At 32.0% G+C, this 109,208-nt stretch overlaps 4 protein-coding genes across 5 annotated transcripts; 1 reads left to right on the forward strand and 3 right to left on the reverse strand.

Moving 5' to 3' along the window:
* The first annotated feature begins 6,464 nt into the window (after nucleotides 1–6,464).
* On the forward strand, nucleotides 6,465–100,705 carry LOC128163383 (uncharacterized). The gene is made up of 22 exons (XM_052826966.1): nucleotides 6,465–6,602; nucleotides 10,678–10,743; nucleotides 17,435–17,526; nucleotides 79,087–79,197; nucleotides 83,707–83,808; nucleotides 84,728–85,018; nucleotides 86,151–86,280; nucleotides 86,741–86,921; nucleotides 87,457–88,100; nucleotides 88,405–88,674; nucleotides 89,440–89,560; nucleotides 89,868–90,081; nucleotides 90,293–90,559; nucleotides 91,314–91,373; nucleotides 92,069–92,223; nucleotides 94,534–94,726; nucleotides 95,343–95,462; nucleotides 95,938–96,092; nucleotides 96,749–96,862; nucleotides 97,448–97,562; nucleotides 98,063–98,156; nucleotides 99,670–100,705. The coding sequence occupies exons 1-22, from the start codon at nucleotides 6,514–6,516 to the stop codon at nucleotides 99,806–99,808; spliced, it is 3,723 nt and encodes a 1,240-aa protein (XP_052682926.1). The 5' UTR covers nucleotides 6,465–6,513; the 3' UTR covers nucleotides 99,809–100,705.
* LOC128163387 (uncharacterized) lies at nucleotides 33,471–40,772 on the reverse strand. Its single transcript, XM_052826978.1, has 5 exons — nucleotides 40,671–40,772; nucleotides 40,364–40,450; nucleotides 36,531–36,609; nucleotides 34,336–34,436; nucleotides 33,471–34,020 (listed from the first exon to the last, which is right to left on the reverse strand). The coding sequence occupies exons 1-5, from the start codon at nucleotides 40,681–40,683 to the stop codon at nucleotides 33,818–33,820; spliced, it is 483 nt and encodes a 160-aa protein (XP_052682938.1). The 5' UTR covers nucleotides 40,684–40,772; the 3' UTR covers nucleotides 33,471–33,817.
* LOC128163385 (uncharacterized) lies at nucleotides 50,967–60,109 on the reverse strand. Its single transcript, XM_052826975.1, has 7 exons — nucleotides 59,919–60,109; nucleotides 59,625–59,723; nucleotides 57,341–57,457; nucleotides 56,568–56,618; nucleotides 54,609–54,702; nucleotides 53,548–53,711; nucleotides 50,967–52,563 (listed from the first exon to the last, which is right to left on the reverse strand). Exons 1-7 carry the CDS (start codon nucleotides 59,977–59,979, stop codon nucleotides 52,316–52,318), a joined length of 834 nt encoding a protein of 277 aa, XP_052682935.1. The 5' UTR covers nucleotides 59,980–60,109; the 3' UTR covers nucleotides 50,967–52,315.
* Nucleotides 60,302–63,623, reverse strand: LOC128163386 (uncharacterized). 2 transcript variants are annotated; one of them, XM_052826977.1, is made up of 2 exons: nucleotides 63,138–63,623; nucleotides 60,302–61,409 (listed from the first exon to the last, which is right to left on the reverse strand). In XM_052826977.1, exons 1-2 carry the CDS (start codon nucleotides 63,310–63,312, stop codon nucleotides 61,078–61,080), a joined length of 507 nt encoding a protein of 168 aa, XP_052682937.1. In that variant the 5' UTR covers nucleotides 63,313–63,623; the 3' UTR covers nucleotides 60,302–61,077. The 2 variants fall into 2 exon arrangements, with proteins under 2 accessions (XP_052682937.1, XP_052682936.1); XM_052826976.1 differs by having other exon boundaries at nucleotides 60,303–61,412; nucleotides 63,138–63,610.
* Nucleotides 100,706–109,208: the final 8,503 nt, after the last annotated feature.

Here is a 109,208-nt window from a genome sequence, read left to right on the forward strand (position 1 = left end):
TGATTAAATTGTAGCCCTTATCTTTTTTGCTTAGGTCATTATTTTTCCATTTACGAGTTCTTAGATCAATTATTTGACTAAAAATGGTCTTATCTTTGAAGTAACGACTTTACAAGGAGTTTTAATAACGCCGCCACTCCAGTATATTGTAAGTCACGTCCGGATATTTCGATCAGTAACTAACTTGTCACAAAATAGTCCGAGAAATATATTGTTTTTTTACTACATTAAATTAAATAATTACACTCTTATCCATCGCTTGTACACGCTATTTAAAAAACAAGGAGAAAACATTAATGACCAGAATTAATCCGTCAACATATACAAAGCTCGTTTTTAGAGACGTAGTACTTCAACTTTTATAAGCATAAACAAAACCAACTACTAAAGTTGATGCTCAGGACCATTTAGATTAAGACTGTATTCATCTCAATTAAAAACGCTATATCAAAGAATTAGGAAATACTTAAAGTCGAAATAAAAAAAAAACAATGGAATTTTTTTTTACTTAATAACTTTTAGGTAGATCTGATGGTGATAATTTTACCATCCAATAGGCCTGATTTATTCGAATGCGATCATTGTGTGCACATACGGTTAGATATACCCCAAACAAAAGAGTGATAAAATGCTCAATAATGTCTTCATTTGAAGTTTTGTGAAAAATCTTTACTGGTACTGTACCAGTTATCGGCTAAGACCAGTTGTCGGCTAAACTGAGAGTTCGGGTTTATAGCACGCAACAATCCAAGATTTTTTAATTCAGTCGTCTTTTTCGAATAAAGAAAAGTAAGTTTGCTTGAACACTTTCTTGAATATGTTTTATACATGAGCTTAAACGATCATTGTTTACCGCTGATTTTACATCTTTGCACATTCAGCAGTGGGGGATATGACATAATAAGTTAAAAATAGAATATTACCTCTTTGTGATACGTTATTATATCCCTTCTTTGATTTGACATATAAAATCAATACATTTAACATGCATAAACAAATGGAATTCACGAATTTCCTAGAGATTCGTAGCGCAATTGAACGCCTAATTGCACGATTATGTATTGAATAGTATACGATTTGGTGTATTACCGTATGATAATAAACGAATTATTTTATGGGTTTTGTTTATAATGTATCATGACCCCGAATACTTTAGTCTGACCTCACAAGGGGCATAATTCAAACTACATTTAGCAGAGTATAAAATCAACATGAACACGGATTTTTACTATGTTATTATCACGAAGCCGATAACTGGTACAGTAAATCGTAATAACTCGGCAAATTCGGGGCATACTTAAAAGCACAAAACAAGATGTTTTGGGTTCTAAATAATGATATAAACTAACAGATTGATAAATAAGGAGTTCACTTTTTAAAGTATGTCAAGTTTTATCCAAAATTATCAAGAAATAAGGAATTACGATAAGAAAACGTTAAATTTTAGCCGATAACTGGTACAGTGCCAGTATTGAGCTTGAAAGCTTTTTGTTTATGTATAAACATATAAAATTTGTCAACTTTCTCGGATTATTCAGACACAGCTTACATGAGAAATATTAAACAACGCTTTCACAATAAAAATTTCTTCCACTGAGTTTAGTGAGTACATCTATACGTTATCCAATTAAAAAAATTCATTATTATAATGTATGACATGTCATACTTAAATTTTAAACATAAATAAATTCAATATTGTCGATGATAACTGTAGGGTAGTTTCAATTGTTGGTACATTTATTTTGTTCCTTGCATAACAATGTTTTAAACTTACGAAATGATTAAAAAATACCACAACTGACTGCATCAAAAACCATTTAAGGTGAGCTTTTCCGTTGAAGTGTTTTGTAACATTTTTTGTATCGAGCGATTTTGGTATATATCATCATATCTCAGTTACAGTTTCGTTAATTTGACCTCAAGATCCCAATTTCAAATCACTTTCACTTTTTTTCTCGTCAATTTGAATTAAGATACACTTCCTATACATCATGCTATCTTTTATAAAATATCGTTTTCTGCTGATTTGAGAAACTATTTAAGAAATAGCGAGGCAACTTAAAACTAGTATCTTACTAAGGCGATGATACAGCAAAAAACCGCCCGCCTACACAACCTATAAGACTCCAGCGAGATATCCATCATAGCCTGTATCATTAGAAAAAAAAATAAGTCATTCAATAATTAAGCGTGATTTGCATTCCTTGCTAGTTTGTATTGATCTTTTTGTTGTTAAAAATCCTCGAAACAATATAACAATGACTAAACGTTGATATTTGTAAAATCTATGTAAAAAATTGTTATCGTTTTGATAATTTCGTATGTAGACCATGTTGATAATCGCTACAATTGGGCTTTTGATCTGTTGCCGTTATGCAATCAAGATGTGTACGACTTCTGGATATGGAACAAACTGACATATCAATGGCGTTATGAATCCTTCAACGTTACTACATTATTGTTAAAACTGTCATGTCGAGTTTTTTGATAAGAACTAACTTTTAGCTGAAGGAGGCCGAGTACAGTTCGAGTACGCACGGTTTCATCCAGAGTTTCATTTGTGACGTTTTCTTGGTTGACGCAAGCGTTATGGATTCAACTTTAGATAATCCGCGAAATTTGTCAAAAATAGCTCGTTTGATGCGTAAAATTGATATTATATTGTGGAATCAACATAAATGTCTTGAAGTATAGGCTATATTTGGGCTCGGGTCGAAAACGTGAAGAGCAAGCCTAGCCTTCTGCCACCTTTTCTTATTCTGCCTAATTTAGCCTATGTATGTATTCAAGGGCAGAAATTAAATATATTATATTTATGACCCTTAATATGTGATGTTGTATATATATTTTCATTATTTAAAGTCTAAATGTTGAATAATACTTTGAAGATTACCATTTTTGCCATTATCAAATAAAAAATAGCCATTATCTGATTATTCTGGAAAATTGGGCATACCAAAAAAGAATATGGTTAGACCCCTGAATCAAAGCAGAAGGTAAAAAAATTTTCTTTTGAGGATTTGATGCCTTTTGACAATAACTTTCATATGTGGAACAGAATAAAGATCCCTTTGGCAGAAGTATATACACACACTGACAACTAGTTGTAAAACATCTGAAGATAAAAATGAAAGCGCTAATGGTTAATTTACTCGGTCGGACTTTGTGTTTTTATTCATTTAAGTTATATATATATAAAGCAACGTAATATATATATATATATATATATATATATATATATATATATATATATATATATATATATATATATATATAAAGTATCCTTCGTTTTTATTTGCATACTGTATATTTAATATATGTATTAATTGTTTTAAATATTCTTAAAAGCAAAAGCTCATTGTAGAGTTTTATTATAGAATTATACATATATTGATTGCATTTGTGGGCAACATCCAACGGTGTCCAATGATACTACATTGGTTTAGAACTACTGTGGAGTCATGAGATTTCGTGGTCTAATTTTCGTGGATTTCATTGAAACCTCTCGATCATCCATGAATTAATAAATATTATAAAGTCATTTTTCCTTTTGTTAGTATAAAAAAATAGACGAAATTACGTCCCCAAGAACCAGTAAAATTTAATCAATCCATGAAAACTGCCCCCCCCCCCACGAATTTTAATGATGCTACATATGTTCCACCTTCCTTGTATCTGCTATGCTAGTTATACCGCCGCATTGCAAACAAACCTATATTTAAATTTTTGATTATTGGTCTATGTTGAGATATTTAGTGATCAGTTACATGTACCTTAAATTCTGAAAAAGAGAGAGGATAACATCATTCGATTATATGGAGATTTAAGTATTCAAAATGTAAAAATAAATGCATAAATGATGAATAAAATCCTATTGATGATATTTACTCCTCACTTTGTAGGTAATTATTACCGTTCATTCATGTAAAATGATTTCCTGTGGTCAACATTTTATTATCATTTTATTTTGTACGAACTATACCATGCACCATGCCAATGTTTTTCTCAGATATTCCTCAAATAATTGCTTTGATAAAAATATAATGCAGAGTTTCCGATGATTACATGAAGGAAGCATGAATAAATTACGTTATTAACGCCTAACATGGCCTCTTCCCTTCAGTCAGTTTCCGTACTGTCCTTTCCAGAGACAATCTAATTAAAATCAGCTGTTCTGATACGCTAACGGTCAGAACAGCTGATTTTAATCAGATTGTTCCAGAGATTGTGCTTACGAAAATTTAGGGAAGGATGTGTATATCGTATAACTACGTTTACCGGACAATGCTTAAACCGTTATATTCTATATTAGAATGAAATGTACACCTCCGCATGGAAGTGATTGTCGAAAACAAGAAGGACTCTTGCTCCAATCGCATGACCTGTGACGAAAATATATAACCAGAAACAGGCTCTACTTCCTGTTTCCCTATCTTATCTCAGTATGGTTAAGTCTCTACGAAGTATCCTCTTAAAGATGGAGAAAAACGTATCTAATTACCCGAACTTTGTGAATTGTTGTCTTATCCTCTCCTCACACCCAATTTCAAAGGACATTAAAATAATGATGATATCCGACTTATTTAAAAATAGAATAGGGGATCACGTGACGAAAAAATCCTGACTTTTGATTGCACGATATACCAAGGGTTTGTGAGGAGCGGTGCGAATCAGAAACTTTTGGCTAGCTTTATTTTCTGCGATTCAGTTCAAGATAAATAAATCTTTGTTGCACATAATCCGTTGAATCATCTTATGACACCACAAACCTAGCATGTATCTTTCATCAATTTTAAGATATAATTGTTTTTGATCTTGAGACGTGTTAGTAGTTCCATTATTGTCCATTGTCTCGTACGTGTAGAAGTATGAAGTAATATTCACATACAATCTTCTTTGCCTTTCAATTGAAGAATAAGAATATGAAACCATACAACGTAGTATACATATTTTGACCTGAAATATGTCTATATTTAGCTTGATAGACGGATGAAATTTAGAAAACAAATTATGAAAATAACAACGGTTATAAATATACCGAACAGAAGTCACAATAAAAAAACATGATGTGTGCTTAAAAGAACATGGCCACAATTTTGGACAAAAATCATTTCTTCGTTTTCAGTGTTTACAGTGCTTTAGTAAGTCATTTTTACCCAATCAACATTTCAATGTCATTTGCTGAGTTATAAGCGAGTTACAGAGCTTACAATGATTTGCTATGTAAACAAAGCTTTTTGTTTACATTTTGAATGTTGAAATGAAAATTCCAATTTTAGACCTAAAATGAATGTGTTAAACGTTAGGAACTGTTTATTTATGCTTAGAATAAATAAGAAGGTACTATCCAACCTACGAACATTTGACCATTTCCATAGATATCACAGAACTGACTGTATATATCTACAGGCCCAATGCCGAGTAAGGACCTACCTTTTATTTAGGCCCTAATTTAAAATGCATTGTTTGCTCTTTTATCCAGTCATTTTGAGCATCGTGTAATGAATATGCTATAAGACAAAGTGCATAAGCCAGTGATATTGTGAACATGAAGTTATTATCTTTCACTACGGCTCAGTAATAAACCGGTCAATGTGGTTTCAGAAAGATATTTACACGATTTTTATGCAAAGAAGATAAAATGACATTTCTTTTTAAACATTGCTCGTATATGAAATGGTCTTGGAAAAATGTTGTTTAACTGGTTGAACAAAGTGTGAGAATCATGCTTTCCTTTCATATCTGTATAGAATGTAAGTTCAAAGCAACATATTTTCATCCATATTTCAATTAAAATAAAATCTATCGTGTACTCTACATTGTCATTCTTTTATAACATGTGAAGTTTAAATAAGATACATATACATATCAATTTATTATCGACGATTTAAAAAAAATAAGTTTTGCGTAAAAATTAGGCACATTATTTTGCAACCTACTTAAAACAAACCATTTTAAAAATAATTTGTACTTTAGGATAAGTTTGCTCTTATCAACAGACATCAAAATCCCATTTTAAAAGTGATCAAAACCACTCTGAATGGTATTTTTTCTACAGGATGTAAAAAAAGAGAAATTACGCAAATATACAATCCTAACTAAATATATAGTTTAATATTTTCAAAACAAAAGACTAAAAGATTCATTTTAATAAACCAGCGGCCTTTTTTAGTCTTGTTTTAATAAGATATTAGATCTCCTTGATTTTCGGTAGGTCAATAGAATCATCAAGGAGTATTTTTATCCGTAGCTTAGTTGCATAATTCACTAAATATATTTATACAATTTAACAAGATTTGATGCACAAACTAACAAATTGCATTATAAAAATCTCAGTCTCGATAAGATATCACTTTTCAACTATTTAAAAGAGTTTATAAAAAATCTCTCATCGTCTAAAAAAACACTGTTTATCAGCTGCTCATCAAGGCCTTACAGAACGGAAACATGACAGAGTTCATATAAAATGATAAACCTCCTCCTCTCATGTTGTAGATACTCGGACGAGGAGTGATGGAGACACCATACCAGCTTTTCATGTTGATATCTGTGGTCCTTCCTTATGATGGGTTGTATCAAGTGTCTGCACAGAGTGGCCCCAAGTAAGACATTTTTCTGTAATTTATTTATAGTTAGGCAAAGAAAAAGTTACATCTTTCCATCTGTTGTAACCAACGATTTTGTGTTGCTAAAGTAATGTTGTATAATTAACAGCAATGGTGTTCGCTGTAGAAACTTTAAAAAAAAATGTAAATTCAGTCCAAATATTATTAGGCGATTATGAGAAAGAATACTTATGTCAGTTTGATTGATGAATTTTCTAATGAAACATCGTAATCTATGCTTTAGAAGAGAAAGATTCTCCTATACTGTGTTATTGTTCCATAGGGTAAGCTAAGTATTTTTTTTTTTAATTTCAAAAAACTAATAAGATAATTAAAATAAGATAATATGGTTCATCAATAAAATAGTTATTTAATTAATTAATATCACAATACTTGTTTTGTGATAAAATCCCCAATATATCTGCAAGGATTCACTCATACTGTTGACTTGCTTTTTTTCTTTTACAAACAAACAACAGGTGAAAATTTCACTTTAATTGCTTCTGGGCAATGTCTTATGTAAATGCTGTTTAATGACTGATTTAACGGCTAGTTGGGGTGAAATAGTAAAGAAATAAACAACAGTTTAAATGTTCACAGGAATATGAAATTGGTTGGTCACGTGATGAAATCCTGTGAAGCCCGAAGGGCTTCTCAGTAGATTTGATAATGTACCAACCAACTTCATAACCCATGAACATTTAAACAATGCTGTTATTTATTTATATTTACGTTTGACAAAGACAAATCGTTTAGAACTGTTAAAATTACCGAAATTGTAAGTTTACAATAATCCAAGCTACAAGCGATAAGTGCGTGCATTGACCACTGTGACGTCATGAAGAGTTCATGCAGAATTGAACATTTTCGCTATTTTATAGGTTCATATAAGGAAACATATTTGCAAATGTAATTATTCTGAACTTGAAGTAAGTGACAAATAAGCCAATAACGCGCTGATTATGAATACAGTAAAATAAGCTAATAACGAACACGTTTAAAGTCAGATCAAAAATATGTTTTACAACATACACCATAGCATAATATTGAAATCTCATACCATAGCATTTGAATATCATTGCATATCATTAGATTCTCATTTGTCATAGTATTCCATTGCATAGCATATACCATTACTTCGACTCGGTTTTTAATAATTTTATTTTAAGGAATATATTTTTTCATTGCAGATAAGTGGTATACTTTAGTTTTTTTTTTTTAAAACTTTACTTCTTTAATAAAAATGACTGTATAATGAATTGACGCCTATAGTTAAATGGTTTCCATTTCACCTAGGGTTTTAACATACTGTGAAGCAAACGGATAGAAAGATTAATTACACACGAGACTCAAAATGTCAAAATGGGGTTAATATATATCAATGACAGCTATATTAAATTTCATAAAAGTTAGTGGTGCGATCGTTTCTTATTAAAATGAGATTTCTTATTGAAGTATAAGAACAGAATATTGTAAAAAAGAAAACAATAAACATTCAGCAAAATTAACAGTTCTAATGTGTGTAGTTAACTTCAGACTGATTAATGAACAAATGTGTCTGAGAAGCAACTATTTTATAATTGTATGCATTTTATGACATATGTGTGTGTCTATTCTTTTGAATTATCAAAAATTAAAAAAAAAAAAAAAAGAAGAATGATGAATATGTAACAAATAATAGAAAGTTGCATTGAACAGGAAAATAAAGTTAAATATAAGTGGAGTCTAAACATTCAAACTGACAGATTTTAATATAGAGAATTTATAAATTTCAGTAAAAACACGAGTGTATGTCTATCTTACTTTCAATGATATACATTATTACAAATTGCAGGGTTTTATTTGTTAAATCCTAGATTCTGATACAGTAAAAAAAATAAACAGAACCAAAAAACAAAAGTCATTTTTAAAGAACTTTGTAACATTCTTAATGAATCAAAAAAGAAATGTGAGTATTTTACTTGCATGACAATATTACCTGATGTTAGAAAATGAATATGATAAACATCATTTGTAACTAGTTTGATGAAAAGTGTTATAATGAATAAAAAAAACAACAACTTACATTTACAATCAAACTACACCCTTTTCCTTTACCTTTTCCAAACACAAAATTTTGCATATTCATTGATAAAGAATTATATCTTGTTGTCAAAAAAGGGAAAGCTACATATATTGTTATTTGAATTTGGTGATTGCTTTGGAACAAAAATATACTAATATGCACTTTATCGCTATTTTGTTGAACGGAAAACAATGAAGCAGAATCATGCCTTCTGTATATATTGTTAGCATTCAATAAAGCTTTGCAGAATTCTCCTGATATCAAAACGTACTGTATTGATGAAAATCAGACCTTCTGTATATATTGCTAGCATTAAATAAAGCTTAAAGTTTGCAGAATTTTCCCGATATTATAACGTAGTGCATTGATCAAAATCAATTAAGACGAAGATTTCCTTTTATATCCCCATACTCTTCCCCTTATTTGAAATAAATGCAATGTTTGTGTATTTTAACAATCTGCAATGGATTTGACATGTTTCTGATAAGGCAAGAAACTAAAATTAGATATAGAACAATCAACTTTTAAACAGCACAATCTATACATTATGCATAATTTAAGAGTTTTGAGTTCGTTCAATGATTACAAAGGTTCACATTAATTCTTTAATTGTATTTCCAAAACTATATGATGCAATACTACATTTATAGCATAACTATCATGTAAGTTGAAGCAGAATATGATATCATGAAATAAACATCACTGTATATTATTTAAATTATTTATGCCCTGCGAATTTTCGCCCTTCTACCCTTGCGAACGGTTTTGAACTCACCAAGACACAGCTATAAAGAGAAAATAGTTATTTCTTATAACACAGTTTCAAAAACTGAATTGTGCTCAATCTTAAGGTGAAATAACACACATTGAAAAGGTTACTCAAATTAATAGTAAATTGTTTGATTATGAAAGATATAATGAAAAATAAACTATACAAATGTATAATAAGCGAACATTTGCAGTTGGAGGATAAAACATGAATATCTAAAAACAAAAATTCAATGCAGTACAATGCAGTACAATGTATGTAACAACAAAACCGCCTGCGTGATTCGAACTCACGATGTACGGATCACAAGACCGACACTTTATCCACTTAGCTATGGAGTAAGTTACCAATATTACTGTCGATGAAATTCTTTTGATAAAACGAAATTTGAATGTGTTTTCAATCAGAGGTCGGTCATTCTGTGATGGTGTGTTATTCCAACTTAAAGGGACGTGGTCACGATTTTGGTCAAAAATTATTTTTCCATTTTTAATGTTTACAATGTTTTATCAAGGCATTTTTAATAGGCAACGAAAATTTGAGTATCATTTGTTGAGTTTTAAGCGAGTTACAAAGCTTACCATTCTTTGCTATGTAAACAAAACTTTTGTTTACATTATAAATGTTAAAATAAAAATTCCTGTTTTAGACCTGAAATGAATGTGTTAAACGTTAGGAACTGTTTATTTATGCTTAAAAGGAATAAACAGATAGACAAATCTGCTTAGAAAAGATTTTTACTGGTATATTGAACCTATGTAAACAAAAAAGGGCACGAACCTTGTTTACATGACTAAGAGTTGTGAGCTTTGTATCTTGCTTCTAACACTACAACTGACTCTCAAACTTAACTTGATCATTAGAAATATAATCCTAAATCATTGTAAATAATAAATATATTAAAATTGAATTTGACCAAAATCGTGATCATGCCCCTTTAAATTTGCCTGATGGCAACGAGAGCAAAGGGGGAGAAAATAAAATTTCCCTCTGTACAGTATTAACTGCACTCATTTAATATACATAAACATGTAAGCGTCAACTTGTCATAAAATGTCCTTTAGTTTTTTCACTTTAAATTTGTAAATATACATTTTAATATTTTTTCCTTGTTGCACTGTATATGTTTACTCAACAGTCAACAAGAACGAGCCACAACTCAGAGGGATATATGGCCATGGGAATTTTAGTTTGTTGATCATCCATCCTTCTTAACCAATTTAAATGATTTTTTTCAGTGTCTGCTATAGGCAAGTGACCTACTACACCAGGGCGAGAGTGTGTGCCTACGGGACCTGGCAAAGGTTAGACTGTTATATTTTACTGTGAAATCAATATAATTCGCGGTGGCTCAATATGCGTGGTATTGATGGATAGCTCTCACCCAAGAACATCATCGACGGAATCTGATTATAACAGATTTAATTTTCCTACTGAAGCTGAAAAGCGACGCATCCACGAAATAACATCCCTACGAATAATTAAAAAAACCCAAACACACCACAATCCAGGAACATGGTTCCCAGTAAATTAAATGATTTCACAGTATAGTATATAACATCTATATGCATATCTTACAAGAAATTTATATTTTGTACCGCGATAAGTTTGCACAATTTGATGTATCGGGAGTGTATGTGATTGATGTAAAGGTATCAATTAAGGAATAAAGAATCATTCTTTAAGTATTCTGAGGTGATAATTTCGGTCGGGGCGTGATTAAATCAAATAAAGCCCGAAGGGCTTTATGATAGATTTGATCACGACTCATAATATTTTTATTAAATGCAAGGATATCCCCAAAAACCTCAGCTTTGAAGAAATTCATGAAATGTTTATCTTGATTGTTTGAAACAGTATTGTCTGCAAGAACAAGGGACGTTATTGGCCGAAATTTGCCGTGTTTCAAATATGCACAGCACCAAACATTTTAAAAAGCCTTGAATTTATCAAAATCAATCGCATATAACTTATATATGTGACTTAAACATATATATCATGAAATTTATGTTGAAAACTGTTCCATTTTTAGCAAGACGTCGAAATTTTAAACGCGACGCCATGCATATTTACGGGAGAAGTAGGTCTACCTGTGTTGTAAAATATACCGGTATCTGTTCATGAGTTTCGGGCTTGTGAACCACAAATTTGCATGCGTTTCATTTCAATATCATTGAACTTTTAAAATTATAAGGGTTTAAATACAAAATTGTATATATTTTCGCCTATATGACTTACATGTATATACTTCTGATGCATAATGCCATATTGCATCTTTTCTAATCAAGAAATTTTCTGTTGATTTGAGACACTATTCCAAGGTGTAGTGAGTCAGTCACATGTAAATACAAGTACCTTACGGCTTCCATTGGTTGTTCACTAAAGTACAGGAAGCAAAAGGTTTCATAATATTTCTGATAACAAGTCTTAATTTTAAATGCATGAACAATGAACTCGAAGAAGGCAGGGGAAAAGGGGGAGGGGGGTCTTCGATCCTCTGAAAGTTTGATAAGCAATCTCAATAGCATTGGATGCAAAAGAAATAGAAATTGGAATGACTGGACTGGACTTGAAAGATGTTAAAAAAAATTGGAACTGTTCATGTTTCACAATATTGTTCGCACCCAAATCTACACTCAGAGAGAGAGAGAGAAAGAGAAAGAGAGAGAGAGAGAGATTTTACACGTGTTGTTTTTTTGCTTAAACAACGTAGTATGTAAAAAAAAATCAATTTTCACACAAAGAGTGTGTAAGAATCATGTTATACATTAAAAACACTATAAAATACTTTATTGTCAAACATATTTCTATTTTCTTCGAACTTGAAAAACTTTATCACGGAAAGAGCACGTGGTGTAGCTCGATGGCTGATTTGATTGACAGGTGTAATACGTGGACTCAGACTGAAACTGCTTGTTGCTTGTTGTTCTATTACAATGTGCATTACATTAAACGATAACATATAAGTGAATTACAAATTAATTAAATATCTCTCTCTCTCTCTCTCGATCGAATATTTTAAGACACGATTATGGAAGGAACTCTATCTAAGTGTTTAAAATGTCTGATAAAGATGGAGTCAAAAACCTTAAGACAAGATCATAGAAGGAACTTTATCTAAACGTTTAAAGTGTCTTATAAAGATTAAGTCAAAAACTTTAAGACAAAATCACGGAAGGAACTTTATAAACCGATCCACTGATTCTACGATTCCTTCTATAAAAACGAATATACCACATTCACAGTGTAGGAACGGAAGTGAACAGATATGGGCAGCGCTGTTTGTCGAAGCAAATAAACAAGTAGAAGAGGTAGCTCTGCGAACAGTTGAAGATTTTAATCAATCAAATTGATAAATGGATGTAAAAAAAACAAACAAAACTTCCTTAACAATTCGATACGTTACGGTTATAAACTTGCACAAGTATAAACAGTTGTATTCCTTTTGCAACATGATTTTCAATGAACTTTTAGACAATCAAATTCCAAGGTCACATTCCAAAATTGAAATCATTATGATTATTTTGTAGGAAATACAATCATTAATATATTACGACTGAATAGGGGACATGTGGAGGTAGATATATACTTTAAGAAAATAATCTGATAATTTGATATCATTGCAAATAAAAGTAGAAAAAATCCTCAGAATATCATGAGTTGTCATTATTTCATACTGTACGCGTAACGCAATTTTAAGCATATATTTAGAATTTTACTGTACGCGTAGTTCTACAATTCAGCATTGGTTTGTAATGGTAAGTTAACTCAATAGAATGACCATTGTATGAATAAACTCATCAATTCAATAAATTTCAATGATGAAAACAAGTATTTTTGCTGCAGCTTTTTGTAATTGATAGTTTTTTAAACGACATTGCACAAATCCATTTAGAAAGCTGCCATATGCACACGAGTGTTTTTTTGAAAACAACTAAATAGGTTTTGGATTAATGATATTTAAAAGCGGAGTTCTAGTACAAGTATTTGGATTCAAGTATTTATATTGACAAGTGGAACTAGAAACTTTATTTATAATAATTATATTTACAGTATACGCAATTGATATCAAAACTTTTAATATAAAAACTAGACTTTGACCCGTGCGTGCACGGGTTGCCATTGCATATGATATCGGACATTAACGTATTGTTGGCATTTACATAACCAAGCTTTAAGCCTACAATAATACTATTAATTTCACTACACTCTGCTTAGTAAGAATAATCTAAATGTGTCTCGGGACAGGCCTTCACCACAGTTAAAACACCTCCCATATACCTGTAATGTAGCAAAAATTTGCAGAATCGCTCCCAAGCGATTTTTGAGAAAAATAATGAGGCTGCATTGAAAATAACAGTCAAATTATTCATAACAAACCATTTTGAGGCTGTGAATACCTTTCATCTAAAACTTTATTTATATTAATGAAGAATTCAACACTTTTTCACCAACGTTTTTTACTCACTTCGAATCTACACACCATGTTGACATTCGGAACTTCTGGATTTTTCATATTAAATGTACTGAGTTATATTATCTCCCGTATTTCCTTTGATGAACAGAATATATGACAAATTTTCAATGAAAATTAACACGTATTTGTAATATCGTTTGAGTTTATCCATGCAAATGTGATATGTGGAAACATAAAGTAAGGAGCCTTTCATGATTTAGCGTGAATGTAATGCGCATGGGCAATATTGTAAAATCCCAAAAATCTAGATGATTTCCGGATTTTTAAAAGGAATTTTCGTTCATTATTAGTAAGCGAAGCTTGATTGGGAAGTTATAAAAAAAATTGGTAATCTTCAAGAACCAATGATGTTTGAAATATATAAAACAAAAGACAGTTCTCTTCCGATTTCTCGGTATTAAAGCCCAAAAACTCGAGTCTATTATTTTAATATAGTAGTATAGATAACTAGATGACATATTTTACAAATTAATGGGCTTTGTTTTTTTTTTTGTATACATTTGTGTCTGATTTTTTTCTTAATTGGTTTTTTAGCCTTTTTAGAAAAAATGAGTCTTACAAAACGTAATAATGTCAACAAAAATATTATAGCTCATTGTAATGTTCGAAGCTACGCATACAAATGTTCATCTGCAAATCAGACCTACCCGTACATACTTATAAGAGCTACGCGTACAGTGAGCAATATCGAGGCATTGCAAAACCCTTGAAATTCAAAGAATGCATTGCTTCCTTCATATATTATATAGATATTTTGAAATTTTAAGATTGAAATGACGAACATAACGATTAACTTATTCTAGTTAACAACCGTATAAAAATCGCGATACTGTCCCTCCAGATATTAGTTTTTTACGTATTTTCCGTCTACAATGTACATTGTACAATCAAAATACTGTTCGCAGCGCTATTTGTTCTCTCGCTTCGACAAAACATCACTACCTAAAACTGTACATGCACTTATGTTCCTACAATGTGACATGTGCATGTACATCACAAACATGCATTATAGAAAAAAAAATTAAAATAACACAAAATATAAAATTATATTATTCTTTTTGAGAAAGTACAATTGTTTTCATCAGCCCTAAAATTTGATTTCGTTGAATAGAGTTCGTAAGGAAATATTACGGGAGACAATATATGTTCTACCGTTATAATTCTACGCGCCATTTAAATTGATCAGACTACTGCATATACGATCTTATATTATAGTTACAAAGTGACTTAAACATGATTTACACAAAAAAGAAATTATTAGTGTTTTGATTAAGCCTTTCAATATGTCGGCGATGTCCAGTGGAAAAAAAGCTATAGGTCTAAGCGATGTTCGTCTTGTAATTTGTTCTTGTTGTTGTTTTCTATTCCCCCCCCCCCCCCTTAGTTTCTCTTTAGTAAATGAATACATAGTTTAGTTTGTTAAAAATAACTAAATAAAACAAAAAAGGATTGTTCTAGAATTCTCCATTTTTTTTTTACATATATACGGTATGTATACACCGGGTATTACACGTTGTTTAGCCGTGTTGCACTTACCGTACGTGTTCGTAAGCTGTACTGTATGCATGATTTAAGAATCAGTGGAACAATATTTAGGGCTAAATAGTAACTTATCAATTTTAAATGCATTCTTCTAATCAGCTTCTCACTCAGCCTCGATAGCGTTGTTGACGTCGATAACAATAGATAAAAACGTTATTGACGTAAGTAAGATATCGTTAACACGTGACAACCAACACCATTTCAAGTGTATGAATAAATGATGAAATCATGTGCTAGCACGTAAACTATAAAAGTGGATGTCGCATGTGAAAGTGTCTAATTTTAACGAAAACTACTCATAAAACATCATATTGTTACGCATTTAAACGAGTATTCCATGTTAAGCGCACATTAGTGACGTCATGATGAAAAATTACGTCATTTTAGTATCAGTAGGATTTCGCTAATAACATAAAATAACGCAGACAAAGACGTTGAAAGTATCGTAAATTTTGCGGCCAAATAATGCCAATACTGTATCTTGTTCTTTTCATCTCGGATATTTCTTTGTGAAGTTGTAATTTACTATGAAATGACAAACTGTGATAAACAAACTTCTGTGAATCATATTTTGATCGCAAAGGCTCCGCTCGAAGCAAAGGTATATTATTGTCGTCCAATACGAAAATAGGTTTGATATACATTCCTCAGTAAAGAAATTTTTATTCTGATAAAATGATGGAGATAACATTTTATTTTAATCTAGTTTATTCTAAAGGTTTGATTGACATGCAAAAATTTATTAGCATCCAAATAACTTTCATAACAAAAAAATGCAGCTTTTGATAAAAAAATTTCTAAGCAATTGTATGTGCACATCACGTAAAATGTACAGTCGATTTAAGCATATCTTTTACAACATACACCATATCATAGCATTACATTGATATCTCACAGCATAGCATTGAAATCTCATACCATAGCATACAATCTCATAGAATCGCATTCGTCATATCATACCATAGCATATCCATACAACATTATTTTAACTCGGTTTTAAATGTTTTTATTTGAAAAAATAAATGTTCACATTTTGGTAAACTTTAGCTTCTTATTATTATACTTCAAAACATGTGGAAGTCTTCTGTGTATGGAGGTGTTTTTGTTCAAATCTCATAATTAACCATACCATAGCATAGCATACCATATCATAAAGCCCTTTATTTTAATTTCTCATTGCTAAGCATACAAATCTCATAGCATAGCATACAAATCCCATAGCATAGCATACACATCTCATAGCATAGAATACAAATCTCATACTTTATCATTAAAATCGCATATCATAGCATAGCATACAATTGTTAAAGATATGCATGAAATGACTGTAACAAGAAGATCTTTAAGAAATACAAGAAAATCAAAGAAATCTTTAATTTCACTGCATTTAAATTGGGTTTCACTGTTTCATTACAAAAAATAAGGTTATGAGAAAACGAAACAAAGTGCAGACACTACTGCTAATGATTTCGGTTGTCAAATATTTTGTTCAATTTCAGAAACAATGTAATTTCTTTTATGGCCTAATACTGTCAACCATATGCCTTAGATAACTTTTATAAACAAAAACATGCACGTAATGCTTAAGAGTACTGACCGAGAAAAAAGCTCTATTTAAAGATGTAGGAAAATGATCATTTTTAAAGCTAAAAAAATTGGATTATTTCTTCACTTAATATTTGTTTATGGCCAAATATACCATTTATGAATGAATCAGATCTAATAGTTAATTAGTTGGCCCCCTGCCTCCTTAAGAGAGCTTGCTGTTTGAATTACAACACATAACATATGCTTATGATTCTGTTTTCAGTTGTTGTACCGTTAAATCTTAAAAACTATTTCATTTATGACCTAATGCTATTAACTGTATGCCTTACATCATTCCTATAAAGAAATAAAATGTACATGGCAGTATGCTTAAGCGTATTATGCTGTATAAACTACAACATATATCATATGCTTATGTTTTTTTTCAGTTGTTGTTACTACAAATATGTCACGAAATGTAATTTACGGACCATAAGTTATTGTTGTTCAGGCTATACCGATGTAGGCGGGAGATGTGAACGTAAGCATTTGTTATTTGTAAATTTTCCCTTATTATTAATCGCTGAGTTTGTCAACTTGACAGGGAGCAATACATACACAGTTAACACTAAATCAATTTTAAAATTTACAACAACATCATTTCCCCTTTTTGTTATACATTTTAGTCTTTATATAAACATTTAATATTATAAAGACCCACACAATTGTATGTGTGTGTTTTTAAATACAATTCACAGTATATAGATATTGTAGAATTTTTTTTCAAAAGGATATGTATGTATTAGCTACAATTTATTTACGAATTTTTCAGCCGAATGTTTTGGGATGACAGACAGACAAGGTTGCAGTAATGTTGGTGACTGTGTGGGACCAGACACCTGTCGCTGTGACTCTGGTTATAGAGGACCCAAGTGTAACAACAGTAAATATCTTGACAGACAGAAAGAAACATAGATAATTTAATAAATAGATAGATATAGATATATATAGATGGATAGATAGATAGATATATTGATAAATAGACAGACAGACAGATAGATACACAAATAGATAGATAAATAAATAGATAGATAGATAGATAGATAGATAGATAGATAGATAGATTGATTAGATAGATAGATAGATAGATAAAAGATAGATAGACATATTGATAAACAGATACAGAAAGATAAATAGATAGTTTCACAATAGAGACAGTGAGGCACAGATGGATGGTTAATTGATTGATGGATAAATAGATAATTAGACAACAGTAACTATCTTAACTATCTTAACAGATAGATAGGCAGATAGATAGATATATAGACAGACAGCCAGACAGATAGATAGAGAGATAGATAGAAATATAGATACACAAATATAAAGAAAGAGAGGCAGAGATAAATGGTTGGATAGATGGATAGAAAAATATATTATTAGATAGTTTAAAGAATAGATAAACAAAGGAATTTATGGGGGTAGAAAGTGCCAATATCAGTATAATAATGTTATCTAAAAATAATTCAGTATTTTTTTAAGAAGAGATCAAATTTTGAGTTAAAAACACCAAATGTCTTACAAGTACATAGTATGTGATAATGAAGTGCTAGGAGGATTGAAAATTTTACATGATGTGTTAACGTCGTTCATCAATTATCGTTGAATTTTAATTTCGTGGATTTTGTTGTTCGGTTGATCATCAAAATTAAAGGTTCATTAAAGTGCAATATCTCATAACATATTGTATTGATAAGATAAATGGTCATGTATTTTCGTATTAATAAAACTGTAATATTAAACCTAATTCACGAAATTTAATGTCCATAAATATAACTGACTTCTTAGTATGTTTCTTAATGTAATAGAATGTAACAAATTTCGTTCAGTGATAAAGCTTGTTGAATGTATGAAAATGACATTACAATTTACATGACGTTTTAGGTAATAAAGTGAATTGAGTTATTAAAATCAAACAAATAAAGAGAAAAAAAAACAATTGTAAAATTAGATTTGTCTACACTCTATATCTGAAAGGTATTCTTTGTTCAGATACAACGGTTTTCATAATTTCGTGAGCATCAACGTGTATTGATCCGGTGAAAACCTAAGTTTCAAGGATACGTTAAACCAATGCTACTGATTCTGTATATACAATATATTTTACAAATATTGACTGGGGTTGAGAGCAACATTTTTATATTAGCCCCGAGGGACGAAATATTGACCGCTAAGCGATTAATAAGAATAGAGGGAATATTCCCTAGATAGTATTCCTAGCCGGTCAATATTAAAAAAATATTGACTGGTCAATATTTTTCGGACGAGCTAATATTACAAGTATTGACTATTTGTCTATATAGAGTTATGTAGTTAGAATATACTACTGAATAAAAAAAATATTGGATTTTGCAATCTAATGAACATTTCATAGAATTACTCAGCGACGAAATCCCCCCCCAAGAAAAAAATTATTCAACGAATAATGATGAATACCAATTATATCTCAGAGCAGGAAAATTCATTGATTGATTAAATGTGATTTTTTTCTACCAGAGATAGCTTGTTCAGAAACAAAACCATGTTACCCCGGCAACTGTCCAAGTGTAGACAACTGTCAGTGTTCGGAGGGTTTTGGAAGTCCAAACTGCACGACGAGTAAGTAAACATAAGACCATCACCGCTGTACTTGTATTTAAAACATTATATCCATTTAATGGAAGTCAATTGTTGTCTTTGCAAATGATGAAATAGAAGTGCTAAAAACGAAACTTTGGGTTGATTGGATATTTCTTTAATATGTCTTAGCTTTCTTAAAAAAACATACATACTCACATTTAGTAGAAAAGAAAACTTTATTCGTAAAGAAGAACATACGATGTAGCTATGGCATATGCCAGCCGTCCAAAGTCGCCAAATTCATTCGATAACAAAGTGTGAAAAATCTAAAGTACAGGATTTATCGTGATTGAAAAGGCCTTGTTTTCAGGTTGAATCTCATTTCAATTAAAAACGTTTTGAAATGAAATTGCATATGGTGGATGTTGGAAGATAAGATAGAAAAAGCAGTGGTATCAAAAGAATACAGAGGACAAATCGTTTAAAATATTGAATTAAACATACATGAAAACAAATTAGTTACATTTAAGGAATTTAAATTTAGAACGAGTTTTTATAAGGTAACTCACTACATAAAGGCTTATACGCTTTTGATACGTCACAAGATCTAGATTTAAATGATTTGTTAAACTGTTTGCAATGACTGTTTTGGATGAATATTATCACAGCCTTGTGATTCTTATCAGGTATCTGAACCGCAGGTCCGTCTTGGTTTAAATCTACTGAATCATTTTTTATGAAACTCATAATTATTTTTTATCCAAAATTGCATGCTTTCGTCTTTATGACTAAAATAAATCTTATATATGGTGCTATTTTTCCTAATCAATGAATAATCTGCTGATTTGAGGTGTACAGAGACACCTTAAAAATTCGTTCTTTGCTATTTATCAATTATCCTATAATTATTTTAGTCCTGGCCTCGCCAATAATCACATTGGCTTCGGCAGTGCTGGCTTATAACCACCCAATGAAAAGGATGGATGTTTATAACTACACTACTGATGCCACGACTGTAAGTGGTAGCGGAAGTGGTGATAGCGCTTCCATCTGGGCTAATTTCAATCGATTCAATAAAATCAGAGGAGCTGTGTCCGCAGCATTTGGCATGGGGTCTAAGCTATCTGCGCCACCTAGCTATGTCACTAGCTCAAAGATTGGAGTGGCTGTAGCAACAATGGAATGGCAATTGGAGAAACTCATAAGTATATGATTGTGTTATTAGTGGCCTTTATTTGTACATATCTGAAGTATATTTATTGATTAATTCTGACTTTTTGATCAACAACCAGTTAAATAACATTTTGGTTTTTTTTTTGCTATGAAAACCAACTATCTCGTCCAGATTTGACCTTGTTACGACCAAGCTTAATTCTTAAATTTGTCAAACCTTGCATTTTACAATTGACAATATATCAAGAAAAACATATTTATTAAACTCTCATTTGTTTGTTATTACATGTGCATTGAGTGTTATCGTATTTCGTATCTTTTTTTTAGACAATGCACTTACTAGACAGGGAGGAAGCTCTAGCACATGTAGTGAGGTTTCGACGAACAACCCAGGTAGCATCTTACAAGAATGTCGGATAGAGTTCACCAATGTTCTTGCCATCGACAGCGGAGATGTGTAAATAAAAATATGTTTCTATAAAACAGGCGGTAAAATGTCAGGTTTAAGAGATTCAACAGCTCGCTGACATCAAGAACAAATGAGTTCTTTACAGTTCTATGTCTACATCTAAAGGAATAATGTTAACTTTGAAAACGATGGATATTTAGTAACATTAATAACAAGTAATATTTAGTGAAATTTCAGTCAGCTGAAAGTGACCTTTACAGTCACATATATTTAATGTTTCTTACATATAAATGGAGTGATATTTAAATTCATATTGATAAATTTGTCTCAAATAAGAAGTATTTTCTTGAGCTACATATAATTAAAGAGAGCATTATGATTTAGATTCTTTCTTTTATTAAAAAACTGTCAAAAACATTATCTTTACACAAGATGTTTTCATAGATATAATGGATATTTTCTTAATATTAAATACTTTCATTATTTTGTTCACAGATTCAAATTGACATTTCAAGTTGAGAATGGTGGGTTTGAATATCTGAGAGGAAATATCCGTCTACCATTCAGACAACAGAGCTCTACGGCTTCGAAGTCTTCCGTCACATACAGAATAGATCTGGACAAACCTACAGTAAACACCAATACAGCCTTCATTGTCGATGAACCGTTCACAAGAGTAAGATTTTTTTAATATCTCATTTTGTTCCTTTTACATGTGAATAGAATATGAACGAATCATTTATGAAGACTAGTGTAAAGATCAAGATTCCACAATCCTCGTTTTACATAATTTAATTGTTGAAAGGAGAGAGAGAGAGAGAGAGAGAGAGAGAGAGAGAGAGAGAGAGAGAGAGAGAGAGAGAGAGTTGATTTTAATCAACTTTCCTATGCACTTACACGGGCAAAGCAAAAGTCAAACAGTGTTTGGCGCTAAGCACAAATCAATACCGCTGACAACACTTAGTTTGAAAATTATCAAAAAATTCGATGCTATGTATTCTGAAGCATTGTTTTTCAAGAAAACTTATTTATTAATACAATTAAAATAGTAAGATTTTAAATTGTACAAACAGTTCAGATATTTTTTAAAGTCGTATGTACTACTACGCTATAGTTCAATGTAGTCTCGTTCAACCAGACGCCTGGCTGTCTCCGTTAATATCCGACAAAACTGCTTGTCGGAGATAAACAGAGACAGCCGAACTTTTGGTTGAACAAGACAAGAGTTTAATCTTGCCTGGATCCATACAATTTCTGAGAAATCATATTTTTACTGATACTACTTGCCATGCAAAATCACATATCGTTGATTTTGAATAAATGATAATCAATAAAATCAACTCCCGTCAGTACTTGAGAATTTTGATTATTCTAGGATCTGACAATTATACGACTATTTAGAATCTTGTCTCTTATAAAGCACTTTGCTTAAAACAACACCTGTCTTTGATTTTGCTTACATGAATTTCATTTTTTTCCCCAAAAGAATGAACCGCAATTTTTTTCAAAAAGCACAAATTTGTGTTATTATTAAGAAGATTGAATAAGGTAGTACATGAAAATCATCATGGTTTAAACTTCCCAAAATATCTGATGAAAACTTAAGCTTGATTGGTTTTCGATAATTGTGTTTTTAATAATGTATTGCATTAAAACTATCCCCCTCTTTTTTTTATAATAAACCAAAACAAATCATCTGAACACGAAACAATCAAATTACAGACCAAGATTGTTACCCGTTGGTCGGGGTGGACTGACCCTCTAGCAGGAATGGAGTCGTACAACTGGGAAATATTTGAACTTCAAAACAAGAGTGGAACTCAGCGATATGCAAAAAGGAGCAAAGTAGATTGTATAAATCCACAGCTAGGACCCGAATGCAACCAATTCCTAGATCCCATATTCAGTCAAAAGTTTAATCACATTGGTGGGGAATTGTCAATGCCCTACACACCAACAAATCCGGGTGTTTTTGCCATGATATTAGAGGCTTCAGACAGAGCCAATAATTCAGACTACGTCTCTCGATACGTAGTATACGATCCAAGTTCAACGATAGAGATACAAACGGGGGATAATGACATTAAAGCGCTGTCTGGGTCCAAAAACGCAAGCTTTAAATGGCAAGTCTTATACTCCTCTTCGCAGAGTGGTCTTAATTTAGAATTCTCCTGGAGAGGTCATTTCATCAATCGTTTACACCATGAGGGTGGATTCCTTAATGACATTGAGGACTATTCTCCTCAATTACAGGACGTTAATACAGGCGACAATAAATTCCCCAAAACTGTCAACGTGAAATATAACGTCGTTGGTGAAAACGGTCTGACTGGGAGATTAATTCCGAATGAACTCGGAATAACAAAGTTAGTTACGACTCTTGAAATCTTTAATCTATGGGTTTTACCGCCCCGTTCTCTATCTTAAAATACGATTGCATGCATTATTTTCACACACAAGTTAATATGTGCATCAATGAAAAAGAAATCTTTTTTGCATTATTTAACCATTGCATAACTCAAGTTATTTTTTTTTATCTTTTAAAACGTAAACAATAACTAGGTGTCAAATAAATTTCTAGTACATTATAATTATAGTATGAATGAGAATTCTATATAAAACTAATATAAGCATGCTGATTGCCATATTTAAAAACATGCCTATAAAAATTTAGATTTCAAACTTATCTTGATGAAACTGGACAGCAGAATGTTGACATCAACGCGGGAGTTAGCTGGGTAGACCAAAATATTAAAACCACTGCTTCCTTTCCATTGGCGAAAACTGTTTCAGAGGGTGACTTTGTCACGTTGTGGGTAAAGGCCGAAGACAAGATTGGAAACGTTAAACTTTCTTCTCTTCCTCTCGGATTTGACTCCAGTAAGCCATCCATTTATAAACCGAGTTTTATGCAGGATATGGGAACCAAATATATATACGGGAGCAAGTGCGTATGACATAGATTTCTTTTCTTCTAAAAAATAGAGTTTACATATGTTAAAATAGTTGACATCAGCTGATCTTTATGTCAACTAAACAATTTTTACACCTATTTATTTTTAATTGAACGTATGTAAAGCATTCTTCGGTTAGCTTGTTAATTGATACATTTATTATTAGTAATAAAACGTAAGTATTTCTACCTGACAGATAATAATAATTACTATTAACATTCATTTTATATCTCCCTTTATGTTTGCAGTGGACATCTGTGACGTTCAGTATTCAGTAACACATATTAGATATGATCACGGCATGTGAGCACATGTAAATGTCAGCACGTGTTTTAAATGAATAGATTATTGTTAGATTTAATAAAGCGTTTAAACCTACTTAGCGAATTTGAAAAAAGATGAGTAATATTTATCCAATCTCAAAAAATTTTCTCCGCAAAATTTCTGGCACTACTGTTACCCACGGAAGCGCTATAAATAGATTGTTTAGTGGCGGTGTTAAATTTGTCTACACACTATTGTGTTACAGGATAACGATTTTATTGCTATATATGACCTTTGAATGTTGACATACATGTAGTTACAATGTTTAGAAGTTTTTTTTAAATTTTTAACCTTCAGTAATTACGACTAGATTAGGAAACACTTCACTGGCATTTTGTCATTACCCTGAGCACAAATATGGTAAAAACTGCACACATGACCACGGTAATTGATTAGAATGTGGCTGTTTTATAATGTTACTAATTGAATTTCTTAGATTATGGTTTAAAACTGCGGATGAACATAGCGGCATATCTCAAATCTCTTTCAACATCATTAACAAATCAAATAACACAATAGCAGCAAACGGCAGTGTTCCAGTAAACACATCGAACGTGGTAAGTATGTTAACTTGTCTCTCGCAGCTCTTCCATCAAAGTACTGAAACTACTCAAAGTAGCATAATTCTATGAAAAAAATATGGCCCGTTGGCAAATTTAAAAACATTGCTAATTTAGTACCAGTGAAACGTATGGAATTGGATAGTTATATCGATCATAGTCATTTATTAGATAGTATTAATATCTTAAGTCATTAATATTGTCAAAAACTGACAAATTTCCTACTCATTTATAGGAATGGTATTTACCTGAAAACTTTTCTTTTAATGAAACTAATTATTATCAACAATTTGCTTTTTCAGGAAAGAGGATTTCCGGATGAACGCTATCGAGTTCGGGATACGTTTTATTTTTACCAACACGAGTTAGAAATTAACAATTGCTGGTTTAGGGTCCCGAAATCAAGGCAAGCTACCGATCGCTTTGAAGTGGAAATTATTGCATACAACGGTGCCATGCTTCAGTCTCGACAAGCAATTGACGTCAATTTGAACAGTTTTAAAGGAATTGGTCAATGTAAGAGGCACTCATTATTTTCATCTTCAAGTAAAATGATTAAAATTAAACGTTTCCAAGTTAAGACCAGTCTCTTTCAAACAAATAGAATTTAACACTGTGACATTTTTTACAATACTAATTATGTCATTGTGTATTTCATACAAAGTAACAAATATTCAACTATGTTAACTTATTTGCAATTAACATTTTCATTTAATACGAGTAGATCAGGCTGTGGAGGACGTCAATCTTCTACGAAACACAGGAAACAGCGTCCGTTTTAGCTTTAATTTGACCAAATCATGCTACAGGCGTCAGAAAATTATACTGAATTACAACGATGGCCAGGATCACGAGAAGTTGATAAAACCCTCCGCGGACAAATACGACCTTCTTGGTCTTCAGCCCCTTACTGCTTACAACGTCAGCGTTGTAGTTGAATACGACGAAGGGGACATAAGTGATCCATTTTATTACTCTTTCAGGACCGTAGGTAAGTTACAATGATTTAAAGACATCTCACTTTTCACATGATGAATGACCATCTTTAAGTTCTCCTCAAAGATAGCTTAAAGGTGCTTTAAGGCAGCTAAAAGACGATCTTTAAGCCACCTTTAAGCTATATGTGGTGCTTAAAGATGGCATAAAGAAAGCGTAAAGATGGCTTAACCACTTAACGGCCAAGTGCGCCTTTTGACGCATTTTTATGCGCGCTTAGAGAAAACTGCTGATATGATGTAAAGACATGGAATACAATGAAAAAATTGATATATTTAAAAACTAAAGAAAAAAGGGATTTTTTTTAAAGAAATTGTTTTGTGTAAGGTCATCTAAATATTAAAAAATATGATTGAAATATGCACGTACGTGCAGAAAAGCAGTCAAACGTCATGAAATATAGAAATTCGGGCTGAATTATAATAAACCAAACTTTTCTGTGCAAATATTCTAGTTGAAATTCCCATATATGAAACAATTAAGATTTTTACTGCAATTTTCGTATCAAACATGATATTCTATGAATAAAAATCAAAAAGATATCCGTGAATGAATATCAGTTGTTCCGATCGTGGAAAATAGATGATTTAAAAAGCGTGTTCAAAAGAAATTTAAAGGAATTTGATAAAGCAAGAAATTTTGACGTTCTATTAGCTTCGAAAAAGCGTTAGAAAAAGAAAAACTAGGCTACAAATAATTTAAAGAAAAATACAGATTCCCGACAGGTTCAACAAGGTTCCAGTTTTTAAAAATAAAAATTCACGTCACATGTTGGTTGTATAGCAACAATATAAACAGTGCGGAAAATTAACATAGCTTCCCGTGACGGCGAAAGTGACAGTGATTCATCCGACGACGATTTATACATCAGACATAAACATTGATGATTCTTTGGATTCTCTTCCCTCTGATACGGATGAAGTAATGATCCGATCTCCATGTCGTCCTTAGAGACTTTCTCTAGTCAGATCAGCGATTCAAAGGGTCCCAGTTTTTGGTCCAGCGAATTGCATCCTGTGTCGATTGCACCGTTCTCAGAGGAAACCGGTCCAAGTCACGATTTGACGCCGAATGACAATATTTTGAGCTACTTCTTTTTGATGGTATCAGAGGATTTCTTTGAGAGAGTTTCCAATGAAACCAACAGGTACGCTGCACAGGAATTTGAAAAAAGAAGTCACGTTGACGCGGATTGGTTTGACACTTCTCCTTAGGCAATCAAGGCGTATTTTGACCTGCACATCCTTATGGGTACCAACCAGCTTCCAAGTATAGATATGTACTGCTCACAAAACAAGTTCTTGGGTACAGTATAAATCATTAGAACAAATGAAGCAAAATTCATGATAAATTCGAGTAGGCTAATTATAAGTGTCAGTAAAAACGCATGCATAGTAATATGCATATGTTCTGAACTGCAGAGTAGCAGGTGCGTGTTGAATAAATTACTTCTTGTGATTTGTTTTGCAACATAATAAAACAAGATAAAATTATAAGAAAGAATATGGATTTTATCAATATTAACAGTATGGATACTTTAAATTAATTTTATTATTCATATTATATAAGAAACACTCTCCTCCAAATAAAAAGAAAAACCAGCTACATGTAGGTTATACCTAAAATGTATCAACTATGTCGGTTATTCTAATTGAATCATTTTATTTTCTATGCTACTAATTATTGAATGGTTATAGTTATTATAATACTCTTTTGTTTGAGATCATTTAATCATTTCATCTTAATCTGTATATATCTTTGTTATAGGAAACCAAGGATTCAAAGACACTATGAGTACGAGCCGTTTCCGGAGATTGACCGAGTATCTACACTTGAATGACAATACAACTCAAAGCCCTGCGGGATCTCCTGAGTATGACTGGTAAATATAAGTAACATTTTGTAAAATGCAGTTAACATAGAAGTGCATTATCACCAGTGTCAAAAATGTAAAATATGTCATCATTTTAGTATCTATCATAAGAGGGATGAAGGTATTTTTTATCAATGATTTCTTTTTTTTGCTATTCCAAAAGATCCGTTTTATTATAGTTGAAATAATTTATCTAAATGGAAGAAAGCAAAGCTTTCAAGAGAAGCAAATACAAAATAAAAGAAAAGAATCTGCATTTCAATATCAAACAAAAAGGACTATAGCCCATATGAAATACATGTACAGTGTACCTTGCTTATCATAAATGACATGTTTGTCCATCAGGGAAGGGGTTGGGGGGGGGGGTTAATGTAGCCCAAGGACTACTGCCTCCATCTGTCCTAAATTAGTCTGCTAAGGAAATGCTTTTTATGAAATATCTCTGGGTTTGCTCTGCTCTGGGTTTTTTTTTTTCATTCTCATTGTAGACAAATACATGTACTGACTGGATGATGATGTGATGGTAAAGGTTAGGTGCACATTATCATGGTCATAAACTACAATGAAATTCCATTTAAATTATGTCTTCTAGGTCTGGATGATATGTGAACCAAATGGATATACCAACGATTATAAAATCTATTTGGGCAAGCATGATGAGATGCAAGGACAGTACCATTGAGAACGGGTGGTAAACATTTATCCAAACCACTTAAATGGAAAGGTCACCACCTTTTCTTTGACAGGTAACAAAATAGTCTTTAATGCTTTTATCTCTATGTATATTCTTACTTTATTTACTTGCAGCAAACATTTCTTTTAAGATTAAATATAAAAAATGTATATGAAGTTGGTCCCCCCACTTTTCTACTTTTCTGGGAGCATATGGAAATTGAATTGAAAGGAAATTAGCAGTGAATTTGAAGTTATACGCACCCCCTCCTTTTTGAGAAGTTGTAATTTTCCAAAATTTCATTTTCTTTCCTTTGTCAAGAATTTTTTGTATACCCTACTCCTCACTTTCAAAAGTGATGCTATGTCCATCAGTTACATGTACATGTATATATGAAAAAATAGTAAACTTCAGAATAATGAAATGCATACTGATACATTCATTCTGACAATATTTTTATGTGACATTTTCTATTTATAGGTACTTTTCATCAATCCCATTGCTTCAAAATCTTGAAGTTAATGGTATTTATGTTTGTGGTACCATTAATACCAATCGCAAAGGATTCCCTCATGAGCTGAAGAACCAAACTGTTAGTGGTCGTGGATATACCGAGCAACTGCAACATGACAATTTGTTTGGAACAGCATGGAAATATGCCAATCTAGTACGATTTAAGATTGTTGATGGGAGTGTATATTGTTGAAAAAAGCATGTCATTCATTTGGTATATCATCATTTACTTTACATGTTCATATTGTTTCAACCACATCAGATCCACTTGGAGATGGTCCAACACATCGTCGAGTACCTGGGGTGAAGTCATACTAATACAGCGGCCACCAGCTGTTGCTGCCTACTAGGAGAACTACTATGGTGTTTATCGTGCCATGCAGTATCGCTCCAAGTGTCCCATTGGTCTACAGTCAAGAAAGTACTGGAAGTACTTTATGAATTTCATCCTGGAAGTGGCCCTGGTCAATACATTTCTCCTTGTCAATGGTGCTCAAAAGACCGCAAGAGGAAGGATTTTGTTTATAGATGTGACAAGTTAATGGTACATCTTTGTCAGGGTGCTAGTTTCCAAGCATATCATGTGCATAATCAGCTTCCAATTTTGTAATGAATGCATATGATGATCAAAGTTTGCATATTACGGTATTAATTGTTACTGCCATTTGTATCTATATTGGATTTAACATAAGTAACTGTATTTTTTGTTTGTTATATTTCTCCTTCAGAAGCAATTCACTAATTAGAAATTAAGAAAGAGAAAGAAAGAGAGAAAAAAGAGCAAGGGATTTTTGATTATAACATCTAATCTGAAAATGTTAGAACATAATTTAGTGATACCATATAAAGCACATGTATTATATAGGATATACAGTAGTTGATTGGCGTATAAACAATAATGTATTTTGAGGGTAATTGCTGTCTTTGAATGGATTTGATAGAATGTAATTATCATAAACATTTCAAGATTTAGTACATTCAAGTTAGGGTTACGTTTTACTAAATGTTACATGTACACATGGATAAAAACATTTGAATACTTTAGATTTGGAGTCGCTGTGAATTGCAAACACATCAATATATTTATTTATTTTTTATTTACTATCATTATTCCATATCACATTTTTTTTCTCTTCAAATTTGTTTTAGTTGAATATATCAATGCCTGCAAATTGTCCATGAAATACAGCATTATAATCATGAATGTATATTTCAAAGGTTTCCTTTATTACTTGTAAATTATTTATCTCTCTTTTCTAAAGAATTACACTGGAATATCACTATATGCGGTTAGGCCCATACATTGACATAAATTTGAATTAGTGCTTGTATTTAATGTGTGTGTATTTTATTCTATTTACATGTATCAAAGAAGTATTTTTTGCATATGAACTGATTACACCTTATGTAGAATTGATAAGACTGGTATATACAATGAACTAACAGTTGTATAGGTTTCCCAATGTTAATTCCTGCTTTGTTAGATACGCTTACTTTGACTGTATGAGCTTACTCTCCACATGCAATTATACTTTACCTTGTCCAAGCTAAGATACGTCAGAGGTTACCTTTAATGTTTTGTGACATGTAAACCGGATTTAAATAAAATACATAACCTTGTCCAAGCTAAGATACTTCAGGGGTTACCTTTAATGTTTTGTGACATGTAAACCGGTTTTCAATAAAATATTGCCATCTTCTTGCTATTACCACCCTTTGTGTAAAGTTTGAAGACTGGCCAACAGTGTGTTCTTGAAATATTGTTCGTTATTTGATATGGACAGAACTATATGTAATAAAACATAGAAATTAACCTTTGACCTTTTAGAATTAATGATATTTGGAGAGAGCAGGGTATCATCTTATAATCGAAGTTTTATAATTATCAACAGACTCGTAAGATATCATATGGTCGGTAAGATATATTTTACTATAACCATTTAGAATACATATTTCTGTTATCATTTTTAACGGCGCCAACGGTAAAAAACAAAAGCATTTAGATGCTAAATGGGTAGAGTCAAGGGGTAAAAAAAAAATACAATAACTAAATTTTTTTGGCTCTTAACATGGATAATTGCATATATATTTGATAAAGTTTCTCTTACAAAGTATTCAACATTAACGCATGTTTAATCATGTAAAAAACCCTGAAAATACATCAAATGTTGTGTTCATGACCATATTGTGTTGCCATGGTTACCATAAGGTTGTGACACAGAACATAGTATGAAGCCTTGGTATCTGACCTTTCATAATATATATGGGTTACCTCATGTAAAGTCTTTCAGAAAATGTCATGAATTTCATTTTAAAATTGTTTGCTAAATTCATGCAAAAACTGTCAAAACAGCGGCCGTTAAAGGGTTAAATAATTTAGTTAAAGGGGCATGGTCACGATTCTGGTCAAAAATTATTTTTTGATTTTAATGTTTACAATGTTTCAGTAAGGTATTTTTAATAGGCAACCAAAATTTGAGTGTCATTTGATGAGTCATAAGCGAGTCACAGAGCTTACAATTCTTCGCTATGTAAACAAAGCGTTTGTTTACATTTTGAATGTTGAAGTTAAAATTCCAGTTTTAGACCTAAAATGAATGTGTTAATCGTCAGGAACTGTTTTTTTATGCTTAAAATGAATAATAAGATATACAAACCAGCTTTAAAAAGAGTTTTACTGGTATATTGAACCTATGTAAACAAAAACAGGACACGAGCCTTGTTTACATGACGAAGAGTTGTGTTGTATCTTGCTTAATACTCAACGACTGGCACCTAAATTTCATTTGATCATTAGAAATGCATTCCTAAAGCATTGCAATAAATAAAAACAGAATAATGAAATTTGACCAAAATCGTGACCATGCCCCTTTAAGGAAATAATACAATAAACGTCCTAAACGAGCAGTCAGAACCCTTACAGAGGATGACAGGGGCGTGTACATGGCATGGCAGTATTTTACAGGGGATGAGAATGTTTTACAGGGGGTGCCAGTGTTTTACAGGGGATGGTAGTTTTTTTAACAGCGGTTGACCGTGTTTGAGAAAGGGTGAACGGAGCTTATAGCTTACAGACAGTGGATGTGTACATGGATGACAGAAGGTTACAAGGTATACAGTGAATGTGTACAATACCTGACAAGGAAAGCACGGGTGTTGCCAGGGAAAAGACAGGGAATGACAGGGAAAAGACAGTGGGCGACAGGGGAACACAGGGGTGACCAGGAATTAAAGACGGGATTCTCATCGGACAGGGGGTTTTAGAGCTGGTTAGAGTCTGTTTGGCATCAGTTACCGTTTATATCAAAAAGATGATGGTGAAATCGTTGTTGAATAATATTGCAGATGAATACAAAAACATGTCACTTGCAATCAAGATTGAGTTATAACTGAAACTAACCAGTGCGTGAAAACAATTTAGATAAAATGCTCATCACTTATCAAAAGCGCACAGATTCAATGGCTTTGTAAACATACCTCTGTCTGACATGATAGCAGCCTACTTCCTTGTGGTTATATCATACAGAAAGCTGAATCTAGACACAAGATGTAACATAAGGAATGCAAAACTAATATTTTTAAAAACCAGTCTTCTGGAACCCTTTATACATCGTTAACGATACGATGCTTATGCACGCCAGTATGACGGATGTAAACAGGAACGAACTTTTTTTTTTAATTGAGATTGTATTTACAAAAGAAGTGAAGATAGTAAAATTATAAACCACACAGGGAGAAAGAGTAGCGAATCAACTACATTTCAGCTAAAAAGGTAAAACAGATGCAATAAAGAAATAATTATTATTAAAGTATGTTTTAAATTTTTTTGGTTAAGAGATATCGATATCAACTCTCGTATTTTTAGGGAAATGCCCCAAATAAGCATATATTATGGCTTTAAATTAGTCACTGGTGTTGGATTAAATTTTTTTTAATATATCATACAATAAAGCTATAAATCATTTTTAGGATAAGTGTTGATTTATACTTGTCATAGATACATGTTTTACTGAACTTATTGTTGTATACAGGACCGAACCAGAAATAAAATTCAAGTTAGACATAAATTAAATTTATGTCCCTATTTTTAATACATTCTCACTTAAAAAGATTTTTGTTTTATTCATTTGTTAGTTTTTTGCAAGAGAAAAGTTCATATTTGTTCAATGATATATATTGACACAGGGTATGTGACTGAAGAATAACTAAAATTAACTAAATGGCATATCTATGCCATTCGGTAAACTAAAAAAATAACTAACAGTTAACTAAATGGCACATCTATGCCATTCAGTAAACTAACAGATTACGAAAAGAAAAATAAAGGGTGATTAAATGGCATCTCTCTGCACTGAGTCAACTGAAAGGTGATTGAAAGATAACTAAAAAGTCAATGCCGTTGAATATATATATTACATTTGTTTTGATTAAATGTCATCATACAATTCCGTAGACATGCAGTCTCAAACACACATCTTGTTTCATTTATCGAGTCATACATGCATGCATCATTTCATATTGATTATCATTCTTATCATTCAATTTTCCTATTAATGTTTAACAGTAATATTGTCTACCATTTACGCCATTGGTCAACAAGCATTGGAATAATGTTGTTACATACGTTTATCTGTAACGTGTTTTACAAGGTACGACTATAATATCATTCATAATAATATCTGATTGTGAAAAGTCACTTGACATGTACTTCTGCCTGAGCCGGTTGTAAATCGTCGTTGTATTATGATATCAATGATGCGTAACTTAGTGGCGGATCTACATCTTCACTTGAATCCTTGTTTGAGGCCGAGGTAGATGGAGGTAAAGAATCAGTTGCCTGAATAGCTTCGTTTGATCTCGACATAACTGATTCATAAGATGGCGGAATATCACTTTTTACCTCGAAAGAAACGTGTAGATCGAGATTGTTGCTTGTCCTTTTGACTGTAAAATAAACGGGGGGAAAATCAAAAGTATGTAGCTTTTTCGGATAATTTTTCTTTATCTTTAATGTTATAATCACATCTTCCTTTATAGGGATCGTTGAAAATTGTGAAGACATAAAACTGCTTGGCTTCAATCATTTAGAATTAATTTTTACATTTTAGCACCTAAAATTTTTAAAAATAAACGACAGATCCCATTATAATATAATTTTTTTAAAAAAAATAAACATTTTTGTCATTTGTGGAAAAATATTAACTGACGTAAAAGTTATCATAATAATTAAACAATGCATGGTTAAACAATGAACTTTACTTTCATCAAAAGTATCAAAGGAAAGATTAGTCATCTGGCTCTCTGCATTGGCCGCGGTCCTGGGTCGAGAAGTATTACAATCACGACAAGCACATCTCATTCTAAAAAAAAAGTTATAACAATACATGCAATCATGCATCAATGTTTTTTTCTATGTGATCATTTGCCGGATTTTGAATAAGAGGTCTTAGATACAATGATTAACACCACATTATAAAGTGATTATATATATATATATATATATATATATATATATATATATATATATATATATATATATATATATATATATAGGTAAATCCAGAAAAAATTCACAGTGGTCGGATAAGATATAGAAAACTTAAATGAATAAAAACATGAAAAAAATAAATGTTTTACTCGGACTTTGTGTTTTTATTCATTTAAGTTTTCTATATATATATATATATATATATATATATATATATATATATATATATATATATATATATATATGATTGATGAACCTTGGATACCTTGAGGGATACTATAGTATCGTTTTCCCCATAAGAATCGCAGCTTGAAATCTACATTATTTGACAAAGATTTGACGAAAGTTTAGTCTTTTCTTAACACAAATGTGGTTATTTAGAAATACTCAACCGTTATATAACTTACAAAAGGACACACACGTATTATTAAAATCAAGAGCCCCCAATTTAAGCAACAATACCCTTATAAATTTGGCTTCATGTACTAGCCATATTTATAATATCTGGACAATGTTGTAGAATAAATCCTGTTATTTAGAAAAAAAACCCTCTGCAAATATACTAATGTTAAACATTGAGCATCTTTTGTAACAGGGCGATGTCATGTACATTTTAATATTGTGCATTGCAGTTCAAAAGAATATCTTAAACGATTGCTTAAACATGTATATAAACCTATGTATAATATAAAACATGTTGTGAAACCCAGGTTATAATAAGTAATACCATACATTATAACATTTGCGTTTTTGAGAAAGATTTTTCCTACTGGAAATTGGAACCCCATATTGTTGTCCCCATCCTTACTCCAAAAATAATGGTTTTGATAAAAAAATTAATTTTCCGATGATACTGTCACAAAAGGTAAATCAGTTAAAGTTAAATTAATAGATTAGTTCGGAAATTAGCTTTTTGAAGAAAAAAAATGAAAAAAATAAATTCTAAACACAGTATATACCTATGTTAAAAATTACCGTCCCAAATTACGTCCCCACTTATCCTTAGAAATTATGTTTTAAACCAACTTGAATTTTCACTACCTGAACATGTTTGCGTGTACATACACACATTTAAGCTTTGCTGGTCGATTATTTTTTTTTTACTTATATATAATATATAATAAAAAATATTAAATAAAAAATTCTACGGTAAATTCGTCCCCAGCTATTTTTTCCACTTATGTAAGTCAAGTTTTGATTTTTACACCTAAGATATCAATGTGGATGGACTGTGATACTTTAGACAACTTTAATTACATACATTAGTTAAGATTGTCATTTCTTAGAAATGTAAGACGTTTTATAAGGCAACGTAGCTATTTCCAATAATTTATCAGAGATTAAAAGGGCACGTTTTGCTTGTTTTGAATTTAAAATAAATGATAATCTTTGAATTAGTTTGCTTTAAAACATAACAAGAAAACTGCAAAATTGAGCGTCTTTTCGCAACATGATATATTTTCAAAGGAAATGCATTATTTAGGCACACATGTCCATAAGTAGACCAAAATTATGTGGAATATCATACAGAGTTACCGAAAACCATTAACTATGTATTTAGATATTTAAACTATAATCAGAGTAAATATCATAAAAGTATTTATCTTCCTCTTAAAACCACGGCAAATTCGTCATTTTAATTTTATTTTGTACTTTGCATAGCAACACTTCAAACTCCGAAAACATGAAACTCAAAATGACTTCCAAAAATGACTGTTAAATTGCAGACCATTACATTTAAATGTATTGTGACATTTTTTTGGTATCGATCATATTGGTTAAATATCATTATGCTCAGCTAAAGTGCCGGGCCTGTGACCCAGAAATACCAAATTCAAATCAAATAAATCAAATCTTTTTCTTGCAAATTTGACTTGCTAAATACTTCCGGTGCATGAATGTTAGTCCTTTTCAACTGATTTTTGAAAATATTATAATGTATAGTAGGTCAACTTATAACAAATACCTTATTATTGCAACAATGCAGAGGCAAATAATCAACACGGCAATAACGGCTAATGGGATGGATATTGAATTTATGAGATCTACAACAAAAAAAAAAATCCAGATTATTCAATAATAAAGCTTGTTCCACATTTGGTTCTTGGTTGGATTTATTAAATTTTATTGATCCTTTTTGTGTTTAAAATCAACGAAACTCTAATACTATGACGAAACGTTGTGCAATTTAAGAATCCCCGTAAATATAATTTTATTTAATTATTACCGTAGGAATACAACCTTGATAATTGATACATTGGTATCTTTATCAAGTATGGACACAGACGTTTATCCATTAAAAAATCATTTCCCTCCTAAAAAGAAGCAGGTACTGTGGTTTCATTAATATTCAAGGGCATAAATTTTTCGTGGATTAAGTGAAAATCCCAGTTTCAAGGATACGTAAATTCGTGGCCAATGACGCTATCAATACAAAATGTTAATAAACATTGCACTTCAATGAACATTTAATTTCGTGGATCAGCTTAACAACGAAATCCACGAAAATTAGTATTCAACGAATACGGATGAAACCACAGTATTAAGAATAATTAAACCCTCGATGAGCCACATTTAGACTATACATTTATCTCTTTTAGATGAAATGCTCTTTATAAAAATATAGGAAAGATACCTAAATTCAAGAAAGAAAATAAATGGATTCTTTTTCTTTACAAAAGGATACTTAATAGTTATACAACTCATACCTTAAACATGAAAGAAGATTTGATCATTCATATGTTGACCATCCAGCCTCTTTAAGGTATTAGGTTCATATTAGCTCCAGATTCAATAAATATGGGTGCATAACAGATATTTGTTTTGCCTCAGTCTAGAATGTCTCGACGTCACTGGATAAATAGCGTCACGTGATTGCCTTATAAATTAATATAAACGGCAAGCGTCAAAATTTATACGGCAACATGGCGGACGTAACGTTATTTGAGCTGATTTTTTAGACAAACGTTCAACTATACCTTTAATTTTTAAGCCCCAAAATATTTAGAGTGACCCCCCTTTGCCCGTGACATAATATTTTGATCCTACAACATGGCATCCAGAACACTGTGCTGGATACTTATGCCAGTGCCAAGGTGGCATTTTTGCACCCGCTTAAGCTGCACATATCGAAAAATTCAAAAAAGCCGTATGATAGACCATTACTTAAAGAGTTAACAACCGTCTTTGTTATCATTGTATCGCACCTGTTAGGTGAGATATTTACCTTTCAAAAATAAATTCTTATAGGAAAATAAATTTTCCCATAGGAAAAAACAATATTCCTATAGATGATTTGAAATTTCCTATCGGAATACAAGAACATCCTATAGGAATTTCAATTCCAATAGGATTTGATAAAATCCGATAGGAAAACTTAATATCCTATAGGAAAACTACACCTCTGAATCAAATCTTTACAGGAAATACCATTCTCCTATAGCAAATATAATTCCTATAGGACTTTAGGATTGTCAATATTTTCTGTAGGAGAATGAATTCATTTTCCGATGTGATATTAATCTTTAAAGGTTAATATCTCACCTGTCAGCTGAAACACACTAAAAACAAAAGTGGTTATCTGCTCTCTAGATAATGGTCCATCATTTGGTTTACATTGATTTTTCCAAAACTGTATCCTAAGCGGGTGCAAAAATGCCTACTTGGCACTGGCATAATTATTTGGCTAAGTGTTCCAGGTTAGCATAGACGACTGACGAGGAAGGTAAAAACTTAGAAAATTAAGCTATGAATTTTAATGTTATGTATTATCTTTTGTTTGTTTACATATCAAACTGAAGGTCCTCGACAAAAGAAAACACTTATTAGGTTTGTAACTGACTGGTACAGAAATTTGTGGGATCGGTTAAGTCCATAGACTATGGACTTTACCGACCCCACAAACTGTACACAGTTAGTAACAAACCTAATAAGTAATAGTATGGGCATGATACTCAGTATACATGTACATAATTTTGATGTAAGATCAAAATGTGTCCTAATAAATGACGTTTTCCCATTCTTGAGAAATTGAACCCTTTGCTTTTAATAAACAAAACTCAATTCTTATAAGACATACCCGGTATAAAATCAGTTTACAATAGTTGTTTTTATTCCTAGTGATAAATTACATCTTTCCAAAGTATGTATTGATATTATCAGTATTTACTCCATTTTCAAAAGTCTGCTTGTCTCCACAAATCTAATGTAGTCTTCATTATTTACTGCTTAAGTAACATTCTAGAATTTTTTTTACTCTGAAATGCTTCAATTTAATAGCAGAGTATCAAATACATAATGGATATATAAGGTTAAAAAATTAGGTTCTAATATAAATTGGATACCTTATGTTACTTTCTATATGCCCTTGCCTTTACTTCAATTGAGTTTTGCAAATGAAATATGCTATGAACGATTTTGGTAAAAACTTTATTTGACAAAAACAAAGCACTAGCTTGTTTACATTACAAGGAATTGTGAGCCCTGTATCTTGCTTATAACTCTTTGACTGACTCTAAAAAGGGACTCTTTGTATAAATCTAGTATGATTTCGTTGTCGTCGTCGTCGTCGTCGTCTCTCTCTCTCTCTCTCTCTCTCTCTCTCTCTCTCTCTCTCTCTCTCTCTCTCTCTCTCTCTCTCAAAAACACTTTCATGCAGTGGAATCATGACTGTTTGTGTTGGGGCTTTTGTGGGCAACCCTTACCCACAAATTTTCATCCAAAACACTCATTTATAAGCATTATTAATATTTTTTTAAAATTTAAACAGAACTTGCTACCCACCCCCACAAACCAGAAAAAAAGTTTTGCTTCACATAAACACATACCCTAACCCAACAAAAAAGATTTCACGGTTATGAAGACCATTAATTTACCAAAATACTAGCCCGCCTAACCACTTTTACAATGTAAACAAATTCCAAAATAGCAATCAATTTTGTAGAAACATAGCAAGTTTCTATCGGTGTCTGCTTATCTAAAGAATAAAATAAATGCAAACTTCTTAAAGAGAGTAAAAAAATAGATCTGCAAAACACTAAGGCACCAAAGATAATGTTAACATTTTTACGTAAGAAAGATGGATGGTTGTGTATATTAATATTAGTTAAATATGTTTATCTCCTTTAGGAGAAAATAATTTTTTAACTTTATATAAAATACTCTGAATTTTTACCTAAAATATAAGTTATTTTTGTTACGTAGCAATAGTTTATGGTTTTAAAATCATCATTAAAAGTTTGAAAATTGATGATTGATTTCATTAATCACATACTTTTTATTCTGATTTGCGAATTCCATGCGTTTATTTGTGTCAGAATCGTAGTTTTAAAATCTTACTTAATTGATTGCACATGCAGAGTTTTATCATATACATTCGCAATACAGTGTACAGGTGGATTTAAAGGGTTCTATAAATGTACATGTATATTAGCAATATTATTATATTTGTACTTTATTCAACTGATAACGGAATTTAACCTTCTGACAGCGTTGAAAATTATATTGTCCCGATTTGGTGAAGACATCAGTTCAACTTTGAAGCAAAGCCAAATCTATACCGAGAATGAGAGGACTGGATAGTCGTTGTTAATTGTAGGTTATGTATTTATCGCCAAAAGACAAAGAACTTCGTATAGAGAAATATTAAAATGCTCACATTTTAAAGCTGATAAATGTGGATTTTATGCAGAGAGAGAGAGAGAGAGAGAGAGAGAGAGAGAGAGAGAGAGAGAGAGAGAGAGAGACACAGAGAGAGAGAGAAAGAGAGAGAGAGACAGAGAGAGAGAGAGATTGACTTACCACAGTCGTCCCTGTACTGTACTGAGATGCAGCCAAAAGAACATTCTGTATCTACTTTGCATTTAACAAAAGGAAAACATGTGCAACCTGAATATAAAACAAATTGGCACATCAGATAGTTTGAATTTGCCGACATTACTACATTTGTTGCTTAAATTGTCATGTTGAGGTTTTTTTTGAACAACTTACAATTTTGTTTTGTGTCTTGACACTCATTAATTCAAATTTTACATCATGACAAAAAACCATAACTTTAACATTTATATTCTTATAAACGTAAACGTAAAAACAATATGTCAAAACATACTTGAATTTTCCATGACACCCTCGTGAATGCAAATAATCAAAATTAAGTACAAACATTTATATCACGTCCGTTAAACTTCCTGTTCGATTAGGGGCTTTCCCCAGATATCACTGGTGATAGACATGTTCGGGCGCAACCGTCTTTATCTCTGAGTAATATGATTTTTTTTGCATACATGATATTTGTATGCACTGACTGCAATAATTAATTAAATCTTCAATACAAACATCCACGCACACAGTGTGTTCATGTAGCAGGTATGTGTTTTATTAGCATGTAAGAAATTGAATAAAACATAGTTTATCTAAATGCAACATACTACAAATATTGGCTGGGATTAGTGCAATATTGCTTATATTAGCCCCGATGGACGATGCATTGCCCGACACAAGGCAGAGGGCAATATGTCGTTTAGAGTGGGCTAATATAACTAATGTTGCCCGAAAACAGTTAACATTTGTTTTTTATTGGAAGAAACAATTCAAAAATCAAAGAAGGGTTTGAAAACATATCATTTTAATTGTCTTTGTTTATCATAGAATTAGAAGTTCAATTTTGCGCCTAGTCCATCTCTTGAATATCTTTGGCATCAAATGGTCACCTGTGTTACAACGCTACATAAATATACCCTTTGGAACATGCGTCCCATGTCCTAGCTTCTTTGTATCTGCAGTTATGCTAACGAACCCATGGATTGCGTTTCCGCTGTTTATTTGACCTGATTGAATGCCTATTACAACTTCAATAGGTTTACATGGCAAATTAGAAACTATAACAAAAGAGATATGGTGGTAATATCTTATCAATATTATCAATAAAGATATCGACCGTTCAGTAGTTTTCAAACAAACTTTTATCAAAACTTTATTTGAATAGATGTAGTTATAAAGTAATAAAATGCTACAGTGTACTAAATATAAAAATATATGTATTATATCATATAAGATATATTTTACATACTATTGTATTAACATATTTTATGCATTACAGTATTTCAATCATTGTTGCTCAGATGTTTTCGTTTTCGCGATTACGACAAAGAGCACATGACGGGTGTGACCGGTCAGCAGAGGATGCTCACTCCTCCATGGGATCTGATCCTACTTTCATTTTTTTAGCGGTCCGTCTTTGTCTCTGCTTCTGTATTGTATTTTTCTTTTGGACTTTTGATTGTAAACACTATTAGTTATCACAACATTTTACCCTTAATCCAAGTATATTTTTGTATACTTTTTTGTTCAGTACTATATTCTCACTACATTTACTTGAATAAATTCTTTCAGTTCATTTTTAATGATGTTATATGTCTACTTTAAAAACTAAAATACATACTACAATTGTCTTAATGATTAAGAAATATAAATAAAGATCTTTATGAAAACAAAGATTGGACTGTGCACATTTTTAAAAACTTTACGAAAGAATCCCTTTCTCATTTCTTACATATTCAAGTGTTCATCCCGTAAGCTTGTAATAAAAACTGTAGAGTAGTTGTTAGTGAAATTGAAAGATTTATGTATTATTACTGCTTTATAAAAGGCAGTAAAACTAACATCTATAAGAATGAAAAAAGAAGAAGAAAATACGAAATTGCCACATCTTAAACTGCCAGATGCTTCATAAATCGATTCCATTGATAGCAAGCTTTTTCAAATTCTTTAATTTCTAATTATTGATTAAAGAATCTGATATACTTTTCAATTATGTATCTTTGGTTAAAACAGCGTAAGAGTAATAAAAAGCGTCTTTTTTCGCTTTAAACGTAAAATTGTATGTTTATTTCAATTGTTAATAAAATTACAAAATCTAAAATTCTGTTCTCCCTGCTTAAGAAAAAACAACCCAAATAAAACATTAAAAACATAGAAAGTAACATTACATTTTTGTAACATTTATCATATATGTACACTAAGTGCATTTCATAGACAAATTATATTTTAACATATGTGGCCAAAAAAAGATATAGTTTCAAACATATCGTTTACGTATAGTTAAATAAATTTACAAATAAGGCTAATGACGTACATTTGGGCAAAATTTGCATAATAACCCTAACCCTCAAATTGATCAAGATATAAGGAATCATGATTTGACTATTGCGATAATTATGATCATTACTGTCGATACGTTATTAAATCTATCATAAAGTCAGTTTGGAGTACATGCATAAGATTTAATCACACAATGCCCACATATTTATACAATGATTATCTATCTGAAAAGAAGTTTCTATACTATTGTCTGCCATAGTTAAAGTTATTACCTTATAGTTTAAGATATTGTTATTTTACCCACTAACAATTAAGTGTCTTGATTTCGACATTGTAAAATCATTTAAGTAGAATTTTAGTGACATTGTTTACTTGAATATTTTTATGCCATAAGCGCACTTACAGAATATTTTGAGTAATTATACTGTAAAATATATAGTTATTGGATTAAAAACGTTTGACTTGCAGAGCTTCATTTTGTTTTTTCATTCACATGCAAAGCAAAAGTTTATATTGATAAATTATAAAATATATCAAAATTTACACATGGTCCTTCGAATGGTCAATATCGCTGAATATTATAAGGGACGTATATACTAACGGGATATGCAGCTCTCGCCGAAATCACGAGGAACGTGATTTGGTAGGCCATTTTTATCTTCATAAATCTATGATCTTACCAGATACATGTATATCGTACTAAAACCTTTACAAAACTATCTCAAAATTATTCTAGAACTGCTATATCGATCTATCAGCTTTGAAGTAATGTCTTAATACATGTACAACTTACCTCGATGTATGTTTCACAAGATACAACTATATTACACGATATATTTATCATTCATAATACCATATACTGCTTTCAGCTATTATACGTGATTAACCTGCACAACGTAAGTTGAAAGTATTCTAATACAAAAAAACTTCGTAAATTGTGACGTCACTGATAAGTAACTTGGTGGCGAATCTATTACTTGATTTGGCTCCTTGTTTGTTTATGTAGACAGAATTAAAAGTAGGACTGCGTTTCACAAAAGAACTTATTACTTAAAACCAAATAAGTGAATGCTTATAAATCAAATACTTATGAATATTTCAATTTGATGGCTGTTAAATAGTATCATATCAATCAAAACAGTTGTAAATTAATTGTTTTGTATAGATTCTGTTTCAAAAATATGAGGCTAAAATATTTTTTTCGAATTTTTTGTTTTATTCAAATCTACAATAACGATAGAGTCTGTCTACTATAACTCGGTTTTGTAATTAACTGAAAAAAATTATAACAAATGAAATGTAAATACGTTGCTTTATATAGACTATGAAATTGCTAGGTTACAGTACTCGTATTAAAATACATGTAATTGCATACAATATTTATCAGAAATCAATTTGCATTGGGTTAGCGTGGATTTGAATTGGCGTATTTCTAGATGTTCCTATTCTCACACATATTTGAATTACATTCAGTGATGCACTTGATTTAGCGGAAGCGGATTAAGCAAAAAAAACCCCCCAAACCAAAAAACAACCCCAAAAACTAACAAAGACCACGAGAAATAGCATTAAAATGAAAATGGCATTTCGCCGTTTAAAGGAAAACAAAACATTCTAATTTAGGTCTGAGATACATGTATGTAAGTCTGAATGCCTTATAATGGCTTATCTATTCATTGTTCAAATGTCATTTTATAGTTTCCCAATTTACTTAAAAGCTAAAAGAACAGTTGCATTCAATATACGCTCTTAATGACGAAAATTGTTTAAATCTCAAGAAAATGAACAGATACTATTTTAAACATTTTTGTGTGTATAAACTACAAGGTAAAATTTTTGACCAACAAAAAGGAGAGAAACGAATTAACACTGGAACACGTTGTCCTATTTTTAAGATGTAGTAAAATGTATTCATAATTGGTCATAAACTCAAAAGGAAGAAACTCTACAAATAAAGATCTAAACTATATAATAACCAGTTTTCCCTTACCTTCATTGGATAGGTTTTTTTGTAATGGGCTACAATGTACAACAGATTTGTTTCATTTACATTGTTTTTTTTTCATTTAGATATTAGATGTGTTTATCTGTTATGTTATTAACTGGTGTGTAAAACGCAGTCCAGATGATTGAAAAGTTTCGTTTGAAATAACTGATTCATAAGACGGCGGCAGTTCCAAATTAGACGAAAGATCTGGTTGTAGCTCAAAAGAAATGTGACGAGGTGTATCATTGCTTGTCCTGTTAACTGTAAAATAAAAGTGAAAAGATAAATCAAAGGTATGTAGAACTCTCAGAAATTTCTTTTTTGGATTTTAAGTTTCATCATCCCCGTATAGGAATTCATTAAAATTGTCAAACTGTAATTATAAAATATATGTTGGTGCACCTTTCCTCATATTTCCTCTTTGAAAACACAACACAGCGTTAAATGAGCAAAACTTTAATATTACAGCATAACGCTTTAAAATTCTTAAAATTTAATTCTATATTTGTATACTAAATAATACAATAATTATTGTGTTATAGGAACAAAAGGATTTCACGAAGTGTGTTTAATATTTTTGTGTAAACAGGACAGTCCTAATATACACAAGATGTGTCGTAACGCCACAAATGCCCCCGCAGGCGACCTACCTTTAAAACGTTAAGCTGACAGAGGACAGTTTTTGTTTATAAAATTCATTGTGGCCAGGAGATGTGTTTCTTCTTAACTCTGTAACTAGAATTTCCTCAGTTCCCATCCAGTACAATGCCTTTAATTCACTCCTTATAAGACCAATCATAAATTTCTGAGGAGAATTACTAGTCAGAACGTGATAATTTTACTACTAGTTGTGGTTTTTCTAAGATTTTACCCTTTCATATTTCACGCATTTTTTATGATTTTTCAGATTTTTATACATCCCCAGCTTGTTCCCTGCAGAAAATTGACCTTCCGAACGGTGTGGTGCATGCTGAACCATCACACGTCAGAAACTTACCAGTGAAGAGCTTGATATGTCCAATCTACCTACTGTTCGAGTTATTTTACCTCCCGTCTGTATAGCTTCAAGTTTCGCGATTTACTTCCGATTCTCATGTACCTAACATTAGGAACCTACATATTGCATACCAATTTTAACAAGATACATCCTTCTAACTAATGATAATCATTAAAAAATAATTTCATGAACTTAGCAACACTCATAAGCCATCAAGTACAGCAACTTTTTTATTTTACAAAAATATTGACGAGTACTTTATCCGAACTTTTCCTTGCTATATGTACCTCAACATTGAACGTTTATGTCTGTATAGACTTTATTTAATGAAGTAAACTTTACTTTTATATAAGGTATCAAAGGAGTGACTGGTCATTTGGCTTTCTGCACCGGTTGTCGTCCTCCACATTTGACTTGCTCTGTCACGTTATGTGGAACCGTCCCTAATAATATAAGATGAGGGTCGAGCAGTTGAGGGCTGATGAGTTAAGAGTCGAGCGGTTTGAGGTCGAGAAGCTGAGGGTCGAGCAGTTGGGGGTCGAGAAGTTAAAAGTTGAGCAATTTGGGGTCGAGAAGCTGCAAGTCGAATAGTTGAGGGTCGAGAAGTTGAGGGATGATTAACTCTAGAATCATGAGAATCATTAGACTCATAATTCCATCTACAATAAAAGTCCATATTCTTTATGGCGAAACCACTGTGTCTAGCGGAGCTGGAGCTTCAAATACCAGAAGATTTGCCCCCTCTCCCCCAAAAAACCCAACAATAACAACAGTCCTTAAGTCTTAAAAGAAATCTAATTAGTTTCGAGAAAGTTGGCAAACTGTATGTAGTTCAGATCTGTTATTGATAAATTCGTTGACAGTATATAAGTGTCATTTTGTATGCCAACATACTTTCGTTGTAGGCGTAACCCCCTTTTAGGTATGTGATTATCCATTCCTATTTAAAGGTTTGCCGATTTGCAACTTCGACATAGATTTTTTCTTTAATTATTTAATGATATGGTTGTAATTTTAAATATCAAATAGATCCTTTCCCTCTATTGTTTCAATGTGACAATAATCCATGGAGCTAGCATGTGTATCATTCCCTAGTCAATTCCACAAAATACTTATTCAGAAGTAAAGCAAAAACTAATTAGCCGAGTGATCAGAACGAAATAGCAATTCGGTACCAAATACACGACAACCTACTAAATCGACCTAGCTTGATCGACCTCTACATTTACCACGGGAAATATAGTGCGAGGTCACTTTGGCATTACACATGAACTTTTTTGCTTTCGCGACAGAGTAAGATGAAATAGATGTGTGAAAAAGCTCGCTTGTGCTAAACTCAAGTTGGCAGCCCTCATAAAACTTTAAATTCTGCGTAAAAAGGTCGTTATTATGGCAAAGCGCTACAGGAGCTCGAATAAATGCTTGAATTGTAGCCCTAATTTTTTTTGCTTAGCTCATTTTCTTTTCCTATTTACGAGTTCTTAGATCAATTATTTGACTAAGAATGGACTTATCTTTGAAGTAACGACTTTGCAAGGAGTTTTAATAACGCCACCACTTCAGTACATTGTAAGTCACGTCCGGATATTTCGATCACTAACTAACTTGTCACAAAATAGTCCGTACAAAATATTGATTTTTACCACTTTTAATTAAATAACTATACTTTTATGCATGGCTTGTACACGCTATTTAAAAAAACAAGGAGAAAACATGAATGACCAGAATTAATCCGTCAACATATACAAAGTTCGTTTTTCGAGACGTAATACGTCAACTTTTATAAGCATAAACAAAACTAACTACTAAAGTTGATGGTCAGGTCCATTTAGATTAAGTCTGTATTCATCTCAATTAAAAACGCTCTATCAAAAAAAAAGGAAATACTTAAAGTCGAAATAAAAAAAAATAACAATGGAATTTTTCTTTACTTAATAACTTTTAGGTAGATCTGATGGTGATATTTTTTCCATCCAATAGGCCTGATTTATTCGAATGCGATTATTGTGTGCAGATATTGTTAGATATACCCCAAACCAAAGAGTGATAAAATGCTCAATAATGTCTTCATTTGAAGTTTTGTGAAAAATCTTTACTGAGCTTGAAAGCTTTTTGTTAATGTATTAACATATAAAATTTGTCAACTTTCTTGGATTACTATTTAACAACGCTTTCACAATGAAAATTTCTTCCACTGAGTTTAGTGAGTACATCTTCACTTATCCAATTTAAAAAAAAACATTATTATAATGTACGACATGTCGTACTAAATTTTAAAAATAAATAAATTCGATATTGTCGATGATAACTGTAGGGTAGTTTCAGTTGTTGGTACATTTATTTTGTTCCTTGCATAGCAACGTTTCAAACTTACAAAATGATTAAAAAATACCCACAACTGACTGCATCAAAAACCCTTTAAGGTGAGCTTTTCCGTTGAAGTGTTTTGTAACATTTTTGTATCGAGCAATTTTGGTATATATCATCATATCTCAGTTAAAGTTTCGTTAATTTGACCTCAAGATCCCAATTTCAAATCACTTCCATTTTTTTTCTCTCGTCAATTTGAAATAAGATAGACTTTCTATACATCATGCTATCTTTTATAAAATGTCGTTTTCTGCTGATTTGAGAAACTATTTAAGAAATAGCGAGGCACCTTAAAAAAGTATCTTACTAAGGCGATGATACAGCAAAAAACCGCCCCGGCCGCCTACAAAATCTATAAGACTAAAACCAGCAAGATATCCACCATAGCCTGTATCATCAATAAAAAGAAAAAAATAAGTCATTCAATAATTAAGCTTGATTTGCATTCCTTTGTATTGATCTTTTTGTTGGTAAAAATCCTCGAAACAATGTTACAATGACTAAACGTTGATATTTGTAAAATCTATGTAAAAAATTTTCATCGTTTTGGTAATTTCGTATGTATACCATGTTGATTATCACTACAGTTTGGCTTTTGATATGTTGCCGTTATGCAATCAAAATGTTTACGACTTCTAGATATGAAACAAACTAACATATCAGTGGCGTTATGAATCCTTCAACGTGACTACATTATTGTTAAAACCGTCATGTCGAGTTTTTTTATAAGAACTAACTTTCAGCTGAAGGAGGCCGAGTACAGTTCGAGTGCGCACGGTTTCATCCAGCGTTTCATTTGTGACGTTTTCTTGGTTGACGCCAGCGTTAATCTATCAACTTTAGATAATCCGTGAAATTTGTCAAAAATAGCTCGTTTGATGCGTAAAATTCATATTATATTGTGGAATAAACATAAATGTCTTGAAGTACAAGCTATATTTGGGCTCAGGTCGAAAACGTGAAGAGCAAGCTTAGCCCTGTGTCACGTTTTTTTATTCTCCCTTAAATTAGCTTATGTTTGTATTCAAGGGCAGAAACTAAATATATTATTTCTATGACCCTTAATATGTGATGTTGTATATATATTTTCATTACTTGTCTGAATGTTAAATAATACTTTAAAGATCACCATTTCAGCCATTATTAAATAAATAGCCATTATCTGATAAATCAGGGAAATTGGGCATACCAAAAAAAGGTAAGACCCCTGAAACAAAGCAGAAGGTAAATGTTTTTTATTTGAGGATTTGATGCCTTTTGACAATTACTTTCATATGTGGAACTGAATAAAAATCCCTTTGGTAGAAGTACATATATACACTTAAAACTAGCTGTAAAAATTGTTTTACTCGGACTTTGTGTTTTTATTCATTAAAGTTCATATATATATATATATATATATATATATATATATATATATATATATATATATATATATATATATATATATATATATATATAAGGTATCCTTCGTTTTTATTTGACGTATATTGTATATTTAATACATGTATTGATTGTTTTAAATATTCTTAAAAGCAAAAGCTCATTGTAGAGTTTTATTATAGAATTATACAAATATTGATTGCAGTTGTGGGCAATATCCAACAGTGGCCAATGATATTACGCAATCTAAATTTGATATTACGTTGCTTCAGAACTACTGTGGAGTCATTAGATTTCGTGGTAGCTCAGTTTTCGTGGAATTCATGGAAACCTCTCATCAACGAATTAATATCCTCCACGAGATAATAAATAAGTGTTATAAAGTCATTTTTCCTTTTGTAAGTATATATAAGAAAATACACGAAATTACGTTCCCACGAACCAGTAAAATTTAATCAATCCACGAACCCCCCCCCCCCCCCCCCCCCACGAATTTTAATGATGTTACATTTGTTCTACCTTCCTTGTATCTGGTATGCTAGTTATACCGCCGCATTGCAAAAAAACTTGTATTTAGATTATTGATTATTGGTCTATGTTGAGATATATAGTGTTCAGTTACTACTGAATATAACAATTTGTGTTATATAAAATACAACACATTATAGTTAAATAATAAATGAAGCCCTCTTGTTTTTGGTACTTAAATATCGTAATATTTACTTGTAACCAAAGCAGTGCATTTTATTATTTTTAAAATATTTTCGTAAGTGTGTATCTGTCTGTATGAGACAAAGTGCAACAAATAGCTAAGGCGAAAACAAAACTTTTCATCATTACATGTGTTTGGGTAATCCCTTTCAAGAACTTATTGTTATAATAAAATGACATCGAATGCGATTTAAATTAATTAAGACGTAAGTTGAAGTCATGAAAGTAAACCACATTAATTTACAAATGCATAAGGACGTTTACTACACACATTTAACATTGTATTAACACATATTTATTAATAAAACACTATTATATGATGCAGGGAAGTTACATATGCATCATAGAGAGGTTCAACATGGCAACGGTATGTTCCTTGGCATCCTTTGAACTTTTGAATTTTTTATAAACATGATTATTATTTATTAATGTTCTTTCTTTTTTTCATTTCAGTGACCATTTTTTGCGAATATTTCTTTTAGAAATATCAATTTCAAAAAGCCATTTTACAACAGATAATATACTTGAAAATTATGGAAATTCCAAGATTTGTAACTCGTGTCACACCATGATATATATTGATTTATCTATCTGAATGTCGGCCTCTGTTACATATAAAGTTACTTGTATTGCGTTATAGTATAAGATATAGATATTTTCCCAACTAACAATTAAGTATACTGATCTTGACAATTTTAGAATTGTTAATAACATTTCAGTAGCGTTGGTGATTTGAATGTACCTATGTCATAAGCGAACTTGCATACCGTTTTAAGTAACTACATGTATACTCCTTTACTTATTGGTTATAAACACTTTGACATATCATTTTTACAAAAAATACATTCACTCTTAGGATTAGTGTTGAATTTTATTTGTTATACATGTTTTACTGCACCAATGGTGTACACATGAGCAAAATAGAGTTTATAGATCAATAGAAATAGAAGAAAACTAAACATTAGACTGTCTTTCATCTCAGAGTGATCAAGACATCCACATGCACATAGTTATTGGTACAATTATGTATCATAAAAAAGTGCATATTTTGATTTTTCGTTCAGCTGTTTAAAAAAATTTAATCATTCTTGCCCAAAGGCCTTTATGATAGATTTGATTACCCCCGACCGAATTTGACCACCTCATAATATCCCAAGAATGGTTTTTTATTACCAATATTTATAAAATTTTCATAAATTGTACAATTCAATATTGAAATAATCATTGATGAAATGTATTGGAATATACATTACAAAATTCGTTATCGCAGAAAAAGACACCGGAAAATGTAAGGATCTGTGTACATGTATACATAACCAAAATACAGCTTAAAAATCAATAGAAATAGGATAAAAAATTAGACAGACATTAGACTCAGAAGTACCAACACGGCATATGCACTTGGTAATGGTGCATTCTAATGTATTTTTTTTTAAAGGTGGATAACTGATATTTGCTTATCTGTTTTACAAGAGAAAGTTCTGCCTTTGAATAAAGAATCTTGAAAGGTTACTGAATGTAAAAGATATGTCATTTAGTAACCTTTTAGACACATTTTAGATGACAGAGCTTCATCCTGTGTCTTTTTCACAGGCAAGACAAAAGTTTATGATTGTTCAATGATACAATGATGAATACAACGCAATTAAGTAATTGCATGTTAAGGTACAACACCGTTGGGTATCAAATTGTTTCAATTGATTGTCATCATTCAAGTAGATTGATGCAGCCTTATTTACTCACAAACACATCTTGTTCCATCTTTTGACTCGTCCATAAAAACATGCATCATTTCGTATATGAATATCATAGTTTTCCTCGCTACACATGTACATAATTTATGTATGCTGGGTTAATTTCGTCCATTTTCACTTGCAAATAGTAATAATCAGTCCGGACACGGTCATGCTCACGGAGAGATGATCTGAGACATGGGATATCTCCCGCTGACAACGAGGGCAGAAAAATGAAACGGAGGCGAATATTTTCCTGTATACAGTATCTTTATATCAATGCTCAATCGAAATCCACCACTTTCGCCATTGCTCAGTAAGCATTGAAAATAATGTCCTTATGTTATTATAATATTTATTGTTTTAACGTGCGTTTCACAAGATACGACTATAATATCATTCATTACAAGGTACACAGGATTTCGTTTTTAGACGTGATTAGTCTGCGAAAACTCATTTGATAGTACTTCTGACTAAGACGGTTGTAAATTATTGTTGTATTGTGACGTCACTGTTGCATATTCTGGTGGCGTTTCTATTACTTCACTGGAATCCTTGTTTAATGCTAAGGATGACGTAGGTAAAGATTCAGTTGATTCAAAAGCTTCGTTTGACCTTGACATAATTGATTCATAAGATGGCGGCGGTTCCATATGAGACGGAATGTCATTTTGCAGTTCAAACGATACGTGCTGAGATGTTCCATTGTCCACCCTGTTAACTGTAAAATATTAATGAAAAAAATATCAAAAGTATGCATTATTTTTAATCTCATTTTTTTCTTCAATATCTTGGACTCCAAATCACATTATTCTCAAGGGCTCCATTAAAATCGTCAAAAAATAATTATGAAACACGTGAAGAGTGACCATTGATGACAAAAGCACATTTTGTTTTACATATTTTTAAACCCGGAAATTCTCTCCGCAGTCGTCGCAAATATTTTTAACGAAATCAATATACTTATGTGATATCACGTGATAGAATTCGAAATTAAACTTCATATTTTGTCTTTGAGAGCATAACACGGCATGAATTTAATCATTCAAAATTTAAAGATACAGCATAACAACTTTGTTTTATTTCTCTCAAAAATCACCGACAGATTCCATATTTGTATATTATTTGAAAAAGTAAGCATTGTAATTTGTAGTAAAAAAGAAATTCTTTTTAAAAGGACTTTTGGCAACTGCAACGTCGCAAAAAAGAAACTTTTGGCATATAACTTGTTTCATAATGGCATTTAAGTATTTATATTTTGCCAAGATAGCAAACTTGAAGGTTAAAGTTGAAAATCCATACTTTCATATAAGGTTGCTAAATAGCTGCGTCCATGGACATTATATAACGTATTTCACTTGCATATGTAAAATGTACAAAGTTAACGTAAGTACAGCTATGTCCACATATAGATTTGAAGTTTAACATTCATGATTTAATGTACATGTACAATTTACTGCCATCTTGTACTTCAATATACAATGTATTGTCCGTCCATAACGGCTTAAAAGGAAAAAAAATGTTACACAGTGTACTGAACTTTCACATAAGTTAAACGTTGGATAGACGATGAACATGTTAAATGTATCATCCAAGTGAACTTAAACCTTAAACGTTAACTAAACTATGAATACTTTACTTTAAAACACAAAATTTATAGAATGACATAAAACTAAGCATTGCACGATATTTTAATGAGCTTTACTTTCATGGAAGGAATTTAAGGAAGGATTGGTCATCTGGCTCTCTGCACTGGCCGCGGTTCTCCACATTCGGCTGGATCTGTTCCGTGACGTGTGACCGTCCCTGCTAATATCAGTTGAGGACCGAGAAGCACTAGACCCAGGAGAAGCACCAGAGTTTTTTCTTCTAGAAAAACAGTTACATGTATTATAATAACAGAACATGCGCAAATGCAGAATTTGTTTCCTAAAGGGAATAGGAACATTTGTCCCATTTCCGCTGTATCTTTATATCTACGAGTGACTACACAAATTAAACAATTGCTTCAATGTTGATATCATAATTTTTACAAAAAGCCTTGTCATAGATGTCATTTATATTTCCCCTAAAGTATATTAATGCATATCTCGTTTAAAGTTGGTTGCTCCAAGAAAAACATTCATAGTACTGCCATACAATATGGCCGGGATGTGCCTCATCCAAAATTACGTCTATCGAAAACCATGTATTATCTCCCCTGAAAAGATTGTATGACCCTATGTTAACCAAAGTGAATCTCTTTCATTTAAATATGTCTCATGTCAAACTTGACTGATATCGACAATGTGGTTCTGGTGAAAATGTCGAAAATGTAAAATGCTTAAAAGACAAACAAACAGATGGAAAGACGGACGCCGGACAAAAAGTGATCAGAATAACCCACTTGAGCTCTCATCTAAAATAATAGTTTTCTTTGATATTTGATCTGGTAATCCAAAAAAAGAAATAGTCCTTAAAGATACATTGTAGCTCACTATCTCAAGGTCTATACTTTTGAAGACATACCGTCATATAATTGCGATTTAGATGTTTTGTGAAGTTGTTTGTATTGATAGATTTTGTTGAATATTATTATACCTCAGTGCTTAAATTATCGGTTTTGTTTCACGCAGATCCTGAGTTCAAATCATATCAGAGGTTATTTCCCCAATTTGACTCATATACTTCCTATGCATCATTCTGTGTGTCATAACCAAGTCGTTTTTTGCGGTTTGAGGAACTATACAAAGTACATGTATAGTGAGCCACCTTAAAACAAATTACCTTATTCCTGCAGCAATGCAACAGCAAAAAAACGTCGCGCCTAAAATAATTAAGGCGATATAACCAAGGCTATTATATACAGCACTGGAGTCATCTACAATAAAAAAAACCCCCATAGTTATTCATTGATAAAAATCATCAAATTATCATGTTTTACATTTTGTTTTAGGTTAATTCATTTAAATCTATCTTTTGCTGTTTAAACATCTTGTTGTACTTATACAATGGCGAAATTTTGTGCATTGTTTTTTTTATACTTGTGAAATCCTAGAAATCATTAATGTGTTGTTGTTTATGAGATTGTGTAGACATACTGTATACAAGGTTATTTTCGCCCCTTCTACACTAGTCTTGTAAATGGTTTCGCCCCTTCTTAAATTCGCCCTGACAAGATTGTGTACTGAAGAGATAACTTCGAATATTGGTATTTGCCCAGTTCTAAATTCGCCCGCTGACAACGAGGGCGAAAATCAAACAGGGCGAATATTTCCCTGTATACAGTATATCAAGGAAGGACATATAATTACAATGAAAGTACTGAATGCAGGAAAAAAATTCAACCTCCTTTATTTTCGCCCCATTTGCCGTCGTTTTCAGAGACAAAATTAAGAGTGTGCGAAATACAATGTCTCAAATTATGTTTCTTTTAACACAACTGTATCTAGGCGAATTCAAGACTGTGCGAAGCCGTTTGCAGATATAGAAAGGAGAAAACAACACGGGGAGAGAATAAAACGCTTCAAACAGTATTAGAATTATTGACTTTGTCTACTACGAACAAGCATGAATTAAAAACACAATTTCAAAAGTTGACACTTAGAATATAAAGAGAAGTCATTAAATCAACAGAAAGTGGACTGAATGTCTAGAAAGGGGACTAAAACAACCCACAAATTTGCCTTGGGTTTTCCGTATACTTTCTCGATGCTTCGAGAAATTTCCATGATTGCTTGCAAAAATTGTGCCTATTCTTTTATCTGTTAGTATTTATATTTTCCAGTGTCTTTGTTTCTGATTACACTATAAATAGATTTTGCAATGTATTGCCCGATACATTTCATCACTGAGTATTTCAATATTTAATCGTGCAATTTCTGAAAACTATATAAATATGTGTTTTAAAGAATCATTTTTTGAATATTTTTTGAATACATGTATTATGGGGTGATAATTTCGGCCGGGACGTGATCAGATCTACCTTAACCCCATTTCGGTTTTACTGGATTGTTATTGGATTTGATCACCCCTAATCCTACTGTGGAATTATGAAATTTCGTGGGGGCCAATTTTCGTGGTTGACTTAAATTTTACAGGTTCGTGGGGACGTAATTTCGTGTATTCTTATATATCTACAAAAGGGAATATGACTTTATTACCCTAATTTATCAATTCGTGGAGGATGTTATTTCGTGGATGAGAGGTAACCACGAATTCCACGAAAATTGAGCCACCACGAAATCTAATAATTCCACAGTATCTGATAACCTCATCATTTTTAAAGAGCGATTCCTATCTCCTTGTTACAGTGTACTGTGTTTCGCGACTGTGTGAGGTAAAGTCGGCATAATGCATTAATTTTACATTTTAAGTGTCTTTGTGATAACAATACAACTCGATTTTGTGTTGTACAGTGCAATCAATTCAAACAACGTATTGTAAAGGCGCATGCCTAATTAAAAGATAACACATACATATGCGTTTATTCTAAAATTTACTCGTAGAACAATTACTGAAAAATATAAGATATAATGAACCATTCTTTGAATATTATGAGGTGATAATTTTGGTCGGAGCGTGATCATATTTATAATGAAGCCATTGGGGCTTTAATTGGATTTGACCACGCATTGACCTACTACGAAAGTAAACTATGTCCGCTACAAAAGTAAACTATAAAAATCTTTATCACTTCCTAATACTCAAAGAACGATTCCTAGTTCCTTAAAAATTTTTTCATACCTTCCGAATTTCTGTGCGTGTTTTTATAGATTATGGGAGTTATCTTTCTCTCTGAAAAAGGAAAACAAGGTAACGGTATCAAACCAATTAACATCACATATGTTCTAATTTTGTTGTTCACAAATATCTGAATTATCCTTTTTCAACTAGCTAGCATTGCATATATTAATAATACTTTTTCCTTAATAAATCTTGGCCAAAAATTTACTGAAAGAAATAAATTCGAAAACAAAAACGCAGGGTGGTATTTTCTTTGTGTTTTTTTAATGAACCATGCAAACTATAACTAAAGGCATGGAAACAGCCAGGGACGGTAAAGACTAAATGATGACGTATTTGTACGGTTTTAAACCCAAAGAATCTAGGGGTACACTTTTTATCTACAACAAACCAGAATTAAAGGTTAAAAGACTAGCTGGAGGCTGAAATTCCTCCATTTAATTAATGATATGAGTTTCAAATTTCCAACGCAAAAGCAATTTTTATATATATATAATACAAATCGATCAAGCTGGCTGTTTATTGCCCTCTCTCTCTCTCTCTCTCTCTCTCTCTCTCTCTCTCTCTCTCTCTCTCTGAATTCGATGCAACGCCCAGAAGTGAAATAAAATTGATTTTGAAAGTAGTCTTTAGAATTGGCACATGTTTGACAAAAATTTTAACTAAAAAAGTAGATGGACACCTTCTCTAAAAGAAAAACACGCTTAAAATGCAAAAAATGATCTTTAGTATTATTGGTATTTCATAATATAAAACATTATAAATCATTATACCACAGCGCATGCCCGTCCAGCCACTCAGACATCGTGTACAATATCCTCCGCCATGATTGCAATCAAATTCGTAGTAGCAATGGCAACGTGATGCCATAGTTATATCGGTCTTGTTATCTGGAAAAAAAATTAAAACAAATAGAACATTTATAGCAAGAGCTTGGACTTTTGGTAGTTGTGTTAAACATCGATGTGACGTAGGCCTGTCTATTTCATTGTCAACCACTCAGTCGTGGCTCTCTGAAATCAACAAGATTTGTCCGGCATTTGAGCTAAGACTGCGCAATCGGTGGATATTTTGCTTGAAACCGCGTCATTTTTTACTTGTTTTGACGCAGGAATTAATAGCTACGTCGGACTGAAAATCCAAGGTCTTGTTAAAATGGTTCTTAAAAAGTTGTTAAATGGGGTACAAAAGAAGAGCCACAAAACACCAAGTCAATATAAAGTTGATGTTTGCATGAAAACTTAAGAACGGTGGTATGCATTATTTAAGGAAAAAGAAATCATTCTTTTAGTATTAAATGGTGGTAATTTTGAACGTGACATGGTCAAATCTAATAAAACCCTGAGGGCTTTATGATAGATTTGATCACGCTCCGATCGAAATTATTACCTATTAAAATTCAAAGAATGATTCCTTGTTACAGAGTAACTTATATCTATATAATTATTAGCAATTGTACGATTAAATGATAGAATATCCATTTGATATATTTATGTGATTTTCATTTCTATTAGTTATAGAAACCCCGCTCGCACACCAAAAATACGGCATTTGAATTTATTGGATTCTACAACACAAGATCGATTTGTAGTGTTATCACAAAGACAACGACACTGAAAAATGGAAATATTATACTATATGTCTCTCCTTTATAAGAAGAGCTTTGTTAAAAAAATATAGAGAAATACTCAGATTTTTAACCTAAATCATACGATTTTTCTCGTGAATTAATTAATAAGCAGGCTGGGTGGCCAACTTTATCATAAGGTCTGCCTTAATCTTTAAAATATACATTTATATTTGACTATAAACTATTAAAATTTTAATACATTAAAGAAAAAAAGTTTTTTCGATACCTATGTACCGAGCTATTGGTCTAAAGATGGTATATGTAGCCACGAGTATCCAGCTCTATTAACAATAGTTTATGGCTTGAGGTAATCTCTAAAGTTTTGAGATTTGATGATCAGTTTGTTGAACATCTTGAGCTTTGTGTTCTCATTTGCGAATTTCGTGCGTTTGTGTGTCAGAATCTTTAGCATACAATCGGTGTTTTAATTATGCAAGACCCCCCAAATGCTTCATCATTTTACTCTCATATAATTGCATTATACCGAGTTTAACACAATCGCGGAACAGTGTACATGAGAATTTAGACTGTCATATAAAAGAATAAGGAATCTATGAGATGATCAAATAAGGTCAGGATGTGATCAAATACAAAGAAGTCCAAAAAAGCCAAAAACACATTATGAAAGATTTAAGTCAATCAAGCCTGACTATATGGGATCACCTCAAAATATCAACAGAATATTTCCATAATACTTTAAATTTTCACCAATGGTATGATTAAATATTCAAATACTCTTTTGTGAACTGTATTGGACAATATATTACAAAATTGATTTGTAGTGTTTTTATTGACAAAGACACTGGAAGGTTTAAATGTTAATGTATCTGAAGCATGTTGTAATATTAACCATGTACTGAAACAATCTCATTGTTTTTTACAATTGAGGTAGGAATCTAACTAACAACACATAAAAAATGATACATGTAAATGAAAAAGAGTTGCCCCAGATTTAAAAAAAAAAGCTGTCAGTGTAAATATCAAGCCGAGCCCAAATTTCTACAGAGATTTTGATTAACATATACATGTGCTGGGTTATATGCTTATTATAATGGCATGTGATTGAAGTGTCATTTTGAATAGTTTATACCACTGGCAGATACACCTGATCTCAGAGACGCTTACATTATTTGAAAAAAAATATTCTATTGCTCTAATAATATTTCATAACTTAAAGACAAGTTGGAATAGTTTATACCGGATAAACCTTATCTCAGAGACGCTTACATTATTTGAAAAATAAAATAATTTATTGATCTAATATATAATATTTCATAACTTAAAGACAAGTTGGAATACATGTAGCATATAGCCGCGTGTATGGGGGTGTTTCTCTCTCTCTTTCTCTCTCTGTGTGAGAGAGAGAGAGAGAGAGAGAGAGAGAGAGAGAGAGAGAGAGAGAGAGAGAGAGAGAGAGAGAGATTTACCACAGGAGATGCCTGACCATCCTGGCTGGCAGCCAAAAAAGCATCTCGTTTTTGCTCCTGTTAAGGCCTGGCATTCAAAAAGTTTACGACATCTGCAATCTGGATATAAAAATGAAGTCAGAGGCATCATGAATCTGTCGGCGTTGCTACAGTTGTTGCTAAAACTGTCATTCTCATATTACTGTATAACAGCTCACATGTTTAATTCTGGATTTTTCTGTATCAACACGACAATATGTATCATAACATTGATTAGACGAAGTAATCATAGGAATTTTTAATTCAAAGACAAACCTGAATTCGCCACATCTACGAAGGAAAGGCAAAAAATCAAAATAAAAAGTAAAACGTCCATAAGACTTCCGTGAAACTTCACTTCCGGTGTTACCAAATACCTGTGTCGTCAGACGTAGATACGGGGTGACCCCTGTCTTTATCTCTGTTCGATGGGAGATTGTTTGTATACACCAACCGATAGAATAAAATCTGTAGATAGGTCTATGTTTACCAGTATCGACCTACGCGTAACGTATATATACATTTAACATATGAATATGAATATCAAAATGCCAAGCAATTTTTTTTTTTAAAACAACAATTCATGTTACTGTACCCTTTGCTTTCATCGTAAGACTGCGATTTTCTTTTTTATCTAACATCTATAAAAAGCAACAACGTATTTTAAAAAATACATTGTATGTTTTATTTGCATGTAAAGAATTTCGAATGAAACTAATGCAGCTGTATGTCAAAATACATTTAGCGTAAGAATATAAATATCAAAATGCCAAACAATTATTATATAAAACTACAATTAAAAAAAACTGCGGGTTTCTTATTTGTTTAACATCTTTAAAAAAACCAACTTACAAAGTGTTTTAAAAAATATGTTTTATTTGCATGCAAAGAATTTTGAATGAAACTTATGCAGCTGTATGTTTCAATCGTTATGATTAAAAAACTACCATGAATTGAAAACGCATAAACAGTACAAGTTAACACGTTTAAAGCATAACTGTACATGTATACACTGCCCGATATTTAATAAAGCTTGATTACAAGGAACCGTTTACTATAATTATACTTGTATGAAAAATTATTTCCCTTGCAATATACAGTAATTCTTCGTCATTATTTTAAACAAATTTTACAACATATATATATGAACAATGAAAAACAATAAAAATAGGTCACAGAGTCGCTTTTGATAATTACATAAGTTCAATCATTAACATGTTGGTGTTAATTAATGTTATTTCATGCGCATTAGTAAAAATTATGCACACTTTTCCCATTACTTCCATAGTTCATGAAACTGCGACAGAAATATGTTCCTCATATATTAAATTAAGCATTCCAATAGGATTCGGAAATTACAAATTACATAAAATCGGTAATGCGCATTTTTCTTCTTTCATATTCTTCAAGCTAGCGTTCCAATCGGAACCGGAAATCACATAAAATCGGTCATGCGCATTCTTCTTTGTTCTTTATGTGCAGTGCTTACAACCGCAGCAAGTTCCCACCGGTTTATTCCGCGTAAAACGTTCAACAATTGCTCTACCATTCTGGAGGTTGACTTCGGACCGCGCCAGGACCACAACATCTTGAAATTCTGCAAGACGATTGGTTCATTTAGTTTGCTCACTTCATCAATCACATTTGTCTTTATTTTATTGATGGTGGATCTATGGACTCCTAGTTTGACGGCGATTTGCTCTATCAACTGTTGGTTCACGAAAGAAGCAAACGTCATAAGGCTCTGATGACTGAGAACCAAGACGTCTTCTGGAACGAAAAAAAACCCCTCGTAAATGTTGAAATAAAAATTCAATTGCAAGTCATTTTCTTTTCAAATTCAAATTCAAATCCAAAATTCATTTTAATTAAATTTTTCAATCGAGATATCAGAGCAAATAAAAAAGGTTCTTTTGTACATGTAGATAGATAGATAGATAGATAGATAGATAGATAGATAGATAGATAGATAGATAGATAGATAGATGGATGGATGGATGGATGGATGGATGGATGGATGGATGGATGGATGGATGGATGGATGGATGGATAGATAGATAGATAGATAGATAGATAGATAGATAGATAGATAGATAGATAGATAGATAGATAGATAGATTCCGTTTTTAGTATGTTGTGTTTGAAATATTATTATAAATTACTGAAGGTTTCCATACCATGAAAATAAATTTTAAGAACAATAGTAAAAAAACCATAATTAAGTTATCTTTTAATCTTGTAGCAATTTTACTTTTTCTAAAGTACGTTGCCGGTCAAATGAATCGCAGTCTATTGATCGGCAGTTCAATAGATCACTTTCAAATCTTAATACACATACAAAATAGACGAAAATAATTAATTTGTAATAAAACAACAAAATTCCTTTGATTAGGTTAAAAACAAAATACATTACAAGTAGGCATAACAACGACAACTGGGATATACAATAGAAATAATACAATAAATAAGTAGTTACGATGGCCCAGTGAGGTAAACGTTAAGATTATGCAAAATCTATTTAAATTTTACAGCTTATATATTTATTGCGTCTTAATCAAAATCAGTACTTAAATTGGCACCTGCTTGTGTTTTCAAAATCCATTTTTATGGAATTTTAATCCTTGTGTGCAGTAAAATAATGCTGTTGTTTGTTTAATTCCCCGAGGCAAGAAACGCTACTCTTTTATTCTATATTTCTTTCCTTACGATGTAAATGGTGTAACTACATGAATTCTGTACAAATTGTGTAACGTATAATTTGTATTAATACACGCTGGGAGAAGGCGAATTAATTGTAAATTATCAGAACTTGTGCCGAATCCCATTTAACAAAATTGCAATAAAATATGTTCAATTCAAACCATACCGCAATCTTAGTGTAGGAGCCGTATAACTTATCACGAAATACTAACATCAATACACAATGCCCAACAATACAAGATAACGGTAATTCAAAGCTACACCTGTGGTGGTGGTTCCATTGAATTGTATCTAGTGCCCGTTCTTTGTGTAGTGAGGACCCACTGGTTTAAAATTTATCAGCAACCCCGGATTGACAGTGCCATAATGTCGGTACAAATTGTGGACTTGTAATTCTGATTGAGTAATTAAAGAATGAGAAGGAACAGGTCAGGTGTACTGATAAAAAAGGGACTGTATAATGTGTACGTTATTGCGGAGTGTTTAGGGCCACTGAAGAGAGAGAGAGAGAGAGAGAGAGAGAGAGAGAGAGAGAGAGAGAGAGAGAGAGAGAGAGAGAGAGAGATGCTGAAACACAAAAATTGACAGACAGAGAAAAAAGAGAAACTAGAAAAACATCACATCATATTGATTAAACATAATACAGAATGGGAGAAAAAAAGTAAAATTGTTGACGAGAGAGAGAGAGAGAGAGAGAGAGAGAGAGAGAGAGAGAGAGAGAGAGAGAGAGTAAAAGCAAAGGAATGTTTGAGATAGAGACGACAAAAAACGATAAGAAAGAAAAACTAGAAAGACCTTTCTTTTTCCTGGCACTGGTCACTCTGTTAGAAAAAGCACTAGATGGCCGTCCTCCATACAGCTTGGTGGTCATCACTGATCTAGCCCGGGCGCGGGGCGTGTCCACCGACCCTGACTCTATTCTTTGATCCGCCCCATTATTTTCTCTTCTATCACTGTGTAATTCAGACATATTGATATGTAATTCTTACACTCCAATTATCACAACACCATTCATTATGTATAGGATGCAGATAATATCACTAAGTTAAATTGCATCGTTTTTCTATAATCACTGCACTCCACAGAATGTTGAATTGTTCAACGGAATAATTATATATTGTGTACGAATAATCTCCTTCCCAAAGAAAATATAATCTTCTTATTAGCTCTGCCGAAAAAAGAAAAGAAGAAACGTCACAACATTTATCCGATGTTTTGGATGCCACCTAACTGCACAGATTAATTATGACCATGCAGCGTTAAATTCATGCATGTGTATTTAATCTCCTTACGAACATTTAAATCGGGTCGGGTTCACAGACAAAAGCTAAGTTAAAGAACTGAGCCCGATTAAATTAATAACGAGTGGTTACGTAAACAACTTGTAAACAAATGTTGAGATTAATAAAAAATGTGTATATTTAATGACTTCCGATGGTTTTTACTTCTAGGGAGATTTAAAAGGAAAAAGTTGATTCAAGTGTGAGTAACGGGGAGGTCGGGTCGTTCAAAAGTGCATTGTATTGTCCCATTTTCTTTAACACATTTCATTACAGTGGCAAGCAACTCAAATTAAGGGTCCTCCACACATCTGGGAAAAGTGCTGCATACAAGACCATTCTTCTAAATTACGTAAAGCTATTGGTTTTTAGCATGTGTTCGACCTGAAAATAACGTAAAATTTTTTAATGTATTGGGAAAAATCATCTTTGTGAATCGTGAAAATAGAAGTCCCTGCTGTATTCGAACTCGGGACCTGCGGGTTGGTAGACTGAAGCTACCCAAATTGCGCCTCGGAGTTAGATACCAAATCGTGGAGATGCCTAAAATGCTTTACAATGCGTTAAAATCGCCATGTTGTGACATACTTTAATAAAAAGTAGAAGTCATGGGATGTCGAGGATCCTCAATTAAGTATCCATGTGGGAACATTCACACACTTCTAATTTTCCCTGTTTAAAATATGCTATCAAGCCGTGTCGCGTATTCTTTATACATGTAATTATAAAAAAAAATGGAAAAAATTGAATGATGAAACATTTATTATGTTGACGACTTCGTTTTATTACTTCGCTGTGTTGTAATTTTGGACCTAGAATTTTCAATGTTAGTGATGTATTTTGTATATTCTAGGTTTTGTATTTCAACCCGTCGAATTCAACATTTACAACGTTAACATTACACATCCTTATTTGTCATAATGTGTGTACGATTATTTTAAAAACCACAACAAAAATTAATTTTACAATCTTAAGTACTTATTTATATGAAAGTAGGAACTCATTTTGTGCTTAAATTTTATTCATACACCACTGAATTACAACTTAAACTGTTTAAATACTTAAAATTTAAAAATAAATTGTGGGCTTGTAAAAGACTAATAAGAACAGTAAAAAAATTTGAAATAAATGCTTATCGATTTGAGCTCAGCAATTCTTTTTTAACTGTGTGGAAAAAATGAAGCTTTAAAATATAGTATCTTATATCTTATGCTTTTGACATCGGAAATAAAAAAAAAATTAAATTAAAAATAAGTATGAGGATAATCAAAGTAATAAATAACATAACACTGCGACTCTGTCCTGCTTTTTTTTTTTAACTATAAAGATTTATTTTTATATCATACATGCATGCAAGGCACGTACACTGTTTTAACGGAAACTCCAGAGTATTTTTTATAGAGAAAATGGGGTTTAGAGTAACAAAGCGATAGCGATGTTATCCTTTTAGAGTGCGATTCATGAACAGCAGATGCTTAAAACAAACCGTCATTCTTGTCGGCGACATACATGCGGTTACAAAAATGCCTAACTTGGATTGCATTTTTAAATTGCCTCCCTAATGCTTCAAAATGCGTTTGAAATGTAAAAAGCATGTGTTAAATATCAGTGCTGTTTTTAATTTTATTGTTTCCACATAAAAAAAAATGTGCTAGTATATGTTCGGGATATATAAATATTTAATTCAGTGGACCAATCCACACTTTACAAAAGTTATGTCCCTTGGTCGCCATCTTCAGTAGCCTTTGTAGTTTAGAGGTTTATAACTTTGTCATTTGACATTAAAAATCTGTTATCGTAACGTACTTTGATTGTCCAAAGATGGGGCAACACATGTATCGAAGGAATAAATTAAATATATAGAAGAAAACTATTTGATAATGGTTAATAAAAGATATTAGACACATAATATATAATATTTGTGGGATAGTAACAGCTGTATGTTTTTACTAGAAAGGATAAGCACTTAAATGCTCAATTTAACTCTCTCCCTAGGTGAAGAGTTTTCCACTTTTAACACCATCATGCTACATGCAGATGAGTCAATCACAAAGGCCAACAAGGAACAATTTGTAATGAGGAAGTGACAGTGACATTGTATTCAAACATCTACTGCGGCATGCGCGGATCTAGGGGAGAGGGGGGGGGTAGGGGTAAGAAGGATCCAGACCCCCCCCCCCCTGCAAAATTTAAATTTCTTTGAATTACTTTAGTTTAAATTTACATTATACAATTACCAAAAATATGCCTCAGACCTTCTGGCAAACTTAAATAACCATCGGGAGCCCCCTTTTCCCACCCCCTCCCCCCTTTCGAAAAAATCATTTCTGAATCCGTGCATGCACTGTTACTTTAAATTCTGAAAAAGAGAGAGGATAACATCATTCGATTATATGGAGATTTAAGTATTTAAAATGTAAAAATAAATGCATAAATGATGAATAAAATCCTATTGATGATATTTACTCCTCACTTTGTAGGTAATTATTAATCTTTTAAAATAACTTGGTAATAATATAAAGAACTACTGATATTTCAATATTCCGCGTAACATAAAATAGTCATGCCCATATTGATCAATGTTCCACCAAACAGTGTGAATTAATATTTGGGTACATCGACATTTGACATTCATATCTGAAAACAAATATCTTAATCATCAAACGTCCACTATAGACCAGGAGACCATTATAACCGTTCATTCATGTAAAATGATTTCCTGTGGTCAACATTTTAATATTATTTTATTTAGGACGAGCTATATACCATGCACCGTGTCAATTTTTCCTACCGATATTCGTCATTAATTGCTTTGATAAAAAGTAATGCGAGGATTACATGAAGGAAGCATGAATGAATTACGTTATTAACGCCTAACATGACCTCCTCCCTTCAGTCAGTTTCCGTACTGTCCTTTCCAGAGATTGCGCATACGCAAATTTAGGGAAGGATGTGTATATCGTATAACTACGTTTAACGGACAATGCTTAAACCGTTATAGTTATTCTATATTAGAATGAAGTGTACACCTCCGCATGGAAGTGATTGTCGAAAACAAGAGGGGGCTCTTACTCAAATCGCATGACCTGTGACGAAAATATTACCAGAAACAGGCTCTTCTTCCTGTTTCCCGATCTTATCTCATTATGGTTAAGTCTCTTAAGTCTCTCTCTTGTATCCTCTTAAAGACAGAGAAAAGCGTATTTAAATACCCGAGCTTCGTCGTGTCCTCTCTTCACACCCAATTTCAAAGGACGTTAAAATAATGATGATATCCGACTTATTTAAAAACAGAATAGGAGATCACGTGACGAAAAAATCCCGGCTTTTGATAGCACGATATACCAAGGGTTTGTGAGGAGCGGTGCGGATCAGAAACTCTTGGCTAGCGATGATGCAGGTCGTTTTTTTCTACGATTCAGTTCAAGATAAATAAAACTTTGTTGCACATAATCCGTTATCGAGTTATTTGAATAGTTGTATTCATCTTATGACACCACAAACCTAGCATGAATCTCTTTCATCAATTTTAAGATATAATTCTGTTTGATTTTGAGACGTGTTAGTAGTTTCATTATTGTCCAGTGTCTGTTACGTGTAAAAGTAGGAAGTGATATTCACATACAATCTTCTTTGTCTTTCAATTGAAGAATAAGAATATGAAACCACACAACGTAGTACATATATTTTGACCTGAAATATGTCTATATGTCTATATTAAGCTTGATAGACGGATGAAATTTAGAAAACAAATTATGAAAATAACAACGGTTATTAATATACCGAACAGAAGTCACAATAGAAAAAAACATGATGTGTGCTCAAAAGGGCATGGCCATGATTTTGGTCAAAAATCATTTCTCCGTTTTCAGTGTTTACATTGCTTTCGTAAGGCATTTTTAATAGGCAACTAACATTTGAGTGTCACTCGCTGAGTTACATGTATAAGCGAGTTACAGAGCTTACAATTCCTTACTATGTAAACAAAGCTTTTTTTCATTTTGAATATTGATGTGAAAATTCTAGATTTAGGCTTAGAATGAATGTGTTAAACGTTATGAACTGTAAATTTATGTCTAGAATGAATAAGATGGACATATCAGCTTGAAACAGATTTTTTTGCTGGTATATTAAACCTATGTAAACAAAAACAGGGCACGTGCCTTGTTTACACGACAAAGAATTGTGAGCCCTGTATCTTGCTTATAACTCCACGACTGACTCAAATTTTATTTGATCATTTGAAATGCATTCCTTAAGCATGGTAAATAATTAAAACACAAAAATAGAATTTGACCAGAACCGTGACCATGCTCCTTTAAAAAAAACTTTTGACCTTGCTAAAAACTATTACTGTCTGTTTTTGTTTTTTGTTGTTATTAAACTATTTTCTTATTCATGCCAACAGCCTCACTGTATTTCGGCGGTCTTTCTGTAAGATTGGGTGGCTTTTTACAATGTTACTATTGATCGTATCAATTTGAAGGCGACATTGGCGATTACAGGTCAAGCAGCATCCTTGAGGTGTTTGCAGACTATTCTAAATTTAGCAACCAACCTACGAACATTTGACCATTTCCCTAGATATCACAGAACTCACTGTATATATCTACAGGTCCAATGCCGAGTAAGGACCTACCTTTTATTTAGGTCCTAATTTAAAATGCATCGTATGCTCTTTTGTCCAGTCATTTTGAGCATCGTGTAATGAATATGCTTTAAGACAAAGTGCATAAGCCAGCATAGGCGTCGGAACCGGGGGGGGCTAGGGGGGGCTTAGCCACTTTTTTTGCAAAGTTATACCTAACCATTAGAAAAATAGCATGATAGAGGGTTCAGCCCCCCCCCCCCCACTTTTTACCTTGAAAGATTGAAAAGTTAGATTCAAAAGCATATTCCCCCCCCCCCCCCCCCCCCCCCCCCCACGGATTAGGAATTCCATGATTCCATGGGAAAAAAAAAATTGGGTAATTTTCTTTTTTTTTTTAGTATAGGTTAACTCCCCCCCCCCCCCCCCCCCCCCCCCACGGATTAGGATTTCCATGATTTTGGGAATTACTTTTTTCTCAATATTTCTGAGGATTAGTCTAGCCCCCCCCACTTTCAGTTTGCTTCCGACGCCTATGGCCAGTGATATTGTGAACATGAAGTTATCATCTTTCGCTGCGGCTCAGTAATAAACCGGTCAATGTGGTTTCAGAAAGATATTTACACGATTTTTATGCAAAGAAGATAAAATGACATAATTTTAAATGGTTTGGAAAAAAGTTGGTTAACTGGTTGAACAAAGTGTGAGAATCATAATTATGCTTTCCGTTTATATCTGTGTAGAATGTAAGTTCAAAGCAACGTATTTTCATCCACATTTCAATCAAAATAAAATCTATAGTTGACTCTACATTGCCATTCTTTTATAACATGTGAAGTTTTAATAAGTTACATGTACATATCAATTTATTATCGACGATTTTAAATAAATAAGTTTTGCGTAAAAATTAGCACATTATTTTACAACATACTTAAAACAAACCATTTTAAAAATAATTTGTACTTTAGGATAAGTTTGCTCTGATCAACAGACATCAAAATCCCATTTTAAAAGTGATCAAAACCACTCTGAATGGTATTTTTTCTACAGGATGTAAAAAAAAAAGGATCAAGAAATTACGCAAATATACAATCCTAACTAAATATATAGTTTAATATTTTTTAAAACAAAAGACTTAAAGATGCATTTTAATAAATCAGCGACCTTTTTTAGGCTTGTTTTAATAAAATATCATATCTCTTTGATTTTCGGTTGGTCAATAGAATCAACACGGAGTATTTTAATCCGTAGCTTAGTTGCATAATTCACTGAAAATATTCATACAATTTAACAAGATTTGATGCACAAACTAACAAATTACATAATAAAAATCTCACAGTCTCGATGAATCACCACTTTTCAACTATTTAAATCAGTTTACAAAAAATCTCTCAGTGTCTCACAAAACACTGTGAACAGCTGCTCACCAAGGCTTAACAAAACGGAAACATGACAGAGTTTATATAAAATAATAAACTTCCTCCTCTTGTGTTGTAGACACTCGTCAGATAAGGACGAGGAGTGATGGAGACACCATACAAGCTTTTCGTGTTGGTATCTGTGTACCTTTCTTATGATGGGTTGTATCCAGTGTCTGCACTGAGTGGCCCCTAGTAAGACATTTTTCTGAAATTTATTTATAGTTAAGTAAAGAAAAAGTTACATCTTTGCATCTGTTGTAACCAACGATTTTGTGTTGCTGAAGTAATGTTGTATAATTAACAGCAATGGCGTTCGGTGTAGAAACTTTAAAAAAAATGTAAATTCAGGCCAAATATTATTTGGCAATTATAAGAATGAATGCTTGTGTCAGTTTGATTGATTGATTTCATAAATAGACATCGTAATTTATGCTTTAGAGGAGAAAGGTTCTCATATACTATGTTATTGTTCTTTAAAGTAAACTCATTACTGGTTTTTTAATTTGAACAAACTCATAAAATAATTAAAATAAGGTAATAAGGATCATCATTAAAATAATTATTTAATGAATATCACAATACTTGTTTTGTGATAAAATCCCCAATATATCTGCAAGGATTCACTTATACTGTTAACTTGCTTTTTTCTTTTACGAACAAACAACAGGTGAAAGTTTCACTTAGATTAATAATATATTGCTCCTAGGTAATGTCTAAATATATAAATGATGTAAAATCATTGATTACACGGTTAGTTGGGGTGTAATATTGTGAATTTAAAGTAAGTGACAAATAAGCAAATACCGTGCTGATTATGAATACAGTAAAACACGCTTATAACGAAAACGTTAACAGTCAGATCAAGAATTATTTTACAATATACACCATAGAATAGCATTGAAATCGCATACCATAGCATTTGAATATCATTGCATATCATTAGATTCTTATTTGTCATAGTATACCATTGCATAGCATTTAAAATTACCGACTCGTTTGTTGTAATTCTATTTTAAAGAATAAATGTTTTCATTGCAGATTCCTGGTAAACTTAAGGTTCTTTAAAAATATTATACCTCTTAATATAAATTACTGTATAATGAATTGACGCCTATAGTTAAATGATTTTCATTCCACCTAGGGTTTTTCACATCTTGTGTAGCAAACGGATATTTAAAATGTCAAAATGGGTTTATTATATTTCAATGAGAGCTATATTTAATTTCATAAAAGTTGGTTGTGCAATCGTTTCTTATTAAAATGACATTTCTTTCTGAAGTATAAAAACAGAATATTGTAAAAAAGAAAACAATAAACATTCAGCAAAATTAACAGTTCTAATGTTAGCTCTACTGACTTAGATTTTATATTTGGAACTTCATCCTCAAACAAACGTGTTCACACTTGTCCGGGGATTTATATGGAATATATCTAAACTGCTTAAAAACATCCGCCTGCAATTGAAGGAACTGCTATCATTTTTTTCAGTCGAGAATTGGTTTTCCCCTTAGTTTGAACCCTAGCTCGTGCAAATTATTCACTTAACAACACGCTTACATTTGTCGTTCTACATGTTGGGTTTTCCTAACAACTGTTATAACACTTTTAATCTCCTCTAGTTGGGTGATGTTCATGTAGATTTTTTGTAGCCTAAAATTTACTGTAACCTTTTACTTACTTTCAACTTTCTGAATTAACCTCCTATATCCCAATTTTTGAAAAGGGAAAAGAATTATATAAAAAAAACTGTCATCTAAAACGCCTCGATAGATATTCTCCTATCAAATTCTCATCTATAAAATTTCAATTTTTAAGAAAAAATAAGTTGTGTCATTGTCTTGCATATTGTATGTGTTTCTTAAGTACTCTTAGCGTAACAACAAGTCTCGGGAATCTAGATACTCAACGATCACTTAACTATTAAAATCTAAACAATACTTCAGAATAGATTTATCTCCAACACGAGACGAGATGAAGTGGAATCCATAGACAAAATTACCCATTCAATTTTACTTCCTTTTAGTTCAACATACACATGTCAATTTAAATAGTGTGTAGTTAACCTCTGAACATTGAGAAAATGTGTCTGAGAAGTAAATATTTTATAATTATACGAGGGTTGTTCGGAAATTATTGAGACATTTTCTCTTATTCTTTTAGTAAAAAGATAAATTCTTGAAATTTCACCAAAACATACTTCAGGATAGAGATTATCAATGTGAAAAGTTTCTTGTCCATGGCATGAATAGATCTTTCCTGGTAAGCTGACCAACTTGCCTTCGTCCAGTGACCCGGCGCAACCACGCACTTTTCGCAACGTCATTTTAACGCTTCTTATTGCTCGTGTTTTAAACATCTTACAAACGAACGGAAATAAGAAATATTCTTTATTTCTTATCTTTTCATTTCAGATGTCATTATTTGTGTTTCTCTCATTCTTGTTTTTTAGGGAAAAGATCAAGTTATTTTTACCCAAAAGTCTAATTAAAGTGAATGTCTTCTGCAGTCATTTTTTTTTATATATTTTAGAACTGTTGACAACAGTTTGTGTGTCAAAAGTACTTGATATTTAATCACTTTGGCCAAATTCTAGTTAAACAATCAGTGAAAAAATATGATGAACTGAAGCTCTATACCTTGTCTTGTCATCGTATAGTTTTTTAAGCAATTGCGTTGTCTTAAGAGGTCTTCTTATGAGATTTCTACCAGTTTGACGGTTTTTAATGCGCCGCTTGGCGTCAAAATTCAATGTAAAGTCGTTGTCAGATTTCTATTGTTTGGCAAATATATGTGTACCATATCCGTATTTCAACTCGAACATCAGTGAAACTTAATCAAAAGTTAGTCGCAAAAAATAGCAAAATGAACATATTTAATTTGATTTCTTTTATCAATAACTGTAATTCTACGGACACATATAAAGTAGATGTTTAAGTTGTTAAATCTCCGAGTTCATGGCTGCGCCGGGTACCCCGACCGCCGACTTGTTTATCTACCGTCGTAAACAAAATATTAAATATTCTTTTAATATTACTTTGTTTTATTATTTGTTGGCGTTTCTTCAGTGTCGATGCCAATTTTCACCAAAATTCGTAAATTAGAAAATAAAATATTCGAGTTGTCTCAATAATTTCCGAACAACCCTCTTACATGTATTCAACTAAAAAGATATATTTATATTCATGGACTTATAAGTCACTTTCCAGGAGCATGTTTCATTAGAACAACAATCATTGCTACGTAATGTAAATTACGTAAATTTCAGCAATATCTGAGAATTTCAAAATAATTCCGTTTATGCATTTTATGCCATTCAAAACAAGTTTATTCTACGAATGTGTATGTCTATTCTCTTGAATTATCAAAAATTAAAAAAAAAAAACGAGTTCAACGATAAATATGTAACAAATAATAGAAATTTGCATTGAACAGAAAAATAAAGTTGAATATAAGTGGGGTCTTAACAGTCAAACTGACAGATTTATCGATTTATAAATTCCCTTAAGAAACACGAATACAATGTATGTCTATCTTACTTTAAATTATATATATCGTTACAAAATGCAGGGTTTTTGTTAAATCCTAGATTCCGAGACAAAAAAAATAAATCAACAGAACCACAAACATAAGTTTTTATTTTTAAAAACTTGATACCATTCTTCATGAATCTAAAAGGAAATGTGAATATTTTACTTGCATGACAATATTATCTTTTTTTTAGGAAAATGTATGTGATGAACATCATTTGTAACTAGTTTGATAAAGACGAAAATATCCTTTTATATCCTCATACTCTTCCCATTGTTTGAAATAAATTCAATGTTTGTGTATTTTCACAATTTCCAATGAATTTGACATATTTCTGATAAGACAAGAGGCTAAAAATAGGTATTTAACAATCAACTTTTAAACAGCACAATCTATATGTTATGCATAATTTTACGAGTTTTGAGTTCATTCAATGATTACAAAGGTTTGTTCACATTAATTTTCTCAATTGTATTCCCAAAACTATATGATTCAATACTACATTTATAGCATAACTATCATGTAAGTTGAAGCATAATATAATATCATGAAATAAATAGCACTGTATTTTAAGGCATTTATGACCTGTGAATGGTTGCCCTTCTACCTTTACAAATGGTTTTGAATTCACCAAGACACAGCTATAAAAATATATATACTCTTTCTTATAACACAGTTTAAAAAATTGAATTTGCTCAATCTTAAGGTGGAATAACACACCTTGAAAAAGTCACTCAAATTAACAGTAAATTGTTTGATTATGAAAGATATAATGATAAATAAACTATACAAATGTATAATAAGCGAAAATTTGCAGTTGGGGATAAAACATGTATATCTAAAAAAAAAAACCAATGCAGTATGTAACAACAAAACCGCCTGCGTGATTCGAACTCAGGATGTACAAATTACAAGACCGACACTTTATCCACTTAGCTATGGAGTAAGTTACATATTACTGCCGATGAAATTCTTTTGATAAAACGAAGTGTGTTTTCAATCAGAGGTCGGCCATTCTTTGCTGGTGTGTAATTCCACCTTAAAGGGACGTGGTCACGATTTTGGTCAAAAATTATTTTCCCGATTTGAATGTTTACAATGTTTTATCAAGGCATTTTTAATATGTAACGAAAATTTGAGTATCATTTGTTGAGTTTTAAGCGAGTAACAAAGCTTACCATTCTTTGCTATGTAAACAAAACTTTTGTTTACATTTTGAATGTTAAACTAAAAACTCCAGTTTTAGACCTAAAATGAATGTGTTAAATGTTAGGAACTGTTTATTTATGCCTAAAATGATTAAAAAATAGACAAATCTGCTTGGAAAAGATTTTTTACTTGTATATTGAACCTATGTAAACAAAAAAGGGCACGAACCTTGTTTACATGACTAAGAGTTGTGAGCTTTGTATCTTGCTTCTAACATTACGACTGACTTTCAAACTTCACTTGATCATTAGAAATATAATCATAAATCATTGTAAATAATAAAAATATTAAAATTGAATTTGACCAAAATCGTGACCATGCCCCCTTAAATTTTCCTGATGGCAACGAGACCAAAGGGGGAGAAAATAAAATTACCCTTTATAAAGTATAACCTGCACTCACTTAATATACATATACATGTTAGTGTCAACTTGTCATAAAATGTCGTTTAGTTTTAGTTTTTTCACTTTCAATTTGTAAATGTACATGTGAATATGACTTCCTTGTTGCACTGTATATGTATACTCAACAGTCTAGAAGAAAGAATCATAATTCAGAGGAATATATGCACAGGATGAACCTCTGCCATTCAGTCAACTGAATGGTCTGGAAAGGTGACTGAATGGCATATCATGTCATTCAGTCACCTTTTAGTTACTAATCAGTCACATTTCAGTTAACTGAATGGAGAGATTCATCCTGTGGTGGTCATGGAATTTTTAGTTTGTTGACCACCCATCCTCCCTAACCAATTTAAATAATTTTTTTCAGTGTCTGCGATAGACAAGAGACTTACTACACCAGGGAGAGAGTGTGTGCCTACACGACCTGGCAAAGGTTAGACTTATATTTTAATGTGAAATGATTAGAATTCGCGGTGGCTCAATATGCGTGGAATTGATGGATAGCCCTCACCCAAGAACTTCATCGACGGAATCTGATTATAACAGATTTAGTTTTCCTACTGAAGCTGAAAACCACCGCATCCACGAAATAACATACCTAAGAATAAGTAATAAAAAAACCCAAACACAACACAATCCACGAACATGGTTCCGCGATAAGTTTGCACAATTTGATGTATCGGGAGTGTATGTGATTGATGTAAAGGTATCAATTAAGGAATAAAGAATCATTCTTTGAGTATTCTTAGGTGATAATTTCGGTCGGGGCGTGATTAAATCTAATAAAGCCCGAAGGGCTTTATGATAGATTTGATCACGTCCCAATCGAAACTATCACCTCATAATATTCAAAAAATGATTTCTTATTACTTTAATTTTGAGCCATTGCATGATTGACTATTCAAACAGTAAATAGCAAACCCCGCTGGCGCCCAAATTATACGTCTTTTGAAGTTTAACCCCTGTCACACCGGAGCTGCGTCCTCACGGCGAGCCCACTGCGTCCTTAAATAATGTAAAACGCCAAGGTAAACACAGTACAGTCTCCTACAGTGCCGTAGGAACGCAACGGCATCTTAGTCCGTCGCGGTGGGATCGCCTTGAACATTGAAGAACGCCATGCGACGGCGCGCACTTTGAACATGCACGTAGTACGCGCCGTGGCTCGGCGTTCTGATAAACACGCCGTAGAAGCGTAGTGAAGTCGCCGTGACAGCGCCGTAAGATCTCCAACAGCGCCAAGAAAGCTCCGTCGGTGCGCTTAAGGAACGCAGCTAATCGCAGTGTAGACGCAGTGATATGTCAATTGCACTTGCACGGAGACCTCACGGAGTCCTTTGGGATCTCACTGCGTCTCTATCGCGCTCTCACTGCGCTTCCACAGCGTTTGAACAAGTTGTTTTCCATTTGGCAGCGTTCACACAGCGACCCCAAAGAGCTGTTGCTACGTTCCTCGCGCCCTCGTGACGTTTCTTCTGCGTTTATACCGCGCTCTCACGGCGTTTCTACTGCGTTGTCATCAAGACCACGAAAAACTCGAAAAATGGCTGTTGTACAATAGCAAGCGATGTAATAATTATCAAACTGGATGTAGATGACTATGTAAAAAGTAGAATTTGCTAATATTCCAAGACCTATCAATGGACGTAGATGGAATTATTGCCATTTGGTTCTGATGTTTTCAGATTCTTTCTCTGTTTTCTAACAACTAATAACGGAATTTTTTTGTAGACCTGACTACTAAGAGTTTAATCCTAGTCCTTCACATATTGTTTAGAAGTAACTATGTTACAATTACAATGTACCTTTTCATAAAATCAAAACAATTTTTAATCATTTGTTTACTAGTTGTAAATTCTTATCAATTGTACAAATTAATATTAACCTACCAAGAAGTAAAGAACGTCTTGTGCACGCAGTCAGCGCGCAGAGCACGCCGTGAAAGCGCGGTAAAATCTAGCACGCCATGAGCGCGCGGCGGAGACTCAGCGAGAGCGCAGTTAATCGCAAAGTATAACTCCGTGGAATCGCAGATACACGCCGTGGGAGCTCCGTAAGAACGTCTCGGTCGCCGTCAGGACGCCGTGACGACTCCACTTGTAAAATTTTCAAATAAAAATGTACATTTTTTCTTAATTTTCCTTGCGATCCTACGGCGATTCCATGAATTTTACAACGGCGTGAACACGCTGTGGGGACGCAGCTTGGTGTGACAGGGCCTTTAAGGGTTATACAGTACAAAATCGATACATAGTGTTATCACAGGCAAAGACACTGGAAAATGTAAATATCATTAAATAATCTTTATTAATTTTTGTATTTATTTAAATGCAAGAATATCCCCAAAAACATCACAGCTTTGAAGAAATTCATGAAATGTTTGTCTTGATTGTTTGAAACAGTACTACCTGCAATATTCATGTCGGATATTTCTTTGTGATGTTGTAATTTACTATGAAATGACAAACTATGATAAACAAACTTCTGTGAATCATATTTTGGTCGCAAAGGCTCCGCTCGAAGCAAAGGTACATTATTGTCGTCCTATACGAAAATAGGTTTGATATACATTCCTCAGTAAAGAAATTTTTATTCTGATAAAATGAAGGATATAACCTTTTATTGTAATCTAGTTTATTCTAAAGGTTTGATTTACATGCAAAAAAATATGAGCATCCAAATAACATTCATAACAAAAAAAAATGCAGCTTTTGAATTTTTTTTTCTAAGCAAATGTTATGTGCACATCGTGTAAAACGTACAGTCGGTTTAAGCATATCTTTTACAACATACACCACAGCATAGCATAACATTGATATCTGAAAGCATAGCATTGGAATCTCATACCATAGCATACAAACTCATAGAATCGCATTCGTCATATCATACCATAGCATATCCATACAACATTATTTTAACTCGGTTTTAAATGTTTTTATTTGAAAAAATAAATGTTCACATGATAGATTTAGTAACTTTAGTTTCTTATTATTATACTTCGAAACGTGTGGAAGTCTGCTGTGTATGGAGGCGTTTTTGTTCAAATCTCATAAGAACCATACCATAGCATAGCATACCATATCATAAAGCCCTTTATTTTAATTTCTCATAGCTTAGCATACAAATCTCATAACATAGCATACAAATCTCATAGCAGAGCACACAAATCTCATAGAATAGCATACAAATCTCATAGTTTATCATTAAAATAGCATAGCATACAATTGTTAAAGATATGCATGAAATGACTGTAGCAAGAAGATCTTTAAGAAATACAAGAAAATCAAAGAAATCTTTAATTTCGCTGCATTTAAATTGGGTTTCACTATGTCATTACAAAAAATAAGGTTTTAAGAAAACGAAAACAAAGTGCAGCCACTACTGCTTACGATTTCGGTTGTCAAATATTTTGTTCAATTTTAGAAACAATGCAATTTCTTTTATGGCCTACTGTCAACGATATGCCTTAGATATGCCTTAGATAATTTTTATAAACAAGTACATGCGCGTTACGCTGGCCGTGATAATTTTTAGAGTATTTTGATCTCAAAGAAAAAAGCTCTATTCAAATATGTAGGAAAATGTTTATTTTTAAAGCTCAACTATTTGAATTATTTCTTCACTTAATATTAGTTTATGGCCAAATATACCAATTATGAAAGATTCAGATCTAATAGTTAATGTGTTGACCCCCTGCCTCCTAAAGAGAGCTTGCTGTTTGAATTACAACACATAACATATGCTTATGGTTTTGTTTTCAGTTGTTGTACCGTTATATCTTAAAACTATTTCATTTATGACCTAATGCTATTAACTGTATGCCTTACATCATTACACTAAATAAATAAAACGTACATGGCATTATGCTTAAACGTATTATGCTGTATAAACTACAACATATATCATATTTCTATGTTTTTTTCAGTTGTTGTTACTACAAATATGTCACGAAATGTAATTTACGGACCATAAGTTATTGTTGTTCAGGCTATACCGATGTAGGCGGGAGATGTAAACGTAAGCATTTGTTATTTGTAAATTTTCCCTTATTATTAATCGATGAATTAGTCAACTTGACAGGGAGCAATACATGCACAGTTAACACTAAATCAATTTTAAAATTTACAACAACATCATTTCCCTTTTTTGTTATACATTTTAGTCTTTATATAAACATTCAATATTATAAAGACCCACACAATTGTATGTGTGTGTGTGAGTTTAAATACAGTTCACAGTATATAGATATTGTATAATTTTTTTTTTCAAAGGTAAATGTATGCATTAGCTACAATTTATTTACGAATTTTTCAGCCGTATGTTTTGGGATGACAGGCAGACAAGGTTGCAGCAATGTTGGTAACTGTGTGGGACCAGACACCTGTAGCTGTGACTCTGGTTATAGAGGACCCCAGTGTAACAACAGTAAATATCCTGACAGACAGAAAGAAACATAGATAATTTAATAAATAGATAGATATAGATAGATATAGATAAATATAGATAAATAAAGATGGATAGATAGATAGATTAATAGACAGACAGACAGATGTATAGATAAATAGACAGACAGATGGATTGATAAATAGACAGACTGACAGACAGATAGATAAATAAATAGATAGATAAATAGAAAGATAGGTAAATAGATAGATAGACAGACAGATATAAAGATAGATAGATAGATAAATAGATGAAAGATTGATAGACACATTTATAAACAGATAAAGAAAGATAAATAGATAGTTTCACAAATATAGAGAAAGTGAGACAGAGATGGATGGTTAATTGATTGATGGATAAATAGATAACTAGACAACAGTAACTATCTTAACAGATATATAGATATATAGATAGACAGACAGACAAATAGATAGAGAGATAAATAGATAGAAATATAGATACACAAATATAAAGAAAGAGAGGCAGAGATAAATGGTTGAAAATAGATTATTAGATTGTTTAATGAATAGATATAAAAAAAAAAGGAATTCATGGGGGTAGAAAGTGCCAATATCAGTATAATAATGCTATCTAAAAATAATTTAGTATTTTTTGGACAAGTGATCAAATTTTGAGTTAAAAACATCAAATGTCTTACATGTACATAGTATTTGATAATGAAGTGCTAGGAGGATTGAAAATTTTACATGATGTGTTAACGTCGTTCATTAATTTTCGTTGAATTTTAATTTCGTGGATTTTGTTCTTCGGTTGATCATCAAAATTAAAGGTTCATTAAAGTGCAATATCTAATAACATATTGTATTGATAGGATAAATGGTCATGTATTTTCGTATTAATAAAACTGTAATATTAAACCGAATTCACGAAAGTTAATGTCCATGAATATAACTGACTTCTTAGTATGTTGCTTAATGTAATAGAATGTAACAAATTTCCTTCAGTGATAAAGCTTGTTGAATGTATGAAAATGACATTACAATTTACAAGTATGACGTTTTAGGTAATAAAGTGAGTTATTTAAATCAAACAAATAAAGAGAAAAAAAAACAATTGTAAAATTAGAATTGTCTACACTCTCTATCTGAATGGTATTCTTTGTTCAGATACAAGGTTTTCATAATTTCGTTAGCATCAACGTGCATTGATCCGGTGAAAACCTTAGTTTCAAGGATACAGTACCCGCAACGTTATTCTTTACAATCCTATCCTATCGTATCGTGTATCAATCCTATCGTATCGTGCGTGTATACTGTTCTATCGTGCATTAATGCTATTCTATCGTGCGTGTATACTGTTCTATCGTGCGTTAATCCTATCCTATCGTGCGTTAATCCTATCAGGTTTATCGTTTAATTTCAACAATTCTTCCGTTTATCCTATCGTGTAAATCGTTTCGTGCCTTTTCATAAGCAAGTAAATTTATTACTTAGTTGCAACTCGTTCGGTGCGCCGTTTACGAATATTTATCGAACAAGAATTGTAAAATTCTATTCAACATTCCGTCAGGATACTAATTTTTAAATTTTTGAGATCAAAATTAACCAATATTATATGTAAATCATATCTGAAAATGAAAATCATATCTGAAAATGAAAAACGAAGTTCTTAGGAACAAGGTAACATATTTACCTGTAAATCGAATATATTTAATCGTACGCCTGAGTGTATACCTGCGTAAACGTTAACTTTTATGCAATATAATTTTGTTGCATCATATTTTACATAAACACAACTATTTATGATATAATTTATATTTAATTAAAACCCGAGTTGTATTTTGAACCCGTAATTTTCCGTGTGATATTTGATTTCAGGCTGAAATGTTCTCGGCAATCAGCTAGGGTGTGTGGTAATGAAAACAATATTAACAAATCCTACGCGGAATGTGTATCTGCGTAAATATTTATTTAACTTGTCTGTAATAATTCGTTTTTAATGAATCATTTTCTCATACAGAAAGAAATGTACTTATGATAGATTTTATATTTACTCTATACAAAAGTTGGATTTATATAATTAAACCCGCTATTTTCCAAGTGATTTAATCTCAGGCTGAAATATTCGCGGCGATCGGCTATAGGGTGTTCGGTAATGAAAACAATTTTAACAATACAGAAAATTTATTGATCATTAAAGCTCATAATTTTAGTTGAAAAAAAATTAACTGGTCATTTTAATACATTCTATAAATGATGCAGCGATGATTAACAACTCGGCAATTGTTACTAAAAAGAAATTCCACGTAAATCTTTATTTGTACGTGTTCTCTCTCAAATTCTGCCATTATCAGTTTGATCGTAAATATCGTTTAAAGCGATCATACGTTTATCATGAACATAGTTTATCCTTTCCTATCGTGTATCAATCCTATCATATCGTGCGTGTATACCAGGCTTGGGGCAAATTACATTGTAAAGTAATGCATTACATTACCATTACTTCATGAATTTGGGCATTAAATTACCATTTCCATTACTTGATTTTCTTGAAGTAATGCATTACATTACCATTACATGAGTAAAGTAATGCATTACCATTACCATGACTTTTTTTTTTTAAAGTAAAGCTAATAAAGAGTTTTTGCAAATGTTTCAAATATACAGCACTCTTTAACATATCTACAGCTTCATGCTCAGTATCAGGTTCAAATTCAATGAATAAACAAGAGTCATTCTTTATTTGCAGATATGAAATAGAGACACAGGATAACATGCGTAACAAAAAACAATTTATGGAATAATGTTGTGGTTCTTAAAAGCTAAATATAGATATTTCCCCAGATTACACAAATCTTTATAATTTTGGACACTTAATTTTATTAATTTATAAACAGATGATTTTTCCCAGTTATATTTCTTAATATATTTCAATCGTATTTCTTTTTACGGAGGACACTTTAAGACAAAAGATTGCTGTTGCACTTTATGATCGAAGTTTCAAAGGGTTCGTCTTTTAAATGCATCCATCTTCCGGGCGATACTAAATAAATGTTTTGCAGGAGCAGTCAAAGCTTGGACTGGAAAATACTGTTTGACGATCTTTATCTTAGGATATATTAAGTGCAATAATAGATTAAATAAATAAATCTTGTATTTTCTATCAGTCCAAACTAATGTACAGTGTAATTAATATACAAGAGAGAGAGAGAGAGAGAGAGAGAGAGAGAGAGAGAGAGAGAGAGAGACAGACAGACAGACAGACAGACAGAAAGAGAGAAAATAAGTAAGATTTTTTTCAAATGGGTTATAATATTGGAAGTGATATTAATTTTCATCATGGATGGACAGTGCATTCATTTTGCTTTTAAAGGTGCATGTCTGTCTCCTATTTTATTGTGACATAGCGAAGGGAAGGGGATAGGGGTGTTCAGCACTTCTTATAACAATAGATTGTTTTGATACTTAGATTATCCTGGGGGCATAGTGTGTTGTTGACACATTTCTTATTGAAGTGCAAACTAATTGAAGTAAATTGTTTAAATGATTAAAAACTCTTAATAACAACACTCTTAAAAATGTTATGAAATTGTGCTGTTATCTTTAGTAATATAAACAATTCAAAAATGAATTTTAAAAAACCTTTTTTAATAAAACATGTACAATTAAAACATTTTTTTCTTTATTAGAATTATTTCTTTCTTCTTTAAAAATAATTTTAATCAAATTCAATTTCAACTATTCATTTATTTATTACATTTTTAAAAGTGAACATGCATTAATATGCATAGTAATGCAAAGTAATGCCATGTAATGCAGCATTACACTAGATTTTGGAAAGTAATGCATTACATTAGCATTACTTGTAATGCTAATTTTGAAGCATTACACATTACTAGCATTACTTTGAAAACATGTAATGCATTGCATTACCATTACATTTAGCATTATCCCAAGCCTGGTGTATACTGTTCTATCGTGCGTTAATCCTATCCTTTCGTGCGTGTATACTGTTCTATCGTTCGTTAATTCTATCCGATCGTGCGTGAATCCTATCCTATCGTTTATCTTATAAAAAAAACGTTGCGGGTACTGTATGTTAAACCGATTCTGTATATACAATATATTTTACAAATATTGACTAGGGTTGAGAACAACATTTTTATATTAGTCCCCGAGGGACGAAATATTGACCGCTAAGCGATTAATTAGAATAGAGGGAATATTCCCTAGATAGTATTCTTAGCCGGTCAATATTAAAAAACTATTGACTGGTCAATATTTTTCGGACGAGCTTATACTAGAAGTAATTACTATTTGTCTATATAGAGTTATGTAGAGAGAATACACTACTAAATATAAAAATATTGGATTTCGCAATCTAATGAACATTTCATAGAATCACTCAGCGACGAAACCCCCCCCCCCCCAACCAAAAATTATTCAACGAATAATGATGAATACCAATTATATCTCGGAGCAGGAAATTCAATAATTTGATTGATTAAATGTGATTTTTTTTTTTTACCAGAGATAGCTTGTTCAGAAACAAAACCATGTTACCCAGGCAACTGTCCAAGTGTAGACAACTGTCAGTGTTCGGATGGTTTTGGAAGTCCAAACTGCACGACGAGTAAGTAAACATAAGTACATCACCACTGTACTTGTAGTCTATGTAAACATAAGAACATCACCGCTGTACTTGTATTTTAAACATTTAATCCATTTAATGGAAGTCAATTGTTGTCTTTGCAAATGATGAAATAGAAGTGCTAAAAACGAAACTTTGGGTTGCTTGGATATTTTTTTCAATATGTCTTAGCTTTCTTAAAAGAAAACATGTATACCTGCTCCCATTCAGTTGAAAAGAAAACTTTATTCGTAAAGAAGAACATACGTTGTAGCTGTGGCCTATGCCAACCGTCCACAGTTGCCATTTCTATTCAGTAACAAAGTGTGAAAAATCTAGATTACATGATTTATCGTTATTGAAAAGGCCTTGTTTTCAGGTTGAATCTCATTTCAATTAAAAACGTTTTGACATGAAATTGCATATGGTGGATTTTGAAAGATAGAAAAGGCAGTGGTATCAAAAGAATACAGAGGACAAATCGTTAAAAAATATTCAATTAAAAATACATGAAAACAAATAAGTTACATTTAAGGAATTTAAATTTAAAACGAGCTTTTATAAGGTAACACACTACATAAAAGCTTATACGTTTTTGATATGTCACAAGATCTAGATTTAAATGATTTGTTAAACTGTTTGCAATGATTGTTTTGGATGAATATTATCACAGCCTTGTGATTCTTATCAGGTATCTGAACCGCAGATCCGTCTTGGTTCAAATCTACTGAATCATTTTTTATGAAACTCATAATTATTTTTATCCAAAATTGCATGCTTTCGTCTATATGACTAAAATAAATCTTATTTATGGTGCTATTTTTCCTAATCAATGAATAATCTGCTGATTTGAGGTGTACAGAGCCACCTTAAAAATTCGTTCTTTGCTATTTATCAGTTATCCTATATATAACTATTTTAGTCTTGGCCTCGCCAATAATCACATTGGCTTCAGCAGTGCTGGCTTATAACCACCCAATGAAAAGGATGGATATTTATAACTACACTACTGACGCCACGACTGAAAGTGGTACCGGAAGTGGTGATAGCGCTTCCATCTGGGCTAATTTCGATCAATTCAATAAAATCAGAGGAACTGTGTCCGCAGCATTTGGCATGGAGTCTAAACTATCTGCGCTACCTAGCTATGTCACCAGCTCCAAGATTGGAGTGGCTGTAGCAACAATGGAGTGGCAGTTGGAGAAACTGACAAGTATATAATTGTGTTATTAATGACCCTTATTTGTACATATCTGATGTATATGTATTGTATAATTCTAGCTTATTGGTTAACAACCGGTTAAATGAGACATTTGAGGCTTTTAATTTTTGCTATAATAATGACAACCAACTATTTCGTCCAGATTTGACCTTGTTATGACCAAGTTTAACTCTTAAACTTAGTCAAATCTTGCATTTAACACTTTACAACGTATCAAAACAAACATGTTTATTAAACTCTCATTATCTTATTATTACACAAGATTTTGACCCGTGCGTGCACATAGCTACACATAACATATGATATCGGACATTTACGAAATAGCTACATCGACAAACCGTATATATTGTTAATATTTGCGTAACCAAGTTTTAAGCCTAATGCTATTAATTACACTACACTCTGCTGATTTGGAATAATGTAACTGTGTCTGGGGAAAGGCCTTCACCACAGTTAAAATGCCTCCAATATACCCGTAATGTACAAGAAAATTGCAGAATCGCTCCAAAACGAGATCATTTATAAAGTTGCATTGGAAAAAACAGTCAAATTGTTCATAACAAACAATTTTGAAGTTGTAAATACCTCTTTCGAAAAGTTTATTTCTCTAATTGCAGAATTCAACAAACTTTTTTTACACACCGTGTTGACATTCGAAACTCTCAGGATTTTTTTTTATAGTAAATGCGCTGTGTTAGAGTTATCTCCCATATTTACTTTGGTGAACAGGAAAAAAGTTCGAATGAAAATTCAAACGCATTTGTTTTATCATCTCTGAGTTTATCCATGCAAATGTGATATTGTGGAAACATAAAATAAAGAGCCTCCCGTGATTATATGTGAATGTAATGCGCATGCGCAAAATTGTAAAATAAAAAAAATTCAGATGATTTCCGGAATTTTTTGAGAAATTTTCGTTGAATATTAATTAGCGAAGCTTGATTGAACAAAAATAAGAACAAATTGGTAATCTCCAAGTACCAGTGACGTTTAGAATATATAATACAAAAGACAGTACTCTTCCGATTAATCGGTATTAAAGCCCAAAAATTCGAGTCTATTATTTTAATATTGTAGTATAGATGTGCTTTGAGTTTTACTGTATTTCGTGTATTTGTTTTAGACGGTGTACTTACTAGACAGGGAGGAAGCTCTAGAATATGTAGTGAGGTTTCTACAAACAACCCAGGAAGCATCTTAGAAGAATGTCAGATAGAGTTCACCAACGTTCTGAACATCGACAGTGGAGATGTGTAAATAAACCTATGTTACATATGTACTATGAAACAGGCGGTAAAATGTCAGGTTTAAAATTGGAATAAAACAGCTCGCTAACATCCAGAACAAATGAGTTCTTTACAATTTTCAACATCTAATAGAATGGTGTTTACTTTGAAAACGATGGATAAATAGTAACATTAATAACATGTAACATTGATGGGAATGTCAGTCAGCTCAACCTGACCTTTACAATTACAAATCTTTAAAGTTTCTTACATGTACATATAAATGGAGCAATATTGAAATTTATATTGATATTTTTTTCTTGAATAATAAGTATTTTCTTGAGTAACATGTAATTAAAGAGAGCGCTATGATTTAGATTCTTTCTTTCATTCAAAACTGTCAAAAACATTATCTTTACACAAGACGTTTTCATAAATATAATGTAAAATTTCTTCATATTAAATATTTACATTCTTTTGTTCACAGATTCAAATTGACATTTCAAGTTGAGAATGGTGGGTTTGAATATCTGAGAGGAAATATCCGTCTACCATTCACACAACAAAGCTCTATGGCTTCGAAGTCTTCCGTCACATACAGAATAGATCTGGACAAACCTACAGTAAACACCAACACAGCCTTCATTGTCGATGAACCGTTCACAAGAGTAAGATGTTTTTTTTTCATCTCATTTTGTTCCTTTTACATGTGAATAGAATATCAACGAATCATTTATGAAGACTAGTGTAAAGATCAAGATTCCACAATCCTCGTTTTACATATAATTTAATTGTTGCAAAGAGAGAGAGAAAGAGAGAGAGAGAGAGAGAGAGAGATTGCTTTTTTATTCGTAGATCTGAGAATTATAATACTATTTTGAATCTTGTCTCTTATAAAGCACTTTGCTTAAAACACCTATTCTCGATTTTGCTTACATGAATTTCATTTCTTTTTTTCCCGCAAATGAATGAATCGCATTTTTAAAAAAAAAAGCACACATTTGTGTTATTATTAAAAAGATTAAATAAGGTAGTAAATGAAAATCATCATTGTTCAAACTTCATTCACATAAATATCTGATGAAAGCTTAGACTTGATTTTCGTTTATGACGGTGTTTTTAATATTGCAATACATTAAAACTATCTCTTTTTTTTTAATAAACCAAAACAAATCATCTGAACATTAAATAATCAAATTACAGACCCAGATTGTTACCCGTTGGTCGGGGTGGAATGACCCTCTAGCAGGAATGGAGTCGTACAACTGGGAAATATTTGAACTTCAAAACAAGAGTGGAACTCAGCGATATGTAACAAGGAGCAAAGCAGATTGTATAAATCCACAACTAGGACCAGAATGCAACCCATTCCTAGATCCCATATTTAGTCAAAAGTTTAATCACACTGGTGGGGAATTGTCAATGTCCTACACACCAACAAATCCGGGTGTTTTTGCCATGATATTAGAGGCTTCAGACAGAGCCAATAATTCAGACTACGTCTCTCGATACGTAGTATACGATCCAAGTTCAACGATAGAGATACAAACGGGGGATGATGACATTAAAGCGCTGTCTGGGTCCAAAAACGCAAGCTTTAAATGGCAAGTCTTATCTTCCTCTTCGCAGAGTAGCTTAAATTTAGAATTCTCCTGGAGAGGTCATTTTATCAATCGTGTACATCATGAGGGAGGATTTCTTAACAACATTGAGGACTATACTCCTCAACTACAGGACATTAATACAGGCGACAATAAATTCCCCAAGACTGTCAACGTGAAATATAACGTCGTTGGCGGAAACGGTCTGACTGGGAGTTTGATTCCAAATGAATTCGGAATTACAAAGTTAGTTACGAATATTGTATTCTTTAAATGACTGATTTTACCGCCGCCCAATTTTTTATTCTAAAATACATTGCATGCATTATTTTCACACACAAGTTAATTTGTGCAGCTATGAAAAAGAAATTTACTTTGCATTATTTTACCATTGCGTATCTTTAGTTAGCATTTTTATCTTTTAAAACGTAAACAATTACTAGGTGTCAAATAAACTTCTAGTACATTATAATTATAGTATAAATGAGAATCATATATAAAACTAAGCATGCTGATTGTCATATTTAAAAACATGCCTATAAAAATTTAGATTTCAAACTTATCTTGATGAAACTGGACAGCAGAAGGTTGACGTCAAGGGAGTTAGCTGGATAGACCAAAATATTAAAACCACTGCTTCCTTTACATTGGCGAAAACTGTTTCAGAGGGTGACTTTGTCACGTTGTGGGTAAAGGCCGAAGACAAGATTGGAAACGTTAAACTTTCTTCTCTTCCTCTCGGATTTGACTCCAGTAAGCCATCCATTTATAAGCCGAGTTTTATGCAGGATATGGGAACCAAATATATATACGGGAGCAAGTGCGTATGACATAGATTTCTTTTCTTCTAAAAAATAGAGTTTACATATGTTAAAATAGTTGACATCAGCTGATCTTTATGTCAACTGAACAATTTTTACACCTATTTATTTTTAATTGAACGTATGTAAAGCATTCTTCGGTTAGCTTGTTAATTGATACATTTATTATTATTAATAAAACGTAAGTATTTCTACCTGACAGATAATAATAATTAATATTAACATTCATTTTATATCTCCCTTTATGTTTGCAGTGGACATCTGTGACGTTCAGTATTCAGTAACACATATTAGATTTGATCACGGCATGTGAGCACATGTAAATGTCAGCACTTTTTTAAATAAATAGATTATTGTTAGATTTAATAAAGCGTTTAAACCTACTTAGCGAATTTGAAAAAAGATGAGTAATATTTATCCAATCTCAAAAAATTTTCTCCGCAAAATTTCTGGTACTACTTTTACCCACGGAAGCGCTATAAATAGATTGTTTAGTGGCGGTGTTAAATTTGTCTACACACTATTGTGTTACAGGATAGCGATTTTATTGCTATATATGACCTTTGAATGTTGTCATACATGTAGTTACAATGTTTAGAAGTATTTTTAAATTTTTAACCTTCAGTAATAACGACTAGATTAGGAAACACTTCACTGGCATTTTGTCATTACCCTGAGCACAAATATGGTAAAAACTGCACACATGACAACGGTAATTGATTAGAATGTGGCTGTTTTATAATGTTACTAATTGAATTTCTTAGATTATGGTTTAAAACTGCGGATGAACATAGCGGCATATCTCAAATCTCTTTCAACATCATTAACAAATCAAATAACACCATAGCAGCAAACGGCAGTGTTCCAGTAAACACATCGAACGTGGTAAGTATGTTAACTTGTCTCTCGCAGCTCTTTCATCAAAGTACTGAAACTACTCAAGGTAGCATAATTCTATTAAAAAAATATGGCCCGTTGGCAAATTTTAAAACATTGCTTATTTAGTCCCAGTGAAACGTATGGAATTGGATAGTTATATCGATCATAGTCATTTATTAGATAGTTCTAATATTTTAAGTCACTTAAATTTGTCAAAAAACTGACATATTTACTACTCATTTATAGGAATGCTATTTACCTGAAAACTTTTCTTTTAATAAAACTAATTATTATCAACAATTTGCTTTTTCAGGAAAGAGGATTTTCGGATGAACGCTATCGAGTTCGGGATACGTTTTATTTTTACCAACACGAGTTAGAAATTAACAATTGCTGGTTTAGGGTCCCGAAATCAAGGCAAGCTACCGATCGCTTTGAAGTGGAAATTATTGCATACAACGGTGCCATGCTTCAGTCTCGACAAGCAATTGACGTCAATTTGAACAGTTTTAAAGGAATTGGTCAATGTAAGAGGCATTCATTATTTTCATCTTCAAGTGAAATGATTGAAATTAAACGTTTCCAAGTTAAGATCAATCTCTTTTAAACAGTTAGAATTTAACATTGTGACATTTTTTTGTACAAGAGTAATTATGCCATTGTGTATTGCATACACCGTAACAAATATTCAACTATATTAACTCATTTGCAACGAACATTTTTATTCCATGCGAGAAGATCAAGCTGTGAAGGACGTAAATCTTCTACAAAACACAGGGAACGGCGTCCGTTTTAGCTTTAATTTGACCGAATCATGCTACAAACGACAGAACATTATACTGAAATACAACGATGGCCAGGATCACGAGAAGTTGATAAATCCCTCCGCGGACAAGTACGACCTTCTTGGTCTTCAGCCCCTCACCGCTTACAACGTCAGCTTTGTAGTTGAATACGACGAAGGGGACATAAGTGATCCATTTTATTACTCTTTCAGGACCGGAGGTAAGTAACAATATTTAAGGAACGAGTCTTTTCTGGTTTACGATTTTGTTGAATAAAATTGATTAATTGTTTATTAAACAGAAAAATAAAAGGAAATTAAAATGGTATATTTTTCTTTCCTTTTTACCATCACACAACTTGACAAAGAAATGGTAATAAATGTTTAGAATCTAACAAGGACTATATTTTTGGCAGAATATTGGAGTAGGAAAATATCGCATGTTTTGCAATTCAGAAATGCGGGCTAAGTTATATCGATTTTAGTTTCAATATTTATTCCCATTTAATAGTATAAACTGATAGACATTCTGATATTCTATCATTTCATTGAAGAATAGAATCTTCATCATATCTTAAACATATGTCAAGATAACTGGAAATTATTTTTACCATCCTTTAAGTTGAGAAAAAAGGTAGTGACCTTGACCTGACCTTTATGCGAAAACAAGAAGGTCAAATTTTATTAAACTGATAGAATCATTTGGTTATATGATCTGTTTGACTGTGTCAAAATTTCATGAATTTCTTGTTATAAGGAGTCTGTTTGATAACGAGAAGACTCCTTCCTGAAAGACATCTCACTATTGTACTTTGTGTACTTTTTGATATACTAAAAAGTGCATTTTCATTCATTCCTGGTAATTGCTAAACTGACGTAATTGCTCTGCATGAAAAAGACAAATACAAAATTGAACTCTTCAATCATATTAATAAGTATTGTCTGTTTTAATTTTTTTTTTACTTTTGTTTAAAGCTGCTGAAAGGCAAGTTAGCGAAAATTTGACAACAGGTGGAATAGCTGGAATTGTTGTAGGTGAGAAAGACTCTAAAAATAAATAATTACAAGCAAAATAAAATTTGAAGGATGTAAAAAATTAAGTTAAAAGAGACTAAGTCATTGTCAAAAATAAGTAATCTTAAAGAAAATCAATTAATGACAACTGCATGTAGACATTAATTTATTGATTCTATTGACGATAACATTGATTTAGATTTAGCTCTACAGAACAAATACATACGATATTTACAATGTACGTAATGATACGTGTACCTGTGCTTTATTAAAACAGGTACTAGTTATTTCATTTTTGTGTAGTTTAAATACATTTAAAGGGTTTGAATTACCGTGCTCTAAATTTTCTTAGGGATGGAATTACCGTAATTAAGGTCTGACCAAAGATTTAACTAGTTTTTTGTATTGTGTCCTGGAATGTTTTTGTTAGTTGACATTTCCTTCCAGACTTGAAGCTGATTTCTCACGTTATTTTTTGTTTATCAAATAGAGTGCGAGTTCATTTGCATAAGCTGAATTTTTGATACATTACTTACTTTCTCTTCCTATGATTAAATTTTACTGTAATCCTTGAAAAACGGTTTACGATAAATAGTTATTCAAGTAGCAATTTGTAACTTGATTTCACATTGTTATATAAATGAGCCCAACGTTTGTTTATTTTCAAATGCATAGTTATATGGCTGGTTCTAACAAGTTCTTTATCATTGTTTAAGCCATATGTCTATTGCTGTTGTTTGCTGTCTTCATTTTGGTGATGTGGAGAACTGGTCGTCTCCGTAAGGTGGAAGCTGTCGTTGCTCCAATCAGAAACACGATCAGACGTCGCAGGGACGGTAACACTGGAGCTATTGGTTACAAACAATATACGGTAAAATCTTACTTTAATCGGTTAGAAACAGTATGAGGTAAACTCTAAGTTAAATCAGTTACACATAGTATACGGTTAACTCTAAGTGAAATCGGTTAAAAACAGTATACGATGATCTTTAAGTTAAAACGGTTACAAACAATATACGGTAAACTCTAAGTTAAATCGGTTACAATAAGTATACGGCAATCTTTAAGTTTAAAATGCTACTATTAGTATACGGTAAACTCTAACTTAAATCGGTTTCAAACAGTATACTGTAAACTCTAAGTTAAAACGGTTACAAGCAATATATGGTAAACTCTAAGTTAAATCGGTTACAAACAGTATTCGGTAAACTCTTAGTTAAATCGGTTACAGTAAGTATACGGTAAACTCTACGTTAAATCGGTTACAATAAGTATACGGTAAACTCTAAGTTGAAACGGTTACAGACAATATACGCTGATGGTTGGTCAACAAATTATCCATCAGATTTACTTTAAAATGTTTTTACACAGATTGGTTTTAGCAAAGAAAAATTCGGAGTATTACAGATTGTTAACCTTGAATACTTCACCACATATTTATACAGTGATCTTCATTTGAATACCATAACGGCTCTTTTTAATGTATATCATGTCAAATTTGCGAGATGTACATTCTGTGAGATACGTGTAAACAAAGAAGTTCATAGATGATAACCAATATTTTTTTTAAGATCCTTTAAATAAAGTTAAATTGTTACGGTAAGCTTTTTTATGTTTAAATCTTCACTTTTGCAGAAATATGACTTTAATAACTAAGCTTCAGTAACTCAAGTTAGTTCTCCTCAAGTCCTTTGAATACATGTTATTTAAGGTCTTCCGTTTCCAACGGAAGACCTTATTGTTATTGCTTTTTTTAAACAATATTCAATCATAAAAGTTTCGTTATCTGGCCCCAATAAGGAGATAAGGGGTCGGCCCCTAAAACGTCCTATCCCAGATAGCTCAAAAACAGCAAAGATTTCCTTAACACTTGTTGAACAAAATATGTTTAATATTAAAAGACCTTTTGTTTGTTGCCAAGAAAAAGGGGCTGGCTTTTCAATTTAGGGGCCAAAAAGGCTCATAAGTCTTTCTTTCATAGCACTTTTGTAATATGTTTAAGGACCAAAAACGTTCATCTTTCACTAATAAAACTATACATTATAAATGTTTTATTATGCATTACGTAATTAGGGGTTTTAAGGGGCCAAATGTCCAAACCTTCGATCGAATATATCTCAAAAAGGACAAATATTTTGAAAAGCAAAATAGAATAAAAGATGCTTAGAATGATGTTTTAAACAATATTCAATCATAAAAGTTTCGTTATCTGGCCAAAATAAGGAGATTAGGGGTCGGCCCCTAAAACGTCCTATCCCAGATAGCTCAAAGACGGCAAAGAATTTCTAAACACTTGTTGAACAAAATATGTTTAATATCAAAAGACCTTCCATATGATGCCAAGAAAAAGGGACTGACCCTTCAATTTAGGGGCCAAAAGGTCTCTAAAGTCTTTCTTCCATAGCACTTTACTGAGAAATATTTTGAAAAGCAATATTGAATAATAAATGCTTAGAATGATGCGCTTGTACTCAACCATCGAGATATTGTCATATGGCGCCAATAGGGAGATCAGGGGTCAACCCTAAAACGGTTTTGTACAAAATAGCGCAATAAAGGCAAAAAAATTTCTAAACACTTGTTGAACAAAATATGTTTAATATCAAAAGACCTATCTTTTTATTTTTAGGGGCCAATAAAGGCTCTGAAGTCTTGCTTTTATAGCACCTTACTGAAAAATATTTCGTTATATGTTTAGGAAGCAATAATGTTCATCTCACATTTATTAAACAATATATTATGATTATTTTATCATGTGTTCCGTATTAAGGGGTTTTTAAGGGGTTTTAAGAGGCCAGAAGTACAGAACTTTGATAACATACCTCAAACAGAACAAATATTTGAAAAAGCATCATTTTGAAAATCAATATAGAATAAAATGCTGAGAATGATGTTCCTAACACAATTCAACCATCATTTCTTTTTGTTGTTACCCCTATTAGGAGATAAAGGGTCAAATATCAAAGTCAAGGTCATACATGTATAACCTTAAAAAAAATCGCACGGAAGACCCCCTCGTTGCTCGCAACGAGATCGTGTCTAGTTTATTGACTATTTTGAATTTATTGTATATATTTTCACATTTAAATATGTTTGACCAAAAGAGACATTTTTGGATTACAACTTAACACACAGTTCTCCTTTTGCTGATTATCATCTATAATATAATACTTTTTGACAGACGGGAGGTTATGATCAGGATGAAATCTATATGTACGGAGAATATGCGTATGAAAAAGAACCCGATTGGCATTTCCGAATGGAAGATGTCACTCTGGACATATTGCTGAAGACAGGAAGATTTGCGATGATTTACAAAGCTACTCTAAACAAGCATGGAAAACCTAAAGAATGCGTAGCAAAAACACTTAGAGGTTTGTACAGAAAACCTGCATGACAGTTTTATTTTTGTTTTTTGTTTTTGATCCTAGCATAAGGGTATGAAAAAAGGGGAAAGATATGTTGGCATAGTTTTTGTATCTTACCAAAGAATGCCACCAGTTTTTTTCGTCTAAAAGGGCAATCCATCCGGAATCAAAGAAACATCTTCTTGTAGATAATAAAGTCGAATAAGAATAAAGTAAAGACAATTTTTCTTATTCTTTTTAGAATTATTTGCAAAAATATTATCATTTTAACTTATGATGATAAAATATTATCACTATTTATGTCGTTTAATTGTCTAACTCTTGATGAAAATCCCTCATCATAAGAACAATAATTTATAAGTTTAAAAAATTCGACAATTTGTCATTTTTGTTTTAAAAAATGTGAGATTCACATTTACATGTATTAATTAGTCCAGTTTTTTTAATAACTAATAGTCAATAGATTCATCTTACGTACACATGTAGATGGATGTAGCGTTTTGATTAACATTTGGTTGGTAACAATTTTGGTTACATGCCCCTTTAAGCTTATAGTGCATATGCTTACCGTTTAAATAAGAGTGTTCTTTACTTACATAAGATGGTTTTTCGTCCCTTCTAGATGGATACTCAGATGAAGACAAGGTGTTGATGAAAGCTAAAATTAACTTTTTTGGAGCAAAGGTTGGAGAGCATCCTTGTGTTTTAGGATTCTTTGGAGCAGTGGTAGCTGAACAATCAAGTGAGTGAAAAGATCTTCGAAGAAATACGTACAAATACGCCACATGGAGAAAGAGAGAGAGAGAGAAAGAGAGAGAGAGAAAGAGAGAGAGAGACAGAGAAAGAGAGAAAGAGAAAGAGAGAGATACAGACAGAGAGAGAGAGAGAAAGAGAAAGATATTCCTTTTTTAATCAACTTTTATTTAAACGAAATCATTAAATACAAAAGTAAAAATTTATTTGATTTTATGTTAGAATATGTCTTCTAAAATATTTTCAATTGACTCAAAATTAGCAAATTGATTGTAGTTCGCGGTGATTTTAAGTATAAACTATCATTGGATATTTGACAATAAATCTTCAGAACAAGATAATAGATATTGTGCTTGCATGTACAGGTACATTGAATACTATGAATTAAAGAGTTAAAAGGAGTTTAGTAAGAGGAAAGTTCAGATAACTTTGTGGGCGTGACCATTTGATATTCAACTTTTTAGTGGGACCGATAATGTTGCTGGAGTACTGTGAGAACGGAACGCTCAAGGATTGGCTAACTGATCACCAAAGAGCAGTGTCAGATGACGTCATAGAAAATCTATACCGATTTTCTTACGACATAACAAGAGGGATGGTTTATTTAGCAAGCAAAGATGTATGTTTCATTAGAATGTTTTTTAATTTATGTACATTAGAAAATAAATGAAATGACAATTTAATTAACCTTGAATATCTAAAGACGTAAAAAAAAAATGAGAGGTCAATGAAAAAACCCCTTAAACTCATATTCTTGAGCAGTGAATTATTTTGATTTTGACTTTTTTATTCTTAAAAATTTTGGTTACGCATTTACAAATAAATGAGAGCGACGACAAAAATCAAGAGGGCTAGATATTTAATGGCAATTTTAGAACATATGAATCTCCGTAAAAAAGAGCTCTGTATGAATAAAAAGCAAATCATTCTAATTTAAATGCTAAGCTCTATGGATTTTTTCTTTAGAAAATTATACTGGCGTGCGACCACTTCTCGCCGAGTACCATTTCTCGCCAGTACATTGTGACGTCATTTTTTTCTATAATTTTATGTGTTGATAAAATGACGTCACCATGAACTGGTCGCACGCCAGTAGTTCTCGGCTAAACAATCATATCATATTAAAAATGAGTAGGTTAATTTTAAAGTTAATTCATTCCAAACAGTTCATTAGTAGCAACCTAATTCATTCAGAATCATGATATTCATGAATTTTATATAACACATGTAAGAAAGAGAGATTTTTAAAATCTAATGTCGCCTTATATCGTCAAGATTATCCACATGAGACTTGCAACCAGAAACGTATTTCTGAACAAGAGCTTGAGTGCGAAAATAGCAGGATTTGGTCCTCGACAAGGTGATGATGAAGATGAGTCAGGCAAAAAGGTCAGTGAATCAGATTGGATGTTTGTGGCCAATTAAGACTGAATTGATCTACTTTAGACAAAGAACTCTGTATATGGATATAGTAATATACTTTAATCTAAAAGCTAGAATGAATGTAATCTTAACTAAATGTCTTACCCATATCAATGCACATTTGACTAAATAATATCTTAAACTTTAAGGTATTTTTTTTTAACTTGAGGGATCTACTTAGCCTCCTTCATTGCCAGAAAAAAACTTATAAAAACTCGTAGAATTGTACTCTTTTTAAAAAAATCCAACTCTAAAAACTATTGACAAGAAACCTTGACAACAACTTGCATTCGTAAACAAATTCAGGATATTACATGCTTTGAAAGTAAAATTTAAAGAGAGATGCGCATGGAAAGAAAATTAAACATTATTGTTATTCATTGTATCATACATTTCACATGAATTAAATTCTGCATTGATACTGACATTTAATATATGAAAGAGAAATGTATATAATAAACTTAAATAATCTTAAATTGAAATATAATGTGACTGATGTCAACATTGAGTGTTTCATGAAAAAATATATAATTTAAAAATCATATTTTGCAGGAAAGAATCCCCGTAAAATGGATGGCCCCTGAATGCTTGAACAAAACTGGAACTGCCTCTGAGAAGAGTGATGTTTGGTCATATGGAATAACCATCTGGGAAATCTTCTCTATAGGTCAGATGAGAATTTAATCAAATTTGATTCATTGTAGAAAAAAAATTATTCATGATGGAGTTACAGTGTAGGTCTAATAAATGCTTCAAATTGCACATAGCAATAATCAAAATTATATCAAAATACGGTTTTCACCTCTTTGTTTTCCTTTGAATAGTGTTTGATGATATTATGTTGTAAGATTACTTCAGATATTTGTAAAGTCTGGAACAAGTTTTAAATATGATATAAGAGAGTTGTACACCTTACACCATGTTTGTTAATATACATGCAATCTTTTGTAATCTATTGATCTCTAAACAAATTCGTATAATATATATGCAGTCTTTTGTAATACATGTATATTTATCTGCAATCAGGCTTGCATAATATACATGAACATGTAGTTTTTTATAATCTACTTACCTGTAATTAGGCTTTTATAATATACACGTTGTCTTTTGTGCGTATCTGATGTTTAATTACATCATGTTAGTGATAATATTGCATTTCATTTTTAGGTGCAACACCTTACGAAGATGTAAGAAGCAGAGATCTTCCGAAATGGATCAAACAAGGAAACCGCCTGAGTAAACCTGAATATACCGACGACTTGTAAGTTATTTTCAACAAAGACGTTATTTTGTTTTTTGCATTAAGGTCAAAATGAATACATGTTCGATATTATACCGTTATCGTCTGGACATGAGGGCGACATATAAATTGCTTGATCTGAAGGTGAAAATTTTGCCTGAGGCCACAGGCCTGAGGCAATATTTTTACCTTTAGGTCCAACATTTCATATGTTGACTGAGTCCCAGTCAATTACTGTTTTGTTATGTCCTTAACTTAAATGATATGCACTAAACAGCATGTGACGCAATCTTTCGTATCATATCAAACGACAGCTTTGCACTAAATTTCGGCTATTTCCGTTCTGTCGATTTTAAACGAAAATTGATTGGACGTGACTGACGTAGTGGCCAAACAATTTCGATTTTTACTGATAGACCGGTCAACATCGATATTGTCTGACCGGTTGAAAAAAACATTCGTAGTATAAGATTTTTAATTAGTAAGAATTATAAACACGAATATTTATATAAGAAATGAGCTCAATGTCTATCCAAGTTATATGAGTATAACCTGGGTCAGGGAAGTTTGCGCTTTATAATCCGCGGATTATAAAAGAAGCGTGAATTGCTCCAATTTAGGTTATACATTCATAGCTTGGTAAGACATAGAGTTCATTCCTTATAATTTAATTTTCTGTAATTTTCTTTACAAATTGGGATCGTTTAATTTCAAAGAATGATACTAATCTGTTTATAATTCAAACGTAATTCCAAGCGGTTTAGTACGTTTTTGACGCTGGTGCACTGTGAAGTGTCTTCTGACGTTAACCAGGTTATCCAAATTAACTAAATTTTTCTATCCAATCAAATGCCGCGTTACAACTAGAATTAAATTTCTCATGCGAAAACGGGGCTATTAATGTGACACAACAATGTGAGATTTCAAACATTGTATCACAAGTAATCCGTTCTAAAACGTAAGCAATCATTATCTGCTCTAAGGAAATGATAAATCAAGCAATCTGCAAGTCAATAAGATTTATTCACATAACTAAAAATAACTGACAATTTTTTCTTTGAAAAAGAGTGATAGATAACTCAAAATGTTTTTCCTTCGAAAATGAGAGATAAACCGAAAGTGAAATGTCTAAATATTTAAATGAAAAAAGTTAATTTGTTTTCTTTTTCAACTATTTAAATGTTTAAAATGATTTGCAACTTTGTTTTCAAGTTTACACCAAAAGGTTTCACTACTCAACATTTGTAATGGTGGTTAATTCAATTATGTAAATTATGAATGGATTAGAGAATACCATAAATAGAATGGAATTTCCATTTTTAATTTTTGTAACTAGACAAGATTTGACCTGACAATGATTTAAGATTTTGAAAATTCATAGAAAGATTTCGACTTTATGCCTTGCAGAAATAGACATATTGTTACTAATTAATTCACAATCTAATTCAAATTTTATGAAAAAAAAAATAAAGTTTGTACAAACATTTATTATTTGAACCTGTCTTATTTTTTGTACTTTTTTTCTTTATAAAAGACACTATGAAATTATGAAAAAGTGCTGGAACTTGAAGCCAACTGGGCGACCATCATTTGCGGAAATCAACAAAGAAATTGAGTCTCTGTTTCGTCAATCATCCGGGGATTTGTATTATTATGATTCCTCACAGAAATAGAACATCGCGGGGTTATCATATCTACATGGGAACTGTTATTCTTCTGCGACATATATTTGATTATCAGACGAAATTTTCCGAATTTTTAAAGAAATGTAAGAGAGCCTGAGATTGTCATATTTACATGAAGGCTGTAATAACTACGAAACCTCACAAAGCAGATCTTTTGATAAGATTTGTGTTTTATGAGATTTGATTAGAAATGAAGATATTTGTCACCGCAGCAATTTGTTTGATTATCTAATATGTATGCACGTTTCTAGCATAACAGTTTATTCAGTATTTTTTTTTGCTTTTTTGGCTAAATAATATTATATCTATAATTTTGTATTTTTAATGGCCGCCATACTTATTGATAATTATTAAAATTCATTTAAAAAAAAAATACAATTAATAATTATGAATTATTTTTTTAGTTGGTCTTGTAATTTTAAAGTAAATCTACATGTCAGGTTTTAATTTTAAATGAACTTAAATTCTTATCTGAATTCAATAAGGAACGGTTTGGTTATTTTTTTTTTTTGCATTATTATGGTTAGGTCAATGACAATTATGCATTTGTATGATGTGAACACCAAAAACATTTGTTAATCTTTGAACTTTTGTTTAACACTTCTGTATCATTTTTATAAGGTTAATGTTGTCAAATGTGTATATTCGTGTTAATCTTTGAAAGTGTATTTTTTTACTCTATCATAGCGTTTGTCATTTTTCTGATACTTGCTTCTGAGTTGCTCATTCATGAATAGTTTTTAAAACAATATAATTCATGTATAAAAGTACATGTAGCATATGATCATACATGTATGTGTGCTTTACTATGTAAGTACTTGCATTCCTATAAATGCATTGTGTTGTACACACATGTTAAAATTACTGTATTAAATAAAAACTTTTCATGGCTTTCCCTGCAATAAAAAAATGGAATAAAAAAAATTTCTGAATTTAAAGCAAATAATTGGAATAAAAAAACAAAAGAACCTAACGCTCCTCGGCGTGCTTGGTAAAGTAAGCAAAAACAATAAAGCTATAGTTCAATCCATACAAATGATATAAAGCTATTGCGCATAAAATGTTGCGCGCACGGTTTTTAACTTTTTAAACTAATTATGGAATGCATTCTGTAAATATTTGTATACCCCCAAAACAAGCCTTAGTAATATTACTACTGATTTACCGCTTTACTTTCCTCGGACGTTTACCCAGACACCCTAACTGACCTGTGGGAATCAGAAGTCGTCATTTTTACCTGTTAACAAGCACACCGTTTTACTTTACGAGGCTGGTAAGGGTGTTTAATGTTAACCATAGTTTATTGTGAATATATGTACACAATAAAACATGATTATGCAAATATTCTGAAATAAGTAAACACTTCTATTAATCCTTTCCTTAGATGAAATTTACAAACTTTAAATAATGACAGTCATTTCAGGCATATCTTTCGCAATTTTATGCTATGCTATGGTATGCGATTTTAATGAAATGGTATGAGATTTCAATGCAATGCTATGAGATCTGTATGCTATGCTATGAGAAATTGAAATGAAGGGTATGCCATCTGCAATGTGAACATTTATTCTTCCAAATAAAATCATTTTAAACCGAGTTAAAATCATCTTATATGCTATGATTTGGTATACTATGGTTTGCTATGACGAATGAGATTCTATGAGATTGTATGCTATGGTATGAGATTCCAATGCTATGGTATAAGATTGAACTGCTATGCTTTGAGATTTCAATGCTATGCTATGTTATGATGTATATTGTAAAAGATATGCTTTAATTGACTGTGATGTGCCCAAGATGAATAGTCTTTTTAAGAACACTACAATTTATGAAAAATTAAAGGCTTACGTAACAGTGATTATTAAAAATGCACTATGGAAGAAAGGGTTTTGATGCTGAAATGAATTCTTAAATAGCTTTAAGAAACGTTTCATTGTTTGCTAAAGAAAGATTTACACCCCAATAAAGTTAAATATTGACTTCAGAATGAAAATTTGCAGTATACAATTGCAACAATCATGCATTGGTTTATAAGAGCATTCAAGAATATAACGTCCGGTTGATTCTAGTTTACTGCATGTGCAAAGTGTTTTATTTACTATATTGCAGTAGATTCAAACAGAAGGTATATAATAAACACGACATATAGATAATTGTAAAAAGACCGAAACGGAATGTTGGGTTGTAAATATATTTTGAAGTACAAATCTGTATTAAGAGGTTGCAGAAAAAAAATATATGCAAAAACACCATTGAGAGCAAAACATGAACACGGGATGTGTATAAATGTGGAACTTGTCGACAGATTATATTTTACACATGATTAAATTAGAATACACTGTATTCATTACGGCTATCAACAATATTATATACGTATACGAAGCAATAATGATATGTGTTCACATATTGGTATACAAAACTCAGTTACATGAATTGAAGGTATCTTGATGTTTGATTTTGGTACTTATTAAGATGAATATGGCCCCGACAACGACTCTGTGGGGGACAGCATGTGGCCGAAAGGGACAGAGTCTGATTTCGCGCGTAATCATATTTTGCGTACCTTGTCAGCGTTGTCTCTTCCCGTTTGATGACCATGCTTTCTTCAGATTGCCGTTACGACACAACTGCCCGGAAAGATACATCTGTCTGTCTCTGTACTCTATGATGTCTTCACTTACCGAATTCTTCGTGGTTTGGAGAATACGAAAATTGATCTTGACCGAGTTGCTTCTCGCAATAATTTGGCGCGGTCTAGCTTTTTGTCTCCTTGGGTTTACAGCGCGTTGCAAGTTTATACTCTGAATTGGGAAAGTTAAATTACTGCTCCTCCTTCTAGTATTTTGGCCTTGGTATCTTCTTGGTATCTTGGAAATGGATTCAGCGATACCAAATAACATTGTAAGTGGGTGTCATCCATACTGCTCTAGCTCGTCTTATTCTCTACGTTGTTCGTGTTTTCTATTTGTAGTTGTTGAGGTGGATTCTTAATGATTAATTTTTCCACAATCGTATTTGAAATTTCATCGTGGAGGGAGTCTTTGATGGCCTTTTTGACCACTTCTGCTATTCTTTTTATGTAACCTGCCGAAATAGTTTCAGGAGCGTTGATGACGTATTGCCGTGGAAGGAGTGGATGCTCGGATCTAACCGGAAGTCAGGATCAGCTGGTGTTGACATGCCGATTGGCTATGGTAATGCTGATTGACAAGCAAGTGTTGGGTCATAGGCGATTAAAGTTAGTAATTTGAAAGTATTTGTGATGGTGTAATGTAAGTCAATCAGTAAAGACATTCAAAGTCGAGCAAAAGAGTAAGTTCAGTAATAACATGAAATATGACAAACGACATGTAAAAGTCACTGCTGGATTTACTGGGGTTTTTTTTTTTACATCGAAAGAGATAATCGTACAAAACACGTCCATAGATCGGCGAGTTGATGTCAGAGCGGGATAAAAAACAAAGTATAAAAACTACTATTTTACTTTATATGTTTCAAACATGTTTTGTTCCTCGTTCGCCCTTTTATTAACACAGAAGATTCGGTAAGGTTTAGAGACAAACTAAGAACATAGGATAAGGGTGTTTGAAAGATATTCAGAGGCAAGCAATGCAATTTAAAAACGTAAACCGTCCCAGGGATGTCTTGGCTAAAACATTTTCAGAGGATCTATTCCTTAGTTAGTTTTATAAGTGCAAAATCGTGCGCAACGTTTTTTTTTTCGCAATAAAATTACGATTTTGGTATTGATGCAGCTACACTTTTGCAACTAGGACAAAGAAATCGCCTTGTTATTTTGGAAAAAAAAGTTTTAGATTCAAAGAATCCTGGGAATTTCTATGGGTTTCTTTTTCGATGAAGGCCAAAGGATACCTCTTGCAATGTGGTATCAGTCTAGTTAGTTGACTGGGTAATCATAAGGCTGGAGTTAAATGGCTGGAAAAGGAGCTCGGTCTCGGTTTGAGATTCGGATTTTCAACATTACGCAATATTATGATGCAATTTGGCAAGATATGTACCTAAAAATGTGTGTGTGTGTAATATTGGGGCAAAGTTAACACATTTTGAAGAAAAAAAATATCAACAAAATGCCATGATATGGTCGATATTAAGGCATTTGTTCGGGCCGCGGGGTTCGATCGAAACAACTGTGACCTTAAACAAATTAATGATTTTTAAACTGGTTTAGCCTAATCAGATATTAAACAGAAAACATTATGGTTCTCAGGGCACTAGTATTATTATTAGTTCAGGTTGTTCAAATAAGTTACACATTAGATTAACAAGAAATATAAATAATTCAATGAATTTGTTCTTTAGAATAGGACAAATGTCTTTAAAATTTTTTAACCTTTTTACTTTGTGAATATGCAGCAAACAAACAAAACGTATCTCTTAATCGGTTCGTAATACTGGTTTATAGCAAAACCAAAATGAAAATTATAATATCATTTATGGTGTGTTACACGTAATACTGTATGAATGAAATAAGAATTCTATGATTAATTGTGCATCTAAGGAAAAAAAAAACCAGATTACACTGTAAGACATCAGGAAAAGTGTAAATTAAACAAAATATTCAGTGGTGGATCGAACATCCGTTGAAACGACTATTTCAAATCGAAAACAAGATAATACAGTTACAAAGGTTATATGTATAAAATTATTAAATTCGTTTAGCAAATGAAAGTATGAAGAAAATTGCACATTTATTGCTTGAACTTAAGATACACACGATAAATCATTCTCCGAAAAAACCCCCAATAAATTTGACTTCATCGTCCCCCAAACTATTTTGGAATGGGATGATGTATCTTCTTTTTTCAGACAAATTGATACAATAAACAGCATTTGTTGATACAGTATACGTTGAATGTAAGTAAGTGCTCCTCTTTAAATAAACGTCGTAATTGTTTTAATTTTCTTTGTAAATATCTATCTTTTAATTCATACGAATAAAATTAAGAATAATTATATTTGAGCGTAAAAATATGAAACATTGAACTATTCTAAAATCAAATTCAGTTTATTTTCGCACATTGTTTGGTTTTTCTTACCGATTGACGTTGATATTCTTTCCCTGCAATGTTCTCTGTTTGATTTTCCTTGTCATGAGAGTGTATGGAGCAGAGTATAGAAATATAATTCTAGCAATTGGGTATATTTAAACCCACAAACGTTTTCTTTGCATCGCATTTTTTTTTAAATAGTTCGTTGCCATAGAAAATAGGGAACATATTTATCACAATATATAAAAATCTAGAAGCTTTGATTCAGTTTTCTTATGGTCATTTCTAAATTATTTCATCAGGAATTATAAACATGGTGTGAGAATAATGACGGGCTAAACGGACCCAAACTTTCTAAGCTCTTTTCAGGCGTTCTTCCTAAAACTGATATTTTCCTTCGAAGATCACTTCAGTCCGTGTTTTTCCCCTTATAATTTTCATGGGTTGGCACGACACCTACGGTAACTGGATAGGACTAATTACATGTATGACAGACCAGAGGATTCGAACCCGGCCCGCTGAATCTAATAAGCTATCTGACAATAGTGCTTGATTCAGTTTGACCGGTCAAACTGAATCAAGCACTATTGTCAGATAGCTTATTAGATTCAGCGGGCCGGGTTCGAATCCTCTGGTCTGTCATTTTAATTTACTTTCGTTGGTATCTATCAATATTATCACTTGCTTGGAGTTTTATATCTTTTTAAATTTTATCAAATTTAAAATAAATGAAATTTGAATGAGTAGCTTTTAAAGTAAACAATGTCTGTAGGGACACAGAATCAAACATTGACTCGCCATTTTATGAGTGCATACATATCTGCTAAAGATCTAGACCACAATGTACTGTTATGCAATACAGTTTACTTTCGATAATATTACATCAACCAATGACTACGTTCAGTGGAAACGCTAGCTTTTTATGACTTCGATTTATGTCACAGCTTTCTTATTATTAAAATTTAAAGATCACTGTTCCATTACAATTGTGAAAATCAATCCATTTGTCAATAAAATAATTAGTAAATACAAAAAGAGATTTTCTGACACTGATAACAACATATTTTCTAACAGTTCTTTTTTTCAATCTTGTTTCAATCTGCTTTTAACATTTACAAAAACCTATTACTTGTACTGTACTCCATAAATTTGACCCAAAAAGTTAAGAATCCGGATGATTTTATGACAAGGATAATGACATTTCTAACTTTATGTGAAGAAAATTCATAGTTCTTTGATTGTTTTTGAAAAAAAAAAATTAGACAGTTGCAAGATTCTGCTTTCTGCGGCAAGACACAAACTTGGTCATGTTGGTATTTGGTTTTAAACATCTGATTCTAATCTAGTTTGAAGCTTACTAGTTGGTGTTTTGCATGGCCCCCTTGAACGCGACGGTAACATGGTTCTGGACAAATTTGTGGCATGTTCTTAATATAGATATAGTAGTCTCATCTTTTTTTCCATTCTTTAGTCATGTGTTTTTATTGTGTAAGTACAATTTTTAAAATTCATGATACTGTATTAATTTGGTTGTTTAATTTTCATTGTAACAGGTGTAGCATACAGTTTGATAGCGGACATTACCGCTACATTTACATTGGCATTTTTAATAACATGCTCTTTTCAATTCAACACGTTGTTAATATTGTCTTTCAAACTGGCAAAGAAAAAGAGCAGCGTAGACACTGGTTGAAAAAATTAATATAGGTTATATGATAAAAACATGGACGATGGTATGATATAGTTTTTTTCTTTTATTAAAGAGGCATATTATTCAGTTACATATGAACTTAATAAAGTATATTTTGTTATGTTATATTCATTCAGAAACTCAGATTATAATTTCTCAAAGCACTAACGTTTGAAATTTTTTTAAAACCTAGTGTAGATAGAAATAAAAAAATGTGAACTTTAGTGTAAAATGGGTGCTAGGTACTTTTACGTGTACTTGCAACTGGAACTATTCCTATTAATTTGAAAGCCAAAGTTCTGTTATGTAATTTACCTTATACATACTATAATACTCTACAGAAATACTGACAAGATGTGATTATTATAAAAAAACATGTTAAGTTTTGATTTTTTATATTTGCTTTAGAACTTCCGTATCATTATTTTCTCTAGATCACATTCCAAAAAAATTAAATAAATGTTCATGCGTTTATGTTCATAATCTTATAATCAGAATACACAATTCAGCTTTGTAGAAAATGACAGTGTCAATGTATTTCCCCACAGTTTAAATACATAAAACATCGAACGTGTTTTCTTTTCTATAGTACATGTACTTCGTGCCTTAAAAAAGATTAGTTAAGTTATGTAAACTTTCTGCAAGGTTGTTACTTCTCTGAATAAATTATTTGTATGATTAATGTCTTTTTATCATTTATTGGTTATTTTTTTTCATTATGTATGTACAAAATTGTAATAAAAGATCATCCGGTAATCTTCTCTGAACTGCTGGCTTTTGTGAAGAAAAAAAAATAATTTAGCTGTGAACACATCTGTCTCATTAGCCAATCATTTTTATTTCTTATATTCGATCAGTGCTTACTATCTATTCAAGACATATTACTAAAGTCAGGTACTCTTTACACAATTGCGCTAAAAAATATAGTCCCATTCATCATCAGCAGGAACAACATTTGTCATAAATTATAAAAGAAGTCTTAAACTTTGATCATTTGTATCTAGGAAAGGAAAAACATTTAAAAAAAATAACGTAGAACAAAAGTTGCTAACCATAATGTTCTAAACAATGTGATACCTTAATTATTTTTATTGGTGGCCTCAGTAAAGAGAAAAAGGGTCGGCGCTTAAAACACAGGTGTTCAGATACCTCTAGAACGATCAACAATTCTTAAACACTTGCTGAGCAAAATATGTTTATATTTATGAGATCTTTTATTTAGTATCATAAAATAGGGGCTGACCCCTCACATGAAGGACCAAGATGGCTCTAAAGTCATTTTATTAACTCTTTACTGAGCATTAATTTGTTATTAATGATATATTTATCAATACAATATTATACCTTAATTATATGTTACGAACTACGGGGTTTTAAGAGTCGAGAAGCTAGAAGGCCACAACTTTGATCATTTATATCTAGAAAAAGGAAAATGTACATGTAGAACAAAAATTGTTCTTAATGTTTTATACAATATGCTTCCTTTAAGTATTTTTGATGGTGGCCCCGGTAAGGAGTTAAAGGTTCAGCCCCTAAAATCCAGTTGTTCATCTGTAGAACAATCAACATTTCTTATTGAGCATTACATGTTTATATTTATGATATTTTTTATTTGATTTCATGAAAAATGAACTTACCCATCAGATTAGGGGCCAAGAGGACTCTTAAGTCTTTTTACAATAACTCATTACTGAACAATACTTTGTTATCTATTATAGAAGCAAAAATGTTCATTTACAGCTGTTCATTTATACAGTATCATACCTAAAACATATGTTATGTAATAAAGGGTTTTAAGAGGCGAAATATCCAAAACTTGCTCAGACTGTGCCAACTCTTTTTTACTTCTCAGTCTGGGGGTACATTAATACATAGAAAATAGGCATCCATTAATTTGTTGTCCCCATTTAAAGAGTTTAAATTGATTCTCTAAACCCTGGTTGGTCTGAAGTTTAGATAGTTGAAACTGATCAATGCCGTCAGACCCTGACCAGTGTATGGAAAAGTGGGTGGTTTTATGAGGACTGATTGAAATCCTTTCTTGACTTGAACCTGTAATGGATGACCTCCTCGTCGCTAGTTACTAAGATCTATCTTAAAACCAAAACTTGTCATATGATCTTATCAATGATGTTTCACAAAATTGTCATATCATAGGGTTATCTTAAGATTTGTCTTAATCTTATAACTTCTAGGGACATCTCTTACATATTCAATAATAAAAATGTTTGTTCGTTTGTTCGTCAAAGAGGTCAAAGTCGTGAAATACATGAAGAGCATTTTTCTGGGTCGAAAAATGCCCCCTCTTTGTTCATTAATCTACGGGAGTCATTTACATTTTTTTCACTGGCAAATGTTCAGGACATGTAAGAAAGCACTTCATACTTCATGATAGAGATGTCTTGATATTCCAGTTTTCAGTTATGGGAATGAGATGAATGAAATTCGACTCTCCTCTTTAGAAAAAAAAGTAAAATATAATCCACATCCTGGTTTCTTGTTAATGCTTTCAGGTGCAAATAATGTTGACATTATCCCTGCACGATTTTTTAAATTGTCAAATTTTCTTTCGTACGCTGCAAAGTTTTGTAGGCAAGGATATCAATTATTAACTTGATATGTTACCCATTTGTTCAGGTCGAATGCCATATATGCCACAATGGTACATGTAAATTACGTGTGGGGAAAT

The sequence above is a fragment of the Crassostrea angulata genome, chromosome 9, assembly GCF_025612915.1.
Source record: "Crassostrea angulata isolate pt1a10 chromosome 9, ASM2561291v2, whole genome shotgun sequence".
Taxonomy (NCBI): Eukaryota; Metazoa; Mollusca; class Bivalvia; order Ostreida; family Ostreidae; genus Magallana; species Magallana angulata.

Coding starts and splice junctions, on each gene's coding strand:
- LOC128163383 (XM_052826966.1), top strand. CDS start 6,514: ATGGAGACACCATACCAGCTTTTCATGTTGATATCTGTGGTCCTTCCT. Junction 17,527..79,086: donor TGTAGGCGGGAGATGTGAAC/GTAAGCATTTGT, acceptor CGAATTTTTCAG/CCGTATGTTTTGGGATGACA. Junction 88,675..89,439: donor AAATATATATACGGGAGCAA/GTGCGTATGACA, acceptor TGAATTTCTTAG/ATTATGGTTTAAAACTGCGG.
- LOC128163387 (XM_052826978.1), bottom strand. Junction 36,610..40,363: donor ACAGTACAGGGACGACTGTG/GTAAGTCAATCT, acceptor TTTTTGTTGTAG/ATCTCATAAATTCAATATCC. Junction 34,437..36,530: donor TGCATTGTTGCAATAATAAG/GTATTTGTTATA, acceptor CTTTTTTTTTAG/AATGAGATGTGCTTGTCGTG.
- LOC128163385 (XM_052826975.1), bottom strand. CDS start 59,979: ATGGACGTTTTACTTTTTATTTTGATTTTTTGCCTTTCCTTCGTAGAT. Junction 57,458..59,624: donor ATGGTCAGGCATCTCCTGTG/GTAAATCTCTCT, acceptor TTTTTTTTCCAG/ATAACAAGACCGATATAACT. Junction 53,712..54,608: donor TGCATTGCTGCAGGAATAAG/GTAATTTGTTTT, acceptor CTGTTTTTCTAG/AAGAAAAAACTCTGGTGCTT.
- LOC128163386 (XM_052826976.1), bottom strand. CDS start 63,312: ATGTCTGAATTACACAGTGATAGAAGAGAAAATAATGGGGCGGATCAA. Junction 61,413..63,137: donor CAGTGCCAGGAAAAAGAAAG/GTCTTTCTAGTT, acceptor TTTTCGTTCCAG/AAGACGTCTTGGTTCTCAGT.